Source organism: Leiobunum rupestre, chromosome 1 (genome assembly GCF_980474605.1).
Source record: "Leiobunum rupestre chromosome 1, qqLeiRupe1.1.hap1, whole genome shotgun sequence".
NCBI classification, from domain to species: domain Eukaryota; kingdom Metazoa; phylum Arthropoda; class Arachnida; order Opiliones; family Sclerosomatidae; genus Leiobunum; species Leiobunum rupestre.
Window position 1 is genome coordinate 28,220,164 of NC_143384.1, and position 144,179 is coordinate 28,364,342.

General features: G+C 35.3%; 3 protein-coding genes across 3 annotated transcripts; all 3 read left to right on the forward strand.

Annotated features, from left to right (window-relative positions):
• The first annotated feature begins 815 nt into the window (after positions 1-815).
• On the forward strand, positions 816-20,129 carry LOC149962045 (ATP-binding cassette sub-family C member 1-like). The gene is made up of 12 exons (XM_090164380.1): positions 816-900; positions 7,769-7,945; positions 10,019-10,132; positions 10,690-10,827; positions 13,919-14,059; positions 14,825-14,886; positions 15,374-15,514; positions 16,391-16,504; positions 17,479-17,628; positions 18,902-19,076; positions 19,970-19,979; positions 20,029-20,129. Exons 1-12 carry the CDS (start codon positions 853-855, stop codon positions 20,127-20,129), a joined length of 1,371 nt encoding a protein of 456 aa, XP_090020506.1. The 5' UTR covers positions 816-852.
• A 6,997-nt stretch (positions 20,130-27,126) lies between these two features.
• On the forward strand, positions 27,127-62,134 carry LOC149962046 (ATP-binding cassette sub-family C member 1-like). Its single transcript, XM_090178114.1, has 17 exons — positions 27,127-27,336; positions 27,606-27,809; positions 29,367-29,513; positions 29,577-29,673; positions 29,874-30,061; positions 31,870-32,046; positions 32,879-33,046; positions 33,502-33,728; positions 36,770-36,848; positions 38,214-38,747; positions 40,571-40,770; positions 49,781-49,907; positions 56,587-56,688; positions 57,910-58,056; positions 58,384-58,709; positions 60,403-60,597; positions 61,833-62,134. Exons 1-17 carry the CDS (start codon positions 27,142-27,144, stop codon positions 61,951-61,953), a joined length of 3,234 nt encoding a protein of 1,077 aa, XP_090034240.1. The 5' UTR covers positions 27,127-27,141; the 3' UTR covers positions 61,954-62,134.
• A 9,731-nt stretch (positions 62,135-71,865) lies between these two features.
• Positions 71,866-73,620, forward strand: BEAF-32 (Boundary element-associated factor of 32kD). Its single transcript, XM_090164381.1, has one exon. The coding sequence runs from the start codon at positions 71,866-71,868 to the stop codon at positions 73,618-73,620; it is 1,755 nt and encodes a 584-aa protein (XP_090020507.1).
• The last annotated feature ends 70,559 nt before the right edge of the window (positions 73,621-144,179 follow it).

The window sequence follows — 144,179 nt, forward strand, 5'->3', positions numbered from 1 at the left end:
TAGAAAATTCTGCTTCCGGCGATTTTATCACAATAATAATTTTAAACACTTCGGAACGTTCTAGTTATTCACGCTACGACTAATAACTGAAGAAATATAATTATATTTTGAAATATTATTATCCACTCAACATTGCCAGCAATGATTACCTTTACAAAATGAGTGGCTTATACTAAAAGCGTCATAGACTGAAAGATTACTACTACATACATCTGCCATTGGTCATAGTTTGGTTAATGTCACAAGTGTTACCGATCATGAAGCTCCATATGGCTTGGAAAAAGATAAACAACAGTCTATCCGTACTCTTCTACGCGTACAGCGTTCAGTGAAGCTCTAGAGTTGAAAAACACCTCTTCTACGTTTTACCGTAAGTAAGAACAACTTCGTTTTAATGTTTTGTTCGTTCCTTGTGATAAATATCGTAAACACAAATTAAAGCGTCTGTCTGCCTGTAATTTATTTGTTCCTACATGCAAAAAGGTGACCTTCGGGAATAAATGGTCCTGGGTGTTATTTTATAAGAAATCAAATACACTATCAGAATCCAATCTGTCAACCAAAACGTGAATATTCGCCATTTAAACGTTCTTTTTCATTTATAAAATATAAGAGATATTACCGCATCTTCAGGGTTATTTAATTGCAAAGATAAGGAGAAACATGTACATTGGGGTTGTAAATGTGAAAACGTAAAAATCTCACTCTATCATCTTAGAATTATCAACAAAGATATTTCGAAAAGAGGTCATTTCAAGCTCTCTTTATAATATATTTCTTTATATTGCAGTAACTGCCTCGTTAAAATATAGTTCACAAATGTCTGGAAGGATTTGAACATAATTTCTTGCAATGGAAGAAGATAATGGTTTCTATGGTCTGTGCGAAACGATGTTCTGGGTAAGTTCCGAAAGCTTTCGTAAGACCACTTTATTCGTATATCACTCATTATAATAATATAATGTAGGTATGTTATGTTCAGGGTTGGCAAATAATCGGATTTTTTCGGGAAAAAATCAAAAAATCCGATTTATACGATAATTATCGGATTTTTTGATAATTATCCGATCATTTGATAATAATCCAATTATTTGGATAATTATCGGATTATTTGGATAAATATCGCATTTTTTTGATAATTATGAATATTTGGAATTTAAGTTGTAAAATTTAACGATGATTCCGATGAATTAACAACATTGCCTTTTCAAGTTTCAAAAAATTTCAAATTTTAAAGTTTAAAATTTGATAAAATTAATTTTGGATAGTTGTTAACATTACATAAATGCGAGCATAAAAGTCATAAATACTTAATACTGCTGTATATTGCTTTCAAAATTATTAAATTTAACTTTAAAAACTGTTTTCAGATATTTTAAAATAATTCGATAATTATCATGAGTATTTCATCGGATAAAAATCGATAATTATCGTGATAATTATCATTGATAATTATCCATCGATAATTATCGACCAACCCTGGTTATGTTGTCCCTTAAACTGATTTAATCTTAAAGAGTTAAGGTGGTACCCCTTACGTTTTATTTTAAATTAGAAATGTCGCAGATCCTAGCGTCCTTAATTAGTTCCAATATGGATGAGATTATTTACCGATTTAAAATACCAAGATCTGAATAAGTTTAAGAAAACAGACAACAACTACCTTTGAAATATAGAAAATTCTAAGACGTAAATGATATCAAATATTTTTAAAATACTAAGGTAGATTATGGAATAGGTTAATAATAATAATAATAATAATAATCAGCTAAGCTAATAATAAAAAAATAATCAGCTAGGCTAATACCCAAGGCACCACCTTAGGCCGAAGTCATCAAGCGACTTTTAAAGCCATTAATTCAGGTGGCCGGTTTACAATGCGTAGGAGGGTAGTGGCAATCCCGTCAAGCCACGCGAGCCAACAGATCCCTACACTAACTATTAACGTTAACCTTGACAAGTTTTTATGGAACGGGAAATCGAAGAACTCGGGGGAAAGCCCTTAAACGCTTCATTATAGGATTGCCCAATTGGGAGATCTCAAAAATGGCCATCTCGACCTTCAAAAAAATATCTACCTATCTCCACCTTAAAATTCGTGGATATCGAAAATTTTCGCACGCTTGGTCTATTAAAATGATATTTTACACTAGGCTAGTCTGAGTCAACGCAATAATTAAAGATGTAGCTGATGACACGAAGTCGGTATTAATTTATTAAGTCATTTATATACTGTTAATAACATATTATTACTTCATTTGCGATCACATAAGCTTAAGATATGAACCAAGGCCTAACTCTCTATTCAACGGTAACCAAGGCCAAAGGTCCGTCGAGAAAAATACACTATATATAAATATATGGATATTATATTTATTCGCTTTCTTTAATAACGTAGTACGAACAATTTGTTATATATATAACAAATTGTTCGTACTACTTTATTAAAACAAGCGAATTAATTACCAATAATCCTGCAATTGGGACTATTTTTTGTTAATACTACAGAGCTATTCTTGTAATCTGTGATTTACGGTTTTATGCTCTAAATGTCCCAGAAATGCTTTAACGCTGAACTTTTTTTAAACAACAGCAAATTTTCTCCAAGTGCTTTTCAGTTACATTCTAATGTTACATACAGAGATTGGTACACGAAAACAATATTTTAAAAAATGAAAATATTTCCGAAGGATGTTTCAAATATTTCTAACAAAATATTATTTGTGTTAGTTAATCTTTGTAACGATAACTTATGCAAAATCCTAGTTGCGCATAAAAACGCCCTGCGGGAATCAAATGTTTTATCGATAATTAATTTAATTTTACTGTTCATTATGCAGTATATTTTTGGTGTACTTCGTAACAGTTTCATCAATATGTGTAGATCCAATATATAGCTATGTTGCCCTTTATGTGAGTGTTCTATTGCAATTCGTGAATTGATTTTATGCTCTAACAGTGGTCGAAATCCAACGTTTCGATAAATATACAAAAATCAAAATTTCAGCCAGCGATTCCAAGAGTAAACTTTGGCTATCCTCGGAAACTGCAGGTATTAATAGAAATAAAATACAACAATGTTGCCCTAAATTGGCGTTCCATTGAAAAATTTGACTTTGTGACATTAACCCGAACATCGAATTTCAACCGATGCCCGAACATCAAAGTTTTTCGATGCATAAGGAAACTCAACACAATAATTATAGGCAAAAAAGGTGTTTATTATTTCTTCTGATATCGGCAGTTTTCGGAGATAGCCAGATTTCCTAAGCCATACTGTTGAGCCCCTAAATGGCGAAACCGATCTATAGTTGGAATCTCTGGCTGAAATTTTATCTTTTATGTCATTACAACACAAATAAAATCAGGAAATATTACAGGTAATATTACAAATAAATGCACTAAAATAGAGATTTCTAAAACCAGTAAAATGATATTTGGTTTAAACACTGAAACGCACAATAAAGTTAGAAGATCGTCAACATAATTGAGGATAACGACATAATTTAACAGTGAATATCTCAAACTCTACGAGCAGTTTTACCTGTAAATCTTACTGAAATCAACATACATCATGTTCTGCCAGAAAATTTCTGTATTTTCGTGAGTTTTTGTCTTTGAGTAAAAAAAGCCGTAAAATGTGCAGATGTTTCTGTAAACATTACTGGTTTTGAATGCAGGACGAAACTGTTAAATTTAAAATTGTTTCTGTAAAAAACACATCAAATATGATAACTGTTGAATTTACAGAAATGGGTCTGCAATTTGGGAAATTAATAAATATGTAAATTGTACAGAAAGAATCTTGAGTACTTACAAACAGATTTTCAGGTAAAATATGAAGGGGTTTTCTTGAATCAGGGGTCTCCAGAAAATATCTGTAATTATTGCGGAACATTTTTCTATCAGTGTACGTAAACCGTACCAAATTATTCCATTATTGGCTATGTTATTATTTCAGTAATTGAATTAAAATTTCGCAGTAAGCGCAATTTTCACCTCAATAAGAAGTGGTACATGTTTAGGTATTAATTAACTCGCTTAAAACTGTTCATCAGATTATTTCTTTAATTTATCCAATTAAGAAGAATATCACATATGATTTTGTTGCAGGGGGGGGGGGGGCTTAAAGGCCCCTTAAGTAGCTCCGAAATTTTTTTCTGATGAAGTTACAGTCTTTGATATTTGCTTTAACAAGAGTTGGATTTGCGTAGAAAAATTTTGTCAGAAGTTTCTTTTAGCCTAACTAAAAATTAAATTCCTTTATCATTACAAATTTAAAAGACAAATCAGTAAACCAGGACCAATATTTGGTGTTCGTTGTCCCTAGGCACATTTTCCAGGAGGTTTTGTTATTATGTGTTGATATTTTATTTTATTTTAAGACTTGGTTGAATGATTATGAAATTAATTTACCTTTATCATATTTCTATTAATTGAGCTGCATAGCATACTGTCATAAGTTACAAAATCACACGTACGTTTCCTATGAAGGTATTATTTTTTTATACAAACACACGTGATATGACGGAAATAACGTCGCTGTGAACAAATTAGGAAATGAAAGTCATCAACTTTATGGGTCTTTTCGGAAATTTGATATAACATTTAATTCAAAATGCAGATACAACATCGAATTCACCTGGTTCAATTCCAAATTTAAATAAAAGTATCACAAAAGAAACAGATTAGATGGCACGAGGGATCAACGTTTTTAGAATGACCAATACTAGTTGTCGAAGAGGAAATTTTAACAATTAAATGACCTATTAGCAATTCGATAATATTCTTCTACACTCTCAAAACAAAGTGTGCAAACATAGCACCAAATTGCACACAAAACAATATTCTAATTTTGAAACGAAGATCCATATTTAACTATCTGGGCGGTGTTTTGTTAAAATCTGTACACTAGCGCCTAATTTAAAGTGGCTCTTCAAGTCTATTTAAGTCTCTCCTGGGGAATATTATCTTAATTGTTCTTATAGTAAGTTTAAAAACAATAATTTTTGGTTATTTTCTTTAAATTATCATTATTTAAACTATAAATGTAATGAACAGTTTCTTTAAATGTTGTTTATTGAATCGCGGTAATAAATACATATTTAGAGCACTCGTTTTGGAAATTGTCTCATCAAATATAGTTTAATCAGCAATATGTCGCTATTTTAAACTGGTGTATTTCTCATGAATACAACACATCTCTACAAATATGTTATATTTCTTCAGTTAACCGCGAGTCCAGTGTTGTTCATAAAAAAGTGAAATTAACATTATTTTATATGACACTATGTGGTACAAAATAAATGTTATAGGGATCTATTTGAATTGTAAAGTAACTTTAATGTGGCTGCAGTGATACCGTGAAGGAAAAAACATACAATCGATGCCCAATTTATCCAGTAATTTCACCCTTGATGAAGTCAGAATTAATCAAGACGGTGGACAGCCTATGTAAAGGTTCAGAGTGGTAGAAGCAATTGAAATTTGAATTCAGTCAAAACTACGCACAAGGGGAAGGAGGCGGCACGGAACCCCTTTGTCAACGCCACTCAGGGCCGTCTTAAGGCATGGGCTAAGTGGGCTACAGCCCAGGGCCTCCAAAAAGTTTGGGGGCCCCGGAAAGGCCATCCATACCGCCTCTACTCTAGGGATAAGGGATTAGTTAATTAAATATTATTTATACTCATTTAATATTAGGTATCTTTTAGTTACGTCTAAAGTAATTTGACTCATCGCCACATCGCGCATCGTACGGTACCAACAATTTCTAAAACCTAACAGCGAGTCACTGTCAGTAAAAATCTTATTTTCAGTAGGACTATGTTATACTTTTGAAATTAAAAGCTTTGGTTTGATTTTTGTGTAGTTGAATTTAGACAACGGACATACAAAGGCTGACCGTTGGGGATTGCAAAGGTCTTAAGAAATAATTTAGCCCATGGCCCCAAAAGGTCTTAAGACGGCCTTGACGCCACTGCCTGAAAGAACAAAAGGAAAAACGAGCCATTGGCTCAATGAAGGGTAATGGATATCCAAAGCAAAGAGTGCAATCAAATGAGAGTTAATAGTTCACAGGTCATTGAATAAGATCCCTATTGAATATGAATGTCCTAAAAATTCTAGCATTCTACTTTTAGTCAGTTTTAATAATGTTACGGTTATTGATGAATTTGAGAAATCCTTAAGAAGAACAGGCAAGAATTAACTCAGGTTACAGAAACTACTAACTTTTACAACATCGTCTGATTTAATAATTCCCTGAAAAAAATTATCCGCCAACATGAAAGAGTTCCTGCCTTTTTTATCGCCGAAAGCGGGAAACATTTTCACCAGAAAAGGTCGAAGGACCTCGTTTTTCAGCCGGTAATTACGCTGCAATTAGGGTACTGCCAACACATTTTCTGTTAACCTAATTACCTTCTTCGAATAACATATACTTTGGGAAAAATATCCAAGAGCATTGCATTCAAATTAAAGCTTAATAATATATATTTTATCTCATTCTTCAACCAAAGGGTCATAAGTATATAAAGTTTTAAATATAAATCCATGTATCCGCTGTAAAATTTGTACTTCTGCAATGAACCGAAAACATAGTCCAAGGTATTTTGAAAAACACCTCAGTCCCACGTCATCTCAACAGTAATTAAATTATATTTTTTCAATTTTGCGTTGAAGAGTCTTCTTATTCAAATTATTATTTAAGAACTACTAGCTGATGTACCCGGTATTTCCCGGGACAATATGAATATTTCTATTATAAGGGGTAATATCTCTTTTTATGAAAAGCTTAACAAATTTAACGATTACTATTTATCTCTTAGGATGTTTTGTATTCTTTAATTACAATTTTACTGTTCTTGTACAAAAGAACCAAGGAACACCAAGGCAAAAGCGCCAGACGCGAAACTCTGACACATTCAAAAATAAAGTAGAACGCTGCCATAACTGTCTCCACGCATGGCACCGTACCCAATATAACCAACTGGTTAATGACCATATTAACCAATTATACGTTGATTACATAATAACTTGCCTTTTAATATACAGCCTAGTGTCTATAGAAGAAGCCATTAAAATATGCAATAATTTAAGCTTTTTTCGTGTGTTAGCCTAATGAATTAAGAAACTCGGTCTTTTGGTCAATATGAAGTATCTTGTGTATAGCTGATACACTTAGTTTTTAAATTAATGCAATTAATTTAAGTTGTTTGTCCGACCATCACTGTCGAAAACCAGTCAGGGTATTATGAGGTATAATACCAAATATGTGGTCGACCTAAGTTAAAAACTATAGATTCCTATATATATATATATATATATATATATATCTATCTATATACTTATCTTTATATATTAGATTAAATAAGTAATAATAAAAAATATTTTATGGGCTGGAGGAGAGACTATCGTTTAAATGAAATTACCGATGTAGGTTTTAGCATAAGTAACGTAAAGAAATACGTATGATACACCCTTTGCTGCCGACACAATTAATGTAATGCTTATGACCATTTAAAGCAGTTCTCCTTAAGCTGTTCCTTACAACCAATGCCCGTTGAAAATTTAAACGTGCTTAAAGCTTGAAAGAACATTTATTTGGTAAATGCTGATCAATTATTGAATATGTAGTTATTATCGAATTTGAAGTCTGAACTTTTTTGTTTGACTTTATCACCATCAAAATTTGTTATGTTAGTTATGGTATTATACGGGTTCAGTTAGTTCGAACTGGACGGAAAAAAAACACGAATTCATTTTTCAGGATTCAAATTTGACTTGGTATACTTCCAATCCGGATTTCACGCCATGTTTCCAACGCACCGTTCTGGTTTGGATTCCTTGCGCTTTTATGTGGATTTTCCTTATTCCGGAAATTCAAACGTTCAGGCGATCGAAAAGAACTCATATTCCATGGACATTTCTGAATATTACTAAAATGGTAAGTGGTGCGTTTTTCTTAAGTGTTTTGTATCTGTTTTACAGATAATTCCTGGTGTTAAAGGTACTGATTTATGTTTAGAGTTTCACATCTTAATATTTAATTTAATTTGAGAGTGGTGCAGAGGACTCGTTAAAACCGCTTGGAAATTTGAACCAAATCTGCATCCGCGTTTGCGTTATAATCCAGAGAAAATGCGATAATTGTGTAGGGTACCTCGTTAAAATACTTTCGTTTTAAATTTTAGCGCGTAGCTTAAAGAGGATTGGTAGTGATTCCAACCGATCAGCTTTTCTTTGATAAAGACTGAAATATTTTGTACAATGCTTCAAGCTTTCAATCTATTAAGGTTATTTCAATAGAGAAGATGTTTTTTCCTAAAGGTTTCTTACATTTTCAGCAATCTACCTTGTATTGTACTTGTAATGACGCCTTCAGTCATAAAAGCCAAATAAAAATGCAAAGCGCCAATTGTTTGAAGGTGAATTCCAGTGGCGTCGTTAGGTCCTTTTTGGGTGGGGCCATAGTTCGCACTTACCAAGTGCACCCTCATCAAACAAATTGACCAAGGTCCCCTCAAAATATTAAAAGTAGCCCTTCAAAAATATAGAATACAACATATTGAAATTTTATTACTTTCTTTCATAAAATGGTTTAGGATAATAAGTTAATATAGACTATCAAGCTTATACCAATATCTTTTCACAACACCTTCGCTAAGCAGTGTCAATTATGATAAGCCTTTCGTAATAATATATAAAACAATGATGATAGGACCGTTCAATTTAAGTCCCAAATTGCTTGTCGCTCACTAGGACAAAAATATAAATCATAATATTAATTATGCATCCCCTTATAGTTAAACTACAAAATGCATAACACAAACTTCCATCGGTGGTCCTAGAGTACGCTTCCATCATAAAAATGTTGGCCCAAAACAGCCCCCCAAACGTAGCACTGATTTCTGAAAAAAAGGTATTTGATTGCCAGCCTTATCATTTAGACGGCAGAGGGCTTCCAAAGTCTAAGTAGCCGTTTAAGAGAAACACGTTAATGATCTCTTAAGCGATGAAGAATAATTTCAAATGAGGTCTTTATGACCACCAATTGTAGAAAAGTGAAAATAAATGCGGAATTAGGCCGTTGAGAATATAACTGGTAAACTTTAGTGTTTATCGGTGGCATATGCAAACTATCTGAGAAACTTAATTTGATTTTCAGCTCATTCGACATGTCTTAACATTAATTTAGTTCAAAACCGGTTCAGTACTATATACCGATTAACAATATTGGTCATGATTTAGTCCATTTGATCGAATTCTAAGTGATTGAAAAGGGTCATTTTGTTCCACGTGCATTTGTTCGTTAACCGAAAAGCAAATTCTACATGATCGAAATTTTTATATAGAAAGTCCAGATGATCGAAAAATCACGGTTTTAATTGTTCCCCGGTGTATTTCTATTTTAATTAACTAAAAACCAGATTTAAGTCGTACAATAAACCCAACCCAACCCAACCAAAAGTCTAGCCTCGCCTAGTCCAAACTAACATAATCAGATTGCCGACACACCGATATTGATTGTGTAGATAAAATGAAACCACAGTGACGATCAAATGCAGTTCGAACAAAAGGACCCCTTGTCAATCTTTTGTTAGTCAATCGAATGGACCATGCCATTGGTCCGTTACTTTATTATATGGCTAGCCCAGAATTAACTACTTCCAAGCAACACGAATTTTTAACGTTTGGCTGTTGATGTACTTCACTGCGGATGACATGCAGCTCCGAACGAAGTGGTCGTCCTATTAGTGCCAACATTGGCCTGGAAAACTAGTAAACGTGAAAAAGACCAACTAGTTTTGTTTGAAAATAAAACTTTATTTGAGATTACACTTGGTACCTTAGACGAAATGCATTTAGGCGAAAAATAGCACTTAGCACTCATTAGGTGTGTAACAAGTTTATTCGTGACAAATTAACAATACATTTATAATGAACAAATAATCGTAGAACGTTTTCCTCAAAACCTTCTTGGCCTTCTCGTAATTTTATGTTTTTTAATTAAATATAGATTGCAAATGTGGCACTTTTAGTCGCCAATGTACTGAAAATAGCCTACGACGTTAACCGGAAACAACCTTTCCTGATATATAGTCTTCCTTCATTAATCAAACTTTTGACAGAAGTAAGTTATTATTTTTTATCCGAATAAGCAGAATTTTAAGTAAAATTCAAAGCAATTATGATTAAATTAAAAAGTAAATAATGGTTCATGGGATCAGGATAAAAACGCGTCTAAATAATTATTCGAAATTTCCCATTTTTAAGTTCTGGGCATTTTGCAAAAATAATTAATGGTTATTTGAAATTGGAATACAAAGTAATATTTTCCAAAAAGTGTTGTAGTTCATCCAATTACAATGCATGCATTTGTTTTATTTGATCCAAACAAAATTTTGATCCAACTCATATTCTACAATATTTGAAACTATTGGAAATAATTATTGAATAGTCAGTTTTCATTATTAAAGAAAGATAATTTTCCTTTGACCTTTCAAATTTTAAGTAAAAGAGTCTAACTGTGGTTGACTTGTTTCCATGTTTGTCTTTTACCTTCAAGTTCTTAAAACGGTGTGTGCGGTCAGAAAAATTCTTAGATTTGTTTAAAAATTTTCTTTTAGTTGAAATATATCTTTAAATTACCATAAATTGTATGACACTTATTATTTCTTTTCGTTTTAGGGTTTAGCACTTGCTCTCATGTTATCGGGGCGTGCGCGTGGCATTCGACGTTCAGGACTTCTATTGGTATATTGGTGTCTCTCAACATTGACCGGAATAATTTCAATCAGATCAATCATTTCTTTAACGTTAAATAAGGTATGGCTATTTTATTATTAGTGAAAAAACGCAACGTTTTAATTATTATCATAGCAACATAAGTCGTTTTTGCAGAAAAACCAGCCAAATATTTAAAAAAATCAAATATTTATCTGGTTTACTTGTACACAGTTATATTTCGTGAATATTAAAAAAAAATCAATATTTTGTTAACCAGATATTAAAACCATTCATTTATTTCTGCATCAGAGATATTTCGAGGTTAACAAAATTTTAAGCGAAAGAGGAACTTAAATAATTCATATTAGATTTAACCTTTTGATAAATACAACAAATAACAACAAGTGAATTTCGAATAAAAAAAGAACACAAGGAAATTGAAACCAGCGACAAAATCTAAATTCCAATACGTAGTTACTTATCATATAAGAGTTATCAAATGTTTTAAAGATGAGACACTGACAAAGCACAAGCTCGCTTAGACAAGTTAGGAAATGGCATTGATAGCCAATTTATTTAAAAAGATACTAAAATATTTAATTCGCGCAGAAGTTTATTTTAAGAGAAGCCTCTAACTCCCTATACCGTCAACGTAAAACTTTTGAAACGTCTTGTTTTCGACACGGAGCAAAGAAGAAATTAACGCGGCCTAGGACTAGTAAATCTGGTGAGCGCTATATTTAGACTTTGTCGCGAATAAGTAGTTTGCTCTCCAAACCACGGTTGGCAAACTTGAAAAGTAGGTATATATCATCCTTGGTTTAAAACTTTAAACGCGAAACGCCGGCAAGGCTTAAGGTTTTGCTAAGCGTATTGAGCAAATTATAGGGAGATAACGCCTTCAGAATCACGATTTTTGTTCATTAGTATATATATTTATGATAGCAAATAATAGTTTTAACATATATTACATTTACAATGTAGATATTACCAAGTTCAATCAAAATGAGGTGAGTCTCACAAAATTTAAAAATCCCCAGCAAAATCATTAGGGAATTCTTCGAGCTAAAATCGTCTGCATTTTTCAAATGTTTTCTCCGCTACTGCTTGCGTATGAATAGAGGGGCTATCCAATCATTCAATTGTTAGAGATTTGGTACATCTGATTTCAGATTTCAAGTGATTTCAATATTTAATTGATTAAGGTTATTAATGCTACTAAATATACGTGATTTCAAGTGATTTAACTGTTGATTTGTACACCTGAAGTCCATCGGTATTAATATATCGAGAGGACTATATTTTCTGGCCACATATCGCCTTCACAAACCTGTATCCCTCCGAATACCTCTAGTTCGAAAACGAGACGTTTCACGATTTTGGGCGAGTTAGAGGCTTCTCTTATTTAAGGCGTTATTATTTTCAATGGCTCTGAAAATTGAATCAAGTTAACTGCACAGTACATTGTTAAACGGACATTTGAAAAAATTCGGAAGTTATATTAATAAATATTCAAGTAGATCTTTAAAAGAGACCGGTTTACACCGGTAAAATATGGCCAAATTAAACAATATACCCAAATCAATAGGAAAAACCCCAGTTTTCAAAAATCATAGCTCTCAAGTGGTCCCACTGAAAGTTCCTCTTAATATTAGTTCTCAAATTCAAAGCAAATGCATTAAAAGGTTCAATGTCGCGGTTAATATATAAAGACTTACATCGTTTGCTTCTTATATTGCGGACGTATTTTTTCCACTGTTGGACACCCTATTGCTAAAAGTGGTGTGGTGAAGTGGTTAGCAGTTTATTTTCAGAGCAAAACAGATTAATGTTTAATTTGCGATGTGTGATGTGCGATGTACGAAGTTTGATGTTCGATGTGCGATGTGCGATGTTAGATGTTAGATGTTTGATATTTTATATATTATTTTTACATTTGAATTTTCTTCAATGGCGAAAAATAAAAAGTAAAGCTTGGCAAGAAACTGAGCAAATGGCAGCCGAAACCGGACAAAAGGCGCAATTTTATATCGTATTTTCGAGTAATTTGGACAATACCGATAACATTATGGAGGCCATATACAACTCTCTTGTTCTGCCTGAAAAGTTTATTTCAGTGGTCTACCCTTTATCAACGAATAGATATTCACCCTGAATCATAAGAAAATTTACCAGCAGTATATTTAGTCCTTTAAAATAGTTTAATTAATATTTGTAATTACCTTTTCCTTAGCTTTCATATGTAAAAACATCCCACAACAGGGAAACTATTTCTTTAGTATTGTCAGCTGACCAAAGTTTTTGTTATTTTCCAACGGAGCGGTTTCCATCTCCATGCTTGTTTTTCTCTTATAATTAAATTGGTGGTAGATTTTAATTTCATTGAGATATTTTTAAAAAATTGTTATAGTCTTCCTATTATGTTTCACCATTAAAAGCAGTTCGGGGCCCAATACACATTTCATTAAGTATATTTGGGAAATTTTTATAATTGGATATCACGTCAAAAGGGAGATGTGTCCCCCTTTCTTTAAATGGAAGCTATAAAAATAAATAATTATTTATATTTTAGGAAATTAAGTAATTCTTCGTTCTTCTTGTCGTTTTATTATTAGTTAACAATAATTATATAGGAATTCTTTTCTGAGTAACAAAATCTATGGGGCGCTCTGTAATTTGGGCCTTGGCCATTCCCATTTTTAGCACATTAAACGTGGTTTCCGGTAAATGTTAGATTGGTAGTGCCAAAAAATTTTTTAGCCAATTCATAGTATTGGTTCACTCGCGATAAATTATTTTCCTCGGATCATCTATTTCGATATTGTTCACACCTTGATTCATCACATTAGCTCGAAGAAACTCCCCCGCCATTTTCTCGTTATTTAACGATACTTTTTCGTCTCTAACCCGTTGTGGTTCCTTAAATATTAGCTTTGCGGATTAGTATAACTATAAGTATTTTAACCTCTTTCAGAAATACTGAAACAGCCGTTTTGTACTTTTTATATTTTTTGGGTTCACTTCATTTAACTTCAAATAATGCTAAACCTGATGCTATTTCCCAAAAATAGGGGTTTTAAATATTTTCAAAGAAGTAACTAACTTTATTAATGTTTAGAGCAAGAACAAACATTACTGTATTTAAATTAAATTACACTCTAAACTAATATTGAATTCGGTTTACTTTTAGGGGCATATAGAAAATGTAATTACATTTTCATTACTTATTGCCGAATTTTCTTCAGTAGCGTTGCTATTTTTTCTGTCTTCATTGTTAGATGCAAAATCTAAATACGAAAAACCGGCAAACACCGACTTTCTTCCTGATGAGGTACGTTATAATAATCGTTTTAATAGATTTATGTTGTGTTGGTTTCCAGTTACCAATTTCTGCTATTGTTGTACTTCAAATAAGTATAAAAATTGTGTTGTTTATTTTATTGAAAATCTCTACGAGCTGTCTTTTGGACTTTGTGCACAATGTAATTTGATGCCCTATTAGTCATTTATCTTAATTGCGTTAGCGTTAACAGTAACTTCACATCACCTATTCGATTTATATAAATCTTTAGTAGAATAATAATTATAATAATAAATTATATTTTTTGAAATAAGTTTAAAGAATACACGCTAGTTGCCTCTCATTTAAGCTGTGTACAGATGCGTACATTTACATTTTCGCTGTGATCTTACAGTTTTTAGCTTCCGTTTCATTTCTAAACCAAGTAACATCGTGCCTTTGCAAATGGTTCGAACCCCTAGTACCAAAATATATACAATCTAAAACTGAAAGCTATAGTTTTCTCTATTGTCATTTGTTTGCCTATCGTCTTCACGCAAGATTAGTGTTGATTTTATTTTTGACCACAACTTCTCGCTCTCACTCAAAAGCGCATAGGTACCTTTTTTCATTCCTGAGCAAGTATATTTATTTTTTAGTTGAATAGAATGCTTGAAATAAGCCGGCCGATGTAGATTGAGCCTCCAAAGTCCAAAATCGCATATTTTATTCGGTTATAATTAGTGGTGTTTTAATTTAATTTTAAATGATTTATGTTAAGCATGGTCATTAAAATGGTTAATTTATTGGAAACAGACTGAATCTCCCGAAGAGCACGCTTCATTCATTTCACAGTTGTCTTTTTCATGGATGAGCAAGTACGTGTACCGTTTTGGGGTTAGCAGAGACCAAGTGGGCTTTCTTGTACCAACAGCCGGCTTCAAATTTCTGTTAGAAGCTTGAGACGGCCACTGGTAGTTATATATTAGATATAGATCTATGTATTCCGAAAAGCAAAAAAACCTGATACTTCAATGTTTAAATCTGATGGGCCAGGTTAAATTTTAAAATCATCGCTTATGTTGGACTTCAAATTGTGATATAAAATGTCATATCTTTAGGTAGAATCTTAATTCTTAATACGAATTGATTAACAAATTGCCTTTCTTAACTCTGTAATGATTAAATTTAAGTAGCAAGAACAAAATGTTTCCATTAAACCCTACCATTAAATAATTAATATATTCCGCGAAATTCATGTAAAACGTTTTTATCGCGCATCAATCGAAGTTTTCAATTTTGAAATAAACGGAGATATTGCCCTTTGGTAAACCTTTGATCAGTTATTTATCATTTTCCATTTAGGTTAATAAATATCGGATATAGAAGAGAAATAAAAAGCTCCGACATACCCAGATTGCAACCAAATCTAAACGTTAAGAACACATGTTTTCAACTGGAGAAATATATGTCCAAGCATTCGCTTTTTTCCAAAGAAACAAAAAAGTAAGAGCAACTAATGTCATTTTCCAATTTATTATGCGGAAACATGTTCTTTTTTGAGCTATACAGGGTGTCTTTATTTGATCGGCCCAGGCATTTTTCTCAAAAACTATAATTGCTAGAAATGTGAAATTATCAGGATATACTCTCTCGAGGAGGACCCTTTTCTTTTGCAATTTTCAGAAAAATCGTGAAATTTTCACAGTTTTTAAATTTTTACTTTTTGAACGATAGGTGGTAGATGAAAATTTTCAAGTTGTAGAGCGTACTCGAAAACATTTAATGAAATTGTTTTGTTCGAAAACGGACAATATTTCATTGAAATAATAAGTCATGAAAAAAAAAAGAAGTTGGTACTACCCAAAAAGGTTTACGTCTCATGAAAAAGAAAGTTAGAGAAAGTCATCTAATTTGAAATGATCGTATGTTTGTAAAGTTAAAAAAGGGACTGTTTATTTAGCCAAATCATTTTAAATAATTTTTTAGAGAAAATACAATTTACATAGTAGAATTCCAGAATTCTCGCGTCTTATTTGGTGCAAGAATGTCCACGAAACCGTCAAATTTATGCCAAATGAATTTCCCACGTGTTTTTTATTTTGCACTACTCTGTCGCTTAAAATGTGGCTCCATTTTAGTATTTAAAAAGACACAGCTTCGTTTTAAAATCATTCTCTGAACGTACTCCAGTAAAATAAAAAGATGCCTCGTTATACCTGTGAACAGCGGTCCAGGATGGTCGAATTATACTACGGAGATGGTCAACGAAATGCACGTGGAGTGAGTCGATTTTTTCAAATGTTGTATCCTGACAGTCATCCAAATCACCACACTCGGTGCTGTCCGTGACTTTGAAAACGAAGCCAACGTTAATCGCAGATTCCGCGGACCTAGCCATGACAACATCAACATGGAAGACACAGTCATCGCCTACTTTGTCGCCTACCCTCGAGCAAACATAAGAATGGCCTGCTCTGATTTGGACTTGTCAAAGTACTACGTTTGGAGTGTCTTTGACCGTCATAAATAACACCCATTTCGTGCCACGCTCCAACAAGCACTTTACGATGGTGATCAGCGACTTCGGCTGGATTTCTGTAACTGGTTTTGTACTTTGGCCGACGGAAACGAAGATTTCCTCCGTTTGATTCTTGTGTCCGAAGAGTGCTCCTTTGGGAGAGACGGCCCGTTTAACAGCCAAAATAACCACATGATGAAAATCCGCAATAAACAATAGATCGTTGATTCCTGGGACCCTTACAAACATTTTCACGCGCTTTCCTAAAAATGGCGGCCAAAAACAGCTAATTAATCAATTTGATTAAAACACATGTTTACGTAAACACGATACCCTAATTAAACTTAATTACTTGATTGACATCTCATTATATATTCATCCTTTTTCACACGTGGCACGCAAAGCGTTTCCCCACTAACTTTCCCCTTCCCGACACGCGCGGAGGAGATGTGGTAGGATGTGTGCCTCTAGTTACTAACAGCGTAGAAGGTTAGGGGCTAGGCCCGCGACAGCTAAGCAGGGGCGTAGGAACCAGGGGGGGCAAGGGGGGCAATGCCCCTCCCTAGAATTTTGCTGGGAGGGGCAACTAATGTTATTGCCCCCTCCAACTTTTTGGTCAGTTGAAATCTTCACAAGTCTCAAATTCTCATTTTAAAAGCATAAAAAGCTTATAGAACCTCAATTTCAGTCTTTTCCCGCCAATTTACATAGTAGTAAAAGGTACACTTGCATTCGGAAAAGCTACACTCGATTAAAAATTCAAAAACATTCTCCAGACCCCTTTTGGTTTCTCTTTGCCCCCTCCAACTTCTAGAACGTTCCTACGCCCCTGCAGCTAAGCACTAGTACCCCAACACCAACAATTGCTTCAAAATCTCAGCGTGCTTAAAAGAGTAGAAGCTTACATGGAATAGCAACGCTTGACTGATAATGTTTTTTTATATAACAGCGCAGATGAAAGAGAAGATTTAAAAAAAAACACATCAATTTTCAATCTAGAAAGCGCTCTATTGAAGGCGTTTGGCCCATCACTGATATACATTGCTTTGGTACAAATGTGCGCTGATATTCTTTCTTTGATCTTACCATTAATTATCAAGTAGGTTGTGGATTTATTAAATTGCATGAGATTTTATTATATCAATTAACTTCATCTACCTCTACAATGAAGACTTCCAAAGTTTACCGGAAAAATGTCAAAAATTTTAAAAGTTATGTTTTTCTGAAATATGAGTTTTTTTGCCTTATTTTGGTGTATGTTATTCACATTTATTTTAATATCGCGTTCGCTTAAGGTTGGGAAATATAAAATGGGTATCCTAAAGAAAAACCGTACGCTGAAACAGAATTTGAAATCTATTTCATTTTATCTGCTATACATATTGATATACGAGCCAAAACATGAGGTGACACTTAAAATTTTACTCACTATTATTTCTAAATTAAACAAATTATAAATATTTCTCAATTTTGACCAATTATTTTACACGAGCTAACTTTATAATGGGCAGACGAACGTGAGATAACTGTCGGCAAAATAGTAGCTCTAACTATTTCTGTCCTTTATCTGCTTGTATTTACATATTTTAGTGCTATATTCAACTGTAATTTCATTTTATTAACTAATAGTTAGCAAACATAAGAGTGTTGCATTCGGTAGTCCTTATTGACGTAAGTAATTAGTAAAAATTTGGTAATTAAGTTCTTTTAAACACTGTTTACTAGTTATTTTATGGGCCCAAAGCGAATTTGGTTTTGGATATTTTAAGATTATCTTATTTTTCTAACTCTAAGCCAAATTGTAGAAATTGAATAACGTGATATCTAAAAGGCTCAGAAGAGAACCGAAGAGGCTGAATACGGAGCAAAGCAGCAACGATTTAAGAAACTCTAGCTTTAACACTTTAAAGTTAAAGTTAATCAGAATTAAGTAAAATAAAATTAATGAAGTAATCACTTGTGCAGAACAATTACTGTTCACTTTTGTGAGAGTTGTAGTGATTATATATGCTGTTATTATACCGCAAAGCTACATAACCCTAACGTCATTTTACATTACTGTGATAATTTCTAGCTATTAGGTTGACTTTTATTGTATATCTATAGTAAACCACCGATATTGATATTTAAAAACAATTTCAAAAAACTTAATGGAATGAAATAATATTAAAACTACAATTGAATATGAATATCGATATTATGCAAATGTTGTTCTTTGTCGTAACTATGTGCAAGATAAATATTATGGACACTTACTACCGTTTTACAAGTTTGCTTGTTGTGGTATTGATAAAAAGGTGGCGTCGACGTTTTGACGGGAAATATTTTAATAGCAAATGTTAAGAAAATGATAGGATTGTTTTATTTTCTAGGTGGCTCATTGAATTCGCCGCATCTGATTCGCCAATGTGGCATGGGATACTATTCGTCATTCTTCTTACTATTATATCTTTCATAAGAAATATAATCTCTGACTATAGAATGAAACTTGCTCTTGCATTATCATCCGCATTAAAATCTTCAACTGTCAGTTCTTTATATAAAAAGGTAAGCAAAACCTATAACTTGCAGCCAAGAGCACCGATCCGCGAGAGCATATGTGCGAGTCAGTAAAGAAAGAGGCACTTCCCAGATACGCGCATAAATGGAGAATCTCAACTGTCTGGCTTTCTCAGACCTGGTTTGGGAAATTGACTTAAACATCGAACCAAAGTTATCTTTTCATATCTTAATGGGGTGGTTTTATATTATACCAAAAATTGCGCACAATGTGGGAAAGGTTTCCAACAGCGTGGAAATTTTATTCGCTACCAACTAACTAGCGTTGTGTTAGATTTGTTTTCTTAAGACTCGATTTCATGGGCGATTCTTAGGGGAAACGATTGGCCAAACACAAACTAGACGCGTCAAGTAGATTTTGATAACGCTTCCACATTTTTCTGCTTTATCTTATGCTTTGCTTTTTTTCACGGAATATGATTTGGCCTGGCACATTAGCGGTATTTCAATTATTGTCACAAAATCGAGCCGTTAACTGTTGAGAATATCTAGCAGACCTTATTTACCACGACGAAATTGGATATCTACTGCGCAAGTGACATAATGTGAAGCATTAAATCAAATAACTGTTAATTCCATGAGACTAAGAAAACCTAGCAAAATTTAAAAAATAAAGTGGGTTCTTAGTGAACATCCAATAGCAAACCAAGCCAAGAAAGTTCCGTTTTTTTTAATATTGAATACCATTCCATCTACCACTTTCGTGTACGTCCTGGGATAGCTGAAATCACCTTCCCTAATTTCTAACTTTTCTTAGCTTCCGCAATTTCTTATTGAAAAAATCAAGAAAGTAACAAAATGAAACTGTTATCAATATCACCCAGTTTGAATCTTCTTCAGCTAACCAATGAAACTCCACATTTGTTTATTATTGATTTCAGTGTGATGAAAGTAATTAAGTTATTTTAAATTTAATAAACCACATCATTCAACATAACAGGTAATGCTTCGGACAAGACCAAGTTGCATAAAACCCTACAGAAACCATTTCACAGTGTTTCCAAATGCCCAAAAACGGCTAAATGGAAAAAACCGCTATAATTTAAATAATGTTTGCATATTTGGAATATTAAATGAAAGGTGATTAATCAAAACCCAAATTTTTCACCTGCGCCCCTAGCGGCGAAGTTTGCTTCCCTTTGGGAGTACAAAGCTTTAATAACCTTAATGGGGTTATTAAGCAGCAAAACAATCAAGTCCGTGGGTGTATTATTGTTTGTCTACATTCAATCTTTGTGTCCAGAAACCGCAGTTTTAGGCAGGTTTACACGCATTTTATGCCGAAAGGCGCTAGTGGAAACCCAATATTTTTTAAAAGCCCTCTAGTAAACATCCAAATATGTTCAGTCCATAAATATGGTAAGTTTCCCTTCGTGGCTTTTGGGTGGAAGTCGAGTTTCAAAAGTGCATGTTTATTTCAAAGAATTAGGTATTACCTCATTAAGATTTTTTAAATTTAATAGCCCCATCAAAGAATTACTATGGGGTCGACGCTGAAGCGCCATCCATTTTCAGGGCTAGTTGCTTCGGCAGGTGAGTTGTTACACACTCCTTAGAGGATTACGACTTCCATGGCCACCGTCCAAATTCGGAATTATCCTTAAGTAAACGTTCTTGTGAAAATCCAAGAACTTATGTTAAAATTTGCGGGTAACTTAAATCGAATACATAATATACCTCTAACAGAAAAAGAAGACAATCCAAGATGACGTTAGTTTCACAATAAATGTTAATGTTTTCGGCAACGATGTATCCGCAGCGTTGCCAGATTTTTCTGGCCGAAATATTGTACACAGGTTAAGACATTATAGTACAACATTTTAATGGTACCAATGAAATAGTCTAAATTACTTTAATTTAAAATGTTTGTTGCAAAACATGCAGAAAACTGTTTTCGTGTGACGTATCTTTATGGGGAGTTGATGTAGTCAGTATCGGCCATAGAAATCGGAAAATTTGCCGCGCGTGCCGATTAGCAATTCTGATTTCTATAGTATCGACTATCGAGTGATCTGGGAAAACTTGAACGTGGGCTTAATAATTGCAAAAACTACGTAACTTTAATTATACTTTTAATTGGTATAAAGTTACGTGGTTTTGTCTAGTTAATAAGAAATTCTTATTATTTTAGTAGTTGAAACAACGTAAATATAAAAATAGTACCATTATAGTACAATAGGTTGGAAATATGGTACATTTCGGTACTATATAATACGCTCTCAAAATAATACTAACATTTATAATATGATGCAAAATTGTGGTATAATTTGTACCATAATTCTAGTACGTATGGCAACGCTGTGTATCCGTTACTTAGATCTCCCATAATGATTGCAATAAACACAAGTTGAGGCGCAGGAATTTGCCATTCAATCGTAAGGCTCTAGATAAAAGGTAGTTTTTTGATCAGGGGAAAAAGTGTAGCTATATGACGTCATTTTAATTCTGTCTTGACGAAATAACGAGTTGGAGTAAGAAGGGTGTAGTTAAAGGTTATTTACAAAAGGCTTGCCTCATGTGAAGAGGTCTAAACGAGTCATGTTTTCGTTTAAGCAGACGACAAAGCTACATTACTCCCTTAACACCTTCTTTCGAGGAGGAGTAAAAAGTGTAACCTTAAAGCTCTGGAACAAGCGAACAAAATTCGGGACAGGGTAAATCTTACCCCGAGAACAGGCGAATAAAACGTTTTAGGGTAAAAAGTTTACACTTTTTGTCCCCGGACAAGCGGAAAAAAACCACCTAACAAAAAAATATTAAAAATATTTCACGAGCTTTAATTTTTTTAACTCAAAGCGATATGGTGGAGCTCGTGGGGAGCTTTGCAGAAATTTCAAATTTCTACGGTAAAGGAGAATACGCGATAAAACTGAATCGGCCTATACATGCAACTAAACTAAAAAATATATAATTGGTTTTAAACGGCGATTAAAAGAGTATTGTCTTGTTTATCAAATAAAAACATTCCTGAATATTAATACATCTCGACCAACTATTGAATTTCCTTAATGATTGATGTGAATCATTTCTCATACCTTTTACAGTTTTATTATAATATTTATAACTCTTAACGTGTTTTTACTTTCATTTGATATTATAAATATCAGGCAACGTTTTACTAGTGCATTAAAAATAAATATTTTTTTATCGTCGTTTAAAACAATTGTAATTTTTTTTTGGGTTGAGTGAAATCCATAGGGAAATTTACTTTCTTCGCTTACACTAAACATCGCCAGTGCGGCTACACTTGAAAGAGAACTTCGTCCAAAAATATTTACATTTATCATTATTTTTTTCTCAAAACCTTATTATAATATGATCCGCACCCGTAATGTGAAAACTTGATAACATAAAATGTGGTAAATAAATTAATGCAATACCATACAAATAATAAAAAATAAACACAGCTCTTTTTATTAGCAATTAGATTCTCACTTTTAAACCAGGTTGACGAATAGGCTTAAGCCACGTTGACGTTATAGTGCAAAGGTAATTGGTAAATTATTATCCAACAGAGTTGCCAATCTGTAACAGTAATTCATTATTTGTGTTTTTTAATTTTAAAAAGAAGTGCCGTATTTATAGCAATGACAGTTTTCTGCGAATTGAAATAAAATACCAGGAAAAATCTGTGGACTTGCAACTCTGATCCCACAATTTGCGACCGAATCGGTTCTAGGTGGCGTTGCGGTGTCAGAGTTTTCTTGCCACTTGAGTGTGTAGTGTCCGGTGCTGTAATGTGTTGTATTCAAGAGCGCATAAACACTGACACTAGGCAAAGCAATGTTTAATTGGACATGACCTAACAAGGCGTGGCTTCCTGGTCTAGTAAGTATGCGTTCAAATACAACTGGTCACACAGTTTGATTGCCCTCCAACGGCTAACCTTGGCGTCACGGGAATCAGACCAATATTGCGTTTCTATTCGAGTTTTTGGCCTTTGTATAATTGTGTAACTAGATTACTGTCCGTCCCATGTAATTTTCACTACTCAACTATGGAACCATTAAATGAAAACCCTTCGACCTCCGGGTCACCCTCTACTGCGCTTGACGCAGATTCTACGCCAGCTCCATCGGGGCGCAATTTTGAAAAATTAAGGATCCTTCGTGATTCCTTCGAATTACTTCTCGAGCAAAGAGATGGCCGCATCACTATCGACTTCCGTCGTGAGATGCGTGCCACATTTAATGCAATGACTGACGTAATAGCTGATCAGGAGTGCGCCATTGCACGACTGTCGGCTAAAATTGGTGAAAAAGAGTCTTTTGTGGACAAATTGCTGACACAGCAACCTCGCTATGCCGACGTTGCACAACGAAAAGGGGCCCATCCCACGGGCCCCGTTAGTACTACTCTTCCTAAGGCTGAGAAGCCTCGTGCTCCTCAGCCACGTTTGCTTCCCAACGATCACGTTATCCTAGTTAAATCTACGGATACAAAAACTACCACTGCAGACTTGAAAAAGTCTTTATGCACCGAAATAGTGCCATAGAAGCACAAAATCGCAGTCCAGTCTATCCGACCGGGACGTACTGGTTTGGTGGTCCGCTGCCCCACGGCGGAGGACGCCACCAAACTGAAGGCTGCTATTGTTACTTCAAAGAAACTTACGAAATCAGTCAGGACTAGCCACCCTGTTTTAGCAAAACCCAAGATTATCATACTAGTAAATAGTAAGTAATATACTATAGAGACAGATACTTCATGGTTTAAAATAAACTTTTATTAAAAAGGATATTAGGGAAGCTTTTCGAGCCCACTCGCTCCTTTTCAACCCAGATAGAAAAGGAGCGAGTGGGCTCGAAAAGCTTCCCTAATATTCTTTTTAATAAAAGTTTATTTTAAACCATGAAGTATCTGTCTCTATAGTATATTACTTACTATTTACTAGTTTAAACTAACCATGGTTAAATTTTGCATCCAAGATTATCATCTTTGGGGTCGATGGTACAATTGCAAAGGTGGACGTCAGTTCCGTCATTTTAGATCAAAATAATTTGCCATTCGAAGATTCGGACTTGGAGGCGAAGTTTTGCCTTCAAGGCCGGAATGATTAAAAAAACTGGGTTTTTGAGTGTTCCCCGGAACTCTTCAAGACCCTAATTGCACTACAAAAAGTTCATGTCGATTGGACTATGTGGCCTTTGAAGGAGTACTTTTTCGTACCGCGGTGTTTTAAGTGTTGCCTGTTAGGGCACACCCAAAAATCTTGTACTGCCCCAGACCAACTTTGTACTTCGTGCGGTGACGCCCACGGGTATAAAGACTGCAAGTCCGCAACCAAGTGTTGTCGGGCTTGTCACCAAAGTAATTTGAACCGCGGTACTTCTTTCCGGACGGGATACAAGTCCATCGATCCAAACTGCCCCCTCTATAAGAGGGAAATGGAACTACGCAAGCAACGTACCGGTTACGTGGGGCTCTCTGAGTAACACTCCCCACGGCCGGTACCCTCTCTTCTGATTTTTGCACTAACTCTACCATTTTACTCATCTACTTTCTAATAAATTCGGTGAAAAATGATTTAAACGTTTGAGAAAAGGAAAAGCTTCATCAGCATTTTGCCGCCCCTAGAAAAAGGCCGCAATAGGCACGCACCTACTCCGCCTAATGGTTTATACGCCCCTGGTTGTATTGTAATAATAAAGCAAGTAACTTGCAAGAGAGCATTTGAATTCGCGACCGAAAACAACAGATTCGCCCTCATTCGGCGGTAATTAATTCAAGGCCATTGACATACCAGAACAGCGATATGGGTGAACCAACTCCACTGACCCCCTCCCGTTTCCTTATCGGTGACAGATTAACAGTGCTTCCGCCCACGTCTAATTCTAAGAATATTGTCACTGAAGTTAAAAATAGAAAACAATCCGTTGTCAGATATAGACATTTCCAAACGGTCCAGAATTCATTTTGGAACCGCTGGCGTAGAGAGTACCTGGTAGAGTTACAAACTGAGCACTCTTACAATTGATCCAACAAAAACGAATGTAAATTTCAAAGAGGGCACAGTAGTTATTTTACATGATTCCCCGTTACCTAGACAACTGTGGAAATTAGTACGAATAAAAGTTTTTAAAGGTAGAGATGACAAAATAAGATCTTGTACTGTACGACTGCCAAATAACAAAATTGTGAGACGTTCTATTAATTTACTCTACCCTCTTGAAATTAAGTAAAATCGGTTACGAACTCTGAATTTAGTTCAGAAGTTCATGGTGGGGTGTGCGTAGAAATTGTTTTTGGCTTCGTATAAATTGGTATAAGTTTTATTTTTTGTAACCTGGGTTTATAATTTCTCTACCCCTATACTTCTAATATTGTCTCCTCATGTAACACGTAAGCGCGAAAAATAGAAAGATCCCAAGTCCATTTTCTATTTCTAGCGGACGTTTCTGTTCGTCATTGGGCCATGACTAAGCTAGAAATTGGGGGGTGTCCCAAAGTCTGTACTGCAAAAGGGCAGGGGAAAAGATAAGAAAGTTTTGTTTTTAGTTAGCGTTTTTGAAGTTGAAGCGTAGAAGAGAAGAAGAGCGAGCGAGCGTACAATGTAGAATAACTATTTAGCGTGTAAAATTTTAAACTATATATCCCCTGTTTTGCTTAATTATTCAGTATTTATAGTTGTAACAGTTTTATTTTAACCAATATTAAATCGCATAATTATACTGTTTATTTTTATTTACATTTTCGTCTGATTAGTCTAATGTCTCAAGCGCATACAGCGGGAACAAAAGTTCATCGTAGTCGCGGCACCTAAAAACTGTTCGCAAAATCCAACAGTGATGAACTAACATTTAAAAGGTACCCGAGGAACCTACTTACCCTAATTTTACAAATCTGAAGAAGACACGGATAGTGAAGAAGAAATGAATACTGATATACACCAGTTGGATTTTCCATTGAGTTAATCGGCAGAGGACATAGTTTAAATTTTTATGAAATCTATCTTTACATTAAAAAGCAAATAAGAATCACATTCGTTTATTTACCTATAAAATTACCACAAGTGTTATTGATTAATTTGGTACCAATATAATATAGGTTTATCATATTAGTTTCAGCTATAGTGGTAACTCAGCTTGCGAGTATACACACAATACACGCGAGCATTGCCGTGGAGCCTAGGGCTGGTCCAGGGGTCTAGCAGAATCCAGTGTAATTTCGTATATAATTGCTTATAGCCAAAATAGGTCGTGAAATTCAGTCACTTATTGCCATATTTTAAAACTCGACTTTCACCAAAAAGTCGCGAAGGGAAACTTACCCTATATATGTAATGGACATATTTGGATGTGCACTAGAGGGCTTTTAAAAAATATTGGGTTTCTACTTGCGCCTTTTTGCATAAAATGCGGATCCTGGAGACAAAACATTTTTGTAGAAAAAAAATGAAGACGCCCATTAACAAGATTTTTAAAGCGCTTAATAACGCCATTACGGGCTCTTGAATGCCACTAACGAAAACCTTTTACTCCCATTTTGATTCTCGGTTAATCACCGTTCATTTTGTATTCCAAATAGGCAAACATTATTTACGTTAGAGCGGTTTTTCTTATTTTGCCGTTTTTTGGACATTTGGAAACACTGTGCATTTTTGTACCGAAGAAATCGAAACATTTTTTAACATGCAAAATCAATTTTACTGTTAAGATAATGCCTTGTTGTTTTAGGTCTTACTAGTCAGCAAACGATATTTATATTAATAAATTTGTTTTAACAATGACTCTAGTTAGTAACTTTAAACAAAAATAAACTTTGCAAAGTTAAAAATTCATTTTCACGCGATGTTTATCAACGCAAGTTTTGAATAATCGGCAAACAGTTTCATTTAACTTATAGTGCCTGTACGCCTACAGCAAATTTACGTTTTTTTTTAAGAAAAGTAATAACTAGATTTTGAGATAATTTCCTATACTTTGTTATAAATCAATTCAATTTAAATAAAATGGAGCGCTATTGAAATGTTATTAGTATTTTTTGTTCATAGTGTCTGCGACTGTCTCATAAAAGTCGAAATGATTTTGCCAGTGGTACCATACTTAACTGCATGTCAGTCGATTCAATACGATTTCAGTTTCTGGCTGTTTCTTACCATATAATAATCTGTTTTCCCGTTACAATTGTAATCGCAACTTATTTTCTGTGGACGTTATTGGGAGTATCAGCGTTAGTTGGCATCATAAGTGTCATTTTAGCTGTGCCATTCCTTCAACTACTAGCGAATACTTCTAAAGAATACCAGGTAATCAATTGTGTTTTAAATGATACTCAGATCAGCGATTTAAATTGCTGTTAATCTTCCTAAGTTTACCAATTAATTTGTTTTATGGGGAAAAGGTGTAAAATTATATTATGTATTACGAACTGTGATACCTTCGTAAGACGAGTTAATACTATAAGTGAGCTATTGGGAGAGAAGGGAGTACAAATAAGCCAAAATGAAATAAGGAAATTATAAAAATGGCTTAAAAAAGAACGTTATAAATAAAAATACTGATATTCTTTATTTAGCGCCATATAATAAATTGCAAAGACAAACGAATAAAACTGATGAGCGAGATTTTGAACGGAGCTCGTGTTCTGAAGATGTACGCTTGGGAGAAGTCATTTCAAGCGAAAGTTGATGAGCTCAGGGATCAAGAAGTGATTCTTATGAAAAAAACAGCCATTTTACAAGCTATAAGTCTACGCGTTATTCCTATAACTCCCTACTTGGTAAGTAGATATTGACCTAACTATAACAATAATCAACTAGGCTAATACCTAAAGTACCATCTTAGGCTCAAGTCATCTACCGAATTTTATTGCGATTAAATCAGGTGACAGGTTTAATATGCGTAAGAAGGTGGTTGCAAGCCATTAATTCCACGTGATCCCACATATCCCTAACCTAACTAATACGGTTAACAAGATCGGTTCATGAAACTGGCGTATTTCTTTTTAAATTATCTTTTATCGAGCATTCAGCAGTAGTGATGTTACTACAAAAAAATATAGAATCTGGCCAAAAACCTTAAGGTTAAAATGCCCATTGGCCTTCGCATTAAAACAAAAATGTGTCGTCTTGATGTTTAAGCCTATGATTGCCCTGAAATCAGATTATGAGCCGCCAGTACACGTTGTCCAATCAGAAACATGGTCAAGTTCTATATGGGTCTTAAAAACTCATTAACAAAACACGCTACATAAGGTCTAGCATATTTGATGTGTAGTAGCGTGATATGCGGACTTTGTTAAACATTATTTATGGACAGACCCGTATAGAACTTGTCTATATAATAATCAGCTAGGCTAATACCCAAGGCACCACCCTAGGCCTAAGTCATCAAGCGACTTATAAAGCCTTTAATTCAGGTGGCCGGGTTACAATGCGTAGGAGGGTGGTGGCAAGCCCTGCAAGCCACGCGAGCCAGCAGCTCCCTACACATACTATTACCGTTAACCTCAACAAATTTTTATGGCAGGGGAAACCGAAGACCTCGGGGGAAAACACCTTAAACCAGTGGGGAGATAACTTGCAAACGTATACTGGTGGATAAATTAAGACCTTGCCCATTATTTGATTTCTTGGCATTCATGGGCTAAAACATTTAGATGTAGCTATTGGGCGGACGACACATTTTGGTTTTTATGCGAAAGACCTTATTGCGAATTTTAAGTTAAGGGTTTTTTACCAGATGTCATACACCTTATAAATGTTCGGGTCTAGCCGCAATTCCAGAATTAAAAGACCGCCAAAGTTTAATACAAATTTAGTTATGGATACATAGAAATAGGTATGAATCAAACCACATTGATTAACCAAACAATCTCGATGAGATTAATGAATATCTCCTTAAATACAAACATGTATAAGGTATAAAAAAGAAAACGATCAAAGTTAAGATAAGATTATAACACAATATTTGAAAATAAAAGTTAAAATTAATTTTTAATATACTATGAATCCGTATTATTAGAAATTAATGAGTTCATCGGTTTATAAGTTCGTAACTCCAACAAATAGCAACATAATTTAAGTATGTTTGCTTTTTTAATTATTGGTTAAGTTATTATTGGTTATTTTGGATCAATATTTTAAAACAGTATGCTTGTAAGAGAAAACCCCGGATGGGCTTTTGTTTTGTATTATAGTTTAAATTTAATCGAGAGTTTAAGCTAAAAATTCTTTAATAAATGTTTTTCGATTTACGTAAGTAGCTTTGAATGAAAACTGTTGAACTATTTACAAAGTTATATTTTCGTCTAATTGTAAAAAAACATATTTTGCAGGGAGCGTTTCTATCTTTCACGATGTTCGTTTTGTTGGATGATGATAATGTCTTGTCCCCTTCAATTGCGTTTACAACTTTGGAGATATTAGCAGCAGTCGCTGTAAATTCTTTCCTTTTGCCAAATTTTATTAATGATCTATTAATGGTAAAACTCATTCTAGAGTGCCTTTTTATTTTGTTTAAAATATTAATTTGTTTTCCTTTTTAGTTAAGGGTTTCATTCAAAAGGATTAACGGAATTTTTAATGGCAGTGAAATAAAATCATACGTTCAAACTGGCCATTCAAAACATAAAAAGAGCACTGGTAAGATAATTGTCATTTTTCCACTAAAAAGTGCTTTTCTATCAAGAGGTTCTAGCATGGTTACAGCAAATAGTGAGATGATATGTAATGTTACAAATGTTATTTCTACGTACAGGCTAAAGCTTTGTTAGGGTGCAACTGGGTATATGGATTCCATTTATTATGAATGTGTATGCGCTATTTACGGTTTTCTTTTGTAGCAATCGAATTTATTGACGGATGTTTCACTTGGGATTCTTCGTCCGAGCCCGTTTTCCATGGAATAAGTCTGGAATTTGAAAGAGGAATTTTGGCTGCTGTTGTGGGAAAAGTTGGATCTGGGAAAACCTCTCTGTTGTCGTCTGTTCTTGGTGAAACGGAAAAATGCCGCGGAGAGATCAGAGTGAACGTATGATAAAAAATGAAATTATTTTTTATTTCATGGTATTTGCCGGACAGAATGTTACACAGTGTCACCCCAATCTCATTGGATATAATTGAGAGTTTTTTTCTTTATCAACGGCACAATTGTATCGCGATATTTTATTTTTCAGCTATAGACTACTTTGGGACATACTCAAGCAGCTAGTCCCAAATCAATTAAACGGAATATACATGCTATGGGTTTGGCACCTAACTAATGCAACATTCCCTCGTTTCGTTTTCCCTGAAAAGCTCACAACAGCGCTTCTGAATTTGCGTCGCCATAAGGCAATTTAATGGAATTAAACAAAATCTACAATGGGGCACACACGAAATATCTCAAAATTTTGGAGCCATCACTACGTCTTATTTTGTTCAAATAAAATAAACTCTCTTTCGATTATCCCGCACCATCAATTGGTTTAGGAGTTCTGAATTGTCTGTTTCCGTTGAAAATAACAAAATTTATTATAACCATGAATCTATTTAACCCATGAATATCCAACTCTATCATTAGCCACGGTATACTCTGAGGTAACGTGGGGCGGAGCCTATTTTCGCGCCATACGAGTGATTTACTCTTTAAGCCAATAAGAACGAATTCGGAAATGATGTCATTTTAGCGCCAGATAGTTTACGAGAGCAGAATAGCCGCGAAATGACTTCTCAGGTACGGTTCACGTTATTTTGTTCAAAATAAGCTTTACAGTTATAACTCTTTCTAGTACAAAAATATAAATTAAAAAGGAATGTTACTCCGATATTTTGAAAGCAATCTTATGCTATCGAGTGTCTGTGAGATTTATAACAATTTAAACATACAAACTATCTCTGAAAAGCTAAGCCTCGGTGAAACTTTGGAAGAAAACCTGAGTCAATTTTTGCCATATTATTATTAAATAATAAATGCTCTGTTATCATTTTATTCTAATAAAATCTATTCTAATAATAATATGAAATAGATCTATTTATTTAAATAGATTAATGATAAGTACTGCAAAAAGGAAACATAACCATAACGCGTCATTTTAGGAACTAACGCTTCGACTGCTTATAAATAACAGCTGAGTTCTACTTCGACTCCGTCACTATAAATTGGCTCCGCCCCACGCGTCGCCAGAGGTGACCTAGGGTATTCCAGTTGAATATTCATGGGTTAAATAGATTCATGTTATAACTAATACAAGCCAAAACGTTGACCAAAAAGCGTTGTTAAAAAAAATTGGTGGGAAGCGTTAGGATTTTGTTATAATCAGTCACTTATGTAGTGTTGGTTGTGATTCATTCTAACTCAAATGAAGTAAGCCTAGTTTAATAAAATAATTCCTTGAGTGAAACGCAACCTTTCAAAAAACCTGGCGCAAATCCATAAGCGTCTTAGTTAACACAACCCTCTCGTTAATAACAAAGGATTTTAATTAAGTTATTATATTACTGGTAGCTATGTTATTCACGTTAGGCCGTCTTTGCGTGCCAAGTAATGCCTGATGTATCTTTAAACATTTCAATCTTTGCAATATAAAATAGAGTAGAACTCGAATAAAATCAAATTAAGGTTCCTGTTTGCCAGTTAACCACGACGAAGACTTCAGATATTGAGCTATTTAAGTTAAACCACTTTGTGTTAAGTCCATATGACATTTTAATTAAGTCCTTTAACTCATCACGTCTAGATCCATGTCATCCTATTTGTTTATATTATAGTACATAAATGCTTTTAAATAGTGGAAATTTATGATTATACTGGGTTTCACTTTCCATTGTATATTTACTGGTTGAATTTAATAACCGAAGGGAACTGTGGCTTATTGTCCTCAACAAGCTTGGATTCAGAATGCATCTTTGAAGAACAACATTTTGTTTCACCGCGAAATGGACCGAGAAAAGTACGAGACAATTCTTGAGGCGTGCGCTTTAGAAGAAGACATTAACATTCTTCCAGCTTTCGATGAAACAGAAATTGGCGAAAAAGTAATTAGATTCCATTTGGGTTCATTTACATTTTTTTCCATCATTGCATTGAGCGATTTAATTTAACCATAATAATAATAATAATAATAATAATAATAATAATAATAATAATAATAATAATAATAATATTAATAATAATACTAATAAAAATAGTAATAATAATTATAATAATAATAATATAGTAAAATAATAAAGAAAACAATTTTATAGCGTACATAAAATTGTGATTAAAAATAGTATTACATTAAGTTTGCATGATATAGTGGAAAATTTGTTTTATAATTGAATTCTTATTATTAAGGTTTAGATTTCAGAGATTGTTGAAAATATTCTATCTTTGCAAATGTTTGACCACGGCCTTTGAATGGAACCGTATAACAAACAATTTATTTATATTATATTTGTGTGCTCTATTTTATTATACGGCGTTAACGCCACTGATATCAAGAAATGTTTCGCTAATTTCGTAGATAGGGTGTGAATTTGGAGTTGGTAGGTTTAAAATTGAATCGTATATATGTATATATATCTTCGTAAGAAAAAGGAATCTATTCAGTTGAACAATCTAAGGAACAATGTATATCCTTTTATTTCACAACGACCCCAAAATAATTTAAAGTTTATTACAGTATAAAGTATTTGCAAATTGTGTATATTCTGTCAATTTAAATTAAAATTTGTAGCTTATCATAATCAACTATATATTTAAAAGTACTAAGAAGCTCTTAAGTTTAAAACATGTGCATTTTGGTAAAATCTGTGTTCAAAACCTCACAGCTTAATTTTACAGAAATCTCTTGAAATGATTGTTAATATCTTTATATTTCTGCAGGGAATTAACCTTAGTGGGGGGCAAAAGCAACGAGTGAGCTTAGCCAGAGCCGTTTACTTGGATCGAGACATCTACTTGTTTGATGATCCTTTGGGTGCGGTAGACACTCACACTGCAAATCATTTATTCGAGAGGGTGATTGGACCTAATGGACTACTTCAAAATAAAGTAAGTTACACATATTTCAGTTTCTATGCTACTTCTAGGCTTATATTGCATACACTGTATTGAAATAATTTTGATCCCGGATACATCTGAGAGTAGAAAATCTGAAATCCCGCAATGATTAAACTTTGTAGGCTCTAAAAAAAACTATTTTTCTAAGTAGTGTCGACGCTCACAGTTTTTGTCAAGTGAAAAGGAACTTTTACAATTGATACTTTCATCAAATTATCCCAAGCCCAGGAAATACTCATAGCTAAGAAAAATGCCTACAGTCGAAGACTTCATACGAGAGGGGTATTTTCAAAGTATCCACTTCCGAAACTAAGCATTATTTAGATAATCAGCACCTCAGTAAAACGACAATTTTTTGGTGTAAAATTTCACTATGATTAGTTTATTAATGATAACAAGAGTACTTAAACTTCCATAGAATAAATTAATTTTAAAATTTGTTTTAGACGAGAATAGTGGTAACCCACAATTTGTCCCTTCTTCCGCATGTCGATGTTGTTTACGTGATGGATAATGGTAAAATTGAAGGCCAAGGTACATACGAAGAATTGCTAGAGAAAGAGGGTCCGTTCAAAGATCTCTTAAACGAGTTAAACAAAGAAGGAATTAAAAACAAACGGATTATTCAGAAAGAAAAATTGAAAGCAGATATAACGAAATATACTTCAAAAAGGTAATTCCAATGTTCTATTCTGTAGATAAGTTTACGGCTATCTTCGACGATTTTCAGCAACTCCCTTAATCGTAGGTGTTCAGCTAAATTTATCAAGGAATTATTTGCTTCTATGCCGTTAGAAACACTAAACAAAGCTAAGATGATCATAAAGCGCACAGACACTATATCAATGGGTATGAAATACTAAGCTATGGCAAAAAAACTCCAGTTAAGTGTTTAACTTCATTTAAGCGCCTTAATGCTAGTGATTAAGAAGATTTTTACTTCTTAGAAGTTAAAAGATAACTAGATAAAGCATTTAAACTTATTTTAATTTAATTGGTAGCTAATCAGTTCAATTCAAAATTAAATATTTTAAATATTAATTAGATAAACACTAACGAATCTTTGAATATGTTGACACTTAACTTAAATTGCTAAAATTGTTCGGTTAGACCATTACACTAATCCTAGAAATTAAATAACTGATATACTTGTAGATAAATGTATAAAACATTTAAAAAATATTCTGTTAATAAAGATAAGGTTTAAACAATTCAAAAATTAGAGGTGGTAATAGATGAACGATTGGCATGCCATTTAAAGGTTTATTGGAATAAAAGTCAGGTGATTCCCGTATTAGAACAGGGTAGCATCTATACATCACTTTTATTGTGAAAAGACGATTAACCAAACTCGGTACCTCTAATACGGTCTCCCGTATAACTAAAAGCTAGAACGATGTTTTTTTCTGGGTTTGAATTTTACTTACTTTGAAAATTATAAAAAACTTTAAAAACTAATAATAAATTTTGCCATTGTAAATATCTGATAGATTGACTCTAAAGTCACCAGCATATGACAGTCTTTAAACTGATACCATATTTAAATTTTTAACATGAAGTAAATAGCCCTCAGAATTTCCATTAACTGTCGCTTCTTAACCATGGTAACTGCATCAATAATACCTACTCGACTCGATCGCTTTTAATAAAAGAAAAAACAAATTTGGGTCTATATATTTGAATTGTTTCGTAACAGTATAATTTAAATCGAAAATTATTTGAAACAAACTAATATTATTTTCTTTTGATCCAATTTTTTCAAAGTTTTGTGCGTTAAAAGGGATAATATAAGGTCAGACGTCAGCCGGTTGCTGGTTGGATTCAATGCAAATACTTTATATTCCGACCTCAAAAACTACCGACAACGATTGCGACTTATTTTTCTCTGAAATGGTTATTATGACAAGATATCGAAGACAAAGGCTGCCATTTCAACAATGACGTTGATTGGGGTGTTTCAACTCCAAAACATGTATTCCTGATATTTCTTAACTATGTAAATTCTACAACAATAATGGTTTTTACAAATATATTGGTTCCGCGAGGCAAAGAGTGAGATATTTTATATTTAAAATATTTGGCATAGCTATTTTTACCTAATGACTTTCATAATGCATAGTTTTTAGGATCGTGAATAGATCCTGAGCGATTTTCAGTTGATACTCTACAATCCGAAACAGAACAAAGTTACCGGAGCAGTCGCTCTTACTTGTTAGTGCCTTCGTGCAGATCCCAGCCAGCGCAGTGGAAGGCCACCACCCGGTGGTGAACTACCCAGGCTGCACCACCGGGTGGAGCTGAGTGGTGAACTGTCAAGGCTGCACCACCGGGTGGTGAACGAGTGGCCCGTCCCAGCCAGTGAGGTGGAAGGCCACCACCCGGTGGTGAACTAAAAAGGCTACATCTAGTTCAGCCACTTTGGGGCATCTCACATCAATTAAGTCTATAACTTCGAAGGGTAGAAAATTTAAAAGAATATACATTTATCCTCGCCTTTACAAAAACTCTTACGTAGCCTCGGGTAGCCGTTTCCACGCAAGCTTTCAGTTTGTTGTATGACTTAAATCAATAGTCCCAACCGAGACCGTAAACGTTCATCTCAACCCAGGTGTTCTGACGTTGAGTGCGGTAGGGTGGATCGATTCGGGAGTGCGGTGGGAAAAAGACGCATGTCACGACCCGGGGTGAAGCCTCGGCTGAACAGGCTGCCACTTCCTTGAAAGAATTCAAAATCTACGACTATCGATTACTTATACCTGTAATTCAAAAGTAAAATAAATACATGGTCCCCAGAGGAAAAGGACTAAAATACTAAAAAAGGGATTGTACTTACATAGTTGTTGCCGGGTTATTCTTCTTGACTTGAAACTTCTTCGAGTTTGAATGGTCATTCACTCTGGCCGTTCGACTTTATATACTAACGTAAGTTATTTCGCCATGCCATTTTACGTCACCACAGCATTGTACGTTCAAAGTAATTAAACGCGGGGTTTTTGCACCACCGCTGTAACAGTGCACATCCCATTCGCCACTTTTTTATACTGGGGAATAAGATTTTTAAATTTAAGTCTAATTTGCATAGTAAAATGTTGTTAAATTCTTAATTCGTAATTTACACGGTCTTCATACGGTATAACGTGTGCAATTGTATCGGAGAAACGTACGCGCTTGATACAGATGGTGAAGAAGTAGGGACTGTCAAAATTTTAGTACTTTAACTCTTTATTTCTGCCGGTTGGGGAAAAAGCTGACCGTCTATCCTTAAAACAGAATAAGACTGCTGCCTTTAGTACAGTCTGTATCTTTTCACCACTAACTTTACACGTTAACCATCTGTGATGGCTTACCTTTGCTAGTTCACCACCCAACGAAAAACGGGGACTTCATTTAAGATTATTCTGCAGGTGGAAAAAGAGTCAACCGTCAACCATTAATACCCAGAAAGCCGCTGCTTTCTACAAGCCTTTAAATTCACCACCGGTGGTGATCTAGCTTTGAGTGTTTACCGCCCAGCACCACCAGGTGGTGTAGACTTGGTAGCTCACCACAGAGTGTTGACCTTCCACTGCGCTGGCTGGGACCGGCCACTCGTTCAAGGACATTGATCCGTAGACCGCAACAAGCTGATGACCACTCTCACATATAATTTGAATTGCTTTATATTTATTTTATGCTAACCTGATTTAAAAAAATGCATATTATTTGCAATTTCAGGAAAGAAAAGTTTGAAAAAGATAGTGATGAAATCGTTGGAAAAAAGATAATGTCAGTGGAAACAAATATTCAAAATAGGGTATGTATTGTGTAAACACTATTCACCCATCATTTATTTCTTCCGTCCCTTCAGAAGTTCTCTGCTACTTTAAAATTAAATTATCATAAAAGAACTTACTCCAAAACTTCCCTAAATTATTGCAATTGGGCGCAGATTATACAAATAAGTGTAATCAAAGTGAAAAACATTTCAATAAGGAAATATTCGTAGTCTAAAATAAACATATTTACTGCCAATCTAGCGACTGTGCTTAGGCATTACATAGCTTAAAATGGAGATGTAAACATCAACATTAAAAAATCCACTAGTGTAGTTATAAATATAGTTTTAGGATATATAAATAAGCATAGGAGTGGTCTTCGCGAAAATATTTCAAATTATAATAAATATTTTTCTTTGGAAGATGTAAATATCAATATTTAAAATTCCAAGTTTAAATTTAAAAGTTGATGTAAATCAGTGTTCATTGTTAAGAAATCAATGCCACTTCTAAAAATTGCATCTCAATTTTCTTGTGCATATATGAAAATCTACTTTGAGAAAATGACGGCACTAGCAATAAAATCAGATACTGTCTAATGTATACAAAACTAGTGTAGTTTCAAACCAACTGATTAGTCAATGTGACACCGTAGTTATAGAATATACAAATAAGCGTAGGAGTGGTTGTGAAAAATGTTTTCTAAAGAACAGCAAAATGCCACTTCTAAACATTTCATCTGAAATTTTTTCTTGTGTGTACAAAGAACTACTTATAGAAATTGACGATGGTACACTCGGTGACCCTATTTCCAAAAATTAAACTTCCCAAAATACAAGATTATTGTTGTTAAAAGTGTTATAGATTAAGAGAAAAAACAATAAAAATTAAATAATCTGACTTATGAAATTTTCCTTGATTTTTATAAGAGGCAACTCATTCAATTTGGTTTCCACAAAAATATCCATTGAAAAATTTGATCACACTGGAGTGCATACGATGTAAGAATGACGCTAAATGTTCATTTTCCAGACTTTTCCAGACATTTCCAGTCTTCCATAGACTACCAGTTCGTTGGACACATTTTAGAAGCTCATATCGTCTTTGTCGCGTGGGAACTTTAAATTTGATAGTATGACCCAATTTTGGATTGCTATAATATTATCTTGAAAACAACCTAATTTTGTTTCACCCAAATTTTGTACTTCAAGATTTTCAACTACATTTGGGTAATTTTTGACACAAAAAGTAGTTTAAAATGAAATAACCAAAATCATTTAACCCAACATTTTTAAGAGTTTACATGTACAGATATCATATGTGTTCCATGTTTAAAAACACAAAAATATCGACTTTATGTCAACGTTTTCAGGTATAAACTATTTTTTACATTTTATTTTTAGGGAGTTATTTCAGTGGCATGGAAATATTTCAACCTAATTGGTTTAAAGAGCTGTTTGGCCATTTTCTTTGGCTTTTCTTGCGCTTATGCTTTATCTGTGTTTTCCAATTACTGGTTGGTGCTTTGGACTGCAGATATTCAGCCTTCAAATTCGGATCAGAGCAATGTCACTATGTCCAAAATGAAGAGACTCTCAATATTTGGAACAATAAATCTGGCGCATTTTAGCGTTACCTTAGTATCAGGAATCTTCTTATTGATTTTTATGTTAAACGCCGCGGTTAAAATGAATCAAAAACTACTAGAGTCAGTTCTTCGATCACCGTTAGCCTTCTTCGACACCACTCCAGTTGGACGTATCCTCAATCGCTTTACATCTGACATACAGGAAGCCGATCAAGGAATGAACTTTAATTTGCTGATGAGTATCGCATTTGTATATCAGGCGGTATCTTTATTAATAGCTGTAATGGCAGAAATTCCGTTCTTTGCGTTGGCGATTGTGTTTTGCCTAGTGCCTTTCATATTTATTAAAGTAAGAACCAATTACATTTTAATTAGTACTAAATATTTGACCTTCACCTCATTAAAAGAGTAGTTGTTAGCAATGAAGATTACAAGAAAAGTTGTTTCGATGCATAATAGCATAAGTGTATAATCTTGTTACATTAGTGTGAAAAAGTTTTACTGAGAGCATAACGGGCATCGTTGCCGTTTTTCGTCGGTTGCTAACGCGTCACACGTAGCCTTTGACAGCGCCTCGCTAGGGGGAGATTTTCTTCTTGTGATGACATCACTCCGTTCCCCAAAGTGACAAACTAATGAAACAATATTATAGACTTATAAAAATAGTTAATATTTTTAACAAGTGCTTTGGTTATAGTCAAGTTGTGTTTAGGATAATGCAATTTTTATATTAATAATAGTTGATATTGGATGTCCACCTAATTTTGCTCAACGACTTTTGCTCAACGACTCTTGTGAAAAGAATTAACGTAATATCAAAATCAATTTTACTTCCTAGTACTAACACAGGACAGTTATATGACAAACGCAAACAATATGACGAACCGAAATGTTTCTTACCGATTTCTTAAAAAAACAAAGATGCAGTAGATCTAAACATTATTTCAAAATGCCCAAATGCGGATTTTCAAATGGGCCATTGAAACGGACAATATTTTTCAAACACACAAACTTTTCTTTTTGTTATTTGACAAGAGAAATCAGCAACTTCTAATTTTTAATTGTTTTATTTTTTAGAAACACCTATTCGATATCGTCGATTAACTATAACCTTTTAACATATTAACATTTTTGCGGTTTTATTGAGAAATATTGTTTTAAATTGTTAAAAGAGTATGGCAGAGCTAAGGCACTTCCATTACAGAAAATTGATATCTTTCCGAATATTTGTGATAACAGACTAGTGTTTCCACCACCATATTTGCCGAATTTATTTTGTATAAATGCGCCTCTCGCGGTTTTTACGCAAAATCCATGCATTCTTTAGTCGCGAAAATGCCAAAGTGAAGTCTCCGTGCTTACCGACAAATCGGATCCTAAACTTCTACAAAATAAATGTAATAAAAAAAGATAAATATTCTGTCGGGGTATAATGATAGGGAAATTGTTAAGGGAGACGGGATATAGGAGTGTGTGTGGTGTTGAATTTTCTTAATTCAATGTGAGGCTAGCGGCAGAGATTTACCGCGTCCAACTTCCATTATTAAAAATATTCAATTCACAAATAATTTTATTCCAAAACATTGTTAAATCGAAAATATCAAAGTCCAACTCTCGGAAACTAACCCAGTTCTTTTCTCCATAATAAATAAATTAAGCTATGCCTAAATTCCTGGGTTCGTTGATTGCAAGCTAACTCAGCGAAGAAAATCTAAAAATTCGCGAATGAGAGCGAAATTGCGCTACGTGTCTACACCAAGGAGAATAAGGCTTTCGCGCTGTATAAAATCATCCTTGGAAAACCTACTTACGGCTTGTTGAAGAAAACATAGTTCCCCCCCTGCATGACCACTTGCGTTGCCCTTTAAATAACGCGAAAAAGTAAAAATGTCCATAATGAAAAGGGTAAAAAAAAAGCTTAGCCCTAACAAATATAAAGTAATGGTAAAACTTACGATATACTCGGACCAATAGGTCTGCGATAATAAAATGTTAATATAGTTAAATTATTAAAAGCCTAAAAGAAAAATATCTTGTTTGGTGCTTTTCTAGATGATATTTATGTTGGATATCATAACGTATAACGAATATACTTCAACAAAATTATATAATTCTTATTATAAAATATATTTTATGGCAAATCTAAACTGCAAGGAAACTAAATGCTTTTAGGTGTATTACTCGAAAGCTCATCGACAGTTGAAGAACCTTTACGTCAACTCAAACTCTCCTCTGTTCACTCATTTTTCTGACACTTTGGCCGGTGCCAGCGTCATCAGATCTCTGAAAGCTACAGACATATTTATCGAGAAAGCATTTTTACTCATTGAGGATAACGAAGCGAAATATTATTCATGGTGCATCAGTGTGAGGTTAGAAACTTTCATATATTTAAATTAAACGAAGTGCTATCACGTGTAGTTTACAAAAATGTTTTATTTATTTTACTTATATCAATTATATTTATCTTTAAGCCTCTTTATGGTTTTTTATTATAAATGTTCTTTGTGCGTTGAATAATTTTAATATTATTTTTTGGCACTTTAATTCGGACAACAGCGGAGTTAAGTATGTTATTAAAATAAATTTCGTTTTTTGCGTAATGCACAGCGATGTCGCTCACGATAGTTTAAAGTTCTTGTGTTGCAATTTCTGTTTTAATGGCACCGATTAGATATATATATTTCTACAAATACTCAACCAGGAAAAACGTTTAGGAAATGGTTTTCGAGACAATATATCCAGGTTGATATTAGTTAGATGTCATGGTTTTTGAAATCCGATACATTTCAAAACACTGATTTACTTATTTTCCAGGCGATAAGGCGTGGACGTACTAATGATCTTTTAAATAAACTTTTTCCTCGCTATTTGCTATTGGGTCATTCCACGTCAAGACGACAACTCACGCAACCATGGGTCGGCCGAATCATATGAAATTTAAACCACCTAAACTAGGGACAAAATCGATGCAGCGGTTGCGTAAATAGATCCTTTCGAAAATAAGTCACTTTTTCAAACTCTTGAAAAGTTCATTTTCGCACCCTCAAACATTTTAAATAATAAATTGAAGAATATTTCGATGATTACTATGAAACTCTCGATTTTAGGGTAACACATAGCGCTGATTTCGAAAACCTTGATTATTATTTTCTAAATATTACCGTTTTATTATACCAAGTTGAAACTTCGCGATTTTTATTCAACGGGGGGTCATTTTCGACGGCGAATTTCGTGATCAGGGCAAACTTCGATTTTGGATTTTAGACATTCATATAAATGCTCTTACAATAAGCTTTAATTTGAAGTACTACACTTTATGTCTAATAGGCGAAATATTATATCAAAGTCAGTAATAAATTCGCGAAATTTTAAAAAATATTTTATTTTAAAAAAATAAAAAGGTAACACTCGATTAGACTAGTGCTTCCAACCGACTCCCAGATATCAGTTGCGATATCTGATCTGATATTACATTATATTACATTATTATACATCATTGTACATTACATTACATCGCATTACATTACGTTACATTGCATCGCATTACATCGTATCGCATTACATTACATTACATTACACTGAGAAAAAAAATCTTGTTTAATTTACAGGTAACTCTTGGACTCCGGTGAAGCCAAGAGGGTCCCGTAAATTTTACAAGTTATGATGTTATCTGATAATCCAAATTCGTAGGTGTATATTTTACTGACAATATATTTGTCAATTTAACAAGACCTTGCTTGTATTTTTAATTATAAATCCTGTTAATATAACAATCTAGATAATGGAAAATATACAGGTTGGCGGTAAAATTTATCTTTTACCATTTATTAAAATTTCAACTATCTTGAAGTAGTTTTTACAAGAGGATCAGTAATACTAATGTGAACAGAAACTAATTTTTACGGTTCCCCATGTAAAATGTACATTTGGTATTATGGTTAAATTTACACGGTAAAATTATATTAATGACATTTACGCTTTATAAAATAAGTCTTGCGAAACTATTTAAATTATCGTTGAAAAAGTAAATTTTACTGACAATATATTTGTCGATTTAACAAGACCTTGCTTGTATTTTTAATTATAAATCCCATTAATATAACAATCTAGATAATGTAAAATATACTGGTAGGCGGTAAAATTTATCAAATACCCTATATTACAATTTAAAACTACATGCAAGTACTTTTTATGAGAGGATCAGTACAACTAATGTTGAAAGAAAATAATTTTATGGTTCCTCGCCTAAAATTTACACCGATAAAATATCTGAATAACATTTGGCCCTATTTTGCCCGGGTGCCCGGGAATTATAAGCCTATTTCCGGTAAGGGCAGGTTTTCAAAGGGAAATATGTGTAATACCGAAATATGCATTTATATCCCGGGCAAATGCCTTGTAAATAAGTGCAGCTCTATACACGGAGGTGAATTCCGAAGAATAGCGTTGGAGGTATAACTCCGTAACGTTCAACAAGACTATGGAACGCTCTGATAACTCTCTCTACGCATGGCAGCGTACCCTATATAACCAACTGATTAATGACAATTTTAACCAATTATAAGTTGTTTACATATTAATTTGGCTTTTATTATACGGCTTAGTGTCTATAGATGAAGGCTTTTAAAACATGGCTATAATTTTAACGTTTTTCGTGTGTATGGCCGAAGAATGAAGAAACTCGGTCTTTTGGCTAAGACCAAAGTGTAGTATCTTGTATATATAATGCTAGCCCAGTTACATAAACAAGAATTAACCGTTGATAAAAAAAGTAATAATCTGTAATAATATGCATTACAGAACTTCTGTATATAAAAATTTAAGTTGTAAAATTTTGTCTTTTGCTGTGTTAACTTACTAACCATACTGATGGAAACATTACTAGTAATTAATTGTAAAAAAAACGAATTATCATTTTTTATTTACAGTTAGTAAAAGTTAAAAAACAATAACAACAGCTTGATTTAAGAAGTAAGGGATGGACTTGTAAAAACCACAATAATGTAGAATAAAATATGTAATATCAAAGGATATGTAGCCTATATTTGACATTATTGATTACTGTTTAAACTATTTTTTTCCTCAGTGTATATTAATTTGTCGATTTAACAAGAACTTGCTTGTACTTTTAAAAATAACCCTGTTAATATAACAATCTATATAATATAAAATATACAGGTTGGCGGTAAAATTTATCAAATACCATTTATTAAAAAAATTTATTATCTTGAAGTAATTTTTACAAGAGGATCAGTAAAACTAATGTTGAAAGAAAATAATTTTTACGTTTCCTCGCGTAAAATTTACACTGAAATTTTATATCATAAGGGCCCTTTTATTTGTTATGAAGCATTTGCACCCCCTTCCCCTCGAGCCTATTCAAAGCGTTTTCAATCGTTTAGATTTGCACGTCCCCCCCTTGACCTTCTTCGGTGGGCCCTTAAAACGAAAGGGCCTCCTATTTGTCATGGGGCCCCGGGCGGTCGCGGGCTCTGCGGGTCCTTAGTTACACCACTGTCTACAGACTTAATGTAAAATGAGCTTTACCGTGTAAAAATTTAAAAATATTTTTTGGTTTGTTTTTTAAAAAGTAATATACCCATTTTACTAGTATTCAGTTAGTATAAAATTCGTACTATGAGGTAATATTTAGTGTGAATATAATTTCATATCTAAATAATGCTAGCCCAGTTACAAAAACAAGAATTAGTCGTTGAAAAAACAGTAATAATCTGTTATAATGTATTACAGATCTTATGTAAAATCAAAATGAAAGTTGTAAGATTTAGTCTTTGGTTGTGTTAACTTACTAACCCTGCCCATGTAAAAATTACTAGTTATTACATGAAAAAAATACGAATGCTCATTTTTTATTTACAGTTAGTAAAAGTTAAAAACCAATTACACCTGCTTGTTTTCAGAAGTAAGGGATGGACTTGTAAAAACCACAGTAATGTGGAGTAAACTATATAATACGAAAGGATTTGTATATTTTACATTATTGATTACTGTTGAAACTACTTTTTTTTCTCTCAGTGTACATTACATCACATCGCATTACATCGCATCACATTACATCGCATGGCATTACATTGCATCGCATTACATCGCATCGCATTACATTGCATCGCATTACATCGCATCGCATTACATCGCATGGCATTACATTACATCGCATGGCATTACATTACATCACATTAAATCGTATGGCATTGCATCTCATCGCATTACATCGCATAGCATTGCATCGCATCGCATAACATAGCATTGCATCGCATTACGTCGCATAGCATTACGTCGCATCGCATTACATAACATCACATTGAATTACATCGAATCGCATAACATCGCATTACATCACATCGCATCGCATTACATCACATCGCATCGGATCGCATCGAATTACATCGCATCGCATCGGATCACATCGAATTACATTGCATCGCATTACATCGCATGGCATTACATTACATCACATTAAATCGCATGGCATTGCATCGCATCGCATTACATCGCATAGCATTGCATCGCATCGCATAACATAGCATTGCATCGCATTACGTCGCATAGCATTACGTAGCATCGCATTACATCACATCACATTGAATTACATAGAATCGCATAACATCGCATTACATCACATCGCATCGCATCGCATCGAATTACATCGCATCGTATCGGATCACATCGAATTACATCGCATCGCATTACATCGCTTCGCATTACATCGCATCGCATCGCATTACATCGCTTCGCATTACATCGCATCGCATCGGATCACATCGAATTACATCGCATCGCATTACATCATATTACATCGCATCGCATTACATCACATCGCATTACCTCACATCACATTACATCCCATACCATTGCATCCAAAGATGGGCACTATCATATCTTTTTTGAATCTGATACTTTTTTGTGATGGATTTCTGAAATATACCCTATAATTCTATCAATTTTGATACGATTTTTAACACAAAAAACTATATACAAATTGATTGGTTGTGATTCCACGGATTTTATTGATAGAAAAATTGATCGTAATAGTGATAGTGGCTTTAAATTAAAAAAATTTGAGAGGAATAAAATTGATCGAGAAAAGTTTATCATCTTTGATTTTAAATTGATATTTACACATTGCTGGGTTTTTAAAAAAAAAATGATCACGATAGTGATATTGGCGCCATCTATACGATTTCAGAGGTAAATGATAGATAGGATAAATTTGCACATTTTGTTTCTGACGCGTTGTTCATTTCAATCTCCCCCCTCACTAAAGTTCGAGAAGAAATACAAATTTTATTTTCGCCTTCTCTAGCAAACGCGCCACCGTGATGCCAGTAGAAGTATGGGGGCTGACAAAAAGGGGGTAAGCTCGTGGTTGGTGCTCTGTCTGTCTCAACGTTACAGGGTTCAAGGTTCAAGGTTTTATTGTAACTCGTACATACGTACATGTTATATAAATTATATGCTCTCTGGCACGGCCAACTTCGATCCTGCGCTTTAGATTAAAGTTGGCCGTGTCCTATAAAAGGCGCCAACTACAGTGATTGCTGATTGGTGGTTTCGAACTTTCGATGTCATCACGTAGGCTTGGTGGGTAGCCGAGAGCCATGGAACTCTGCATCTTTTGTGTAAACTGTAAACAAATTCTAGAAATTTCTTTAGGGCGCGGTAAATAAAACTAAACCCAAACCAAACCATACATTATTCGCTGGATGAGGGTGCGTGGCTCGCCCTGCGATTGGAAAGCCTACCATTGTGAAGTCGTTTGACTCGTTTGAAATTTAGAATTTTTTGTTTAAAAGGTAAAAATTATTTTCATAAGTTATAACTTACTACTTGATATATAACTTAAAGGGCTGTAGATAATAATTGATAGGGATTTGATAGTGGTGCTTTCTAAAGATTTTTGAAAGGTAAAAAAATCCATCAGCTAGGAAGTACTAAGATTTGATTTTAATTTGATTTTTAAACTTTGTGGGTTTTTTGAAAAAAATTGATCGGGTATTGAGGAATTATTAGAAAATTTGATCGGAATAGTGATAGTGGCGCTATATTAAAAAATTGAGAGGAAAAAAATTGATCGATTCAAGTTATTCATCTTTGATTTGAAAATGATATTGAAACGTTGCGGGGTTATAAAAAAATTGATCGTGATAGTGATATTGGCGCCATCTTGATGATTTTCAGAGATAAAAAGATAGATAGGAAAAACAAGTGCCCATCTCTGATTGCATCGCATCGCATTATATCGCATAGCATTGCATCGCATCGCATTACATCATATCGCATTACCTCACATCACATTATATCCCATAGCATTGCATAGCATCGCATTACATCGCATAGTATTGCATCGCATCGCATTGCATCACATCGCATAACATCGCATCACATAGCATCGCATCGTATTACATCGCGTTACATTGCATCGCATCGCATCACATTACATCACATCGCATTAAATCGCGTTACATTGCATCTCATCGCATTAGATAGCATTACATCACATCGCATCGCATCGGATCACATCGAATTACATCGCATCGCATTACATCGCATCGCATCGCATTACATCATATGACATCTCATTACATTACATCGCATCGCATAACCTCACATCACATTACATCCCATAGCATTGCTTCGCATCGCATTACATCGCATAGCATTGCATCACATCGCATTACATCATATCGCATTAACTCGCATCACATTACATCCCATAGCATTGCATCACATCGCATTTCATCACATCGTATTACATCGCGTTACATCACATCGCATTACATTGCATCGCATCACGTTACATTTCATCGCATCGCATCTCATCACATTGAATTACATCGCATCGAATTACATCACATAGCATTACGTCGCATCGCGTTACATCGCATCGCATTACATCGCATCACATTGAATTACATCGAATCGCATTACATAGCATTACGTCGCATTACATCTCATCGCATCGCATCGCATCGAATTACATCGCATTACATAATATAACATCTCATTACATTACATCGCATTAAATCACATCACATCGCATTACATCTCATTACATAGCATCGTATCAAATTACATCGCATAGCATTACATCGCATTACATCGAAGTACATTGCATCGCATTACATCTGTTGTGTTCCAACTAATTACAGCATGAAATTTACGAGAGTAAAGGTAGTTGATTTATGATACATGAAATAGTTAGTTACATGATGAATGCCGTGGTAACCTTAAAAGATATATTTAATAAAATAATTGAATAATTGAATTGAACATTTATAGATCGTTCGGTCGACTGCCCCGTTCCAGATCGTGCAGCCGTATTTATACTACGCGTGATCTAGTGATGCGATAAGAATAGCCACTACGGGTTATCTAGTGATAACTATAGTCCAGTTGGTTTTTAGTTCGTTTTTATATACACAACATCTTACGTTAACGCAAAAATTCACCAATAGTCTTTGAACCAATTAATACAGACACTGAATTTATATAGCAAGCACGCAAACACTGAAACATTTGGCATAATAGCCACTGTGCATGTGCGAAGGTAATGCAAGGAGCAGCATAGCATTGATTGTATGTGGTGATTTTAGAAAATACCTCCATGGTTACTACAATCATCCTACATGATTCTACTACATTGCTACAAGAATTAAATTAATATGAAATAAAAATTGAGAATTCAATTATTGTGAAATACAAATTAAGAATAGAATTAATATGAAATTAAAATTAATAATTCAATTATTATTAAATACAAATTAAGAATAGAATTAATATTAAATAAAAATTAAGAATTAAACTAATATTAAATAAACATTAGGAATGGAATTGGTATTAATTTAATACTAAATTAATATTTTAAAATAAGGAATGTAATTAGTATTAATTAAACATTAAATTAATATTTAGAAATTAGGAATGGAATCAGTATTAATTAAACATTAAATCAATATCACATATCGTTATTTTGATACAGTACTTTTTTATTTATCCAACCTTAACATTTCTACCAGGTTTTCATATTTTTATTTCTAAAGAACGAATAAATAGATACCGATCTGATCTGTTCTTTTCCCCCAGATCAGATATCGCAACTGATATCTGGGAATCGGTTGGAAGCACTAGACTAATCGAGTGTTACCTTTTTAATTTTTTAAAATAAAACCTTTTTGAAAATTTCGAGAATTTATTACTGACTTTGATCTAATATTTCGCCTATTAGACATCAAATTAAAGCTTATTGTAAGAGAATTTTTATGAATGTCTAAAATCTAAAATCGAAGTTTGCCCTCATCACGAAATTGGCCGTCGAAAATGACCCCCCGTTGAATAAAAATCTCGAAGTTTTAACTTGGTATAATAAAACGGTAATATTTAGAAAATAATAATCAATGTTTTCGAAATCAGCGCTATGTGTTACCCTAAAAACGAGAGTTTCATAGTAATCATTGAAATTATCTTCAATTTATTATTTAAAATGTTTGAGGGTGCGAAAATGAACTTTTCAAGAGTTTGAAAGAGTGACTTATTTTCGAAAGGCTCTTGTTACGCAACCGCTGCATCGATTTCACCCAAAATTTCAATTTCCTCATGGTTTTGTCCCTAGTTTAGGTGATTTAAATTTCATTTTATTCGGCCGACACATGGTTGCATGAGTTGTCGACTTGACGTGGAATGACCTTATAATAATAATTCAGCAATATAGTTTTCTTGATTCCTTATGGATATTTCTTATTTAAATTAAAATCCGTTAATGTATAATGATTGTGAATATCTGGACTATCCATATTTCCAATTAAATTAAATGGATATGAAATAACTTTCCCTTATAAAGCTTAGTTTATCCTTACATTTTGCAATATCGGTTTTATAAATAATTCATCTTTCAAATCAAACGTATTAATTGGGTCGGAATAGTTTACAATAAAAGCCACGCCCAGTGGCGTAACTAAGGACCCGCAGACCCCGCGGTCGCGGAGGGGCCCATGAAATTTTCACCAAATAGGGGGCCCTTTCGTTTTAAGTATTGGTTTTTTAATTTATTTAAATTTTTAAATAAATTTAAAAAATTATGCTTTAACTATTGGTAAAAATGTAGAAATCTGGCAATATTTTCAGAGAATTGTAAAAATGGGGATAATAAAAAAAAATGTTTTATTTTATAAAGGGCCCTTTTAATATCCTGCGGGGGAGCCCAAATTTTGTCTTTACGCCACTGGCCACGCCTCCAGTAAGAGAGTAGATCGTACACTTTAAATCTACGTCTACATTTCCGCAAATATCACATACTCTTTCTAGAGGTATTTATTAATCTGTTTAAGAACGACCCCAAAACTACAATAACTTTATTTTCAGATGGATGTCCTTCCGGGTAAATGTATTACTAAGTGTGCTGTTACTTATTGCTTATCTATGGGCAATACTGTCAAAAGATATCCTTTCACCTGGAATAGTTGGATATATTCTTAACAACTTGAACACGGTTTGTGTTATTTAATTATCACCTTAGTAAAACGATTCCAGTTCATTTTTAACATAGCGCCTTTAGAAAATTTATTTTACTAATTAAATGGAAAAGTATTGAATACATTTATGAACATGACTACATAGAAAATGCCTAATTACGTCAAATACATTTTGGGACTTCACTCGATATTACTATAATAATATTATTTAATCGTGGAACCTATTACACCTACGCAGGAAAATCTTTAGTTTAGACATGCGAATTACAGATATGTTCAAAGCGTGAGAAAGAAAATTAGTAGATTAAGAAAAATGAAAAAAATAATATTGATCGAAGATATATTTAACAAAATAGGACAGAATGTCTGAAATTTATATAAAATATTTCTGACAAGGCCAAAATTTTCTGACATTTTCTTGAAACTTATTCATTTTGAAAATTACCATATATTTTTAGAGCAGTCTTCCCCAAGTAATCGCTTTTAAGTTGCTACACGCATTATTCGGCAAAAGTACAACAGTGGTTTTTATTAAGTAACAGCAAGGAGTAATGGGGTTAGTTAAAATCTTGGGTAGGTTTTTGGGGTTAAAAAAATCCAAAAACATTTAGACTATAATTATTAAGGTGGTCCTTATTTAAGTATTTCTTAAATGTTAATGTCATATTTGTTTCAATGTATGAAAACATATTTCATAATAAATTTGGGGTAAATTGAACAAAATTTCGAGGTAGCGCAATGAGCTTGAAAATTCCCCATATTTTAGCATTATCACCAAGGTCATTTGAAGTATTTTATATTTGGCGAAGTAGTTAATTGTAAAAGTAATAATTAGCTAGGCTTATACCCGTACACCAACCTAGGCGTCGGTCACCTTATTTATAAATTTATCTCATTTCCAACCGCTTTGTTTATCTACATTGAAACTAATAATGTAAAACAAGCACCACCCTAAATTAATTTTCAGTATAAAACTATAAAGAAGAGAAACACTGTGCAGCCATTGATTCATCTTGTAGGTTCACATTGGTAGATATTTCGTTTGCAGTTTTCCTCGTCTGGTTCTACCTTAGTCTTGCCAGGATAATTTGAAACAATACTCATTTTCTGCATAATAAATTTTTTTTTAAGCCAATTATTCAGTTTTTAGTTCAACAGCGATACATATATATTTATATATCGAGTGGCACTGGTATTTCAAAAACAGGATTTCAAAAATCGTCCAGTTTGGGTAATAATCATTTAATTTGAAAAAAAAAACATTATCACAAAAGCTATTGGGGCCGGTAATTTTGGGCCCTTGATTTCTCGGCAACCGCTGAGTTTACAAATATGAACGATACGTCTATGAATAGGGTAAAAAAAACCTCAAAGAAGCAAAATAACCGTTTGGACCCTCGGGGTCCCGTCACTTTAAAACAATGAACAATACATCTATGAACAGTTTTAAAAAAAAACGTCAAATAAGCAAAATAACCGTTTGGACCATTAGGGTCCCGTAATTTTGGACCCTTGATTTCTCGGCAACCGCTGAATTTACAAATAAGAACGATACGTCTATGAATAGGGTATAAAAAACCCCAAAGAAGCAAAATAACCGTTTGGACCCTCGGAGTCCCGTAATTTTGGGTCCTTGATTTCGCGGGAACCGCTGAGTTTACAAAGATGAACGATACGTCTATGAATAGGTTATAAAAAACCTCAAATAAGCAAAATAACCGTTTGGACCCTCGGGGTCCCGTAATTTTGGGTCCTTGATTTCGCGGCAGCCGCCGAGTTTAAAGATATGAACGATTCGTCTATGAATATGATAAAAAAACCTCAAAGAAGCAAAATAACCGTTTGGACCCTCGGGGTACCGTAATTTTGGGCCCTTGATTACTCGACAACCGCTGAGTTTACAAATATGAACGATACGTCTATGAATAGGTTATAAAAAACCTCAAATAAGCAAAATAACCGTTTCGACCCTCGTGGTCCCGTAATTTTGGGTCCTTGATGTATCGGCAACCGCTGAATTTACAAATATGAACGATACGTCTATGAATAGGGTAAAAACACCCAAAAGAAGCAAAATAACCGTTTGGACCCTCGGGGTCCCGTAATTTTGGGTCCTTGATTTATCGGCAACCGCTGAATTTACAAATATGAACGATACGTCTATGAATAGGGTATAAAAAACCAAAAAAAAGCAAAATAACCGTTTGGACCCTCGGAGTCCCGTAATTTTGGGTCCTTGATTTCGTGGGAACCGCTGAGTTTACAAAGATGAACGATTGTCTATGAATAGGTTATAAAAAACCTCAAATAAGCAAAATAACCGTTTGGACCCTCGGGGTCCCGTAATTTTGGGTCCTTGATTTCGCGGCAGCCGCCGAGTTTAAAGATATGAACGATTCGTCTATGAATATGATAAAAAAACCTCAAAGAAGCAAAATAACCGTTTGGACCCTCGGGGTACCGTAATTTTGGGCCCTTGATTACTCGACAACCGCTGAGTTTACAAATATGAACGATACGTCTATGAATAGGTTATAAAAAACCTCAAATAAGCAAAATAACCGTTTCGACCCTCGTGGTCCCGTAATTTTGGGTCCTTGATGTATCGGCAACCGCTGAATTTACAAATATGAACGATACGTCTATGAATAGGGTAAAAAAAACCCAAAAGAAGCAAAATAACCGTTTGGACCCTCGGGGTCCCGTAATTTTGGGTCCTTGATTTATCGGCAACCGCTGAATTTACAAATATGAACGATACGTCTATGAATAGGGTATAAAAAACCAAAAAAAAGCAAAATAACCGTTTGGACCCTCGGAGTCCCGTAATTTTGGGTCCTTGATTTCGTGGGAACCGCTGAGTTTACAAAGATGAACGATTGTCTATGAATAGGTTATAAAAAACCTCAAATAAGCAAAATAACCGTTTGGACCCTCGGGGTACCGTAATTTTGGGCCCTTGATTACTCGACAACCGCTGAGTTTACAAATATGAACGATACGTCTATGAATAAGGTAAAAAAACCCAAAAGAAGCAAAATAACCGTTTGGACCCTCGGGGTCCCGTAATTTTGGGTCCTTGATTTATCGGCAACTGCTAAGTTTACAAATATGAACGATACGTCTATGAATAGGGTAAAAAAAACCTAAAAGAAGCAAAATAACCGTTTGGACCCTCGGGGTCCCATATTTTTGGGTCCTTGATTTATCGGCAACCGCTGAATTTACAAATATGAACGATACGTCTATGAATAGGGTATAAAAAACCCAAAAGAAGCAAAATAACCGTTTGGACCCTCGGAGTCCCGTAATTTTGGGTCCTTGATTTCGCGGGAACCGCTGAGTTTACAATGATGAACGATTGTCTATGAATAGGTTATAAAAAACCTCAAATAAGCAAAATAACCGTTTGGACCTTCGTGGTCCCGTAATTTTGGGTCCTTGATTTATCGGCAACCGCTGAGTTTACAAATATGAACGGTTTGTCTATGAATAGGGTATAAAAACCTTAAAGAAGCAAAATAACCATTTGGACCCTCGGGGCCCCGTAATTTTGGGCCCTTGATTTCTTGGCAACCGCTGAATTTACAAATATGAACGATACGTCTATGAATAGGGTATACAAAACCCAAAAGAAGCAAAATAACCGTTTGGACCCTCGGAGTCCCGTAATTTTGGGTCCTTGATTTCGTGGGAACCGCTGAGTTTACAATGATGAACGATTGTCTATTAATAAGTTATAAAAAACCTTAAAAAAGCAAAATAACCGTTTGGACCCACGCGGTCCCGTAATTTTGGGTCCGAGATTTATCGGCAACTGCTAAGTTTACAAATATGAACGATACATCTATGAATAGGGTAAAAAAAACCCAAAAGAAGCAAAATAACCGTTTGGACCCTCGGAGTCCCGTAATTTTGGGCCCTTGATTACTCGACAACCGCTGAGTTTACAAATATGAACGATACGTCTAAGAATAAGGTAAAAAAAAACCCAAAAGAAGCAAAATAACCGTTTGGACCCTCGGGGTCCCGTAATTTTGGGTCCTTGATTTATCGGCAACCGCTGAATTTACAAATATGAACGATACGTCTATGAATAGGGTATAAAAAACCCAAAAGAAGCAAAATAACCGTTTGGACCCTCGGAGTCCCGTAATTTTGGGTCCTTGATTTATCGGCAACCGCTGAATTTACAAATATGAACGATACGTCTATGAATAGGTTATAAAAAACCTCAAATAAGCAAAATAACCGTTTGGACCCTCGTGGTCCCGTAATTTTGGGTCCTTGAATACACGACAACCGCTGAGTTTACAAATATGAACGATACGTCTATGAATAAGGTAAGAAAAACCCAAAAGAAGCAAAATAACCGTTTGGACCCTCGGGGTCCCGTAATTTTGGGCCCTTGATTTCTTGGCAACCGCTGAGTTTACAAATATGAACGATACGTCTATGAATAGGGTAAAAAAAACCTCTAAGAAACAAAATAACCGTTTGGACCCTCGTGGTCACGTAATTTTGGGCCCTTGATTTCTTGGCAACCGCTGAGTTTACAAATATGAACGACACGTCTATGAATAGCGTATAAAAAACCCAAAAGAAGCAAAATAACCGTATGGACCCTCGGAGTGCCGTAATTTTGGGTCCTTGATTTCGCGGGAACCGCTGAGTTTACAAAGATGAACGATTGTCTATGAATAGGTTATAAAAAACCTCAAATAAGCAAAATAACCGTTTGGACCCTCGGTGTCCCGTAATTTTGGGTCCTTGATTTCGCGGCAGCCACTGAGTTTACAGATATGAACGATACTTCTATGAATAGGGTAAAAAAAACCTCTAAGAAACAAAATAACCGTTTGGACCCTCGTGGTCCCGTAATTTTGGGTCCTTGATTTATCGGCAACCGCTGAGTTTACAAAGATGAACGATTGTCTATGAATAGGTTATAAAAAACCTCAAATAAGCAAAATAACCGTTTGGACCCTCGGGGTCCCGTAATTTTTGGTCCTCGATTTCGCGGCAGCCGCTGAGTTTACAGATATGAACGATTCGTCTATGAATATGATAAAAAAAAACCTCAAAAAAGCAAAATAACCGTTTGGACCCTCGGGGTACCGTAATTGTGGGCACTTGATTACTCGACAACCGCTGAGTTTACAAATATGAACGATACGTCTATGAATAGGTTAAAAAAAACCTAAAAGAAGCAAAATAACCGTTTGGACCCTCGGGGTCCCGTAATTTTGGGCCCTTAATTTCTCGGCAACCGTTGAGTTTACAAATATGAACGATTCGTCTATCAATAGGGTATAAAAACCTTAAAGAAGCAAAATTAACCGTTTGGACCCTCGGGGTCCCGTAATTTTGGGCCCTTGATTTCTCGGCAAATATAAACGATACTTTAATTTATGGGTAATTAAATTTTGTCTCCATCGCAATACTCATTGGGACCCTCGGTGGCCTTAAATTTGGGAAATTGATTTCTAGGAAAACGCTAGTAAATGATTCGACGATTCATCAGGTTAAAACTTTTCTCGGTAGCGATGCCCCTTTTCTCACAAAGGATTTTGTAGGTGTTTGACAAATGTCACAGTAGGCAATTCGGAAACAGATGTACGAAATAAATTTATCCTTGTACTATTCAATTTGTTTAAAAAACTGAAAAGTGCTATTTAAAATACCACAATTATAATACCGATCATAATAAAATATTAAGTTCATATTTAATTTACCGATCATTATTCAATATCATTCATAAATTTATATATCACAATTGAAAATACATATTACTGTTTTAATTGAATATCATGATTAGAATTAGATTACACGATTACAATAAAATCTTACGATTATTATTAGATTACACGTTCACAACAAAATCTTACCATTATAATTAATTTACAGAGTTAATATTAAATATCACGACTATAATTAATTTACACGATTAAAATTAAATATCACGATTATAATTAAATTAAAGATTATAATTAAATAAAAGATTATAATTAAATAATAGTTTATAATTAAATAAAAGATTGTAATTAAATATAATATTATAATTAAATAAAAGATTATAATTAAATAAATGATTTTAATTAAATAAACTATTATAATTAAATAAAATATTATAATTAATTAAAATATTATAATTAAATAAAAGATTATAATTAAATAAAAGATTATAATTAAATAAAATATTATAATAAAATAAAATATTATAATTAAATTACGCGATTATAGTTAATTTAAACGATTATAATTAAATAACACGATTATAATTAAAGAACACGATTATTGATAATTTACACGATTAAAATTAAATAAAAGATTATAATTAAATAACATGAGTATAGTAAAATAACATTATTAGAATTAATAAAACGATTTTAATTAAATAACATGGTTAAAAATAATATAACGATGATAATTAAATAACACTATTATAATGACTATCACGATTATAATTAAATATCACGATTATATTCAAATATTTCGAATGTAATTAAATATCACGATTATAATTAAACATAAAGAATATAATTAAATATCACAATTATAATTATCTGTTTTTTCAGTGCCTTTTTTCGTTTCATATCGACCATTCTGTAATATAAGATTCCAAAGACTATTAATGTTGAGCTCCCAATGTTATTTTTTGTAGTCTTTCATCGTTCAATTTTCCAACTTTTGCAGATTGTACCTTTGGTGTGGCGCATACTATTTTACGGAACATATGTTGAGGCTTCATTTGTGAGTTTGGAGAGGATATTTGAATATTTCAAATTAAATCCTGAAGTGAGTTAAATTTATATCGGCACAATTTTCATTTTTGTAAAATTATAATCCATGGTTAGTAAGTAATTTCGTGCTCCTGGACAAACTTGGCTTCACGATGGCTTAGATACCTGCGACATTCAAAGTTTAACATTGTCTAGAGAACATGAGAGGATTTGATTACATTATAGCTCCGTAACGGAATTAGATGTCTAGTGCTCGTATTGGTGCTAGATAATTAATACAACAAGTAACAACACCGAATGAAGCCTATGGTCTGTTGTGATGCTAAATTCAGACTAGGGTATGTAACGAAGGTAATTGCTATTTAACTAAATTAGCCTACTGATTGAAAATTGCAATTACGGTCTCTTCATCATTAATTTTGTTTCCATAAAATTAGTACAGACAAGATAAATTTTAATCGGGAAATTTTCTTTTATAATATTTTGAATTGTAAGGGGCCATGTTGCTTAATTAATCCGTATAATTTGCCTCTTAATTTAAAAAAGGTGTACACAGTTTTACATCTTTGGATAAGGTAAGCGAGCTCTTGAACAATGGACAAAATACTTTAATTTTTATAATTAATGCGAAAACTATTAAGGGGGAAGAATACAGTAAAAGCCTCTTTTTCGTTCAAGCTGAACGTTTCTGTTTTAACAATTACATAATTGAATTATATTTTTCCTCTAGTGCCTAAAATAATTTTGATAATTCTAATATTAATAGTTGACGAGATATAAGGTCCTAACTAAAGGGTAGTTTGGGCGCTTGCCCAACTTGTTTAGCTCCGGGGGTCCGAATTAAAACGTAATAACTTAATTAATTTAAAATTTAAAATTGTAAAAAATATTTTAGGCACTAAACAAGAGGCTGTTCTACACTTAAATATTAATTTTATAAGATAAAATACCAAATTAAAAGAGTTCAGCTTGAAATAGCGCGAAAGTAGACAATGGCCACAGTAGTCTTCCCCCTTAAGGGTTTTCTATTTCAAATTGAATGTATAGCTCTATTAAGAGCAATTGAAAGGCCTGGGAAAAAGTTTGTATTAGTAAATAAATAAACTGCACATTTTAATGATTCATTACTAATTTTTAAAATGCGCGTGATTTTGAAGGAAACATTTCTGTTAGATAACAACAAGTTTAGTACTCAACAAAGAATTAGTCTTGTGCACAAGTGTCACAAAGTGTATTAATGGCTGTATCATTTCATGAACGTTTTTGTCCCAAACAGGCAGATTGGAATAGACCAGAAGCGCATCTACCGAAGCAATGGCCTGAGAAAGGTCAAATTATATTTCGGAATTATTCAACTCGCTATCGGGAAGGATTGGACCTGGTTTTAAATAACATATCTTTCGTTGTAAATCCAATGGAAAAAGTAAGTAATTAGGGAGTTTTCAAAATATTATTAAGAATCAAGATTGGTCTACAGAACTACTGAAAGCCGGATATGTTGGAATTAATTTTTATTTGAAACAAAAACTTTATATTTTTCGTCAACCTTTGGTTCTTTTTTTAAGTAGTTGCTTATTATAACCAAGCTTTACAATAATAGTTAACCCAAAACTATATTGAAATATAAATGGTTGATTTTGTTATATAATTTCACATTTGTTTTTTATTTTGTTGTGGCCTTTGTTATTAAAATTAAAAGATTGTAAGCATTTTCAAGATAGTCAAAGTTATTTCTATTTTAATTAAACAGGTTGGTGTGGTAGGAAGAACAGGCGCTGGAAAATCTTCTTTGGCATTGGCTCTGTTTCGGATGATTGAGCCAGCAAACGGAGAAATCATTATCGACGGACAAGATATCAGCAAACTGGGTCTACACGATCTGAGATCCAGAATCACCATCATCCCACAGGATCCTGTTCTCTACTCCGGAACCCTCAGATTCAACTTGGACCCTTTCAACTTATACAATGACGACGAACTCTGGACAGCTCTAGAATTAGCTCATTTGAAAACTCTCGTGAAGACGTACAAAAATGGGTTAAGTCACGAAATGATGGAAGGTGGACAGAACTTAAGGTCAGATTTTATTAGAATTATAAATTTTGTAAATGCCAATTTCGATACGGGTCTTCAGTTTTGGAATCCTTTTCAAAAAAGGATATTACGGATTTCGAACTCATCCAGCGAAATGTGGGTGTGTGTGGGTGTGTGTGTGTGTCTGTCTGTCCGGCCAGGGCGAAAGGCGCAAGATTTTCGTGTACCCGTCAGTCTGCATGCCTCAATTAACCGGCGCATACGGCAGGGCAAGACAACGGGGAAAGGAAAGGGCGGAGAGATGGAGAAAATATGGTTTTTTACGCTAACTGTAGCGCCATCTAAACGCCGGAAGAAATCGTCTTATTTATTTTTTAAATTTCAAGTATCAGTCACGGTTTTTATTATTAATTTTATCAATATATCCAATATTAATCATTTTAACGTACGCGTTTGCCTTATTAACACTTTCGATTTTGCTCAATAGGTGGCGTCATTTGAGGTAAAACTACATAGAAACGAAACCTTGCTTTTTACGGTTCCTGACACTTTATGAAGTTAACTTAACGAGAAATACTTTCGTGTATTTCGGATCTCAATTACCGTGCTTCTGCAGTTGTATACTGGATGTTTATGAATAAATTTTGCGTGTGAACTCCACTTTAGCATAATATCCTCGCATAAACGAAAACATTTGTATGCGTGTGGTTTAATAAGTTAGTGGCTTAGTATGAGATCATTTAAATAAATAATAAAAAGTGTTGTGAGTTTCTGCTTTCGCCTTAAGTATTTATAAATATTTTCCTACAAGGGAAATTTGCACTAAATGGCCCGTTTTGCTTGATGCACAACGCTACACTAGTCATACCACTGAAATTCCTTTTCGTCCTTGTTCATTCTGGGAACGACTGCAAAAATGCGCGTACCCTAGCAATCTCACATGGTTTTTATTTCGTATTTTAATAGGTTGGGCAAGACTACTTAACTTTATAGTTTCACATAGTTTACCAAATTTATTTTTGTTTTTAGATTTCATTTGTTTAATTATATTGATCAATTTAATTAGCTTTGTTTCGTCCTGGCAACCAAAATGTACAGGCTATGCAAAGTTCGTTTTGCGAACTTAATATTATTATTCCTATTATTATTAAATTCAAAAAATATTATTTTAGTTATAATACAGAGTTTTAACCCAACACACATGGATTTATTTTATGTTACTTTTAAGAAAATTATAAAAATATAATTGGTGTGGCCTAGGAGCAACAAACACAAGGAGAACGCAGCTAACCTTTAAACAGGCTAACGCAGTGTTGTGTACAAATTTCATTAAACGAACCGTTACGCTGAACGTTTTACGGGCGGGGGGAAGACAATTTCCGAATTTTTCCTTTCCGAAGGCCGCAGGCGCTAAAGCGTCTAACCAATGAAAACTGTACACAAAAAAATGAATGACTTTTGACGGGTTGCGTTCTCCTTGTGTGAGGTGCTGTGTTTGTTACTCCTTGGTGTGACTATGCCTAAAGTCGTCTATAGTCCATGATGATACACAGTTGTTATAAATTTTCTATTATAAAAATCAAGAAACCCTTTTGTCTCTCATTTAATGAAAATGTATGTCACATGGTGCATAACCTCATGAAATAATGATAACTTGTATGATTGATTGTTTAAGCTATATTGGAAACAACGAAATTTTTATTATTAATAAAGATAGCTTAATTTATTTCTTTAGCGTTGGCCAGCGCCAACTGGTCTGTTTGGCAAGAGCGCTTATAAGGAAGACGAAGATTTTGGTGATGGATGAAGCGACGGCTTCTGTGGACATGGAAACGGATGATCTCATTCAAGCCACAATTCGGGATCAATTTAAATCTTGCACAATTATCACTATTGCGCATAGAATAAACACTATCATGGATTATGACAGGTAAAAATACACGCAACTGACTAATTATTATGTTCTTCGAATATTCCAAAAACAAAGACACACTTAATTTCAAGAAATACAAACTCAAAGATTACTTAGACATATTGCCATGCGGTACCTTGAACGAGGTTCCACAATTAGCAAAACAAACGTTTCATAACAACGACTTGCCTCTTCGCCTATAAGAAGAAATGAAAATGATCATATCGCCAAACCAACTTCCTAAAAAATAAGAATAATAATCATCTGCTTTGTTACTACCCAAGGCACCACACTAGGCCAAAGTTACCTAGCAACGTTTATTGTGTTTATCCCAGTTGGTCGGGTTAACTAAATGCTGATATTGGTTCGCGAAATGCACGCCGTAGTCAAGCGGCTCCAGTCAAAGCCCGGCCCTAGCCAATGTTTCTGGTGCTGGCGATATTGCTACCAGGGCGAAGGATCTCCGGTGGTTTGAGGAACCCACTTCGTAATAATATTCTGTATTTGCAAAACCTGCAGTTAAGCCGCATCAAATGAATTTTCTGAACTAACTTAGAGACATTCTTTAAAAAGTAAATTACCACCTTTGCTAAATTAAACTATTAGGGAGAAGCTTTCCTCCCAGCGTAAAAGACGATATAATGGTTTGAGCTGCGACTTTCCCAAACAACCGGTTGCTATTAAATTATGCGCTATTTGGTTAAGTGCTGGCTACTTACCCCAAAAGGGCTGATTTCATTTTTGAGGTGTTCCAGATATTAAGTACATACTTTATGGTTTTAATTTGTAATTTTTCAGAGAAAATTTTCTTTTATTTTAACATATCTTTTCCAAGTGGAAGTATCTTTATAATCTATATAACTAAAAATACAAGGTTTGAAGTTTTTAGAAACGATATTTTCGAAAAACGATCAGGCCTGATTCAAGAAATAAATATTTAGAATTTAATTTTAAGATTTTTAGACCGTGATCTCCATTACCTGTAAAATTAACTATTCAAACGTATTAATCACATGAGCTGCAAAAAACACCGACAAGATTTTGAGACTAAACACGTTTTAGTAATTTTAATTTTCACAAATTAGAGGAAAAAAAAACAAGTGGAATAATTTCACCCGCTCCCTCCGTGAATCGTAGGCCAATATCAATTCAAATTACCAAACCTTATCAGAGGTTAATTATGATATAAATTCTGACTATTTAACTTTTATAAATTGGTTTTACAGTTGAATAAAATATTCATTTATTTTCAGAGTGATGGTTCTCTCTGAAGGGAAAATCGTAGAATTTGGCACCCCTCATGATCTTAAAAGAGATAGCAAGTCGTGGTTTTCTGAACTATCTAAATATGTGGAACTCCAAAACAATAGCTAAATGGGAAAGTCTATAAAACTGTGTTATTCTGTCAAAAATACTTTCAATATCAATTGCTATAGCGAAATGGTTTAGATAATGTTTTGTTCTAATTAAAACAAATTATCGACGACTTTATAAAATATTTCTTGAAATATGTCATCTTAAGAATCAATTTAGAATATTAGTTTAGTTTTTTCCTTAAACATTCATCCAAGATACCTTCTAAAGGATGCTTATGTATGCATTTTAAAACCAATAAAAATAATTAGTTCTATTCTTAAAAATATAGTTTTGGTTTTTAAAAATACGAAAACTATACAGATATACTCCCTTGAATATAAGCTCAATTTGCGTGAGAAACTAATAGTGATGGTGGTTATGAAATTCCTTGGGAAGATTTTATAAGTTCTGCTTTTTATTAAGTTTTTGAAAAGCAATGAGTATTCTTAGATCATACTTAATTTAAACTTTCATTAATTTTTGGTATCCAACTAGACGAGATCGATGTTCGAAATAGTAGTGATCCTTAAATGGAAGTACTATGTTGACGATAACTTCCAATAAGGTGAATTTATGTCTCTCTTAAAACCAATCTTGCTTAGATATAAATAGTCCCCAATTACAATTACACAAAAGATAATATATTATGTTTAGTAACCTGGGTTAAAATATTATTTTAAACAAAATCACTATAGATAAAAATAATTACCCATTAAGACGAGAAAACCAGTATAAATACCTGGTCCAAATTCTTGATAACAACCTCCATTGGAACAATTACGTAAATCTGTAAAAAACTATCAAAGATATGCGCCCTTTTCTATATTTGTCAAAATACAACACCACAAAAAGATATTCTCGAAGTATATCATTCTTTATTTCACTCTGTTCTATCATATGGAATAAGTATATGGGGTAATAAAACTAATTAATTTCTAGATAAAATTAAAATATTACTGAAAAATAAATTTTACATGTCATATATAACGTTGCCTACCTTGCTCACATAAAAATTCTTTTCCGAAATAGTGATATTCTAAATGTAAAACAGCAATTTAATTTTTCGGGTCTAATAACCTCTCCAAGGGGACTTGGGAAACGTTTTAAAAAACAAATTGGCAAGCCAAAATATACCTCTCCTCGGAAGAATTGTCCGTAGTGGTATTAATTTCTCGAGATAACCATTAAAGATATATCTCCGCAACTTAGAGTTATTTGTTAAAAATGTTATCCCAGTTCTATCCCGCCCGGTATAAAATTTAATTATTATTAGAATAATTGAGACGAAACGACCAATTTTAATTTATTCAGAATATCATAAGTTAAGTAGTTACAACAGTGAGTTAGACGTACTATAACAATGCACAATTGAATTAAACCCTTTTTACTGTACAAGTTTGTCAGTTGAATATAATACAAAGCAAATTTTAATGAAAGAAATAGCTTTTTGGTTTATAATTTTAACGGAATCGGGCCGATTTTAATTAAACGATAGTTTATCGAAATTTTGTTAAAATAATATTCCCTAAGGCCGCGCGATAAATTTACGAGAATAATTTCCCTTCGCCGTTATATCGCAAATTTAGTTGATTCGGGATTGCCAGAACTTTAATGTTGTGGGCGAGTGATTAGAAATAAAATGGCAACCAGAATTAAGCAAAATTATAAATGTTTATTTTTATTCAGAACAGTCTATGTAACGTTCTAGATTTAACTTTCATCAATAACCCAACAATATATATCCCTCCTACGTAAATGTGCAGAACTGGTACTTAAGTGTCCAAGACTAGATTTGTCATCGTGATTGAAAAATAAACCAAAACACACTTACACTTAATTGAAACTAAATTGAAACTACCTTACTATAAACTCTTGTCTTAATTAACAGCTGAGATCTGTTCGCTACTAATATCTTCCAATCTACTTAATTAGCCTCACAGGTTGAGTTGATAATTTCAAGGGTATAATTAGGTTATTCCAATTAAAAAAAACAAGCAATTTTATCTTACAGCTGACTTGAGTTAGTTCACAATTACTTTAACACTTTCAGTCTTAAACACGCACTGTTCATACACTTAAGTCCATTCGCTCACGTTCCAAACGCGAAACACAATTTAACTCTTTCCTTGACCGAAGACCGAACATACTAATTAAAACCGCAAAGTTACCTCATAACTTTTGAACGAGACCAGGACCCCGTCCTGTAGTAGTTCGTCTGACCGCCAAGAACTAAGAAAGACTAATCTTCCATATTGACGGCAACGGCTTTATATACGTTTATTTGATGTTTTTTAGCCCCGTCAAGATTTGACTAAAGTTCGAAAAATTGAAGATATTATATTTTTTACCCGGTTTGATTGATAGTTCTCCACACGGTGGCGCTATATTATTACTTTTATATAGTTTCCGCGGGAGTTTTGAATAATTCTCCTTTTTCTAAGCGTTATTAAAAGGTAAAAAACCCGCCTTATCATAATGGTTTCTTTACTTTTTATATGCCTAAAGGAAGTCAATGGCTCGGCGGTAAACTATCTGCTTTGTAACGATGCGACCCGAGTTCAATTCCTGAACACCATCAAATAAAGTAAAATACTCAGATATTTAATTAAATATAATATTGATATAATTTATAAATATAATATTAAAATAATTTATAAATATTTAATTAAATATAAGATTAATATAATTTATTAATATTTAATTAAATATAAGATTAATATAATTTATAAATATTTAATTAAATATAAGATTAATATAATTTATAAATATTTCATTAAATATAAGATTAATATAATTTATAAATATTTCATTAAATATAAGATTAATATAATTTATAAATATTTAAAATTATGTAGAATAAAATATAGTACCTAACGTTATAACTTTGTAAATGACATTCGCCAAAGCTGTTTTTTAGAAAAACACCGTAACTTAACAAGCGTTGGTGGCTGAGTGGTTAGAGTAAATCTCTTGCACAAGCCATACCCGGTTTCGATTCCCGGCCGGCGCTAATAAATAGCAAATTGATACTAAGACGAATACCATGTACAATTGTTGGAAACGCTGCCATTGGACGTTGAGAGGTAGCATTACACTCAGCACTCGGTCCGTCCCAAAGTCATTAAGAAGAAGTTGGAGATAAAACGCCCGTACAAACACAACAGACTCAACATCCACAGCCATCATAACACAGACACAGCACAATCTCTACACCCACAACCGACAAAACACGAACTCAAGATGCACAACCGTCAAAACACAAACACAACAAACTCAACACTCACAACCGTCATAACACGAATTCAACATTCACAACCTATGCATAAACATTACAAAAACGTAATACACCAAACCGTCACGAGGGTGAGCGAAAAAACACCATCCATACCAAACCGCAAAATAATCCGTTAACGCTCACCGTCACACGGTGGTTTTGCCAACACTACGAAAAACTGCGAACGCAGAGATTTCGAGACATTGCGTACATTGATTAACCTTTGCACGGAAAATGCGAACGCGTTCGCAGGACAGACACACACACATACAGACAGACGGACGGACGGACAGACAGATACGGTGATTGTATAACCCCTCCTAGGGGACTTTGTCCCCTCGGAGAGGTAAAAATCGATATATCACATTTTGGTGTCGCATGAATTTATCGTATCGCTATTAATACAGTTTACTGCGAAATTGTTGAATTTTATCTTTCAAAACCGTTTCCAAAGTGTGTAGTGTGAACACGGCTTATGTCCCCTATTAGGGGTTTTACAATCACCGTGTCTGTAGGTCGGTCTGTGTAATCACTTCGTTCACAGTTTTCTTGGTATGGAAAAGCTTTTTCCAAAAGCGCCTTTTTTGTCCTTAGGTGTAGCATAATTTTTTTTTATTATGCGATAGTATCGGCCGGGATTCGAACCCAAGCTCTCCTGTATGACAGGTAAACGTTCTACCACAGAACCACGGATATATGTTACGCTTTACTGCAAATATAATTAAGTATTAAATTTATCTACGTATGAAATTTTAAAGGTCAAATCTTGTTTCAGCGTAGTCGGCAGAGCTACTGAGATAAGAGGGACAAAGGGTAGAACCCCTGGGTGGTCAACATAGTTTTTTGTCTATCGGTATCTACTTTTCAAGTGTAATGTGTCGTTTATAAAAACGGTTTCAAGTTGTATATATCACACTCTTATGCCTTTTCGTTTTACTTACCTTACTCGTAATTTCGTAATTTATTTTACGTGTTTTCTTATTGGCTATAAATGTGCGTTACATTCTTATTAATTTGGTTACGTTGCTTTAATTTATATTGAGATATACGCTGTTGTTTAGCCTTCACTATAAGTGAAAGCACTAATAAAAACTGCTAGGGCTCATGACGACAACCCAACGACCCAGATAAAATTCAATGCAAATAAAAAATCTTAGACATGAATTATCCCCCACATTATCAACAAACAAGAAAACTAAACAAAATAAAATTATATAATAATTACCCCACTAAGTAACAAGTTAATTAAAATATTTAGGAATCAAGAAAAAGTCAATCTTAATACCCACAGAAATACACATTGTGTTCACAGAAATATGTAATAAAAATTATAATAATAACCCAATTAAACAACAAGGTAATTCAAATACTTAGAAATCCAGAAAATGTCAATTCATATACCCACGGTAATGAAAATTGTAATAGAAAAACCAACAAGTTGGCAAGCCAAAATATACCTCTCCTCAGAAGAATTGTCCCTAGTGGTATTGATTTCTCGAGACGACTCTTAAAGATATCTCCGCAATTCAGTAATCCCGGTTCAATCCCGCCCGGTATAAAATTTTAATTTTATATTAAATAATTGAGACGAAACAACCGAGTATAATTTTTCAGAATATTATAAATTAAGTAGTTACAACAGCGAGTTATACGTACTAAAACAATGCACAATTGAATTTAACCCTTTTTACAGTACAAGTTTATCAGTTGAATATAATACGAAGCAAATTTTAATGCAAGAAATATCTACAGAGGGTATTTGTATTTTTCTCGCTTACGAAATACTTGCCGCATCTTTAACGCTCATTTTATTTCAACACTCGCCCTTAATGAAGATACCGTAAAATAGCTATATTCGACATCTGGTAGTGGACGACTCTTTGACTTCATGTGGACGTTGTGACACATACCGCATGAAAAAGACCAATACCGTCCAATTTCCAATATCATATAATGACTCGCACACCCAGGAAATCAATGACTGCATAAGGAATCGTAGATGTCCAAATATCCACACCAATAAAAAATGAATTAACAAGAAGCGAAAAACTTACCATTCACAAAGCACAGAGAGCCAATCGACTAAACGACAGCTCGTATATCAATAAATGACTGTAGACGGAATAGTTGGGGTCTTTATAAATAAAAACAAACGAACCCAATTGATGAACTGCATTAAACATCTTAATCAGTCGAGAAAACGTTTAAAATAAATTACGAAGTAATGACGACCCTGTTAAAAACCAGACCAACATAAGTGTAAGAGCACGATGTATACAACTCGATATTTTCTTCATAAATGAACCATTACGCTTGAAAACTAATACGCTAAACACACAATAGATAAAAATATACGACTGAAAAAACGAAATAAATTACAAAAATATTGGATTCTACCCTTTAACCATCTTAACTGCTGACTGCGCTAAAACAAGATTTGACCTTTAAATTTTCATACGTAAATAATTTAGACTTTAACAAGTTCACAAAAATTAAAAAACCATGTTCAATAAACAATATCCACAGATATTGTATTCATCCGTTTAGTAAAAAAGGCGCCTTATCATAATGGTTCCTTTACTTTAATATTTTCCCTAAGGAAGTCAATGGCTCGGCGGTAAACTGTCTGCATGGTAGCAATGCGACCCGAGTTCAGTTCCTGATCACGATCAAATTTTACATTAAAATTAAATATAAGATTAATGTAATTTATAAATATTTAATTAAATATAAGATTAATGTAATTTATAAATATTTAATTAAATATCAGATTAATGTAATTTATAAATATTTAATTAAATATAAGATTAATGTAATTTATAAATATTTAATTAAATATAAGATTAATGTAATTTATAAATATTTAATTAAATATAAGATTAATATAATTTATAAATATTTAATTCAATTTAATATAAGATTAATATAATTTATAAATATTTAATTTAATTTAATATAAGATTAATATAATTTATAAATATTTAATTTTTATTTAATATAAGATTAATATAGTTTATAAATATTTAATTTTTATTTAATATAAGATTAATATAGTTTATAAATATTTAAAATGCATTTTCACGCCCCTCATTATTTTCTAAAATAATTGACATTATGTCATCTGCCAAAATATAAGCCGGCTGATTTTAATTAAATTCAACAAAAATAAAACATATCAACGTGTTTCTTGGCGTGGTGCAATCTCTCTTTTTGGCGGAAAAATCTAGTGTGCCCCTTCTCCCGTATGCTTATTGGAAAAAAAGAGTAGGAATGTAGTAATGTCAGAGACCGAAGCTGAGAGGAGTGTCAAAATGTTCAGGCAAGTTGAAATTGGTACGAAACGTACGTTCACCCAAACAGCAGGTCGCCAGCGTCAGCGCGAGTTTAGGCTATTGTAATGTGCGATATAGTGTCGCCGATACGAGCAACGTTGGCGGTGCCAGCAACGGTTGCTAGGACGAGCAACCGTCCAGTGTGCGGCGACCTTAAGACGAATACCGTGAACAATTGGTGGACACCCTGCCATTAGACGTTGAGAGGTTGCCATAACACTCAGCACTCGGTCCATCCCAAAAGTCAAAAAGAAGAAGTTGAAGAGAAAACGCCCGTACAAACACAACAAACACAACAAACACAAACACAAGCACAAGCACAACATACTCAACACCCACAACCGTCATAACATAAACACAACCAACTCAACACCCACAACCGTCATAACACAAACTAAACATTCACACCCTACATATAAACATTACCATAACTAAATATCTAATCAAACTGAGTTAAAAATGTCGCGACGGTGAGCGCTAACGACAAAAAACTATCTAAACCAAACCCAACCGCAAATTAACGCTCACCATCGCACGGTTGTTTTGCCAACCCTTCGTTCCCTAATTCCTAGCAACTGCGAACGCAGAGATTTCGAGAAACTGCGTACGCAATGATTAAGCTTTGCACGGAAAATGCGAACGCGTTCGCAGGACACACAGACACACATAGAGACACCGTGATTGTATAACCCCTCCTAGGTTACATACTACCCTCGGAGAGGTAAAAATAAGTAAAACGATCGGAGAAAAAAACAGCAAACCAGGAACTATAGACCAATTCGCATATTACATGCAGGGAAACAAACCTTTAGAAACCGCCATCGAGTATAAAAATTTAATTTCGTATTGCTACACTATATGACACCAGCGTGGTTATTTTGGCGCAAAATTTGAAAAATTAAATCAAATTTTTATATTTATTATATAATGTAAGTGCTATTTAAAGCTGAAAGTTTATATAAAATATTTTAGAAAATATAGTTATACAAAATTTCAGCTTTTAAATAACCACAATTTAAATTAGACTTTCGCGGATATTATCATTTTTGTTATTTCGGATTGTACACTGATGGCGCCATCTAGTAACAAGTAGATTATTAAAAATGAACACACAATGGCGATACCCCTGTAAAAGGGTCTTCTCCCTTCTTATATGCGTATTAGTGTATTTTATTATAAAAATTTATCTTCCGTCGAGGTATGGAACGCCGAAACCCCTTCCAGATTGAATGTTATCATAGCAGGTTCATCTACATCTGGGGATTGTATACCATTGGATAGAATCCCACCATTCGTCCGAATGTACCATTGAGCCGAATTCCAATCGACCGAAAACTTCATTTTGCGCGGTTTTCATTCAATATAATGTTAGGGATACATTTTTATATAAACATAAAAAAGGTACAATACATACAAGAACTATACATTCGGTCAAATGGGAATTCGGTCTTTTGGGAAAACTCATCCTGAAATCGGGGTGAAAATCCCAAAATCTCGAAATCAATCTATAGAACCAGAAAATCTCAATCAATTTGTGATTTCTGAAATAAATTTTTGATTTTTTAAAATCCCCTAAGTAAAAATTTATTAGCGTTCGATGACCTCGAAGTTTGCGAGATGCGTTTGCAAATAAGGGAGAAAGGAAGAGGGTTGATTAACAATGATTATGATTCTCAATGGAAATTGAATATGTAACAGCTCTTTGTTGACACATAAATATAAAACACTAGAATATATAATAAACTAGCAACACTTATTTGATATCAATTTTGGCAATAATGGGCGCAAAATATAAAACGTAACGTTTATGTTTCTCTTTCTTTGTGGTGCTTCACATAAGGGCGACCATTAACAATCAATAGGGGAGAAACTCAATATGGATTTCATTTGTTTTGGCTATGGCTTGTTTTTATCCAGAACAGTGAGTTTTAAGAAAGACTTTCTACATTACAGATAGCCACCACTCTCATAGGCATTGTAACCCGGCCACTTGGTTAAAGGTTTCTTAAGTCGCTAGATGTATTGTTCCTACTGTGGTGCCTTGGGTATTAGTCTTTCAGATGATTATTCTTGGAATTCTTTCTGGATACCACGATGCTAGAATGGACCTTAGACGACTGTGACTCAGCAAAAAAAGGATGGAACCCGGATTAGGGCACTTTTGGCGAGTTGACCTTGCTGAAAGTTCTTCACAACATAGAAACATTCTTTATCTGAAGAATTTTGGGATCAAACAGCGACACGATGTGCAAAATGCATTTTTTAGCGATATTTATTTGTGAATTATTTATAGAATAAAACTTACTATCTTACCAAGAACGGTGGCGTTGGAACGTGTTTCCCGGGAAATGTTGACAAATGAAAATCTCGAAGGTGTTAGAGGTGAGTCGAGTGCCCGGTTATATCGGGTCCCGCCCAAGCCCACCCGGTTCAAGCCGGGCTTGGGCCGGGTGGGTAAAAATGTTGTCGGGCCTGAAATGAGCGGGTTTTTGAAGTTGTTTATCGGGCGGGCTCGGGTGTGGGCGGGTATCAACTATGTCGGGCTCGGGTTTTTCTCTGTAAAATCCCAGACCCGACTCATTCATAAAGCTTTTTCAACTCCTTCCGCGTTGAGTTTGCAAGTTCTCTCCCCACTGGTTTAAGGGGTTTTCCCCCAAGTTCTTCGGTTTCCCCTTCCATAAAAACTTGTCTAGGTTAACGGTAATAGTTAGTGTAGGGAGCTGATGGCTCGATCTCTTGGCATGCAGGGCTTGCCACCACCCTCCTACGCATTGTAACCCGGCCACCTGAATTAAGGGCTTCAAAAGTCGCATGATGACTTAGGCCTAAGGTGGTGCCTTGGGTATTAGCCTAGCTGATTATTATTATTTATTATTAATATTTGCTAATTAAGTTTGAATTTGAAAGTGTGATCTGTTAAGGCTGATTTTCACTTGGCTTTAGCCTGAAATTGCCCGGTATATTTTTAAAGTCCGTTGCGGTTTCGCAATTCTGGATTTAGAAGTTTGTTTTCGTACTTCACTGCAAAGTGCGAAGTGCGAAACGACGGGAAGCGTGAGTCACTCCAGTCTCTAAGGTCGGCTTATAAGCTACCCAGTTTCCCATGGTAAAAAGTCTAAATATAGGTGTAAACAAATATATTTGGAACTTTGACCGTGGGAAAACAATTCAATCCTAGTATACGTTTATTGTAGAGAAAAATAGAATTAAAGGAGTCCCAGATTCTCAGTCTCGCTCTATCTTTAGTAGTGAAACGTTAGCGGTCTGTTCCGCGGAAGTTTTACCAATTATTAAAACAGGGCAATAAATAGTGAAAACTCTGAAATGGATAACTTAGAGGTAGATCTTGACGCCGAACCTGCTGTCGACGAAGTCAGACCAACTGAAACGAACAATCTAAGGAAAAAAGACATTGAAAGTCTTATTTCACAAGGAAGTTCACGTATTACTTATTTGGCTAAAAACAGCTCACGATCAAAGTCTGATGTTTGGCAAAGGTTCAAGATAATTTGTGTTGACCAAAGTCCTGTTAATTTTTCTAAGTGCAATGACTGCCCAACGGTATTGGCTTCCAATCCACAAAAGGGAACGTCAACATTGAAAAGGCACAGTTGTAGCGGAGGCGGAGCCTCAATATCAAAGAAAGTCAGGAAAGCGCAGGAAACTGACGAAAGTCTTGAAACCAATACTAAAGAAGATTATGGTAGTCAGAAACGAATAACCGATTTCACAAACAAATTAGTGCCACATCATGCAGTAAGACAATTAAATACAGATATTTTAATTGGACTCGCAAAAGATTTACGCCCATTGCAAACTGTTGAAAGAGAGGGATTCAAAAGAATTGCGCAAGCTCTGGTTAACTTTGGTTCATCGTACGGTCAGCAAGATGTATCAAAGTATATATATCACAGAACAACTTTGAAAAAGGAATATCTGCCTTCCATTAGAGCAACCAAAGAGGATGAATTGAAAGAGATCTTAAAAACAGCACCGTCGATGCCTTATTTGGCCTTTACTACTGATATGTGGTCCGATAAATTCAAGCAGCGAAACTTCCTGTCCCTCACCGTGCATTACATAACCGAAGACTGGGTTTTAAAGTCCAACATGTTGTCACTGGAAGAATTCTTAGAAAATGAGAAGACTACAGCAAACGTTAGAAGATTATGTGCAACTATATTAGGTAAATATTTTGAGATGGCCGTGGTGACGCAAATAATGCAAGACTCAGTGCTTATAACTGATGGAGGATCAAATATGATAAATGTTTTCCCGAAGCGTTTCCATTGCAACTGTCACAGGCTGAACCTTCTAATACAATGGACTTTGAACAGTAAAGCTTTACCTGACCAGCGAAAGGTAATTGAAGCCGAGAAGAAAGGGAAGCCCATCACACCAAAGAAATTGTTCCGATTGGCGAACGACTGTCCGAAAATTCAGGGCTCCCTAGACAGCGTCAAAGAATTAGTAACCTACTTTAAAAGATCTGGATCTAATTCAAAACTCAAGTATAGTTTAAAGCAAGACGTGGCAACTCGTTGGAATAGCGAATTAATCATGCTGGAATCCTATATAAAGTCAGCACACGAGGTGAAGCAAATCCTACTAGAAAAAAACAAGCTGGATAAGCTTGCTTTGATTGACGATACTGTGATACAAGAAGTTGTAAACTTTCTCAAACCATTCAACGAATGTTCCGAAAAACTAAGCGGAGACAAATACCCTACCTTCCATTTAATCGCTCTATGGATCCACAAGTTGAAAACCCACATAGAAATTCGGTCGTCTGACTCCGACGAAATTGTAAAGTTAAAGAAGCAGGCCAGCGTTTGCTTTGAAGAGTATTGTCGCCTAGATGACATGCATTACGCTGCCTGTATGTTACATCCAAGGTATTATCATGAAATTTTTTTTATACCTAGAAACGCTAACAAACGTCTCGAGTCGAGACGTTTGTTAGCGTTTCTCTCAATCCATCTGGGAGTGGAGGACGCAACGGGTGGCCCGTTGGTCCCTCCACTCACCCAGTACGCCCCGTCGCTTAAAATAAATCAAAAAGTCCTGGTATTTCATTGACTCGGTAATATTTACGTCACTCAACGTGATGGAATCAAACGCCGGTGACGATCACTGCGCCCCCTGCACGCAACGGGGGTAAGGTGTTCAACGTGCCCGTCTATTGTCACTACATAACCATTCTTTCTAAATATAAATAAATACATTCTTGGTATAATGGTATTATACTTTTAGGTATCGGCAGCTAAAGTTTGCAGATCAACACGCGAGAGAGAGAGCGTCAACGGTACTAAGATCATTATTAAAGGAACTTGAGGAAGAAAATAAAGATCACTCAGATACGCAAATATCTATGTCTACAAGCCGCTCTAAAGAAAAAGCAAATCTTTCTCGATTTGAAGAGTTCGAAGACTCGGACGTTGAGGAAAATGGGTCCTACGAATTGGACCAATACCTTAAGCTGCGCATTAAGAAAGGTGTTTTTCGAAAGTGTAGCAACTTTTAACGCAATTCATTTATTTCTTTCAACATCTATATTAGATTTAGATGACGAAATAGATGAAAACTTCGATATTCTAAAATTTTGGCGGGATGCTACCGAATTCAAAATGCTACAAAAAATTGCTAGGAGAATTCTGGCAGTACCCGCGTCACAAGCAAGTGACGAAAGAGTTTTTTCCAGCACTGGCCTTACACTTACTGCACGTCGCACGGAATTAAAGGGATCAACCCTGTCAGACTTGACATTTATTCATGAAAATTATTAATTATTAAAATTGTTTGATGCTATTTCTTCGTTACTTTGTTATACACAGCTAAGAGCTGAATGACCTATACCATTACAATATGAAAAATCTGAACCGGGTTTTTTCGGGCCTGAACCGGGTACCCGTTTAACCGGGCGGGTTTTAAAAGTAGATTTTGGGCGGGCCCGGGCTCGGGTGGGCTTTGAACATTTCGGGCCTGAAGTGGGCGGGTTTTCGAAATAAATTTAGGGTTTGGGCCTGGGTCGGGTGGGTTTAAAAAAAACTACGCCGGACTCACCTCTAGAAGGTGTACAAGACCGCTTTGGGCTGTTTCGTATTTGCATTGCAATTTTATGAACCAGCACTTGTAGCCCTTCTGCAGGGACACATCCACCCGATCAATATCGAGAAACACGGAATGCTTTGATACGCCTTCAGAAGCCACGACCAATAGCCTTAAATCAAACCTCCTTATATAGCGACGTATTTTCGAGTAAAAGCATTTTCTAATAGAGTAAGAAACAAGTTGGCCCAGGCCGTAATATTAGTTCCCCATCAGTGTATTCGAGTGGGCAAACCCATACACCCTTAGTAGACACAGGTAGGCAAACTAATACAAAAGCTGTTGAGGCTACGTGAGAGATAAGGGAGTGTGTATACCGATAAGGGGCCCCTGCGGGCGGGGGAAACGGGGGTGAAACGGGCCCCTACAGGGGCCCCCCATTTGCGGCAATATTCGGCGGGGTCAATAGGTTAGATGATTTACGATGTTACCCTGGGTCAATAGGTTATCTGCCCCTATGGCGGTGTGGACAACGATGTTATGCAAACAGCTATAAACCGTTAAATAGGGGAAACGGGGGTGAAACAGGCCCCTGTAGGGGCCCCATTTTGGGTACATTTTCGGCAGGTCAAAAGGTTAGCTGATTTACGATGTTAGCTGATTTACGAGGTTATACCACCTCATAAAACCTGGGTCAATAGGTTATCTGCCCCTATTCGGCAGGTGGTGTGGACAACGATGTTATGCAAACAGCTATAAACCGTCATAGTGAATGTCTGGCCCCCCTGTCTTTCGAGTTAGTAATAAATAGTTCAAAGGGTTTACGATGTTAGCTGATTTACTATGTTACCCTGGGTCAATAGGTTATCTGCACCTATTCGGCATGTGGTGTGGACAACGATGTTATGCAAACAGCTATAAACCGTCATAGTTAATGTCTGGCACCTGTCTTTCGAGTTGGTAGTTCAATGGGTTTTCGCCGACAAACACTTTCAAACACTTTCGGGCCCCCAAGGGTACCGTAAAATAGCGGGTGGTCATCGGTAAAAGTGTTTTGGAAAAAAAGAGCAGAGTGTATACAAATTATAAGGTTTTATTATTGCTCCCAATCGCTAGAAATTGGCTTTTTTTCCCATGCACTATAAATCGCAGCAGTTTGCCAGAATTAGTTTTATCTCTCCGAAATAATTAACGTACCCAAAATTGGACCGCCAGTTTATTATTCTTTTTAGGGGGATCTCTATGGGCGTTTAACATTACAATAAAGCTAAAAGGTCCAGTTTGGGATACATTTGGTCCAAAATGGGGTACATAGGGGCGAAAATGGTGACTTTGGTCGTTTTTAGGGTACATTTGGTCCATTTGGGTCCATTTTTGGGTACATCCGAATTGCAATTGGAAAAACGAAGAGCCGTAATTTGTTCCACCCATCCCTAAACTCCTTAAATTTATTGCTATAATTTATTTATCGCTGGCGAACCCTAGAATATAATTAATAAGGACAAGTTATTTAAATTTAATTTAGAACTTTTGTTTACATGATTACGACTAATCCGATATGATATATAATCCGTTTAAATCGTAATTTATCTATATAATTGTAATTAATTCGACATTTTAAAGGGTTGAAACGAACTATCCTTCTGCAACTTGTATAAATAATGTAATTAAAAGTTCTAACTCACGTATTTGTAGTGTCTAGCCGCAGTATCGTCTGACATACGAGGGACAGCGACTTCCCACCCCACCACACCCCACAGTCGCATTCGAATCTTCTTTAACTAAGAACTCTCTGCATAATTAATTTTTATATATAAAAAAATAACCTTATTAATAGTTAATTAATAAGATATATAAATAATTATGCTTTATATGCTTTACGTAATGTGTTTACTTCTATATTAAGCTATTTTAAATACCATTATTGGCTCAAGTACATACCATAAATATAATATAGCAAATTTGAGGGTGTGTATTGACAATATAAATACCAAAACAGTAAAAAAAATAACCTTGTTTAGCGTTTTACGATTAGAAATTTATTATCAATGATCGTTATATAGTGATATACCATTTCTTATCTTGATAAGTTTACAGATAGAGGTAACCATTATTACGTTACAATGCGGTTTTTTGTTATGGAACCAATGACAATAAGCTTTAAAATTTGCTTATCTTTGAAAAAAGTCTCTTATTTCCAAGAACTATCTTATCGTGTGTAGATGCTCTAGAATTTTTAAAGAGGAAATGGCTGTGCGATATAATATTATTTTGGCGTATTTCAATAGGTTTTTCTATAAAATGTTCAACGGCCGGTCTCCGTCACGCAACGCCAACTTCACTAATAAAAGTTGGCAGTACTTTTTTATTTCCTCTTGGCCATCGAAATCTCATATGTATCTAGAATGCTGCCGCCTAGGGCCGAGCTTGTCGCCAGTTCGTTTTGAACCTTCAGCCAATGAGAGGCCGTAGAGTGGTGCCACCAAGGAGGATAATAATTCTCCTTGGTAAATATAATAAAATAGAAACTTACTTTTTTTTTCTCTTTGACGGTACAAAGGGATACAATATTTCCACCAACGCGACTTCCCACCCCCACCACACCCCACAGTCGCATTCGAATCTTCTGTAACTAAGAACTCTCTGCACAATTAATTTTTATAAAGAAAAAAAATAACCTTATTAATAGTTAATTAATAAGCTATATAAATAATTATGCTTTATATGCTTTACGTAATGTGTTTACTTCTATATTAAGCTATTTTAAATACCATTATTGTCTCAAGTACATACCATAAATATAATATAGCAAATTTAAGTGTGTGTATTGACAATATAAATACCAAAATAGTAAAAAAAAATAACCTTGTTTAGCGTTTTACAATTAGAAATTTATTATCAATGATCGTTATATAGTGATATACCATTTCTTATCTTGATAAGTTTACAGATAGATGTAACCATTATTACGTTACAATGCGGTTTTTGTTATGGAACCAATGACAATAAGCTTTAAAATTTGCTTATCTTTGAAAAAAAGTCTCTTATTTCCAAGAACTTGTATAATTATCTAGAATGTACTAGAGCTATTAGATATTTTGGATGAAAGGCGATCTAAAATTTATGCTTGTTTACTTAATTATTTCATTTAATCTCATTTTGGGTATGATCACTCTAGTACAAACATTGATCATAATCGATATCCTGAAACAATCAACAAATTGATAATATTATATTTTTAATGATTAATTAATCGCTTGTTTTATTTTTTTATTACCTTAAGACATTGTCTCGTTATTTAATAAATTAATTGTACATTATTTATCGTTATTTAGTTTTTCGTTGAGCAAAGTTTTTTGTCTATGATTATTTGATAAAAAACGTCTCTTATTCACAAGAACTTGTATATTTATCGAGAATGTACTAGCGCTATTAGATATTTTGGAGGAAAGGCGATCTAAAATTTATGTCTATTTACTTAATTATTCCATTTCACTCTAGCCTTAACCCAACCAGTGTTTATTCTTTATATTTAAATAAAGCATATGATGTTTTTTATATTGACAATATTCACATTAAACAGAAGCGAAGATATAATAAAAGGTTTTTATTGGAATATCCATTTCAGAAGACCAACGTCAGTGAATGAATTGGGCTAAATTTGGAATGATGTAATGAATAAGGGAATTATACATAACATAAAACTGAATTGTTGGAAGATACAGGGTTATATCAAATGAAGGTGCTGAATAAGTAAACGTTATCGGAAACACTTAACTTGGAAGAAAATCAAAATAGGGCTGATATTATTTCTACCCTCAGAACCCACATTTTATACTTTATATACGGAGATCCCTCAAAAATCGAGAACAGTTTATGAATAGACTCGGTTCGAGTAAAACGTATGTGTTTGTCTTCTTCGAATATAATCCAAATGGGTCGAAACAAATATATTCAGTGTCCAAGTTGCGAGAAACGAATACGTGGCTATAGATTAAGAACCCATAAATGTAAACGTACATCGTGTACAACATGCAATAAATCGTTTAAATCACAACTGAGTCGGCATATTAGACGGTGCAGTCTAAGCCCTCACAAAGTAAACTTAGGTAAAGTAGAAGCGGAAATTGATAAACAACGAGTCCGCGCAGAAGCCGTTGCTCGATCGGGACTACCATCGCATCTTTTTGGAAATTTGACAAGTGCTTGGGTGGAACAAATGAAAACCCCTAAACGAATAAACAAAGATATATAACTTAGACCATGGCAGAAAAGTTTATTGGAACATTTAATTCTCTCAGACATAAAAATAATATTTGTAATAGGAAAAGATGGAAATGAAGGAAAATCGTGGATGTTAAATTACTTGAAATCCCGTAAGCCCGACTTTGTACATTGTCAGCAAGTGACAGTTTCGGGGAGTGAAATGCTTTTTCAATTGAAAAAAGTTTGCTCTGGTGTGAACCACCTTTTCTTTAACACCTTGAGAAGTACAAAAATATGCGACGAACACTTGGCAGTATTTGAAAGTTTAAAAGATGGTGAAATTGTTAGTACGAAATATAATTGTGTGAGTATAAATATTAGTACTCCAAATGTAGTTTGTGTTTTTGGAAATTATATGCCTGAATCTTACGGTTTAAGTTCTGATAGAATTGTACGATTTTATATAAAATATAATTATTTATGTAAATATTAATTATGAAATATGTATAGTAGAAATGTTAATATAAAATTTGCATAATTGAGGACGTGTGAATATAAAAATAGTAAACTTAAGGTTGTTTGTGTTTAATTCCCGATTTTTTTTGGTATATGTTCATATTATAGCCGTCCTCAGGTTATCTATATAAAAACAAATGGTTGTATAAAAAATGAAAAGAAAGAATAATAATCGGGACTACCATCGCATCTTTTTGGAAATTTGACAAGTGCTTGGGTGGAACAAATGAAAACCCCTAAACGAATAAACAAAGATATAGAACTTAGACCATGGCAGAAAAGTTTATTGGAACATTTAATTCTCTCAGACATAAAAATAATATTTGTAATAGGAAAAGATGGAAATGAAGGAAAATCGTGGATGTTAAATTACTTGAAATCCCGTAAGCCCGACTTTGTACATTGTCAGCAAGTGACAGTTTCGGGGAGTGAAATGCTTTTTCAATTGAAAAAAGTTTGCTCTGGTGTGAACCACCTTTTCTTTAACACTTTGAGAAGTACAAAAATATGCGACGAACACTTGGCAGTATTTGAAAGTTTAAAAGATGGTGAAATTGTTAGTACGAAATATAATTGTGTGAGTATAAATATTAGTACTCCAAATGTAGTTTGTGTTTTTGGAAATTATATGCCTGAATCTTACGGTTTAAGTTCTGATAGAATTGTACGATTTTATATAAAATATAATTATTTATGTAAATATTAATTATGAAATAAGTATAGTAGAAATGTTAATATAAAATTTGCATAATTGAGGACGTGTGAATATAAAAATAGTAAACTTAAGGTTGTTTGTGTTTAATTCCCGATTTTTTTTGGTATATGAGCCGGGTTCGATCCCAGCTTGTGGCACTGGGTGAAAACTCGGAACAACTCCTTCTGCGTTGAGTTTGCAAGTTCTCTCCCCACTGGTTTAAGGGGTTTTCCCCCGAGCTCTTCGGTTTCCCCTTCCATAAAAACTTGTTGAGGTTAACGGTAATAGTGAGTGTAGGGAGCTGTTGGCTCGATCGCGTGGCATGCAGGGCTTGCCACCACCCTCCTACGCATTGTAACCCGGCCACCAGAATTAATGGCTTCAAAAGTCGCATGATGACTTAGGCCTAAGGTGGTGCCTTGGGTATTAGCCTAGCTGATTATTATTATTATTATTATTATTATTATTATAGCCGTCCTCAGGTTATCTATATAAAAACAAATGGTTGTATAAAAAATGAAAAGAAAGAATAATAAAATTGTTGATTTAAACCAGAAAAGGTATGTCGGTCAAATGTTTGCGTTTTCTTAAATTTATTTCATATACATTTCTACATGTTTTTATTTCACTGTAATAAAGTCTCTAACACTTATGAATAGATAATTGTATAATTGATTTACAAGTTATTAGAGTTAGAAATTTAGTCTTAGCAATTGTTTTTTCACGCTTTATTTAAGTCAAGCAATAACATTTTTAAAAATGAAAGCTGTTAAACGAAATAAAATAAGCATTTCTGAACTTTTTATATTAATTATGTTTTATTATTTATAACGATATGGATTTCAATACATTTGGAGAAGCGAGTAAACTCAGCTTATCAGACTTGGGCAAAGTGGTTTTTAATTGATGGTGTTAAATAATAAAATATAATTCAGCTTTTGAATAAGATTTTTTTCTATCCAACCGATATCCTTTATATAAAAGCTGAAGTAATTTATTCATTCAATTCAACAAGCATTAAAAAACCCGGTTCAAGTCAGAATAGCTGTGCAAAGTACTAATAACGTAGAAAATGTTTTTGGGGGTTCCATTGACCTGATGAAAAATTTTCATATGATAAAGTTACTGGACTGATGGAAGCTTCAGTGTTTTCAGAGCGAAGTCTTAATTGCATATTCTAAGTTTTTTTAAAAACAAGTTTATTTCTAAAAATGAAAAGGACATGTTTTATCGGGGGCAAACTTTTTCCGTGTGAATGGAGAAATGATAATTAAAGAGTTAGCTATTTACGATGCGGAAACGGAGAAGCATAACGTCTGGACCTTTAAACCACCATATCCATATTCCAGTCTTACGGAAGACGATAAATGGCATTGTAGATGGTTGTATTGGAACATTTGCGATCTCCGTTGGGACGACGGACAGGAAGACTACAACAGCCTAGGAGCCCTCGCGAATTATATAAAAGAACAAGGGTTAAAGTTTTTTTTTGGAAAGGTTTAGTAAAGGCCAAAGTTTTATCGGATTTCATAGGAGTTAACGTCAAGAACGTCGAGGATTTAGACTGTCCTAAATTATCTACCATTCTTTGTATAAGTGCTCCTAAACATTGTCATTTTCACCGTGACCATAATAATTGCGCCGTTGTGAAATCTCACAAAATCGATGTGTGGTACCGAAAAATCGTGTGTAAGAAAATATAAGTCGTTTTAATATTATTTTTGTTTCATCACATTGGTTTTACGTTATGTCTGTTTTCTAAAATTACGTTTCTTAAATAGCGTAACGTATTAAAGTTGAATAAAGAGTTTTTCATTTTATTTTAATTTTAGTGTTTTTATAATATCTTTCTGACTACATGTGTATTGTTTAACTTCTTTCATTTTTAAAAATGTAATTGCTTGATTTAAATAAAGCGTGAAAATTATTAGTTTCGAAATGATATTTATAAATCTTATCCAATCTAAAGTCCATCGTTCGGGTATTAGTAAGTATTTCATACAAACTAACTTAATTAAGTATTTTTATAAGTGAAGAGAAAACACATTGTGAAAAACCAAATGAAAAGAGACTTTAAACGGTTTTAAAAATCTTAATATATATATTTAAAAAATCAAACGTTTTGGCAGTGTAGCATATGAAAGTATTAAGTTTCAAAAAGTGCATTTAAATTGAAGTGAGGCCTATTTTGGGATTCCCCTTGTTCCTCCTTCTTTCATCTCAGCATGTTTCCCCTTTTATCATGGTTTCTCTCCAAAAAATAGCCAAAAATCTTAAATCAGTAGGTCTCGATCCTATTTATCACCCACCGCCCAAATTGTCAGCTTTATTATGTAATAACAAAGAACCAACTGCCCTCCTCGACAAGGCCATCATTTATAAAATCTCCCGTGATTGTGGTGATTATTACATGGGGCAATGCCGTAGCCCATTTCATCAAAGGCGTAAAGAGCCCCAAAAATATAAACAACCCGTCCAATAATTCTCCCCCTTAGCGAACACCTTCGTGTTTTTGGGGGCCATAATGCTAGGTGGGACTCAATAGACATACTAGCTCGACCCAAAATTATATAAAACAAATTTTAAGGTACGCGAATCCATCGAAATTTAAAAAATAAATCTGCGCAATGTTTAAACCGTGACGATGGTCCCTTTAACTTATACACGTTTTCTCCACTTTTTAAAACGTGTTTATGGTCCTCACCCTCTCACACACACACACACAACAAACCAATTCCTCCCCTCGCAGAACCCACCCATTCAGACAATAGTAGCGTCGAGCGCGAACGAAGATATCGAGCTCGTTGCGCATATAACACTTCGACGGGGGTCGACTCGCCTTTGAGAAAAAACGCCTCGCGGCTAAAGAACAGTAGCCTCCACTATATGTATGCATAAATATTTTTTCGTCCCAAAGTTTTACCATCGTACTGTCAGACTTTTAAAAATCCCTGAAGAAGGAGGAACAGTTCCTCCGAAACGTTCGATTTTTTAAATAAATATATTCTGAATTTTAAAAACGGTTAAAGTCTCTTTTCACTAAGTATTTTTAAATATTTGAATATCGGAATTGTATTTTGCCGCGTTAAAAGTAGAGTTTAGATGTATAGTCGTTTTAAGAAATACTCGTGATATAGGTTCAAGTGCCAAGCATATTTAAGTACTATTAAAATAAAGTTTAAAAATATTTCCATTCTACGTTACTTTAACAACGAATATTCTATGACGTCAAAACACTCAAATCCATGTTTCAAATTCAAATTAACCGCGCAAAACACTTAAATCTATGTTTTCATTTGATTTTTAAATTAACCGCGACGCGCCCCCAGACCGCGCCCCCCGAGAAATCCGCGCCCCAGACCGCGTCCCCCCAGGGGAAATCAGCGCACGCGCGCAAGACGGCGAGGTGGGGAGGGTAGCATGTCTTATGGGAAACCAAAGTGTTTTTAAAATTTGTTTCAGCTTCAATTTTAAATATATATAATTAAACAAAATAAAAGAAAGAAATAAAAAATATAAAAAACATAGTTTGAAATTATGGTCGTTGTCGAAATTCGCGAACATATCGGGTCTTCTATCTAAGCGCGATTACACCTTTGAGGTCGGGGATGGTTAACTTTTATGCAAAGCTCTCAAAATTATTCGTAAAACGTTTTGATCAAGTAATTTATATTTCTGTATTATCCGATTACGCGCGTCGCCCAGGTTATGACTTTTTACGGGGTTTGTATTTGGATTTTTTAGCCATTTCTATCTGGGTTGAAAAGGAACGAGTGGGCTCGAAAAAGGTTCCCCAATATTCTTTTTAATAAGAGTTTATTTTAAACCATGAAGTATCAGTCTCTATAGTATATTACGTACTATTTACTAGTTTAAATTAACCATGGTTAAATTTTGCGTTTAGTCATTCCGTTTTAATACTTTATTGAAACAGGTCTGCTCGTAACTTCAAACAAAACTAAATCGGTTTGGAATTATTCACAAAAACGGGATACTAAAATATTCAGTGGATTAATTAGCGATACAATCTAACTAATCTGAAGTTTCAAGTAATGAAAGTGCAATATGTGTAGTTACAAATGTTTATATGACGGTTAGATTTATTTATTTATTTATTTATTTAAGAGACATACCTACGAAGCTGGAACGACTTACATGTAGTCATCACGATATGTGCTTTAGCTGATTGATTGAATGATTAGCGCGATATTTTGCAGATATGTTAATGTACCTGCAATGCGTTAACCGACGCCTTGTGAAATACCTTGTTTATATACATTATACAGAGATGCTAATATATTAATGGTAAGTGGCGAAAATCACAGTGCGCGTAAAACTCAGACATTATATAGTGACTAGTAAAACAATATAGCATAGTGAACAAGTTGGCCTGAGCACAATATGTTGATATACGAAGCCCTCCCCACCTCGCCGTCTTGCGCGCGTGCGCTGATTTCCCCTGGGGGGACGCGGTCTGGGGCGCGGATTTCTCGGGGGGGCGCGGTCTGGGGGCGCGTCGCGGTTAATTTAAAAATCAAATGAAAACATAGATTTAAGTGTTTTGCGCGGTTAATTTGAATTTGAAACATGGATTTGAGTGTTTTGACGTCATAGAATATTCGTTGTTAAAGTAACGTAGAATGGAAATATTTTTAAACTTTATTTTAATAGTACTTAAATATGCTTGGCACTTGAACCTATATCACGAGTATTTCTTAAAACGACTATACATCTAAACTCTACTTTTAACGCGGCAAAATACAATTCCAATATTCAAATATTTAAAAATACTTAGTGAAAAGAGACTTTAACCGTTTTTAAAATTCAGAATATATTTATTTAAAAAATCGAACGTTTCGGAGGAACTGTTCCTCCTTCTTCAGGGATTTTTAAAAGTCTGACAGTACGATGGTAAAACTTTGGGACGAAAAAATATTTATGCATACATATAGTGGAGGCTACTGTTCTTTAGCCGCGAGGCGTTTTTTCTCAAAGGCGAGTCGACCCCCGTCGAAGTGTTATATGCGCAACGAGCTCGATATCTTCGTTCGCGCTCGACGCTACTATTGTCTGAATGGGTGGGTTCTGCGAGGGGAGGAATTGGTTTGTTGTGTGTGTGTGTGTGAGAGGGTGAGGACCATAAACACGTTTTAAAAAGTGGAGAAAACGTGTATAAGTTAAAGGGACCATCGTCACGGTTTAAACATTGCGCAGATTTATTTTTTAAATTTCGATGGATTCGCGTACCTTAAAATTTGTTTTATATAATTTTGGGTCGAGCTAGTATGTCTATTGAGTCCCACCTAGCATTATGGCCCCCAAAAACACGAAGGTGTTCGCTAAGGGGGAGAATTATTGGACGGGTTGTTTATATTTTTGGGGCTCTTTACGCCTTTGATGAAATGGGCTACGGCATTGCCCCATGTAATAATCACCACAATCACGGGAGATTTTATAAATGATGGCCTTGTCGAGGAGGGCAGTTGGTTCTTTGTTATTACATAATAAAGCTGACAATTTGGGCGGTGGGTGATAAATAGGATCGAGACCTACTGATTTAAGATTTTTGGCTATTTTTTGGAGAGAAACCATGATAAAAGGGGAAACATGCTGAGATGAAAGAAGGAGGAACAAGGGGAATCCCAAAATAGGCCTCACTTCAATTTAAATGCACTTTTTGAAACTTAATACTTTCATATGCTACACTGCCAAAACGTTGGATTTTTTAAATATATATATTAAGATTTTTAAAACCGTTTAAAGTCTCTTTTCATTTGGTTTTTCACAATGTGTTTTCTCTTCACTTATAAAAATACTTAATTAAGTTAGTTTGTATGAAATACTTACTAATACCCGAACGATGAACTTTAGATTGGATAAGATTTGTAAATATCATTTCGAAACTAATAATTTTCACGCTTTATTTAAATCAAGCAATTACATTTTTAAAAATGAAAGAAGTTAAACAATACACATGTAGTCAGAAAGATATTATAAAAACACTAAAATTAAAATAAAATGAAAAACTCTTTATTCAACTTTAATACGTTACGCTATTTAAGAAACGTAATTTTAGAAAACAGACATAACGTAAAACCAATGTGATGAAACAAAAATAATATTAAAACGACTTATATTTTCTTACACACGATTTTTCGGTACCACACATCGATTTTGTGAGATTTCACAACGGCGCAATTATTATGGTCACGGTGAAAATGACAATGTTTAGGAGCACTTATACAAAGAATGGTAGATAATTTAGGACAGTCTAAATCCTCGACGTTCTTGACGTTAACTCCTATGAAATCCGATAAAACTTTGGCCTTTACTAAACCTTTCTAAAAAAAACTTTAACCCTTGTTCTTTTATATAATTCGCGAGGGCTCCTAGGCTGTTGTAGTCTTCCTGTCCGTCGTCCCAACGGAGATCGCAAATGTTCCAATACAACCATCTACAATGCCATTTATCGTCTTCCGTAAGACTGGAATATGGATATGGTGGTTTAAAGGTCCAGACGTTATGCTTCTCCGTTTCCGCATCGTAAATAGCTAACTCTTTAATTATCATTTCTCCATTCACACGGAAAAAGTTTGCCCCCGATAAAACATGTCCTTTTCATTTTTAGAAATAAACTTGTTTTTAAAAAAACTTAGAATATGCAATTAAGACTTCGCTCTGAAAACACTGAAGCTTCCATCAGTCCAGTAACTTTATCATATGAAAATTTTTCATCAGGTCAATGGAACCCCCAAAAACATTTTCTACGTTATTAGTACTTTGCACAGCTATTCTGACTTGAACCGGGTTTTTTAATGCTTGAGCTTTTATATAAAGGATATCGGTTGGATAGAAAAAAATCTTATTCAAAAGCTGAAGTATATTTTATTATTTAACACCATCAATTAAAAACCACTTTGCCCAAGTCTGATAAGCTGAGTTTACTCGCTTCTCCAAATGTATTGAAATCCATATCGTTATAAATAATAAAACATAATTAATATAAAAAGTTCAGAAATGCTTATTTTATTTCGTTTAACAGCTTTCATTTTTAAAAATGTTATTGCTTGACTTAAATAAAGCGTGAAAAAACAATTGCTAAGACTAAATTTCTAACTCTAATAACTTGTAAATCAATTATACAATTATCTATTCATAAGTGTTAGAGACTTTATTACAGTGAAATAAAAACATGTAGAAATGTATATGAAATAAATTTAAGAAAACGCAAACATTTGACCGACATACCTTTTCTGGTTTAAATCAACAATTTTATTATTCTTTCTTTTCATTTTTTATACAACCATTTGTTTTTATATATATAACCTGAGGACGGCTATAAAATGAACATATACCAAAAAAAATCGGGAATTAAACACAAACAACCTTAAGTTTACTATTTTTATATTCACACGTCCTCAATTATGCAAATTTTATATTAACATTTCTACTATACATATTTCATAATTAATATTTACATAAATAATTATATTTTATATAAAATCGTACAATTCTATCAGAACTTAAACCGTAAGATTCAGGCATATAATTTCCAAAAACACAAACTACATTTGGAGTACTAATATTTATACTCACACAATTATATTTCGTACTAACAATTTCACCATCTTTTAAACTTTCAAATACTGCCAAGTGTTCGTCGCATATTTTTGTACTTCTCAAGGTGTTAAAGAAAAGGTGGTTCACACCAGAGCAAACTTTTTTCAATTGAAAAAGCATTTCACTCCCCGAAACTGTCACTTGCTGACAATGTACAAAGTCGGGCTTACGGGATTTCAAGTAATTTAACATCCACGATTTTCCTTCATTTCCATCTTTTCCTATTACATATATTATTTTTATGTCTGAGAGAATTAAATGTTCCAATAAACTTTTCTGCCATGGTCTAAGTTCTATATCTTTGTTTATTCGTTTAGGGGTTTTCATTTGTTCCACCCAAGCACTTGTCAAATTTCCAAAAAGTTGCGATGGTAGTCCCGATCGAGCAACGGCTTCTGCGCGGACTCGTTGTTTATCAATTTCCGCTTCTACTTTACCTAAGTTTACTTTGTGAGGGCTTAGACTGCACCGTCTAATATGCCGACTCAGTTGTGATTTAAACGATTTATTGCATGTTGTACACGATGTACGTTTACATTTATGGGTTCTTAATCTATAGCCACGTATTCGTTTCTCGCAACTTGGACACTGAATATATTTGTTTCGACCCATTTGGATTATATTCGAAGAAGACAAACACATACGTTTTACTCGAACCGAGTCTATTCATAAACTGTTCTCGATTTTTGAGGGATCTCCGTTTATAAAGTATAAAATGTGGGTTCTGAGGGTAGAAATAATATCAACCCTATTTTGATTTTCTTCCAAGTTAAGTGTTTCAGATAACGTTTACTTATTCAGCACCTTCATTTGATATAACCCTGTATCTTCCAACAATTCAGTTTTATGTTATGTATAATTCCCTTATTCATTACATCATTCCAAATTTAGCCCAATTCATTCACTGACGTTGGTCTTCTGAAATGGATATTCCAATAAAAACCTTTTCTTATATCTTCGCTTCTGTTTAATGTGAATATTGTCAATATAAAAAACATCATATGCTTTATTTAAATATAAAGAATAAACACTGGTTGGGTTAAGGCTAGAGTGAAATGGAATAATTAAGTAAATAGACATAAATTTTAGATCGCCTTTCCTCCAAAATATCTAATAGCGCTAGTACATTCTCGATAAATATACAAGTTCTTGTGAATAAGAGACGTTTTTTATCAAATAATCATAGACAAAAAACTTTGCTCAACGAAAAACTAAATAACGATAAATAATGTACAATTAATTTATTAAATAACGAGACAATGTCTTAAGGTAATAAAAAAATAAAACAAGCGATTAATTAATCATTAAAAATATAATATTATCAATTTGATGATTGTTTCAGGATATCGATTATGATCAATGTTTGTACTAGAGTGATCATACCCAAAATGAGGTTAAATGAAATAATTAAGTAAACAAAGATAAATTTTAGATCGCCTTTCATCCAAAATATCTAATAGCTCTAGTACATTCTAGATAATTATACAAGTTCTTGGAAATAAGAGACTTTTTTTCAAAGATAAGCAAATTTTAAAGCTTATTGTCATTGGTTCCATAACAAAAACCGCATTGTAACGTAATAATGGTTACATCTATCTGTAAACTTATCAAGATAAGAAATGGTATATCACTATATAACGATCATTGATAATAAATTTCTAATCGTAAAACGCTAAACAAGGTTATTTTTTTTTACTATTTTGGTATTTATATTGTCAATACACACACTTAAATTTGCTATATTATATTTATGGTATGTACTTGAGACAATAATGGTATTTAAAATAGCTTAATATAGAAGTAAACACATTACGTAAAGCATATAAAGCATAATTATTTATATAGCTTATTAATTAACTATTAATAAGGTTATTTTTTTTCTTTATAAAAATTAATTGTGCAGAGAGTTCTTAGTTACAGAAGATTCGAATGCGACTGTGGGGTGTGGTGGGGGTGGGAAGTCGCGTTGGTGGAAATATTGTATCCCTTTGTACCGTCAAAGAGAAAAAAAAAAGTAAGTTTCTATTTTATTATATTTACCAAGGAGAATTTTTATCCTCCTTGGTGGCACCACTCTACGGCCTCTCATTGGCTGAAGGTTCAAAACGAACTGGCGACAAGCTCGGCCCTAGGTGGCAGCATTCTAGATACATATGAGATTTCGATGGCCAAGAGGAAATAAAAAGTACTGCCAACTTTTATTAGTGAAGTTAGCGTTGCGTGACGGAGACCGGCCGTTGAACATTTTATAGAAAAACCTATTGAAATACGCCAAAATAATATTATATCGCACATCCATTTCCTCTTTAAAAATTCTAGAGCATCTACACACGATAAGATAGTTCTTGGAAATAAGAGACTTTTTTCAAAGATAAGCAAATTTTAAAGCTTATTGTCATTGGTTCCATAACAAAAACCGCATTTTAACGTAATAATGGTTACCTCTATCTGTAAACTTATCAAGATAAGAAATGGTATATCACTATATAACGATCATTGATAATAAATTTCTAATCGTAAAACGCTAAACAAGGTTATTTTTTTTACTGTTTTGGTATTTATATTGTCAATACACACCCTCAAATTTGCTATATTATATTTATGGTATGTACTTGAGCCAATAATGGTATTTAAAATAGCTTAATATAGAAGTAAACACATTACGTAAAGCATATAAAGCATAATTATTTATATATCTTATTAATTAACTATTAATAAGGTTATTTTTTTACTTTATAAAAATTAATTATGCAGAGAGTTCTTAGTTAAAGAAGATTCGAATGCGACTGTGGGGTGTGGTGGGGTGGGAAGTCGCTGTCCCTCGTATGTCAGACGATACTGCGGCTAGACACTACAAATACGTGAGTTAGAACTTTTAATTACATTATTTATACAAGTTGCAGAAGGTAGTTCGTTTCAACCCTTTAAAATGTCGAATTAATTACAATTATATAGATAAATTACGATTTAAACGGATTATATATCATATCGGATTAGTCGTAATCATGTAAACAAAAGTTCTAAATTAAATTTAAATAACTTGTCCTTATTAATTATATTCTAGGGTTCGCCAGCGATAAATAAATTATAGCAATAAATTTAAGGAGTTTAGGGATGGGTGGAACAAATTACGGCTCTTCGTTTTTCCAATTGCAATTCGGATGTACCCAAAAATGGACCCAAATGGACCAAATGTACCCTAAAACGACCAAAGTCACCATTTTCGCCCCTATGTACCCCATTTTGGACCAAATGTACCCCAAACTGGACCTTTTAGCTTTATTGTAATGTTAAACGCCCATAGAGATCCCCCTAAAAAGAATAATAAACTGGCGGTCCAATTTTGGGTACGTTAATTATTTCGGAGAGATAAAACTAATTCTGGCAAACTGCTGCGATTTATAGTGCATGGGAAAAAAAGCCAATTTCTAGCGATTGGGAGCAATAATAAAACCTTATAATTTGTATACACTCTGCTCTTTTTTTCCAAAACACTTTTACCGATGACCACCCGCTATTTTACGGTACCCTTGGGGGCCCGAAAGTGTTTGAAAGTGTTTGTCGGCGAAAACCCATTGAACTACCAACTCGAAAGACAGGTGCCAGACATTAACTATGACGGTTTATAGCTGTTTGCATAACATCGTTGTCCACACCACATGCCGAATAGGTGCAGATAACCTATTGACCCAGGGTAACATAGTAAATCAGCTAACATCGTAAACCCTTTGAACTATTTATTACTAACTCGAAAGACAGGGGGGCCAGACATTCACTATGACGGTTTATAGCTGTTTGCATAACATCGTTGTCCACACCACCTGCCGAATAGGGGCAGATAACCTATTGACCCAGGTTTTATGAGGTGGTATAACCTCGTAAATCAGCTAACATCGTAAATCAGCTAACCTTTTGACCTGCCGAAAATGTACCCAAAATGGGGCCCCTACAGGGGCCTGTTTCACCCCCGTTTCCCCTATTTAACGGTTTATAGCTGTTTGCATAACATCGTTGTCCACACCGCCATAGGGGCAGATAACCTATTGACCCAGGGTAACATCGTAAATCATCTAACCTATTGACCCCGCCGAATATTGCCGCAAATGGGGGGCCCCTGTAGGGGCCCGTTTCACCCCCGTTTCCCCCGCCCGCAGGGGCCCCTTATCGGTATACACACTCCCTTATCTCTTACGTGATTTCTTATCATTTGATATATAAATTGCCATCCTAAGTTAAAGAGTAGATGCCGCCCACCATCAGGAGACCCGGGTGGGCTAACCAATACAAAGGCTGTTGAGGCCATGTGATTTCCTATCGTTAAATATATAAAATTCCATCCTAAGTTGAAGGATTAAAACTTGGGCGCCACCCACCCTCAGGGTACGTGGGTGAGCAAAGCAATACAAAAGCTGTTGAGGCCATGTGATTTCCTATTGTTAGATAGACGGAAAGTATCAAAGGTGAAATAGGTAAGCAAAACACGACGAACATAATTCTATTAAATTATTGAAATTAGTGGAAATATGATATAAAAAAATTCTTAAACTGGGATTAAAATGGGTTTATTTTAGGAAATTTATGTCAAACATTTGGGTGGTTTAGGCACCAAAAGTCGTGTGAATTCACAAATTCATAAAAAATACCCGTTAATTAATTAACTTGTTTTTCCGATCACTCTCCCTTTAAGGGGGTTGGTCGGAGGGGCGGAAATTAAAGGCACTGCCTGCGCGTCCAAGAGTTCTATCGAATGAGACCAACTTGTTTTTTTCGGTCACTCTCCCTTTAAGGGGGTTGGTCGGAGGGGGCGGAAATTAACGGCACTGCCTGCGCGTCAAAGAGTTCTATCGAATGAGACCAACTTGTTTTTTTCGGTCACTCTCCCTTTAAGGGGGTTGGTCGGAGGGGGCGGAAATTAACGGCACTGCGCGTTCTATCGTTTGATATAAAAAACACCATCCTTAGTTACAGAGTTGACTTTAACATATTGTTATTAAAGGGGGGGGGGGTCGAAATTGTGCCCCTGTTTACCTGACAGTCCTGAAACTGGCCATCGGTAAAAGTTGTGTAGCCCCACACTGTAATTGAAACTTCCCGCCACGCCCGTGTCACCCTTCGTGAAAATCCACAGGGTTGGGGGGGTGGCGAAGTTTGAGGTTCACTTGACCTTAAACGCCGTAAATATACGTAAAATAACGCGAAAAAAGGAACGACAATTGCGACCACTTAACTAGCCAAATCCCCCGCGTCGCTAAAAACGACTAGAAGTTCCGTGGACTGTTTGAAGAGAACGGCGTAACTTGGTTGGTAAAGGCGCCAATAATATAAATTATATTAATAAATTATTTTTCGCCGCTCGATCTACCGTGTCGTTGCTTTCCACGCCAAACAAACTACAAACGAGGTGATTTTATCGTACGCGACTCCTTGTCGTACGCGATTCAGAACGCGGTCGCACCAGAATTTCGTTCACACAACGCGTCGATAGCAAAAAAGAAAGCGATGACCATAAACGAAACAAGTCGTAGCCTACAAATAGAGAATCCATCGCATTATTCAACCATTTGCTTCTTGAATTAGACTTTCATTTTAGCGGAAAATTTCGAGAAAAAAAAGGTTCGAAGTGGTCTTATTATACAAGAAACATGCTCCCAAATGAAATATAAATTCCCATTTTGACCATCTAATTTGGACATTTTACGTTTATGCTAGCATAAGCCCATCGAAAGTATAGGGAAAAGCCCCGGTCCGTATGCTAAAATAGAATTTCGTCGCGTGGAAGAAACTTAGAAATTTTCTAAAGGAATGTCTCCCGTTTACTCCCACTTTTAATACTACCAAAGCTGCCCGTCGCGCGCGATAGTTTCCAACCTATTTTCGGTCGCCGTCGCATGCGACTTCATAAAACCCCTTCATACGACGCGATCTTTGAAATTTTGTCGCGTGCGACCGGTCGCGTACGACAGAATCGCATCGTGTGAACCAGTCTTAACCGCTGGCGCCGGATATAAATTTTTTCAAAACACGCTTTTGTCGTCAGCGCAAAAGAACGCTGGCGCTGACGTTGGCTTCATTTTCTGCGAACGCAGACCAGCAGGTCATTACTTTAGAAAACAGGAACACAATCGAATGCGCGCGCTGTCGTTTGTTTTGATATCCGTCGTGTCTGTCGCGCGGGCATAAATATCGTTTCGTATAGCGTCAGCGCGAGTTTAGGCTATTCCCGGGTAGCAAAGTGAACGTTGCTGCATGGTTGAGTTTTGGTTTTTTGGTAGATAAAGCGTTTTTAGTTTATTATTAACTATTCGTCTACGTTGATATTTACTAACTGCAAAAACCCATTTTCAGCAGGAATATTTCTATACAGATGTATAACGTATTTATAACTTTTTTTTAAAACTGAACTGCATGAGGATATTTTGTTGGTAATTTTGGTATTAATTGAACGTTATTTTTAAGTAAATAAATGTACCATAAATCTACTTAAATTTTCATTATTCGAAGAAAGCTTATTTTTAAAAAATAATTAAAAAGCCGAAATCACCCTTATTCGCTATAATCGCTACCGAAAACAATAATCCCTTTCGGCTGCAGTCTTAACACCGCGACCGTAAAATTTCTTAATTCGCTACCGAAACGAGTTTATATAGGTGGCGCAGCGACGCTAAAATTTTCGGTAGCGAATACAGTCTAGCCGCAGAAGCAGAAGTTTAAGTAGAATATTGATACACGATTTATACCTCGAAGCACACGACAAAGCTTTAGCCCCATTTCGCCACCTAGTACCTACACTCGTTTCCGTATCGTCCATACAAAACAATTGTTCAACCAGAGGTTAAGACCGCGTCCTATTTGATATATCCAAAATAGCGTTTCATTAACGTAAACAACGAGGTTAGTTTATTGATATTAACTCAACGTTACTTATTAGTTATTAACTCAACTAATCTTTATCTCATTCAAACGCGTAGCATTTTGGCTGGAAAACTTGTTATTCAATTACAATGAATAAGCAATAAATTACATAATACTTATTATCAGCCCTAAAACCAAGATTTTGGTTATATGTTCCTACGAAAAAGTTATTAGTACTGAAACTAATGCATATTTTGCACTTTGCCAAAAAAAATTGTTAACTGACGTTTCGCGGAAAACCATGGCCAACTTAAATATACTCCCGTACATCTAAGTTGGCCGTGGGAAAACTAACCTATCGTGAATAAACGACCGTTCACGACGAGCACACCTTGGAGGAATATACAAGTATTCAGGAGTGACCGTGAACTCGCGCAAGACGGAGGGTTTAAACACGACTAGCGCCAGCTGCACACGGAATTTTATAGCTATTTATAGCATTGTTTTCGCGTCGTCTGGTTTCGCACGGAAGTCTCGATAATAATGAAGTACTCAATTATAAAGGAGCATAACTATTCCAAAATAGGTAAGTATTTAATTCATTTTATAAATTAATATTCTTTAGATTTATTTATTTCGTGTTTTAAAGGATTTATTGAATCCTCAATATTGGTTGTAAAGCCTAAGAAAAATGAACAACCTAAATCAGTCTCAGACCAAGTGGTTCCAGAATCTTTCTTCCTTGATACGCTATTTAAAAAAGCAAAGAAAAAGATGAATTCAGTTGTTTTATTAGCGTCAAGTCCTCAATTTAAAGTAAAGTGTTGTACTGTTTTTTTAGGTTTTTTAAATTATTTTGTTTAATGTTATTAATTGTATTTTTTAGCAATGTGTAGGAAAAATATTGGAGGACAAAACAAAAATTCAATTCAGTTCAAAATGTTTGGAGTATCTGAAGATGTTTCATCAGAAGAATGTTAAAGATTGTACAAGTTACATGACTTGTGTGTTAGATTTGATGTTGAATCACAACTTTGTGGAGTCACTTTCAGATTCTTTCCTAAGCATTATGGTATAAACAAAGGAACAAATTTTCCTCACTAATGTTATATTTACACTAATTTTCTAAATTGTTTAATTTAGGAATTTTTAAAATTAAATGAAAAAGAGAAATATCAAATATGTCAGTGTTTTTTTAGGCGCTTTTTTGATGGATTAAGATTTATGTAACAAAAATCCCATAACATCTACGCTCACTACTACTAAACCTCCCAAATTAATGACAAAAGATGCAGAAGTTGCTAAAGAAAGAAACCAAGTTCACCATATTGGTGGTTACATAATTCATCAATTACCAAAGCGCTATGGGAAAATATGTGATGGACTAATAAGCAGCCGTGTTATTAAAAAAGGACTGTTTAGGTTAAATTAAAAACTATCAGATTTGGACAAACATGCAGAACAGAAAAAGGTTAGTTTTCTTAAGTGAACAAGGATTTTTTCTATTTTGGGAAATAAACAATGTTGCAAAGAAATATTATGATGGAGAATTTTCGATGTTTGAGCGTGAAAGAGTTCAGAAAGTACTCAATGCACTACAAAATAATAAAACTGTTAATGATTTGTGGGTGAAATCTTGGGGAGGTGACAACTTCGAAAGCAGGGAGAAAGTATTAATAGTAGCATGCACAATTTTTGCTCATATTTTAACAGCTGGTTATGTTAACTGGTTAAAAATAAAATATCAAACTGCAAAAAAATCCCAATTATCTTCAACTAGTCTACGAAAATGCCTCAAAAGTACAAAAGCGTGTAAAAAATGCAAGAAAGATGTACCAAAATCAAAAAGGAAACGTATCACTAAAAATGGTTTTATTTAATCAAAGTACTTGACTCCATGTGTACCTGTATGTATTTTTAAAATTCTTAAATAACTGTGATATTTAATTTAATTGAAGGCTTATGTGTGATATTTAAAAACATGTTATTTCACAGAATCTTAAAAATCTTGTGATATTTTAAATTGACACTAAATCAAGCCTAAAATGTTTTAATAAAAACCATAAAGAAACCATTTGCTGATGGCTTGATATCATTGTTTTAAAGAGGAAGCAGCCTGCGTCGATTTTGAATTTTATCTCGTTTTGATTTTGCAACTGTATTGCCTTTAATCGAGTGAAATACTAATTTCCCCACTGATTTGAGCTTGCACACATTTTGTTTATAATGGAAAACTGTTGGATTGTCATTAGATCTCGTTGCTGCCCTATGCTTACCAAAATATCTTTCAATTAAGTGGTTCTTGAGAAAATCTTTCAGTGAAAACAAAATTGGCACCCTTTTGTAGAAGAAATGGTACAATTTCTATAACGGAAAGAGCTAGAAGAAAAAAGTAAACAATTAATCGAATTCAATAAATCGTTGGCTTGGTTTAATAAAGTAGTAACTCTAATGTAATCGTAATGAGAGTTACGACTTTATTAAACCAAGCCAACAAAATCGTAATATATTTTTTATACAAGCACCTACTGGTTATTTTAAAACCATCTCGGGTTTCTTTGCTTAGTAACATTTTGCCTTTATCAAACCCCTCTTCCACTTCCATATCTTCAACTTCTTTTTCCCATCCCTCAAGATACCCCAGAAATTCTTCTCGAAGCCACTAACAAAATAAAAATACATAAATACGATTAACAATAGAAAGATATAAAAATTTTACTTTTAAACGCCAGTCGTCAACATTTCGGTAAGGATTCAAATCGCAGTTTTGCTTATATTTCCCCTCTGTCAAGTTTCTTGTATTCATTAGGTCAAAGAAACGATGAAACATTCGAATGAATGTGACCGTCTCGGATGCCGCCTCTCCTAGTAAACTGCTCATGGCATTTGCAACGCTCGAACTCAACACCTGCATTACAAAATCTTAAAATAACGAAATATGTTTACACAAACTTCACTTATACCTGTACTGCATAGTTTACTTTCATTCGAGAAAATGAATTTAAATGAATGTAGTCCCATTTTCATTTATGCGCAAGCCTCAGGTTAGACTCCGAATCCTTTTCACAGTGATCCCATAATATATGCTTTCCATTTTTCTTCAGGAGTCTTGTATTTTTCTCATAACCACTATTCTCAACATTATTACGTCCAGTTTTCATAAGATGAGAAGGGTGCGATATAAAATAGATGGGGTCTCTTTTACTTAAAATATTTTTGGTCTTATATGGAACCCCAGCTTCAACACTATCCGGCTCTCTACCAGCAAACATCTTCATTAGCTTCTGATTGACCCCTGCTTTGTCACACACAATAACTAAAACTTTGAAGCCTGCCATTTGCAAATTTTCAATCGCTTCCAATATGATGCTTGCAAGTTCTCCAGCAGTCATTTTGTGACAAGGGAAGAAAGCATAGGCGCAAAGAACTTAGAAATGTTTCAAAATAAACCAGACGACACGAAAACAATGCTATAATTCATAATTGAACTCTCCCTCAACTACTTTTTTTGCTAAAAGTTAATATAAAGTTTCACTCTTTGGGAGTGACATGTTAGTCGTTTGTATTACCTGATTTTGAAAATACTGTAAGAAATTTTTAAATAAATATAAAGCAGTTCTTTCTAAGATCATTATGGCCTTTTTATTTAGAAACTATGGCATTGCAAACTAAATGGATGAGATTAATTTCAAAGCAGATAATTTTAGTTATCGTAACGTAGATAAAATGGTTCATTAAACGTGATTTAAAACGTAGATATTTAGTAAAGAAAACGTTTTAAATACGTTGTTGTAACGTATTCAATACGTTGGGTTATAAACGTTTCAAATACGTTGATGGTAATAACGTTGTTAATTGGTTATTCTTTGTATATACAGGGTGTTACGGATAAGAGTACCAAACTTTTATAATGTGTTCTATGGGTCAATACGAGTTGAAAATGTCTAATGAACCATGGTCCTAAAATGTACCGTTTATGAGATACAAGCTTTCAAAATGTGACCTAAAAAACACCGAAATTCACGCAAATGTGAAATCCTTATTATGCCTTGATCACAATTGTTGCCTTAAAATGATCGGTTGTTTTTTAGAGATAAAAGGATCGCCGAATATCAAAAGATCATTACAATATCGTCCGGAAGTATGCACCTCCAGATTGTGAATTTACGAAGAAGCTTTAAAATCAAGACCTGTAATAATTTTCGACGTTTAACTGTAACCTAGTCGTGTTTGATAGTACAAAAACCAGCAGCACATAATTAATAGTATGTTTTTATTTATCAAAACAGAACAATTATTTATATTGTTACACGCACCGTTCACATTATTTACAAGAGTTTTTCAAAATGCCCACCTTGAACTCTAATGCACAAACGGCAACGTCGTAAAAATGATTGACGAACGTTTTCCCAGATGTCAAATTGTCTCACATGCATCGATAATACGCTGGCGCAAGTCGTCGACATCTCGGACCTCTGTTTTATAAACTACGTCTTTCAGATGTCCCCAAATGTTCAAATCGGGAAATCGTGCTGGCCATGGAATAGTTCCTCCTCGTCCTATCCACCTTTAAGGAAATGTCGCATCGAGTTGGTCTCTCACGGCACGGCTGAAATGTGGTGGCGCCCCATCGTGCAAGAACCACATCCGCTGTCTGCTCGCTAGCGGAACATCTTCCAGAAGCTCTGGTAGGGCTCGTTGCAGAAATGAAGAGATAATGAAGTGGACATCTGTAGGATTTTAGACGTATACAACCTACAAGTTAACCCGACACGTTTTTGAAGGTTTGTTAAAGCTAGGAGCAACAAACACAACACCCCACACAAGGAGAACGCAACCCGTCAAAAGTCGTGGATTTTCTTGTGTACGTTTTTCATTGGCTAGACGCTTTAGCGCCTGCTGCCGTCGGAAGGGGTAAATTCGGAAATTGTCTTCCCCCCCCCCCGCCCGTAAAACGTTCATTGTAAAGGCTCGTGACGCTCGTCCAATGAAATTCGTACACAACCCTTCGTTAGCGTGTTTAAAGGCTAGCTGCGTTCTCCTTGTGTTTGTTGCTCCTAGGTTAAAGCTATCTAACAAGACAACGTAATATTGTTCTAAAATCTTCAGCGTATAGCTGTTTCATTGACTGATGTTTAACTTAAAGAGATAGTGTCAGAATTTTCTACGTATATGAAGTTTTTTCATCAATTATTGAAAAATATAGTTAAGAAAAATATAGTTATAAAAAATTTGGTATAAATATAAACATTCACGATTAATTTACAATTTTAAAATAGAAAGATAGCGTAACGTTTTTTATCACATACTGTCTACGTCATAGATAGGTTGATGTTTATTAGGCATGTGCGAGCCTTGATTTTTGGGTTTCGAGTCGAGCTTCGAGTATTAAAAATTTCACTTTTCGAGTATCGAGCCGAGCTTTAAAATCTTACCGAGCTTTCGAGCTTTTAGGCATAGCTTAAAATGTGGTTTCGAGTACTCGAAGAATTAGGCTTAGTTTAAAAAGAGTTTCGAGTACTTGGATAATTACTAAGACCTAGCTTTATAAAGGGGGTTTCGAGTACTCAGTGATAGATTTAGCTTAAAAAGGCTCTGAATAATTGGGTTTATTAAGTAAAACATTTTTCAAAAATAAACTATATTTATTAATTACTGCCAGAGCTTTTACGTTTATTTGAAGCCATATTTGAGAAGTCTAAATTAATAACTGGCCATACAAGGGATTACAACAATAAAATAGTGGACTGATGAACCACCAAAAAACTAACAATAAACAGCTAGGGCACTATACGTAATGTAACATACGGTTTTAGTTTCATTTTCTATATTTAAAATTGGTGACCAATCACAAACATCTAGGACTTGTACCTCACCCAATAAGAAATCATTAGGCGGGACTATATATTTTTTTTGTAACTTTTCCCGCCATTTTTACAAGCTCGCGAGTAGTGCCTTGGTAAGAAAAATAGTTTCGAGTACTCGAAATTTAAGCCTAGGCCTCGATTTGAGGCTCGAACCTTTTTCGAGCTTTTCAAAAAATGATTTTCGAGCTTCGAGCCGAGTACTCGGCTCGAAGCTCGATCGAGTACTCGAACAAAATCGAGTACTCGCACATGCCTAATGTTTATTGAATGCTACTAGAGCGAGCTGGAGATAGAATTTTTAGGAGATTACCGGAGGAAATTTTACTCCCATCGCTTTCTTATGATCCGAGTTTCCCGCTTTCGCACGCTTTAAGACGCTCATTCGTTGGAAAGTAATGGAAAGATAAGCCACTTTTGTTGTTATTATTACTGCAGGAAGGAACTGCACAATACACTGTGGCACCCACGGTCTTCGGTGCTTTCGGTGGCCTCTTTCCGTAGAATATAAATATTGTTATAATGACTACGTATAAGAAATAATGATATAATTTATAAACAATACCTTGTTATCGATTTTTTCTTCAATTTCTACTTTGAAAATAATATTTTTACACGTAGCCGGCTCGTGAAGTCTTGATTCGAGAATCTCGAACCGCGTGGTCCGCGAGAAGAAAGTCAAAAAATGCGCTTACAAATCCTCTACGTGATTGTAGAAAAAAAGATTACTGGAAATTCCCCGCCGCTCGAGCGCGCCGAAAGCCGCCGAAATCGACCAAACTCATGACGTCAACAATCTGTAAAGTTTTGACGCGGCTATTGAAATACCATTATTTTACATTAAAATATCAAACTAAATACTAATTGAAAGTGCTAATATGTATATATATTCGGATTCAGGACTTAAAATCTATTATTGCGTGTAAGCCAAAGAACAAAATTTTAAATTAATCAGAGTTGACACTATATCTTTAATAAGGAGTTCAGTTAAGAAATTTAGATACAGCTAAGAGATTTGATCTGATCAAATAAGATAAAGGGATGTTAACGGGTTTTTTTTCTGGTGTGATTAATCCGTAGAAAATTAGAAAATCAGAATCAAACACAGATATTCCTGAAGAGATAAAAATGAATCACATAATGACACGCTAGTCTCCTCCCATTACCTTCGTTGCGTATCCGCCTCCCCAAAATAAAGTAAACGGAGCCCCTTCTTAAAAACACGGCACTGCGTCATTAAACTTACAATATAAACACGAAAGACCAAAATAACGTGACGACCATCATTAATGATACATTGTAGTCCATGTCTGGCAACAATGGAAAAGTAATTACAATGGTATGTACAATAATTACCTCAAATAATTGACCATTATCCTCAAAAACTGCACGAATAATATTTAACTTCGAATCAGAAAGTTACTAAATACAATAATATCGTATGATGTTTTAATGTTTCTACTTTTAACAAGTCTTCCAAGCCGAATTCTTAGTTCCACAACGACATAGAGGTATGATTAATGAAAAATAATATGGGCCGATGTACCGTTTGTATATTTGCCACCATAGTGGTTAGTTAAATTATTTAGTGCCCGAACGTATGGGTCACCGTGGGCAAGAGCAGTTATAACATACTAAAGATATCTTTGCGTAGTGGTAGATTACCTTTCATAGCTACTACTACTACCACTACTACTACACTTCGGGTAAACCATTAATCCATCGAAGTGTATTTAGATATGGAAAAGGAGTGGTATTGGAAATTTGACAAATATCTTGACGAAATAACCTCAATTTTTAATCCCGTTGCTGCTACATCGAAAATTTATTTGGTGCCAGGTTGTTAATTCCGTTTGCAAGGGTGAAAAAGCAGATACGGTTAAAAAAATAAAAGATAAAAATGTAAAACCAATTAAAATTTTTTTACTAAAATAAAAGCTTGATCTAAATAAAAAACTGATATAACAAAAAAGTGAAATTTATATACGCTTTCGATTCAACTGAGTTCCTAATTTTCAATGATGCCTAATAAGTGTAAGTGGACCGTTCCGTATTTCCGCCGAGGCCAACGCAGGCCGTGGCCTAGGGGCCCATCTTTGGAAGGGGCCCTCCCGTGACCAAAATTACTGTATTCGAAGGCACAAATCTATAATATCAATCGTAATTTATATTGGAGAAATTCCTAGCTAGAAGATTTGGTTTTGAAATTACCAAAATTCCGGCCTCGCAGTTTATGGACGCAGCCTTAAATCGCAATGTTGCATAATTATCGCATATTTAGTCGACGATAGTTAGGAGCTTTTATTTAGTAATATAACCGTAGAGCTCAGACTTCTATGCTGAATCAGGGAAATTCAGGCACAGCCTAGTTCTAGGGATAAGAGTAAATGCAGCGGTGGAAAGGGGGCCCGGTATCCTTATCTGCCTATGGGCCCAGGATCTCTTAATCCGACCCTGTCAGTGGTTCTGTGGTAGAACGCTCGCCCGGCATGTGGAAGTGCTCGGGTTCGAATCCCGACCGAAACTTAAGTAAATTGAAAAAAGTTATATTACACCCAATGACAAGAAGAGGACGCTTTTGGACAATACCTTTTCCCTAATTAAAAGAAATTGAATACGCAGCAATTACACTTGGCCCTGAAAACGCGTACGCGTTCGCAGCCCAGAGAGACACACACACATACCCACATATATTGCAACGCTAATTTCTTGATTACGAATAAACGTGTCTGTTGGTTTCCCTAGCGTTAGCAAAGTAGAAGGAATCTCGTGAGAAACAACCTTAACGTTAAGTAACCGGGTTCAAGAATGTCTAGGGGTATGATATAGGTAAATACACAACGAGAGTACGGGTGTCCAAAAGGTTTAATATATTGTAAACCAAAATAATAATAACAATACAAATAACAATAAAATACTTAAACACTTAATAATAATAAAAATAAGCATGCAATAATACGCGGGCTCTCTCTCTCTATAACAATAGTTTGAAGCCTGTGGCTTTCGCTCACCGATTGATGAAACAGTCTGGTGCCGTTCAACTTCTGGCTGGTGGTCCGACTTCCCAAAGACTTGCTCTTCGGCGTGGCTAGCTAGCTCCTTTTCCTGGCCTGCGTCCTTGAACGATATGTAGCTCGTTTGGGGTCTCCTTAACCCGTTGGGTCTGTCCGTTCTTTAACTCGGTCCACTCTTTGGCTCGATTCGAACTCTGGCTCGATCCGATCTTTGGCTCTGTCCGGTCTCTGGCTCTGTCCGATCTCTGGCTCTGTCCGATCTCTAGCTCTTCTGTCCCTCTGTAGGCGTGGTTTAATTACGGAAACGGACATTTGGTGGCTTCTTATTGGAGAGGTTAAAAGGTGAAGGGTAGCTTGGAGTAGGCGGCTTGGCTTGAAGACTATTGGCTGTAGAAGGTTCGTGTATAAAAGTACAAAGATGAAATCATCTGGTGTCTTTCCCAGGAAGAAGGTCGCACGACGGTACCACATGTCGCCACGTGTCTTTCGGGAAGGGTACACGTGGTTGTAGTTTTTATTTTTAAAGGTGGCCGTTTGAAGTAACGCTTCTTTCAATAGTGTACTATAGACGCCCGAACGCCGTACAATAGAGAGCGCGCATCTCTAAGTCATTTACGATACGACGCCGAGTATTCAACAATAGAGAGAGAAAGGGGGGTTATAGAGCACAATGGATGAGTCAAGATGTGCGCGCTTTCCCAGCACCGAACTCTGGTTAGGGGAGAGCCACATGTAGAGGGGAGACGATGCAATACACGGACAACAATAATACATTTTACAAGAAAATACTAATGATACCTTTTTACGACTTGGACACCCGTAAGAAATTTAAAAATATAAAAGGGACTTCAAAACTAAAAGGCTCGGGGAAAACATGATTTCCTCCTACATATGGGAACGCATATGGTAGGACTTAATTAAGGAAGTGAATGTGATAAAAGGTAAAATCTAAATAGGAAGTATTTTAAATGCAATAATTTTTAAATAACACTAATCTTTAAATAACACCATTAAAAATGAGCGTTACAAGATAAACGTCTCGGGTTTTGTGGGTAAGGAAACGAATGTATAGAACGTAGATAACATGCTTTTAACCTCTACAGCTTGGAAAGTATCAAAACCGCAGAGGTTAGCTTTCCTTAAGTTTCAGTTCCCATACGTCCTCAAAACGGGTTCCAATAAAAACAAAAAAATAAACTTTAGTTAAAGAACCTCCAAATGAAAATTTTGTTGTTGACGGACTTCTGAATTCATAACGACCTTACTTTATTTTATGCATTCAAACAAAAGAAATAAAATTAATAACTTATAAAATATAACAGACGGTAGTGAGCTTAAAATCAATCATTTCTATTACACTTAAATTGAACTAACAACTCTTTTATCAGGACTCGATTGAAAAGCTTAACAAATACTCAATTGTTTTTAATTTTAGTTTTTAGTACTAAGCTAAATAAAGTACACTGATTTCTATATTTAAACAGCGTGGATCCCTGTAACGATTCATTTCAAAGAAGTTTAAAATCTATAACGATCAGTTTTAGAGTTGTAACATAATCACTCGTAAGTATGCCATAAAAGTATTGTCGTTAATGAAACCTTGTTCACGGGAAATGACATAAATTACGTCACTTACAACTCCGTGACGAAATACACGTCATAAACTTTACTGATGGGAAACGGAAGTTAGTGAGAATTCCTCGCGCGTTTCTGGCTTTGCCCATGTCAAGTTAAGCTCGTGCCTCGCGACCACATGATTTCATTTAATCATTTCTATGATAACCTTTTCAATAGCACAAGGATTATAAGCATTTTGGCATTTTTGGGTCCGCTTAATGTATGTTCCGCGTGAAACAAGGTCTCATTAAATTTTTTCAATGGATATGTTATACAGAGGTATACGTATACTTATGAGTATATATGTTACATATGGTTTTAGAGTTGTAAAAATTACTCCCATTTGACAATGGTTCTTAATAATAACTGGTTATTAAGTTAGGACCAACTGTTATATCTCTGGGGAGAGCTACTGAATTTTTTACTTTATACTTAGGTTTCCGGACTGAAACAAAAGCCTAAGTTCTATTGCTAGAATTGTTTTCCTTTAACTATTTTAATAGTTCCCGATCGCGTCGAAGTGATGATTATCAAACTTTCTATTAGTGCTCAACCTGGTAATACTTTCAGTATTACCAGGTTGAGCACTAATTTATTTCTAGGTTACACAAATGTTGCGCGGCTCGCTTAATGAAAGTTCCGTTTTTTGTTTTAATTATACACATCCTATTTTTACCTCCGCGACCCGCATCAACTTCACTTATTACACCCATTCTCCACATATGACGTGGTAATTTATCTTCATAAATTAATACTACATCACCAATTTTGAATTTTACATCGTTTTTAGCCAGTTGCGAGTGGTGCGCGGACCTTAATTCCATTATATACTCTCGTCGCCACCTTTTCCAAACATCATTTAACACATTTTCTCGGTGTTTTAATCGCTTTGTTAGTTCAACACGTGTAGTTGGTACATTTTAATTTTTAATTTTTAATGGTGGCAACGAGTTTATCCTATTTCGGATTAGAAATTCAGCCGGCGAAAGGGGGACAGGTTCGTTACAATCATTGTATACGTAAGTTATTGGCCTACTGTTGATCAACGCTTCTACTTCTAAAATTGCCGTTTCTAATTCAGTGTAAGTTAATGAATTTTGACCTAGTGTTTTCCTAAGAGGAATTTTGATGGAGCGAACTAGTCGTTCCCAAAACCCCCCAAACCAAGCTGCCCTTTCAACAATAAATTTCCATATAATCCCTTGATTACCAAAAAATTCCTTTAAATCATTTTCTTTTAAATTTGTCCAGATATCAATTAAATCATTGTTTGCCTTTTTGAATGTTTTTGCGTTGTCCGTATAAATGACAGACGGCAGCCCCCTACGAGAAATTATCCTCCTCAACGCCATGATAAATTCGTCGGTAGAGAGTGACGGTACCAATTCTAGGTGGATAGCGCGGGTGACCGCGCATGTCGCTAGACAAACGTACGATTTCTTGGTGTTTTTAGCGCTCCCATCTTTCACAAACAAAGGTCCCGCAAAATCTATGCCCATTATCGAGAATGGAGGGGATTCCGAGATTCTATCGGCTGGCAAGGGTGCCGTAGGCCTATCCGCTAATTTCGCGTTTGCTTTCTTACATTTAAAACAATTTTTAATAATTTTTCGAGCTAATTGTCTGCTTGCCGGAACCCAGTACCTTTCCCTGTTTTCTACAATCGTGTCGTTTATCCCGTTATGTAGAACCCGTTCGTGGCTTCTAAGCATTAACAATTTTGTCAACAATAGAATTTTATGGAGAATAATGGGGTGTTTTTCTTCGAATAACTCCATCCCTGAGAATAGGGCTTAAAGATGCAATTTTGGAAGAGCTTTCAATTTTTCCATGATTTTTTAATGAATTTAATTCTTCTCCGTATTCTTCCGCCTGAATATTTTTGACCCAAGTTAATTCCGCGTGTATCATTTCCTCGGCACTAATTGGGCCTGTGTTTTTGATCTTATCTTTTGAAATTAATCTAAACAAATAAGCAGTTACGCGCAATGTTTTGTTTAATGAATTATGTCTACTTAAATCCATGATATATTGTATCCCAGTTTTATTTTTAATAACCACCCCTAGCGTGAGCTTACGTCTTTCGTGGGATACCAAATCTAGGTTAGTTTCTGTAGTCAGTTTTGGCCAATTTTCTTCCGTTTGTTTAAGCCACGGTGGGCCTGACCACCAAAGTTCATTAATAACTAAATCTTGAGCTTTTAACCCCCTAGTTGGCAAATCTGCTGGGTTTAACGTACCTGGACAATGGCCCCATTTACCATTACCCGTTAAGTTTTGAATTTCTAAAACCCTGTTTGAAACAAAGGGCTTCCAAGTTTTGGCCGCGCTTGTTACCCAACCCAAAGCTGTCCAAAAAAATAGCCTATCTAAATTGTCAACAAATGTGTCTTTAATGTAATTTGTTAATCTCGCTCCAATTAAACAGCCCATTAATTCTAGCCTTGGAATTGTTTGAGTTTGATCTTGTTTTTCATTATTTTTCATAGGCGCTATTCTAGTTTTCGCCGCGACTAAGGCCGTTCCTATCTTATTGCGTTTGGTTTCATATCGTACATAAACTGCGGCTGCTAAAGCTTTGAGACTAGAGTCGCAAAAGCAATGCAGGTCTACGCGTTTAATTTCCCCGTCTGCCTCCGAAAAATAATTTCGCTTGACCTTGATAGTGTTTAACATTGGTAATTCTGAGCACCAAGTCTGAAATTGTTCGCTAATGTCCCGTGGGGTTTCTGAGTCCCAGCCTATTTTATCCCTGTGAAGCCATAAATTTTGAAATAACATTTCCCTTAAATTACAAAAGGTGAAATTAGGCCTATCGGATCAAAAATCTGAGCGATTAGGCTTAACATGTGACGTTTTGTGTTTTTGGCCTCCTTGCTATTTTTAATTAATTCATTTAAATCAAATTTTAAAGTATCCGAAGCTGGATCCCATTTTAAGCCTAAAATTTTAGTTTCTTTTTGGCTAATCCCCTTTTCAAATAGGTTATTGTTCCCATTATCACCTTGTTGGTCCCACATTTTTATTAAGTCCTTGGAATTTGACCCCCATTTTCTAAATTTCATACCAGCTTTATTCATGGTTTTGGCCGCGCCTAGGGAGATTTCTAACCCTTCGGCCACCCCTTCAGTCCCAATTACCCAATCGTCTACGTAGAGATCATTGTTTAGTTTCGCTTTAACTTTGTCATCTATTTCCAGACATTCCCGCAGGTGGTGCTTAATCGTACATGCCAACAAAAAAAGGATTACTTTTAACCCCGAATGGGACCCGCGTTATTCTCATTGTGACGAAGTTGGAATGACAAATTTTCCCTTCATTTTCCCGCACCCATAAGAACCTGGTGGAGTCTTTCTCCTCTTCCGCTAGTCTAATTTGAAGGAAAGCCTTCTCTATATAAAGCCACTATGGCTATTCGGTATTTTCTAAACCTTAAAAGGAGTAGGAGAAGATCTGGATATAGATTTGGCCCCTGCGATAGACAATCGTTTAATGATGGTACATTGTAGGCGTGAGAACTAGCGTCGTAAACTACCCTTAATTTTGTCGTTTCCACATTCGCCCTGACAACCCCTTGATGTGGGAGATAATAGGTTCCTGGCCTGGAAATGTTTTCTTGATCTTTCGGGACCTCTTCGATTACACCCTGTTCTAATTGTTCCGTAATAACGGCTTTGTAATCCAAATAGAATTTGGGGTTTGATTCGAATTTTTTAATTAGGCCTCGCATTCGCTTTACAGCTACCGACTTTCCAAGGAAATTTTACCGCGTATCTATTTTCCTCAAATTTAACGTCATTAAAAAATGAGCTAAGCGCGGCCTCGTCTGAACTATCCACGTTTTCCGTTTCGCGTATCCCCATACCGTCTAGATTCCAAAAAAATTGTAAGGTTTCATTAACTTGATTTTGATTTAGTCTGACTAACACAGTCTTTACGTGTTTCCCCGTTTGACCATTGTCCTTTCTGATAACGGAGTTTGTAGGACCCTGTATTGTCCAACCCAATTTAGTTTTCTGCGCCATTAATTTAGGTGATAATCTTTCAACATTTTCAAACGCTACATCCCAATAATAGTCCGCCCCTATTAAGACGTTACACTCTGATTTTGAATAATCGTTACTTCCGGTATCCTCCGCCAGTTTTAAGCCTTTAGTTTTCATGAGCGATTCTATTTCGTGTAATGAGCTAGCGCTGCTAATCGACTCGTAACAAATGAACGGTAGCTCCGTAGCTATAATTTCCGAGAATTCGTTCGTGTTCTCCCTATTTTCTAATCTAAGTTTGACCAATTTTGCCTTCGTTTCTTGGGGTTTTTGGTTACCGCAGCTGAATATCTCTAGTATTTGCTCGCCAACAATGGGAAGATTTAAATTTCTCGACAACTCCCGCCTTATGAAAGTGGCCTCACTCCCCCCGTCCAAAAAACATCTCACCCTTTTTTCCCTTTGGAAATTATTTGGATTTCTTAAATTTGCTACGGCTGTTTGTAGTAAGACTATCTTTTTCCCCCGTGTTTACCCTAGCCGCCGCCGAATTAACTTGGGTCATTTCATTACATTTTGGGTTATCTTTTGGTTTTTCAGTTATTTTATTTACCTCATTATTCTCGCATATAGCGTAATTGTGTCTTCTCGAACACCCCTTACAGTTTTTAAAATTTGACTCGCAATTCCTGACCCGTGACCAAGCCTAAAACATATAAAACACCGATTGTTTTTCTGAATTATTTCCCGTTTATCCTCCAGCGTGTGATTAGTGGAATTAATTGATTTATGAGTTTCACTTTTGCAAAATACGCAATATTGATTTCCCTGATTGAAATTTAATTTTGTTGAAAATGCCCTTGCTGAGGCGTTAGGCCTATTCCTATCCGAATTATAGGAATTAAATTTAGTTCGAGGTGTTTCCTCCTCTTGGGAAACCGTTTTTGGTCTACTTTTAACCGTTTCTCCACCCAGAATTTCCGCCATCTCCCTACTTTCTATTTGATCCCTAATAAACTCAATTAACCCTTGAGCGTCCCAACTTCCATTATTAGCGGAAGGTTTTTGTTTTATGAAGTAATCGGTTCTAATTTCGCTAGGCAATTTTTTAATAATAGCTGGACAAATAAAGGAATCTTTGTTTTTGATATCAAACCCCAAAATTTCTAAGCTCCTCAAACTGATTTCGCAAGTGTCTAATAGGTTTCGTAATGATTTTAAATCTTTACAATTTTCTACGGGCTGAATTTCTAATATTTTGTTCATATGTAAATTAATTCCCATTAAATTTGATTTTTCGAACCTATTCTTTAACAATTTTACCGCTTGATCGTAAGAAGCTTCCGATTGGGCTAAGCCCTCTACACATTTTAACGCGTCACCCTCGAGATACGAGGTTAAATAAATTAACTTTTCTACCTTTGTTAACCGTTGATTCGAGTCCACCATCGCTTGAAAGCGACCCCAGAAGTGGCTCCATTTGTCGAGCGCTCCGTTGAACGAAGGTATGGTGAGCTGAGGGAGTCTGACCTCCGGTTGATAGACCACCGTCGTGATGGGTTGACTCGCCGTTAAATTGGTAGATCCCTCGGCGTTTGAAGGTCTGACGCCGTTGACGATCGTTGAACCTCCGAAAGATGACCCCGAAGTCTCCGTCGCCTTTTTGATTCTCCTCGTTAGGGTTGATTTTAAAGCCTGGATCTTTTCTTTATATTCGATGGATTCCGTTGTGTCTTTTTCCATCTCATCGTCTTCTTCAATTAGCGCCTGCACCTTCGCGTCTATTTGAGTCAGTTCGTCCTCTTTTTGAATGAGGGATTCCAACGCGTCTTCCAGATCATCCAAAGGCGTTTGTGCCGCATCCAGCAAAGCTTGCACCGCTTTGGATTTATTTGTTGTCACCGTCATGATACTTTTTCTCGCAGCCTTAGCGAGCTTGAGAGGGTCTTTAGTTTTAGTTGTTGCCTTCCCACTATTTCCACCGTTCTCCTTGTTGTTTTCACTGTCCGCCGCCATTTTTTAAACCAGATTTATCCAAAGTTATATATATATTTTTTTTGTCCCGTTTTTAATCCCGGGTTTCCGGCACCATGTTATATCTCTGGGGAGAGCTACTGAATTTTTTACTTTATACTTAGGTTTCCGGACTGAAACAAAAGCCTAAGTTCTATTGCTAGAATTGTTTTCCTTTAACTATTTTAATAGTTCCCGATCACGTCGAAGTGATGATTTATCAAACTTTCTATCTTACAAGAAAAACACTGTTAACGACTACGAAAATTAATTTTATTTACTAGCAACCAATTTTGACCATTAGGGTCTTTCCAAGAGTAAGGTTTATACAGTTCTGCCCTTCCTCGATCTCTGGGGTTTCGAAGAAAACTCCGCGTCACAAGGAAAAAGAAGGGGCCGATGGCCAATATCCGTTGCAGGTGTGCAAAACGATATTGCGGTGGAAATTTTGGTGACGCTCTTGGAGTTTTCTGGGTTTTATCCAGAGAGCGTGGAAGGTTTTCAAACACAATACAATAAAATAAAAATACAATAATACACTGAAAATATACATATACAGGGTCTTTTTTTTTGCTCGGAAAAGTGTTTTTTTTCAAAAACTATTTATAGTACCGATTTCAAATTTGGAAGGTCAATTCTCTATACCGGGGGACATCAGTTTGAGAAATTTGAGCGTTTTCGGTAATGTTTTTCACCAATTTTGAAAAATTATTTTTCGACCACTAGGTGCGAGATTAAAAATTTCTATTATAAAGTTGTAGGCCGTCATCGAAAACCCTTAAAAATTGTTCACTCGACGAAAAACAACTTATTTATCAGTGAAAATTCGAGCTTGAAAAATTTACAAGTTGGTGAAGCCAAATTACGATTGTTTGAAACGATAATTGAAAAGGGAACATGTCTAATACAAACGTAGTAGAGTTTTCACACTTGAAAAAATGTACACGTTTGGTTTTTAAATGCAGATATTTTATTCACATAAATTTTTACAAAACATTTTCAATAATATCACCATTGGCTGCAACACAGGTTTGTGCGCGGACAATTAAGTTCTCAAACGCTTTCTCTACCATTTCTGGTGTGACGTCTCGGCAAGCACTGATTATTCGGCTAATGAGTTCCTCCCTAGTTTCAATGGGCGTGGCGTATACCTTTGCTTTAACGAATCCCCAGAGAAAATAATCCAGCGGTGTTAGGTCAGGTGACCTTGCTGGCCAATGCACTGGACCATTTCTCCCTATCCACCTTTCAGGAAAATCGTTGTTGAGGTGCTCAGTTACTTGCCGGGAAAAATGCGGAGGGGCGCCATCTTGCTGAAACCACAACTGACGTCTTTCAGCCAATGGAAGGTCGTCGATTGCGTCACTCAGTTCGTTCTGTAGAAAATGTAAATACCTTTGGCCGTTGAGGTTCGTCGGCAGGAAAAAGGGACCAATCAAACGGTTTCCAACAAGTCCAACCCAAACATTGACCCGTTCAAATTGAACCTGGTGATGATATTCAAAACCCCAATGTGGGTTGATGTCAGACCAAAGATGGCTGTTTTGATGATTAAAGGGCCCATCTCTAGAAAATGACGCTTCGTCGGAGAACAAAACATGGCGCAAAAATTGTCTATCTTCTTGGACAGCATTTAGTAACCAGTTGCTAAATTCATAACGTCTTTGATGGTCTCCGTCAATTAGTCCTTGGTGGAGCGTAGCTCTGTATGGGTGATAGCGATTCTTACGAAGAATTTTCCACACACGATTTGCAGAACAACCCAAATCAGCAGCGGCGTTAGCGCAACTGTGACGAGGATATGCCCAATCCGCGAAACCTAGGTTGCAAGTTACCAAATTGATTGAAATCGTGAATGGCTCGTCTAACTGTATTTACAGATGGTGCTCCATTTGGATGTCTTTCTGCGAAGATTTCAGTCACTCTTCTAAGGTTTTGCGCTGCTTCTCCATAGTAAATGGCAACTATCTCGGTACGCTCAGCTACTGAATAACGAGGCATTGTTCGAAATATTATCAAACACTGATAATAATCTCCCAAAGTTTTCCTTTAAATACCCAATGCATGTTTAGGATTGACCTATAGCCTCGTGTTTTTTAAATCCGGTCGTTTTTTTAACCAAAGTTTCAACTGGATTAGGTAATTCGGTTTCAATTATCGTTTCAAACAATCGTAATTTGGCTTCACCAACTTGTAAATTTTTCAAGCTCGAATTTTCACTGATAAATAAATTGTTTTTCGTCGAGTGAACAATTTTTAAGGGTTTTCGATGACGGCCTACAACTTTATAATATAAATTTTTTATCTCGCACCTAGTGGTCGAAAAATAATTTTTCAAAATTGGTGAAAAACATTACCGAAAACGCTCAAATTTCTCAAACTGATGTCCCCCGGTATAGAGAATTGACCTTCCAAATTTGAAATCGGTACTATAAATAGTTTTTGAAAAAAAACACTTTTCCGAGCAAAAAAAAAGACCCTGTATACAAGGGATTTTACAAATGTTGGGAATATTATTAAGGGTTACAATTGTTTAGAATTATTAGTTTTAGTGTTTCATATTTTAAATTTAAGGTTCAATTTATATTTAAGATTAATTTTTAGGTTCGATTTATATTTAAGATTAAGTTTAAGTAATTAATGAGTGCGATTTTAATATTTAACACCAACTGCTATTTTCATTATCAAAGTAATGATATTTTTGGATCTTTTAATACTTTGCGCAGTCAGCTAAAATGCGCCTAGATCTAATGGAAACCGAGGTGAGTTATTTACATATATCCATAAGTTGCATAATATCAATAAATATGAAAATTATAAAATTCTATGACCAAACTGATTTTTAAAGCTATTATGCCATGTACATTCATTTTCCTTAGCCTATACATCAGGGGACTTATACTCCCACCAAGGATCTGGTAAAGGCACATAGCATAGATTTCCTCGGCTAATTACACGGCGGAAAGGAGAAGCCCGTTGCTTATTTAGTCAACAAATGTTCATCACTGATTCTTTTGAATCTTTTAAACTTCTACCCGGTGTGGTACGAAATGCTACTTAGATTTGCGAGTATTTTACTACCGCACGACTCACGAGCAAATGGTACACACCTCGAGCAACGATGTTTTAGCGCTTGTTTCAACCCCTTAGAAGTCTCAAAGAAGTTATACGCATTGACTAAATTAGCGAAAGGCTTTGGTTCATTTATGAAGAAAATTTCGAGTAGTATACATCGCGCTCTTACATATATGTTGGTCTGGTTTTTCAATGGGTCGTCATTACTTCGTAATTTATTTTAAACGTTTTCTCGACGGATTAAATGTTTAATGCAGTTCATCAATTGGGTTGGTTTGTTTTTATTTATAAAGAGCCCTAACTATTCCGTCTACGGTCATTTATTGTACGTTGTAAGCCGTGTATTGCTAACGGTAAGGTGTTTTTCGTTTTTACCTCTCCGAGGGGACAAAGTCCCCTAGGAGGGGTTATACAATCACCGTGTCTGTCTGTCTGTGGGTCTGTCTGTCAGGCCTGCGAACGCGTTCGCATTTTCGGGGCAAAGGGTAATCATTGCGTACGCAGTTTCTCGAAGGGTTGGCAAAACCACCGTGTGACGGTGAGCGTTAACGGATCGATTTGCGGTTGGGTTGGTCTTTTTTCGTCAACGCTCACCGGATATTTCGTTATTGTTATGTTGTAGGTCGTGAATGTTGAGTTCGTGTTGTGACTGTTGTGGGTGTTGAGTTTGTGTTATGATGGTTGTGGATGTTGAGTTTGTTGTGTTTGTATGGGTGTTTTCTCTCCAACTTCTTCTTTATGACGGACCTAGTGTTAAGTGTAATGCTTCCTCTCAACGTCCAATGGCAGGGTTTCCACCAGTTGTACACGGTATTCGTCTTGATATCAATTTGCGAATTTTTGGTGCCGGCCGGGAACCGAACCCGGATCTGCCTCGTACAAGAGATGTATTCTAACCACTCAGCCACCAACGCTTGTTAAGTTACGGTGTTTTTTTAAAAAACAGCTTTGGCGAATGTCCTTTACAAAGTTATAACGTTAGGTACTATAATTTATTCTACATCATTTTAAATATTTATAAATTAAATTAATCTTATATTTAATTAAATATTTATAAATTATATTAATCTTATATGTAATTAAATATTTATAAATTATATTAATCTTATATTTAATTAAATATTTATAAATTATATTAATCTTATATTTAATTAAATATTAAAGAATTATATTAATCTTATTTTTAATTAAATATTAATAAATTATATTAATCTTATATATAATTAAATATTTATAAATTATATTAATCTTATATTTAATTAAATATTTATAAATTATATTAATATTATATTTAATTAAATATCTGAGTACTTTAATTTATTTAATCGTGTTCAGGAATTGAACACGGGTCGCATCGTTACAATGCAGATAATTTACCGCCGAGCCATTCACTTCCTTTAGGAAAATAAAAAGTAAAGAAACCATTAAAAGGATAATTATTCAAAACTCCCGCGGAAACTATATAAAAGTAATAATATAGCGCCACCGTGTGGAGAACTATCAATCAAACCGGGTAAAAAATATAATCTCTTAAATTTTTCGAACTTTAATCAAATCTCGAGGGGTCAAAAAAACCACAAAATAATGGTATATAAGGCCGTTGCCGTCAATTTAGTCTCTCTTAGTTCTTGGCTGTCAGACGAAATACTACAGGACGGGGTCCTGGTGTCGGTTAAAAGTTATGAGGTAACTTTGCGGTTTTAATTAGTATGTTCGGTCTTCGGTCAAGAAAAGAGTTAAATTGTGTTTCGCGTTTGGAACGTGAGTGAATGGACTTAAGTGTATGAACAGTGCGTGCTTAAGACTGAAAGTGTTAAAGTAATTGTGAACTAACTCAAGTCAGCTGTAAGATAAAATTGATTATTTTTTTTGAATTGGAATAACCTAATTATACCCTTGAAATTGTCAACTCAACCTGTGAGGCTAATTAAGTAGATTGAAAGTAATTAGTAGCGAACAGCTCTCAGCTGTTAATTAAGACGGAGTTTATAGTTAGGTAGTTTAAATTGAGTTAAAATTACTCAGTATAATTTATAGTATTTACTTAAGTGTAAGTGTGTTTTGGTTTGTTTCAATCACGATGAACTAAGACAAATCTAGTTTTAGACACTTAAGTACCAGTTCTGTGCAATTACGTAGAAAGGATCATATATATTGTTGGGCTATTGATGAAAGTCAAATCAAGAACGTTCCATAGACTGTTCTGAATAAAAATAAACATTTATAATTTTGTATAATTCTGGTGTCCATTGTTTTCTAATCACTCGCCCACAACATTACAGTTCTGGAAATCCCGAATCAAAAAAAAATTTTCGATATAACGGCGACGGGAAATTATTCTCGTAAATTTGTCGCGCGGCCTTAGTTTATCGAAATTTTGTTAAAAGAATATTCCCTATCGTTGAATTAAATTTAGCCCGATTCCGTTAAAATTATAAACCAAAAATCGAACGGTCGTTATAATACCCTCTGTAGATATTTCATTAAAATTTGCTTCGTATTATACATGTATTCAACTTATAAACTTGTACTGTAAAAAAGGGTTAAATTCAATTGTGCAGTGTTATAGTACGTCTAACTCACTGTTGTAACAACTAACTTATGTTATTCTGAATAAATTAAAATTGGTCGTTTCGTCTCATTTTAATTATAATTAAAATTTTATACTGGGCGGGATAAAACTGGGATAACATTTTTAACAAATAACTTCTCGAGAAATTAATACCACTAGAGACTATTCTTCCGAGGAGAGGTATATTTTGGCTGGCCAACTTGTTTCTTTCACATAATTTTTTGAACTTTCAGTATTTGGGTTTATTTATTCTTGATTTGGATAAATTGTTTCTTGGTTGAATATTCTTTTATATTTTTCTATTGGTTATTTTTGTTGTTGTTTAATACGTCTAACTCACGGTTGTAACTACTTAATTTATAATATTCTGAATAAATTAAACTCGGTTGTTTCGTCTCAATTATTTAAATTATAATTAAAATTTATACCGGGCGGGATTGAACCGGGATTACGTTTTTAGTAAATAACTCTGAATTGCGGAGATATAATTTAAGGGTCATCTCGAGAAATTAATACCACTAGTTACAATTCTTGCGAAGAAAGGTAAATTTTGGCTTGCCAACTTGGTATAAATTACTTGTAAATAAAAGTTAATTATACGGGAAAATATGAAGAAAGAGTATTTTGGGATGTTAGATTATGTGATTTCCGAATTAATCGGTTGATTTCTCTCTCATTTGTTAATTTAAAGCCATAACGGCTTCAGCTGCTGGGGGATAAAGCATATTTAGCGCTCTTCGACGCGTGAAAACTGAAAAGGTATCTCTGCTCAATAATGACACAAAAGCGCTTAACTCATTTGTTGATTCCGGCATTCCGCATGTGCACAAAACCGAGGAAATCAATATCGACGATATTCTAACTGAATTTGTCAAAAAAAAACTCCGAAAGAAAACTGGTTTTTGGAGTTACGATGTAAATTTATTTATAATGTATAGTTATTAAGTAAAACAAAAATATATATTTCTTTATATTTTTAATATTGAAAAAATCTACGTTCGTAAGTGTATCAACATAACGTTATTTAAGTATTAGAGTTAAACTATAAATATACATAATTGAAAGGGATAATATAGCTAAAGCCTAAACAAATTTGAAGAAATTAAAAAACTTACTAATAACTCGTACCAATAGGTCTTCGAGCAAACAAAAAGACGCGAATCTCGGATCAAATAGATCTTCGAGTAGTTTCTCTTTTCGATATAACAGTCGCCAGTCAGATTTCCCGCACGGTACTGTTGAATTCCAAATAGAACGAAACCGGTCTACCGTTAGAATTTCTGGCTATTTTATTTAGTTTATATGTAGTTTATTACTCGAAGATCTATTTGATCCGAAATTTGCGTCTTTTTGTTTGCTCGAAGTTATTAGTAAGTTTTTTAATTTCTTCAAATTTGTTTAGGCTTTAGCTATATTATCCGTTTCAATTATGGACTAATCTACCTTTTCGCTAATTTTATCATCCTTCGCACTGTCCGTATGTGGTTTCTTCTAGCTTAACTTATAAATATACATTCATACAAACATATATATAAACATTAAGTGGGGTGGCGGAGTGGTTAGCACTTTCGCCTCGCAGCAAGAGGAGCCGGGTTCGTTCCCAGCTTGTGGCACTGGGTGAAAACTTGGAACAACTCCTTCTGCGTGGATTTTGCAAGTTCTCTCCCCGCTGGTTTAGGGGGTTTTTCCCCGAGATCTTCGGTTTCCCATCCATAGAAACTTGTTGAGGTTAACGGTAGTAGTTAGTGTAGGGAGCTGTTGGCTTGAACGCATGGCATGCAGGGCTTGTCACCACCCTCTTACGCATTGTAAACCGGCCACCTGAATTAATGGCTTCAAAGGTCGCATGATGACTAACCTTATGCTTAGGGTAGTGCCTTGGGTATTAGCCTAGCTGATGATTATTAAATACATATATAGATACTTAAACATACATACTTAAACATAAAATGCTTGCATAAATTAACATAAATATCCATAATATAAATACACATATACATATATATTTCAAACTTCATATATACATGAAGTTTGAAATATTCTAGCCCCCCCCCCCCCAGTCTCAAAAACGTTCCGACGCCACTGAGCCTATCTGATTATAATATTGGAGGTAAACATCCTCGCAAAGAAAAAACATTAAATAAAAAGTCTTTTACGAAAAAAAAACCCCCAATTCGGAGTTAAGGTAGAAACTCATAGAATTTATTGTATTTTATTTAATAATTTGTACTGTTTATATAGGTTACTTACTTGTTATTTTTCTCTTTTGTTTTAGGTGAAAAAACAGGATCTTGACTTCAATAATAGGCTAAAATTATTTCCATCTCTAGAAAAAATTCAGCTTATCTAACTTTTTGATTTTTGTCATTGAAGGCTCTTCTCAGTAATCGAGACGAATTGAACAAATCACTCTTTTATGATTCGGTAAAATCTGCGACGGGAAACAGCATTTTACTCAGGAAGTAAGCCGTTTAATATTATTCCTAAACCTTTGATTTTCTAATCAAAGTTAATGACTACAAATGAAGTTAAGCATTAAGTTGAAATTCTTAACATGGTTGCCCGGTTAACTCAATCCTTTCGTTGGATGTAAGCGTGCTATACGGCTCCTGTACTATGTAGTGAACGGCAGTACCGGCTTCAGGGTATATGGTAAGGTACATGGGTTCTTTACTTTTTGAGGAGACCCTAAGATGGACTTTGGGCCTTTTTATATTTCCTAAAGCGTACGAAATATGGAGTTTCATCCGAAAGATTTCAATATCTGTGCCCTTTGAAATAAATTTCAATTGAGTTATCCAAACCTACATTGTAACTGTCAATTCTAGGGACCTCTTTCGAAGGATAGACGGTCCTCTAACACTTCGAAGAAGGTCTACCTGGAATCCCCCCTAGTGCCGCTACTGGGGGAAAAATTAAATAAAAACTATTAAGTTGGCTTTTAAAACTATGAAAATATTATAAATATCTTTTTAAATGTTCAGGAAATAAACAATATTCGTCAAGCAATCAATCAATCAATAAATGTTTAGTGGTGATCAATTATGCTTGTACATCAGAAATGAAGGAGCTTAGTCCGATCGCGTCTTGTTTTTAGGTTAATTATTTGCTTTAGTCCCATTCGACCGAAATCCCATTTGACTGAAGGCGGTTTTTAAGGTGTCCCATTCGACCGAATTCCGCCGAAACGTGCGGTTTTTATATGTCCCATTCGACCGAACGCTGCTATATAAATTGGCTTTTGCTATGTTTTCAATTTAGTTACTGAAGTCGTTTGCAATGGAGCGGATAGCTAATAAAGGAGGGTATTTATACATCAATAATAATTATTTATTCCGTCTTAATCTCAAAATGAAGTAGCACTCTCCCTACTAGATGCAGTAGCTATGAATTTAGCTATGCCATTTTAATATCTTTGTACTATGCATTTATTTGAAAATAAAATGGAATGAGCATGAATTATATTTTTATCTTCACCTAGTCAAGAAAAGTAACTGAACAAAAACTGAAATAGTAAACTTAACCAACTCTAACCTAACCTAACCTAACCTAACCTAACCTAGCCTAACCTAACCTAAACATGTATCTTCGATAGTTCATACCTTATAAATAAAATACCAAATCACCCCGCCAATTGGGCTACATTTTAAAATTCTTTCGGTCGAATGGGAATAAACGAATTATTTTGGCAAACCAATATACGCAGTGAAAGAACGATATGTTATTGCGTAAATAGTAAATTTATAATATTGTTTAATTTGAGATATACGGTTTTCACTTAAGCTACTTCACCAATGTAAATTTACTTTTAAAGTACGTTGACAGCCGTTGAAAGACACTAACACAATTCTCTGACCAATTGAAAGTACAGAAATTTTGGTTAATTTTGGCACCATTTTCCAACATGGCGGCGAACGCACAAAGGGTGAAAGTGGGGGAAATCAAGTGACTGAACTACAATAATATTTATTATTTTAGATCCGTTTAATTATTATTAACTGGTCGTTAATTTTCCAAATGTTCTTGACGTAGAGGAGACGAAACGTACCACAGGAGAAGCAAAATAATGAGTGCCATTTTTCTGAGCAAGAATTTCAAGACGCAGGACGAAAACATGAAGTTTCACGCTTTAGCTCTTTTAAGAGACATTGAGAACATCGAAGATTTGACGAGAGTTGATATGAGCAAACTATTCACTCAGTACACATTCAACGTGGCTTTTGGTACGTGTATTTCTTCAAAACTCACTTTTCCGAGTAGCAACACCGCCATCAGGAAACTTTGTGTTTTTAGTTCCTTCTGACGAATCTTAATAATAATATTTGGAAGAGCTAACTCTGAATTTATTTTTTAATTTGGTGACTAAATAGCTAACTATTATGTTATGATTAGATTTAAAGAGACTTAATTTGGACTCCTTAACCAAACTTTTTTTATCTCACCATTTGGTAGCGACCAAAATATTTGCCAGGCCTCTTATTTCAAAATTTCCAATAGTCGAATTCGACCCGTTCATAACTGTTCGTTTAGTAGGCCCTACTGGCGACTAAGATTAGCCGGACAATTAGACGCTTGCGAGCGGTAGCCTCCCAAAAACCAGTGACTCGCTGCTTTGAAATGGGGAGCCTCTTCGGACCTCTCCCTCTCGTACTTCTGTTACAAATTGTTTATTTACCACATATTATCATTTATATTTTAAGGTCAATTTCACACTCTTAACATCATTTATGAGTTTTATACATTTCTAAATTTATCTACTATGTAAATTACAAATACCATGTTAACATTAAATTAATCAATTAAGAATGAATCTAAAACATTTATAAAAAAAATTCACACCGGGGAGATTGTCAGTTGCTGCTTTGTTCAAAAGGTTTTTTTGACTCGGATCCTTTAGTCGGAAGTTTCATTATTAACTTCATCACGAAGCATTTCTCAGATGTTTTGATACTAAGGTGCAATCAGAATAACCAAGAGTGGGCATAGGTCCCGGTAAAATAATAAATCCAACTCCAAAGTCAGCAGTTATTACTCATTTCTCTAAGAGAAGGGTCCTGACCCGAGCCCCATGTGCCCCAGCCACTGGCTATATGTCAGGGCACCATTCAATATTCCTTTGAATGTGGATTAGGGACATTTTCGACGCACCTTGATGTTGCACGGAAGCCATTTTATTTTACTAATATCCTGTCTCAAAATATTCAGTCATAATTATTGTAATTCTTTAATAATTTCCTTCAATTATATTAAATTTTTAAATTACTTACATATAGTACGTCATTTAATGTTTAAAATTTTTGCAGACCTTTGTATCAGCTCCCATAGAATATTAAGAAACAAATCAATGAACAGATCGAAAGGTTATATTCTGAATTCTGGTCCAATGTTAATCAATTCCTTGTTTGTCTCTATCGGGCATAAATGTATTGTGCTTTTTGACATCTCCTTTAATAGGATCGTTGAAATAATGAGTGACCGAATGTTCATGCCTTGGTTGTATCCGGATTTCATTTTTTCTCTCGACTGCAATGGGAAAGGAATTTCAGAAACTCTTGAAATTCCTTTTTGATTACTTACAAGTAAGTTTTAGTTGAAATTAATTAATGGCTTAAAATGATTTAAGCATTGTTTCATTAATAACGTCATGATCATAGCGGTGCGTGTTGACTTTAAGGGAAAAGGGAGGGACTTGCACATTTTGCGGTAGTGAAGTGGTTAGCCTTTCGTTGCATTGTAGATTTAACACAATTCTAGTAAAGAATTATTCCCCATGCGTAAAAACTTAAGACCGTAGTAAAAGATTTCCATTTTAAATTCATTACGTTGTTAATATTGTATGTTTTTGTGGCAGGACTTGATTGATGATAGTAAACTTCAGAAAACGTCGAAAGAGAATAACAATGATGCTACAAGCATTCATGACTTGATTCAAAGCCATCCTGGGAAAGCCATTCATTGTTTCACAGAACGAGAAATTATACAGGAGATATTCACTGTACTAATCGCTGTGAGCAACTATTTCACCATTTCTTAGCCATATTTAGATTCCTTTGAGTGTTCTGTAGAGAGGTGGTAACAGGGAGGAACTAGTAACCAATGCTGGGAATCTGACAATTATTTATATAATCAAAAGTGACATAATTATGTCACTTTTGATATAATTAGGTGCTAGGCATAAATCGTAGTGAACCCCACCTTGAAACTGCCGCTTAGAAATTATCTCAAGTCACCTGTCAAGACACGATCATGTGTAATAATAACGTGACCAACACGGCAATCTTTGTGATGACGGATCTACATGAAAAAAAGACTAAATTAATTTTGAAATTGTTAACCATTTGATTCCCATTTTTAAATTTAATCGGTTGAAATAAGTCTTAATAAATTGCGTTTAATACAGCGGGTAGCCCACCCTCACACGGATGGGTAAGAGAAGTGTCATTCAGGCCAATTTTTTGTATGGTGTTTTAATTTTCCAAGTTACAGAGATGCGACGTAAGGTCAAGAAGTTAACATCGTCTATTCACACTTGACTTGCACTCTGCTCGAATATAACCAAACTAAAATATAAAGCCTTTCTAAAAGACGAATGTTCTTACTACATTCAATATGAAACTATATGCAAATGAAATCCCGCGGGTGGGTGTAGATTTCAACGCGTGTACCCAATCATGTGATTATAGGGTATTTTTATTGACTGGTCAGGTGGCAATTTTCTTACGGGGGTTTTTATTTTTTTGGGTTACTTTTTGGTTTATGGTTTCCACCATATCAATTCAGTCACGACCCAACTATTCTCTGTGATCTTCGTATCCGTTTATTTCCGGATGTCTAGATTAAATTTAAATAAAACAAAAACAATTATTTTAAAATATGCTGTTTTATTAATTGTTTCTGAATTTTAGGCCTACGACACATCCAGGAGCACCTTGGAATGGGCAGTTTTCCTGGTTAGACACAACCCGAGGGTTCAAGCCAAAATCCACCTCGAACTCGATGAGGTGCTCGGTTCTGGAGATGCCACAAATGAGGATCATCTCACCTGGGATCACATTTCTAAATTAAAATATTTAAAATGCGTCATTAAAGTAGGATTTATCACACATTGGTCAATTTATCTAGTAGCTTTTCAGTTTAAAGAGACAAATATGTCTAGGGGACCCCCTTTCAAAGATTATAGTCTTGAAATACCTCCCTTTTCAAGGATTATTAACTGAAGACTACACCTGAACTTGTCTCATAAAACTTTTGTTTAGTGCGTTTTAATATTGCAGGAGGCAATGAGGCTTTATCCGCCAGTTTCAATTGTGGCCAGAAAACTAAGTCAAGAAATCGATATAAGTAAGTCATTTGATTAGGTATTCTCTTATTAATATTCAAATATTAATACTCAATTCCTCTTATTTTATTCAATCTATAAAATTGTCAAATAAACAAAAGAAACGCACGGTTCGCCTTGATTAAGTTGACTTTAAACAGCTTTGAATTCAAATTAATATATAAATCTGGATTATATACAGTTTTTGCAAGTTGTTGATTAACTCGTGCCTGTAAAGCTTTGCTCGTTGCCACTGAACCTTACTAAAGACTCCTTTTCTGAAAACGGCAGATGGCACTACGATCCCAGAAGGAACTGACGTGGCTGTCCTGATCTCATTTATTCATCGGAGCGACAAGTACTTCGAGAATCCCGAGTTGTTTCATCCCGAGAGATTCGAGTCAGGTGACATTCACCGCTTCGCCTTCATCCCGTTCTCCTCAGGCTCCAGAAACTGTTTCGGTAACTATCTAACCTGTCACGCGTGTATGTAAGCCTATTATTACTATTATAACATCATCTTCATTGAGGATATCTTTCTTAGCAAGTGCTATTTTACATAAGATCCTCCATTCCTAGTTTAAATTAAAATAAATAGCATTTTTTAACTTATAAATTATGGTTTTTCACTAAGATTTATACACTCTTAAAAAAGGGTGTATTTTCAAACCTGTAAGGGTTTTTTCTTGTCCCATATTTAACACCTTAACAGGTTTATGGATGTTATTCTACACCTTAAAAAGCAGTTTTCCTGCTCGGGTGTTTATTTACACTGTTTGAGGTGCTTATGCTTATGTCCTCCGTTTTGGTTCCTTTGTTAACAGTTTGTGGTATAAAACTATTCCCTTCAGGGTTATTATCTACTCCCTCTTTGGTACAAGACCACTCCTTTTAGGATTCCCAACGACTCCGTTCAGGGTGTTACACTACCCCCTTCAGGGTTCTACAATACTCCCTTTAAAGTTTTTAACTACTCCCTTTAAGGTTCTAGACTACTGCAGTAAGGGTGCTACAATACTCCCTTTAAAGTGTTAAAATACTCCTTTTAGGGTACTAAACTACTGCCTTAAGGGAGCTACACCCTTACGAGGTGTTAAATAACTCAATTTACGGGGTAATATAACACCCTTTATACACCTTTTCAAGTTGTTAATTTGGGACAATAAAAATCCCTTTAGGGCGTTTAAATTAACATTAAAGAGTGTTTTTTACAGATATTACACCCTTAATATACCATTAAAACACCCTTTTTTTAACAGTGTACCTTGGTTTTTTTAGATAGTTTACTAACCTTTGATAAATAGAATATAATTCGATCACGTTTAAAGTTATTGAAGTCTTTTTTTGCTTTTAATTGATTGGAAGTATTTAAGTCTTGCGTTCAAATATAATATACAGCAACTGCATCTCTGGTAATAAAGTGGGGTATTTCCGAGGGTGGTTGAAACAATCTGTAAATATACGTTTGTGTCAATCCTTTACGACAGATCCCTACACTTACTATCACCGTTAATCTCTACAACTTTTTATGCGAAGGGGAAACCGAAGAACTCAGGGAAAATCCTTTCAACCATTGGGGAGAGCACTTGCCAACTCAACGCAAAAGGATATACTAAATTAATCGGAATATAGCCGCGTTCACACTAGACACTTAGGAACCGTTTTAAAACGGTTTCGAAAGATCAAAATGTAAAATTTTGCTAGCGAATGTATTTATCGTATGGCTAGTAATACAGTTGACACCGAAAATGTTCAATTTTATCTTTCGAAACCGTTTAAAAATGGTTCCAAAGTGTCTAGTGGGAACACGGCTTATGTGTGATAACCGGAAACCGTTTCGTAAACAAACTGATAGGAATGAAACCAAAGTAGTGTACCTGAACTCGCGACGCACGAGACTACAACGCGAACAAATATAACCAAAAGACTCTACTAAGTTTTGTTCAACTTTGACCGTTGATACTAGACAAACTGTGGGCGCTAGGGAAAATTGGCACAGGACAATTTTGATCCTTAGACCAGGATTAACGGCGTATTTAAATTTGAAATCAATCCGTTTGAAAGCCATTTCCAATAGAAGAAGTGCGATGTCCTTTATCTCCCTGGTTGTAGCTTTATTTTTCTGCTTTATTTGAGAGTGTCATATTGAAAGGGATTCTTACACTAAATTCTACAGCTTAAGCCTAGTCTCTTTTTAAAATAACTCTGCCATACATGTTTGTAATCAGTATGTTTTCAATTTAACAAAAATGTGCCTTTAATTCAATTTAGGTTCTGCATTTGCGTATAGGAGTATGATGACCGTTCTGGCGCGAATTTTTTCTAAATACACCGTGAAATCCGTGGATAGAGAAGACTCGGTGATGACCAAGTCAACAATAGTGCCAGGAGCGGATAGACCAATTCTATTACAGCTGGAACCACGAAAGAAATCCATTTCTTAAATCATACTTATAATTATTTATAAACTTTATTTATTTATATCAACATTTTTATACACAGCAAAATTTAACTTTTATTATTTTAATTATTTTAATGAAAATATTAATTTTAGTTCTCTTTTCAATTTCTATATTATAAATACGTAATATAATTTATTATTATAATACAATTTATTATTATAATACAATTTATTATTATAATATAATTTATATTCTTATGTGGGAGACTTAAACTAATATATTGCAAACATCTCAAATAGTTTAGAGATATTACTGCTTAAAAATATGCGTCTATATTTTTCATAAAACAAATTACTGCCTTAAAAATGGTACTATTTTTGTTTTTAAAAACGTAGGGAAATGTTTTGCTAGCTTTAAATATATTTAAAAATTTGTTTTGAAGAGATATCGAAAGTAAATGCGTCGCATAAGAGCGCACGCCGTGGGCAATCGATTGATGGTACTTAGGTCCTGATATTCTTATGTGGGGGGGTATAAAATTTAAATTATAATTAAAATAATTGAGACGAAACCACAGAGTTTAATTTATTCAGAATATTATAAATTAAGTAGTTACAACCGTGAGTTAAACGTACTAAACAATAACAAAAATAACCAATAGAAAAATATAAAAGAATATTCAACCAAGAAACAATTTATCCAAATCAAGAATAAATAAACCCAAATACTGAAAGTTGAAAAAATTATGTGAAAGAAACAAGTTGGCCAGCCAAAATATACCTCTCCTCGGAAGAATAGTCTCTAGTGGTATTAATTTCTCGAGATAACTCTTTAAGATATATCTCCGCAATTTAAAGTTATTTGTTAAAAATGGTATCCCAGTTTTATCCCGCCCAGTATAAAATTTTAATTATAATTAAAATGAGACGAAACGACCAATTTTAATTTATTCAGAATATCATAAGTTAGTTGTTACAACAGTGAGTTAGACGTACTATAACACTGCACAATTGAATTGAACCCTTTTTACAGTACAAGTTTATAAGTTGAATACATGTATAATACGAAGCAAATTTTAATGAAAGAAATATCTACAGAGGGTATTATAACGACCGTTCGCTTTTTGGTTTATAATTTTAACGGAATCGGGCTAATTTTAATTCAACGATAGTTTATAGAAATTGTTAAAAGAATATTCCCTAAGGCCGCGCGAAAAATTTACGAGAATAATTTCCCGTCGCCGTTATATCGAAAATTTATTTGATTCGGGATTTCCAGAACTGTAATGTTGTGGGCGAGTGATTAGAAAATAAAATGGAAACCAGAATTATACCAAATTATAAATGTTTATTTTTATTCAGAACAGTCTATGGAACGTTCTTGATTTAACTTTCATCAAAAGCCCAACAATATATATCCCTTCTACGTAATTGTACAGAACTGGTACTTAAGTGTATAAGACTAGATTTGTCTTAGTTCATCGTGATTGAAACAAACCAAAACACACTTACACTTAAGTAAATATTATAAATTATACTGAGTAATTTTAACTCAATTCAAACTACCTAACTATAAACTCCGTCTTAATTAACAGCTGAGAGCTGTTCGCTACTAATTACTTCCAATCTACTTAATTAGCCTCACAGGTTGAGTTGACAATTTCAAGGGTATATTTAGGTTATTCCAATTCAAAAAAAATAATCAATTTTATCTTACAGCTGACTTGAGTTAGTTCACAATTACTTTAACACTTTCAGTCTTAAGCACGCACTGTTCATACACTTAAGTCCATTCACTCACGTTCCAAACGCGAAACACAATTTAACTCTTTTCTTGACCGAAGACCGAACATACTAATTAAAACCGCAAAGTTACCTCATAACTTTTGACCGACACCAGGACCCCGTCCTGCAGTATTTCGTCTGACAGCCAAGAACTATGAAAGCCTAAATTGACGGCAACGGCCTTATATACCCTTATTTTGTGGTTTTTTTTACCCCTCGAGGTTTGACTAAAGTTCGAAAAATTTAAGATATTATATTTTTTACCCGGTTTGATTGATAGTTCTCCACACGGTGGCGCTATATTATTACTTTGATATAGTTTCCGCGGGAGTTTTAAATAATTATCCTTTTTCTAAGCGTTATTAAAAGGTAAAAAACCCGCCTTATCATAATGGTTTCTTTGCTTTTTATTTTCCTAAAGGAAGTGAATGGCTCGGCGGTAAACTATCTGCATTGTAACGATGCGAACCGTGTTCAATTCCTGAACACTATTAAATAAATTAAAGTACTCAGATATTTAATTAAATATAATATTAATATAATTTATAAATATTTAATTAAATATAAGATTAATATAATTTATTAATATTTAATTAAATATTAGATTAATATAATTTATAAATATTTAATTAAATATAAGATCATAACACAAACTCAACACCCACAACAGTCACAACTCGAACTCAACATTCACGACCTACAACATAACAATAACGAAATATCCGGTGAGCGTTGACGAAAAAAGACCAACCAAACCCAACCGCAAATCAATCCGTTAACGCTCACCGTCACACGGTGGTTTTGCCAACCCTTCGAGAAACTGCGTACGCAGTGATTACCCTTTGCCCCGAAAATGCGAACGCGTTCGCAGGCCTGACAGACAGACCCACAGACAGACAGACACGGTGATTGTATAACCCCTCCTAGGGGACTTTGTCCCCTCGGAGAGGTAAAAACGAAAAACACCTTACCGTTAGCAATACACGGCTTACAACGTACAATAAATGACCGTAGACGGAATAGTTAGGGCTCTTTATAAATAAAAACAAACCAACAGAATTGATGAACTGCATTAAACATTTAATCCCTCGAGAAAACGTTTAAAATAAATTACGAAGTAATGACGACCCATTGAAAAACCAGACCAACATATATGTAAGAGCGCGATGTATACTACTCGAAATTTTCTTCATAAATGAACCAAAGCCTTTCGCTAATTTAGTCAATGCGTATAACTTCTTTGAGACTTCTAAGGGGTTGAAACAAGCGCTAAAACATCGTTGCTCGAGGTGTGTACGATTTGCTCGTGAGTCGTGCGGTAGTAAAATACTCGCAATATGCGTTCCCATATGTAGGAGGAAATCATGTTTTCCCCGAGCCTTTTAGTTTTTAAGTCCTTTTTATATTTTTTAAATTTCTTACGGGTGTCCAAGTCGTAAAAATGTATCATTAGTATTTTCTTGTAAAATTTATGTTCTTAGGTTCGGTCCCAGTAGTATATCCTCAATTTTGCAACTTTGAAATCCCTGTGCTAACTCTGGGGTACGCTAAAAACCGCGAGTTTTTCGGACTTTTTTTTAGTTTTTTCCTCATAGCTCCAAACGTATGCGTTTTAGCGCATAAAACCTTATCATCGTCTTAAACCAGAGTACATGTTCTACAATTTGAGCACAGACCGAGCTCTGTTCTGTAAGTCTTATAGTGTCTGAGATACAGCTCTTAAAAAATAGGCAATGTTTGCCATAATTTTGGTTTTTAAACTATCATCTATGTTTCGAGCGAAATGTTGCCATAACGACGTGTCCTACGACCCTTATTATAGCAAAAAGTTTGTAGGAAATTTAATTAGATTTCATTGAAGCACAAGTACATTCCTGTAGGCCTACTAGTTCTCGAGAAATGAAGCAAATAGTTAAATTACTGTTTACCGCTAAATTAAAGCAAGTGTCGGCCCTAGTGTAGTTGCGTTCTGGCTCAAAAAGGTTTTTTTAAACTATCGTACATGTTTCGAGCCAAATATCGCTACAACGACGTGCCCTAAGACCCTTATTGTTTGTAGGAAATTTAATTTGCTTTCATTTAAGCACAAGTATGTTCTCGAGAAATAGTTAAATTGCTGTTTTGTGGTAAATTAATCCTATCATTTTTCTAGCGATTCCTATGGTTTAATTTATTTCCTTTGATATATTATTAGAACTACGGTTTCCGTTTAATATATCTTATATATATTATAGATATTTATGTTTTATTTATACAAATTTTATTTATTTTATATTTAACTATGATTTTTCTTATTGTTTTTGTTTGTGAGTTTTTGAATAAGAACAATGCGCCAAACTGGAAAAATAGTGTTAAAATCAAATTATTCAAGTACAGTCATTAGCTAATTACAGACGATATAGGTTCTTAAAATTTACTTAAAACTTACAAAACTAAACAAAATTACAAAAGTATTGAAAATTAAATTACTCACAAACTGGTTTTTGTGCCATTTAAAACTACGTCTTTATTTGAACATACATGGACATGAAAATCATACAAAATTACAAGAAAAAAGAAAATACACTAAGAATATTTCGGTTTCTTTGATGGGGCGGGTGTGTCCTCAAAATCTTCGGCATGTTTTAACTGCGCCAATTTTGTAGGAGACGCTAGGCAGAGCATTTCAGCCCTGCTCTCTGGCATTTACAGCTTCCACCATCACAGCCTTTCTTGCAAGTGTGTCAGAATTTATAGCCCGGTGTACCTAGTAACAAAGACCACACCACCGGAGGTCTATCATCATAGTGCCCTACGCCAGCGTCCCCCTAGCCCGGACCGCTGACAAATCCAGCATGGGTAGCAGAACCCTATTACTGATGGTCGTACCTTTGACGCAAGCCACTCAATCCAAAGAAGGTACAGCAATGGGTGGACAAATTCCCACACAGCAGTGGGATTAAGAGTGGATACTGTAGCAACTACAGACGACACCCTACCTACGGAGGTAAGGAGTCAAACCCTTTGGAGAGAGCTCCTAAAGGGAAACGACGGGCTCACAGCAGCCCAAGTTACCAGGCACAGCTGGCATCGGACATCCCGTTGTGACCCCAAAAGGCCGGGAAACAGGACCGCTGTGCCCTTATACGGAGGCCCGCCGCCCCACACCAGGCTACCCAATCCGCCGAGGCGGCCAGTTTGCACGGACCCTCTCTGTTAGCCTGAGCCAAAGCTCAGTATCCAGCCCAAACCTAACTGAAGTTGGAGGTGGAGATAGGACCATTTGATCAGAGATAATTTAGATAGGGAGTGGCAGCTCCTACCTTTAACAGTACAAAAAGGGATGTCGCCCAAACACACGGTCGCGTCGAGATTATCTGGCCAGGTTAACTTCCTGTCACTTGTCAACTCCGTTTTCTCCTAGATTCTTATTGGTTGCTTTTCTTTTGATATAACTGCAGCGCCATCTGGAAGCGGTATAGAGAACGTTTGATCATTTTCATCATTCTGCATTCTATCGAGCGAGCGAATTTAAATTTTCTCTGAAATATATTCAAATTTGCTTACGATTTGGAAGGTTTATTTTCTAAAGGTAAATATTCATTGCGTTTAAATATATCAACTTTTTACAACCATTTAATAACATTATTAAATGGTTGTATCTTATAGGCGAGTCAAATATTTATTAAACTATCCAAGGCTTAAAAAAAGCTTCAGCGAAATGAGCGAATTGTCTGCAAATATGGGTCTTGTAGTTCCAAACAAAACTCGACTAATAGACAGAGACCTTGGAGTCTTTTTCATATAGTTTCCATCAGCAAAAAAGGAGACCGAAAAATGTCAACGGTGGGTTCAGGCAATGTGGTTGAGAAGACTACTTTATCCGATGTTTCTCTATGAAAATGTAAACAATGAACGTTTGAACTTGAAGGTAAATGAAACCATTTTTTGGATGCTTCAAGAAAATAAATGTCATTCTTTAATTTTAGTGGCTAGAAAAAGACTTCATGAAATATTTAGAAGATTGGGAGAAAGATGTTACCAATTGGCCTGGAGATTTTGTCAACAGCGAAAGGAACAAAATGTTTTTAAGCGCAGCAACAATTGAGGGTCTATGAATGATTGGTACAGCTATAATAAACATTTATTATTTTAGTGATAGTAAGATTATTTTTTTCTCAATTAGAGCCGTTAAATTCCTTTTTAGTAAAGGTGCAAAATAAGTGTTGATGCAGCACTTATATCAAGATCCTCTTGAGCAATACTTTGGGAGGCAGCAATGCTCGTGTGGTCGAAACAGTAATCCTTTCATTGGGTTGTTTGAAGCCAGCATGGATAAACTTAAAGCCTTATCTTGACTAGTCATAGAAGCGGTTAATGGCAATTCCAGATTTTTCAAAAAAAATTGTTACATAATTTTATTTCAATTCAACTTGAAACATCTCAGTTTTGTAAAATAAAAAAAATATAATATTGATCTCTTGTGAAACAAAATAATGCGTTCTTATTCAGGTCGTTTTACAATACAAATTTGATTATGTAAACAAAATTAGCCTAAATTAATCTTTACATAACACAAATTGAAAAAAATTTATATCACTAGAAATATTACTTAATCTTTCCGTTGTAACACTATTCTGATTCTTCACTCATTATGAATAGGAAAATTTATTAGGAATACATATTGTAGTGGGAAATTTCATGATGAAGGTAAAAATTGTTGTAAAATTCCAAATCTGGGTCTCCATTAAAAAAATTATACATTGAATTATCGTCAATTTAAATTGTACTTTGAGAAGAGCTTGAGCTGTTATTTGTTTTAATTTCTGGAATGTGAATGGTGGGAATTTCTTCCTTAGTTGGAGATCCTTTACTTAATTGGTTTTTCTTCAGAGGAGATTCAAGCTTTTCCTTCTGCGATTTTTTTCTTTCCAATATTTTCCTCTACAGGCTTTTTCTTTAGAGAGATTAGTTTCGTAGACTCTTTGGACTTTTCCATGAAACCCTTTCGTAACGCTTAATTAGCTTTGAGGGCTTCTTTGGTTTCATACTGATATGTCCCGGACTAAACATTTTCCTCTAGTATTTACAAATGCATCCATAAATAATTTTGGTTCATTTAGCTTCTTGAAAGTATACTGTAGACAATGGTATACAGCACCTAAATAAATAATATCATAAAAAAGCATTACGAAATATTTTAAATTAAGAAACAAAATAATTACCTTTTAAGATGAAACACATGGCTGTTCAGTGTTCAAGTTTGCTTAGACCAGAGAGCCGAATTTCAAATTTGGTGCTTCTATCGTCGATCGTTTAACTCCGCGTCTTTAGGGAGGTTACAAAAGCATCATACCGGAAACCGACCTGGCCTGTTATTTCGATCACGTGGTTTTAAGAGCGACAATTCAACCCCCACTTTCCGCTCCCTATCTAATTTCTCTCTGATTTGATCGGAGAAATAGCGCAAATGGAAAATATGTGCGCAAGTGTTTGGGAGCAGAAAGAGACCCAGATGGATGGGGATGGGAGAGAATCCAACAAGGGCTGATGCCTACTACGATGAAGAATGACCCTGCCCCTGAGAACCTCCTCAAAGGGCTCTCGTGCACTTGCAAGAAAGGGTGTGATGGTGGAAGGTGTAAATGCCAGAGAGCTTAAATTAATATTTCTTGACGTAAAATTATAATTATACTTAACGTTATTCCCGTGTTATATGTTATAATATTTATATTTTATAAAAATACGTTGTTTACGTAGAATAAGATATACACATAAAATTGTTCGTGTGGCTAAACCTAAAAAAATGGAAACCAAAAAGAACTAAATTAATCTTTATAACCAAAGAATAGTCACTGTTGCAAGTCCTATTGAAGTACAACTAAGTGGTCTTTGTGAATGTTTTTCCTAGTTTAGCCAGAAATTTATGGAGGGGTCTACTATTATTCATGAAGATATAAAAAGATTTATTGATAATAAAGGTCGTTTAACCTTCAAAATCGAACGCCTGCTAACAGTACTAAGACGTTAGGATATGTTCCCTTTGGAATAACTATTACCCTAGTAGTTAACAAAAGGAGCCCAATCTCGAAGATTCATCTTTTTGAAAACGATTAATTTTTATCCTTGACGTTAAAGAACCATTTAAAAAACTCTATCGCGAAAAGACTTGTTAAAGATGAGCGATCGATTCCATTGGAGATTAGTCAATGACTCTATTATAGATGATCACTAATCGTTTTCTATTTTAGTCAATTGCTGTCCACTCTCTGTGATCTAGTCAAGTCGCAAATTGTCAGATTTTGACGAAATCATGCGTTTTGTGATAAAAGCAAGAAAATTTGTATACATACATTTTTTTATATGCTTAATCGATTTAAGACGGGAGGCTATCCGTAACTATTACCTCAGGTCTTTTCCGGTCATTCGTCCTCGTAAAATTTGAATTTGACCACTTTACGGCCAGATTTTAAATGCGCGCTTTGCGTCGTCTTCTAGCGCCATCTAGAATCCGAAAATCGATTCCTCATTTTTAAATTTAATTATTGTGTTGTCGCGAGCAAATCTAAAACCGGACATTCCCATCATTATTTAATTTAAAGTAGCAGGCTCAATTGGTTAATTTTGAAAACGAACGCGTTAAAACCCTCAAGTATCAGACGTGCCTTTATTTGATATGATTTGAAAAATAAATACAAATTGCAACATATTAAGCTAGTAAAATTTTCCAGCAAGGAATATTCTTAACACCAAGTTTCTGCCACAGAAAAATCTAGTATGACAGCTACTATTATAAATAAAGGTCTTGAGCCACAGGTTTTCTATGAGACTCCTTCGTCACGAAATAACGTCACAAACATTTACGCGAGTGACATCCCCGGACTTAATTAAACCATATTTAGCTAGCCTACATGTAGTCCTGGTTTTGCACACTCACATTCCATAATTCAATAAGTTTGTTGCGCGTGATATTTGGAAAATTGAACACAGTTGGTGGTAATGATTTAAAGTTCTTACGTGGATTCGTAAACTGACTTTTTCTGTCGTGGCGTTTTCCTTTTATTTTTAAAGCTGGGACTTATTTCCCAAAAATTGGTGACGTTTTACTCAGAGCTTTCCAAAATTGACTTCGTGAATCTCATCAGACGTCATTTAATTTCATTTTGGCCATTTTTAACTTCTTATATGAAATATAAAATTTCTAAAATGTATTAAGGTGGGCATAGAACGATATTTTTAGGTGAACAATGTTTGATAAACAGTCTCACACTGGATTTCCCTTCGAGCTCACCAGCCACTGACCATATTCAACCATAATCAACAGTTTAATTGAGCCACGTCGGTAAACTGAAATAAACCATGTCATTTCTTTGCCCTCTTTATATATTCCTGCGCAATTTGCGTTGATAATACTTCAACCCTTCCAAAACCCTCACAGCAGAAGCTAATTAGACGGCTTGACTGTCAATCACGCTAATCTCCCTTTTAGGCGTTTTAAGATTAAAATTAAATTCTATCACTTCCGGACTTCTGAAATCTTCCTGTCAAAACATTGGGGCCCTAAATGGGTTAGAGTGTGCAATAAGTCGTGGCTTTACCGTGGAGTCGGGGTCCTGCTCTTGTAACCCATAAGGGTGGTGGCGCACTGGGAGATGTTAGCTCTGATTAAATGGTCTTATCTCCACCTCGGGAATCTGTCTGTTTTGGGATGGAATCTGAGCTCAGGCTAACGGAGAGGGTCCGAGGAAATTCCGTGGATAGGGTAGCCTGCTGTGGGACGGTGGTCCTGTTTCCCACCCTTTTGGAGCACACCGGGATCTCCGGTGCTAGCTGTGCCAGAGTATGTGAACCGCTGTGTGGCCCTCGTTCCCCTTAAGGAGCTTTTTCCAAAGGTTTTGACTATTTATCTACGTAGATAGGGTGTCGCCTAGAGTTGCTACAGCATCCACTCTTAATCCCAATGCTGTGTGCGAAGGGGGAATTGGTCAACCCATTGCTGCACCTTCTGCTGGGTTGAGTGGCTTGCGTCTACGGTGCTGAATTTCTCACCTGTACTAGTTTGGGGATGCTGGCGTAGGGAACTATGATTATAGGCCTCCGGTGGTATGTCCCCTGTTGCTAGGTGCACTTGGCTTTAAATTCTGTCACACTGTCGAAACATTGGAAAAATTGGATAATGTTGCTGCTCCGACCGTTATAGGAAATATATTTCCATGGAATCATGAAGTGCGTGTTAAGTGTCGGTCCTAGCGAATATTTGTGAAATGTTGTCGATGTAATTGGGGTGGTGGAGTGGTTAGCTTTTCACCTCGCAACAAGAGGAGCATGGTTCGATCTTAGCTTGTGAAAACTCAGAACAACTCCTTCTGCGATGAGTTTGCAAGTTCTCATCTCGCTGGTTTAAGGAGTTTTCACCCAAGCACTTTAGTTTCATCTTTCCTTAAAAACCAGTAGAGGATAACGGTAATATTGAGTGTAGGGAACTGTTGGCTCGTGTGGCATGAAGGGCTTTCCACCACCCTGCTTCGCATTGTAACCCGACCACCTGAATTAATAACATTAAAAGTCGCTCGATGTAACAAGTCAGTTACTCATAAATTTAGAACATATATTCCACTAAGTCGGAAACTTCCTCATAATAAGTTGTTGAAATATATCAATAGAGTGATTGACTATTCTTATATTCTTCATGACTTTATTAACGATCTTAAGTTGTTGTTGCACCCGTTATTGTTTACAGAAATTGTCCACTTCGAAGAAAATCTGGTATCAGCGATTAATTTGTTGAAAGCTACCGTACAGCAAACGCGTGGCATTACAATTGGTTTCGATGTTAGTTTATCGAAAGCGGATCATCTGGGGTCCAATCTTTTAACCTTCCTTGTGATTCGTAAGAATGAAAAATTGTCCGCAAAAAGGAAATTAACCTTATACTCGAAATTTAGTATTCTACTCTTATCCTAGAGTAAAATTAATCTTCGTAAGGAGTGAAATTACTACTTAATATAAAGTGAGGGTAAAAACTTTCTTAAGAGGCGTACGAACCAAGAATTATCCGTATTTGTCTCATATTTTAAGATGGCAGCCTTGATAAATATTGAAATTTTATATTTAGCTGTTATGGCGAATGTTAAAAAAGCACCAAAAAACAATTTTTAGTGAAATCTATTGCGTTCGTTGAATTCTGACCTTTAAAAATATTTTTCATCGTACAAATTTCACCCAAAGATTCTTAACAATAACATATACTTATTGTTTTTATTTGTTTTAAGTTTAAAATAAACATTAAATTTCTTTATCATGTTCTATCTAACGAATTAATGGGTTAAAAACTCTCTGTCCTTTTTAAGTGACGGATGTTAAAATCGGTTAAAATTCTAATTTAGCCATAGGCAGAAACTGGAGTTACTCGTATTTTTACAAAATAGCTTTAACCCAAGCGAAAGTACTTTTTAAGATACTTCGAGGTCAAATTTATTTTTAGTCAAACGTTTTTAGCACACCACTGAACCACTCAAAACAATGTGTAATATCTCATACCAAATCTTCGGATCCTCATTAACTTCTGAAATTATTAAAAAATGTAATTCAAAACCAAACTTTATTTCACTGAGAATATATTTGAAGCAATAATTAAATTAAGAGAGTTTTCCTTTTAAAAATCGTGGGTCGTTGGAAATGTTGAATCTCATTTTAAACTTTAAACGTATACAGTAATCAAACTCTTAATAGACTACTCATAACTAAGGACCATTAATAAACCGTTTGAAAACCATTATTTTTAACCGTTGCACGTTATGGCCAGTGAACACTAGACTTAGGTTTCCATGGCCGCTGTGCATTCATTAAACAGTCGGTATTTAATTACCTAGAATGTATTTTACGTTTTTTAAATACTTTTGTTTGACGCCGACTCCAAAAATCACTCGCCCGAGAAATAAATTGACCTCGAAAGCAATAAATGAAATCCAGACTCTAACATATAATCAATGAAGATGTTTCGAAGGTTATAAAAGATTAAATGAGGAAAAGGAGTTGGTTTCGATGCGAGGCTTAATGTCAAAAGGAGCTGATTACAAAGTACAACCACGCCTTTCGTCAATTCAGCAAACAACACTTACAACAGTGTACTAGTATAGGTATATAATTTCTAGATTTGTTGCTTAGTCACTATTTACCTGACGACCGTTTTGGAATTGAATTCGAAGCTCTGCAAGCGTTCCAAAATGGCTTTCAAAATCGCAGCCCGACAGATTGTATTCCCGTGCGGGTCAAGATCAGCCTCATCATTGGGACAAACCCGTTTCCCATCTGGTCATCTGATGTTCTTTCGAGACCCTACCCAGATTTTACATAATTGATCAACAATTAATAATGTTGTGTTTTTTATGTCGAGATATTGTTATTTACTAAGACTGCGTCATATGGTTAAAACCAATTATGCTACAAATGTTTTGCTAATATTAATTATAAATGTAATATTAAGAAATATCAGTTAGCTGATGATTGATAGTGTAAGAAAAACATTACGCAATATTAATTCAGATTCAAAAAACCATTCTAAAAAAATCACGAATTTCTCCTTGTCCTTGCATTAAATCTTTTACTATGAAACTATCGAATGCTAAACACTTTATGCATTAATATACATTATTAAAACTTAAAATGATTCATCTGCTCCGCGGTTATGTCGTTTGATGTATTAAGGAGTTTACATGGTTTATGCCCACTAGCGCAGTTCCCATTTGCGCGGTTTCCCAAAAGCGCAGATCTCAGAAGCGCAGTGTCCCAAAAGCGCGGTTCCCATTTGCGCAGTTCCCAATAGCGCGGTTTCCCAATAGCGCGGTTCCTAATAGTGCCGTTTCCCAATTTAAATAGAATACGCATCATCTACTATAAATTTTACAATTTGTGCACTAATTAGCTTATAGTTTATGATAAAATAAGATAAACTTTTTATTTGTAAGCAATGTTTACGGAATGACATGTAAAATCAACACTAAAAGTTTTTGGAATTTCTCTTGAAATTGGCCGTTATTTTTATGTCAGTGTAAGGAATCTTGTGGAGAGAAAATGAAAAAGACAATAATTAAAATTCCGAAAGGATCTTTACCAGGGAAACTTGTCAAATCGAGAACTAGAGGCATTTGAAATGCACTAACATTCTGTTTTGTTTCGGGCTTAAAATGTCTGGTATATAATATCTGATGCGGAATATCATATATCTGAATAATCATATTTTTTTGCTCAAGTCAGATAACTCAATTGTTATCTGACAACCGGTTGGAGGCACAAGGTCTGACGAGTTTTCCAAATCTTTTGATTACGCAATCATTCAGCAACAGAATATTATTAACAGGATTCTTCTAGTGTCATATATATGTCTATGTTCCTTCTGTTAGTAGTATGGAAAGATAAATAGTTAAATACCTCTCTCGTAACCGATAATATGAGCATTTGGTACTTTTCAATTATTTCTCAGTTACACACTATAGTAAATTTTTCAAAAATGTACATTTTACACCCGCTATATTGATTTATATAGATCGAATTAAAAACAGTCATAAAAATTACCAATCAATTATTTTAAATTTATTTTTACTACATTTCTAAAGAATATATTTTTTTAATTTTCTGCCATATTAAACTCCAAATAGCGGACTACAAAAAAAATTGCGTGAGAAAATTTCCGGCGAGTGATTTTAATGTGAACTTTAATTAACTATAAAAAGCTTATGAAAGTGTACCATGCCGTATTCTGCTCTAAATTGTGTTATAGCTTTTGCATCTCCCGAAACACTTGAGCAAAAATTCCAATGACCAACAAACTAACGACCAACTTTATTATATAGATTGTCACAGTAATCGTTGAAACGAACAATTTTTTATTTAACTTAGGACCTTCTGGCTTAAAGGAAATTTTGCAATGGGATTGCAATCTTTAATCGTTTTTGAGGTAGGTACTGGATTGATTCTTCTTCGTGGTTTTAAAGCTAAAATACATAATATTATTTTTCATTAGGTTAACTAATTAGAAAAATATAATTCAAGCGAGAAGAGTTTTACTCCGAGTAGGTTGAAGATGGCGCCACATAAGATTAGAGGGATTTCCGCCTTCTCTTTAATATGGGCGAGCAACGTACAAGAAATGGCACGTTGTCATTGAAAATTGCCACAGCGTGCTTCAGTTTTAGCGGGAAATCACCGTAGTGTTGTCTAGCACCTTCTTATGTGTATTCCATGTCAAAATGATCTTCATTGGACAATACGTAAAAATTAGTTAATTTTTCAACATCAATCAGGTAAAAATGTTTTGGTAATAAACGATAATTTTTTTCTGAACCAAATCTGCCTTTTCTTGGTTTAATCAAAAGGATTTCGGCGAACAGATAATTCAAGTATAATTACAGCTCTTAAGGCTGGTTCACACGGGCATTGTTTTCCTGGTTTTCTCTATTGTCTAGTTTATCGCCTTTTCTGGCGCACGGAAAAGCGACTGCACACGGACAACATTTGGCGGATTTTACCAACGCGAGCGCTGCCGGTAAACGAGAAAACGTGGGACCTTTTTTGAAGCGCATTGGTATGGCACGCCAAACAGGTCAAAATTCGTGTTTGCTTTCTCTCTCTCTTATTTTACGAAAATACCTTTCTCTCTGACATCGTTAGCACTCTCTCTATCTTAAATTACAAACACATCGTCCGTCGGTCTCTCCGACATCGTCTGTGACGCTCTCTCTGACATCGTTAGCTCTCTCTCTATCTTAAATTACAAACACATCGTCCATCGGTCTCTCTGACATCGTTAGCTCTCTCTCTATCTTAAATTACAAACACATCGTCCATCGGTCTCTCGCACATTGTCTAGCGTTCGCTCTCGTACATCGTCTAGCGTTCTCTCGTACATCGTCCCGTCGCTCTCTCCAACATCGTCTAGCGTTCTCTCGTACATCGTCCCGTCGCTCTCTCCGACATCGTCTTGCGTTCTCTCCGACATCGTCTAGCGTTCTCTCGTACATCGTCCCGTCGCTCTCTCCAACATCGTCTAGCGTTCTCTCGTACATCGTCCCGTCGCTCTCTCCGACATCGTCTTGCGTTCTCTCGTACATCGTCTAGCGTTCTCTCGTACATCGTCCCGTCGCTCTCTCCGACATCGTCTTGCGTTCTCTCGTACATCGTCTAGCGTTCTCTCGTACATCGTCCCGTCGCTCTCTCCGACATCGTCTTGCGTTCTCTCGTACATCGTCTAGCGTTCTCTCGTACATCGTCCCGTCGCTCTCTCCGACATCGACTTGCGTTCTCTCGTACATCGTCTAGCGTTCTCTCGTACATCGTCCCGTCGCTCTCTCCGACATCGACTTGCGTTCTCTCGTACATCGTCTAGCGTTCTCTCGTACATCGTCCCGTCGCTCTCTCCAACATCGTCTAGCGTTTTCTCGTACATCGTCCCGTCGCTCTCTCCGACATCGACTTGCGTTCTCTCGTACATCGTCTAGCGTTCTCTCGTACATCGTCCCGTCGCTCTCTCCGACATCGTCTTGCGTTCTCTCGTACATCGTCCCGTCGCTCTCTCCAACATCGTCTAGCGTTCTCTCGTACATCGTCCCGTCGCTCTCTCCGACATCGACTTGCGTTCTCTCGTACATCGTCTAGCGTTCTCTCGTACATCGTCCCGTCGCTCTCTCCAACATCGTCTTGCGTTCTCTCGTACATCGTCCCGTCGCTCTCTCCGACATCGACTTGCGTTCTCTCGTACATCGTCTAGCGTTCTCTCGTACATCGTCCCGTCGCTCTCTCCAACATCGTCTTGCGTTCTCTCGTACATCGTCCCGTCGCTCTCTCCGACATCGACTTGCGTTCTCTCGTACATCGTCTAGCGTTCTCTCGTACATCGTCCCGTCGCTCTCTCCAACATCGTCTTGCGTTCTCTCGTACATCGTCCCGTCGCTCTCTCCGACATCGACTTGCGTTCTCTCGTACATCGTCTAGCGTTCTCTCGTACATCGTCCCGTCGCTCTCTCCAACATCGTCTTGCGTTCTCTCGTACATCGTCTAGCGTTCTCTCGTACATCGTCCCGTCGCTCTCTCCAACATCGTCTAGCGTTCTCTCGTACATCGTCCCATCGCTCTCTCCGACATCGTCTTGCGTTCTCTCGTACATCGTCCCGTCGCTCTCTCCAACATCGTCTTGCGTTCTCTCGTACATCGTCCCGTCGCTCTCTCCAACATCGTCTTGCGTTCTCTCGTACATCGTCCCGTCGCTCTCTCCGACATCGACTTGCGTTCTCTCGTACATCGTCTAGCGTTCTCTCGTACATCGTCCCGTCGCTCTCTCCGACATCGTCTTGCGTTCTCTCGTACATCGTCCCGTCGCTCTCTCCAACATCGTCTAGCGTTCTCTCGTACATCGTCCCATCGCTCTCTCCAACATCGTCTAGCGTTCTCTCGTACATCGTCCCATCGCTCTCTCCGACATCGTCTTGCGTTCTCTCGTACATCGTCCCGTCGCTCTCTCCAACATCGTCTAGCGTTCTCTCGTACATCGTCCCATCGCTCTCTCCAACATCGTCTAGCGTTCTCTCGTACATCGTCCCATCGCTCTCTCCGACATCGTCTTGCGTTCTCTCGTACATCGTCCCGTCGCTCTCTCCAACATCGTCTTGCGTTCTCTCGTACATCGTCTAGCGTTCTCTCGTACATCGTCCCGTCGCTCTCTCCAACATCGTCTAGCGTTCTCTCGTACATCGTCCCATCGCTCTCTCCAACATCGTCTTGCGTTCTCTCGTACATCGTCCCGTCGCTCTCTCCAACATCGTCTTGCGTTCTCTCGTACATCGTCCCGTCGCTCTCTCCAACATCGTCTTGCGTTCTCTCGTACATCGTCCCGTCGCTCTCTCCGACATCGACTTGCGTTCTCTCGTACATCGTCTAGCGTTCTCTCGTACATCGTCCCGTCGCTCTCTCCAACATCGTCTAGCGTTCTCTCGTACATCGTCCCGTCGCTCTCTCCGACATCGACTTGCGTTCTCTCGTACATCGTCTAGCGTTCTCTCGTACATCGTCCCGTCGCTCTCTCCGACATCGTCTTGCGTTCTCTCGTACATCGTCCCGTCGCTCTCTCCAACATCGTCTAGCGTTCTCTCGTACATCGTCCCGTCGCTCTCTCCAACATCGTCTAGCGTTCTCTCGTACATCGTCCCATCGCTCTCTCCGACATCGTCTTGCGTTCTCTCGTACATCGTCCCGTCGCTCTCTCCAACATCGTCTAGCGTTCTCTCGTACATCGTCCCGTCGCTCTCTCCAACATCGTCTAGCGTTCTCTCGTACATCGTCCCATCGCTCTCTCCAACATCGTCTAGCGTTCTCTCGTACATCGTCCCGTCGCTCTCTCCGACATCGACTTGCGTTCTCTCGTACATCGTCTAGCGTTCTCTCGTACATCGTCCCGTCGCTCTCTCCAACATCGTCTTGCGTTCTCTCGTACATCGTCCCGTCGCTCTCTCCGACATCGACTTGCGTTCTCTCGTACATCGTCTAGCGTTCTCTCGTACATCGTCCCGTCGCTCTCTCCAACATCGTCTTGCGTTCTCTCGTACATCGTCTAGCGTTCTCTCGTACATCGTCCCGTCGCTCTCTCCAACATCGTCTAGCGTTCTCTCGTACATCGTCCCATCGCTCTCTCCGACATCGTCTTGCGTTCTCTCGTACATCGTCCCGTCGCTCTCTCCAACATCGTCTTGCGTTCTCTCGTACATCGTCCCGTCGCTCTCTCCAACATCGTCTTGCGTTCTCTCGTACATCGTCCCGTCGCTCTCTCCGACATCGACTTGCGTTCTCTCGTACATCGTCTAGCGTTCTCTCGTACATCGTCCCGTCGCTCTCTCCGACATCGTCTTGCGTTCTCTCGTACATCGTCCCGTCGCTCTCTCCAACATCGTCTAGCGTTCTCTCGTACATCGTCCCATCGCTCTCTCCAACATCGTCTAGCGTTCTCTCGTACATCGTCCCATCGCTCTCTCCGACATCGTCTTGCGTTCTCTCGTACATCGTCCCGTCGCTCTCTCCAACATCGTCTAGC

What these genes read in the sequence shown, in the direction of transcription:
- LOC149962045 (XM_090164380.1), top strand. Translation starts at nt 853, where the DNA reads ATGGAAGAAGATAATGGTTTCTATGGTCTGTGCGAAACGATGTTCTGG. An exon ending in TTTCTTTAACGTTAAATAAG is followed by an intron (nt 10,828 to 13,918) that starts GTATGGCTATTT and finishes GTTTACTTTTAG; the next exon opens with GGGCATATAGAAAATGTAAT. An exon ending in TCTGATTTGGACTTGTCAAA is followed by an intron (nt 16,505 to 17,478) that starts GTACTACGTTTG and finishes TTTATATAACAG; the next exon opens with CGCAGATGAAAGAGAAGATT.
- LOC149962046 (XM_090178114.1), top strand. Translation starts at nt 27,142, where the DNA reads ATGTCAGTCGATTCAATACGATTTCAGTTTCTGGCTGTTTCTTACCAT. An exon ending in TTCCTATAACTCCCTACTTG is followed by an intron (nt 27,810 to 29,366) that starts GTAAGTAGATAT and finishes CATATTTTGCAG; the next exon opens with GGAGCGTTTCTATCTTTCAC. An exon ending in ACTATCATGGATTATGACAG is followed by an intron (nt 60,598 to 61,832) that starts GTAAAAATACAC and finishes ATTTATTTTCAG; the next exon opens with AGTGATGGTTCTCTCTGAAG.
- BEAF-32 (XM_090164381.1), top strand. Translation starts at nt 71,866, where the DNA reads ATGGATAACTTAGAGGTAGATCTTGACGCCGAACCTGCTGTCGACGAA.